The following is a 124,945-nucleotide window of genomic DNA, read 5'->3' on the forward strand; positions in this document are numbered from 1 at the left end:
CTGAAGCAACTTAGAATGCACACACAGCCCCAGAAAACTAATACTGATGCTAAAATGATATATATATATATATCCATCATTCAATTAAACTTATAACCATATATGGGGATATAGAAGGAGCTGTACTGTGGGTCCTGAGGCAACAAATCTCAACTGGTGACATGCAGAGAACTAAGTCTCCTGGTGAGACGTGGGTCATATACACAGTAGCTTGAAAAAGCCGTGAATATGATTCTGAATTTCTTTCTCTCCCAACTTAGAACCACTGTCTTAGATTAAAAAAAGAAAGAGACAGTCATGACGGCCTGATTATGTCACTACTTCTCTTGGTCACTAAACTGATTTTATTCCTACTTCTAAAGTGAGTTCGTATATAGTGTTGCTTCAGTCATGTCCAACTCTGTGGGACCCTGTGGACTGCCGCCTGCCTGGCTCCTTTGTCCGTGGGATTCTCCAGGCAAGAATACTGGAGTGAGTTGCCATGCCCTCCTCCAGAGGATCTTATCACCCGGGATCGAACCTGCATCTCTTATGTCTAACTTGCACTGGAGGCGGGTAATTTACCACTAGCTCCACCTGCGAAGCCCTGTAGTTTCACGAACTAGAATACAAACATCTTCACTAGGGATCTGAATTATTTCTAATATTGGAACTGATTCTTCTCCTTCCCTTCTATTAACTTCCAAAATTCTATGCCAATTTACTGTTTACTTTCTCTCTCTTCCTATTCTACATGTTCCCTTCTATTTACCTCCCAAATTCTATGCCAATTTACTGTTTACTTTCTCTCCCTTCTCACTTGTGAATAACCCACTCTATTAAAAGGCAGAGCTATTTCAATTCCCAATTTCAGTTGCCCACTCTGTTCCCATCCGTTTTATCTCTTAAATGTGTTCAAAGCATTAACAACAGGTTATATTTCATCCTAGAGACAGCTGGGTTTCAGGAAGAGGTAAAATGTTTCATTATCTCCCTCTATTGCCAAAGACAAATGTGCTACTGTATTATGTGTGAAATATCATCTTTGAAGTCTATTAAGGATGTGTTATGAGGTGAGCCATCTGGAAAACACAGTGTAGACTGAAAAATAATTATAAACCAGTTTGTTGTGCTTTCTTCCCAGTTAAGCCTATCATGACAGCTGCAAAAAACCCTATGGAGTGTAAATGGTAGAGGCTCTGAAGCCACACAGGTTAGACCATACCTCCAATGATTAGCTAGTATGCAAGTGACTTAACTTCTCTTTTGTCTTGCCTGTAAAAGTGAGATACAAGTGCATGTTGCATAGGAATTTTATGAGGATTGAATAAAATAATACTCATAAAACATTTGCAACATAGTACACAATAAGTGTAATTTCTCCTCTCATCTCTCAAGTATAGAGGATATTTAATATCGTCTACTTAGAATTCTCTGTGTAGATTATCCAATAATACTTGGAAACCAGGCTGAGCAGGTTGGTTTTGTAAAAGACGCCCATTGAGCTTCCATTGGTTTCCTTTAAATTTCAGGGGAGCAAGTTTGAAAACTTGGAAAACCAAGTTTGCAGCTTCGTCAGGAATTCTTAGTCTGGAGTGGGTTAGGACCACTCAGATTTTGCTGAATAGAGAAGTGCTGTCCATGGTGCTAGTAACCACGCATAATCCTGGCAATATCTTCCCTGTCCAAAGTTCTTTTCCAGTCAATTTGTTTAGTGCACATATCTGCTTATCAAAAGATTATCAGTCATTCTGCCCTTTGGACTTTTTCTGTCTTAACATTCTTTATCTACATCTCCTTCAACAACAACAACAATTCTCTTCCATCTTATCAACTTCAAATAGTTTTTATTTTTTAGACACTTTGACCGTGCCTTACCATTTAAGAAGATAGCTCAAAAATTGGCTCAGGCCATATTTTACTAATCTTTTGGCCATATTTTACTAATCTTTTGTTAAGTTTTAGAGAAATCCAAGGCTTGAAGCAAGAATGCAGGAAACAATCAACTTCCAATGCATTTTTATAGACTCTCTTCAGCTGCAACATCTCTAAGAAAATTGCCTGTACTTCTTAAGTTCCCCTATTCCTAACTCCCAGGGTACCTTATAGATGCATCTCTCAGTAAAGTTATCACATTAAATGGAAACTCTTAGTTAGTTTTGAGTGTCATTAGAAAGAGTTTCTTAAAATCTAGGAGCCTTTTTAAATTTTTTCAAGTTCTGGCCATCTTGTACCCACTTCACTCTTCCTCTCTTCTCCACATGTCATATCTACCTATGCTGATGAAGCATGCAATTTCAGAAGACTAGACTAAGAAAGTTTATCCAGTTTAAGGAAAATTTATGAACTTAGCTATCATGGTCACCTGGGTTTGTAATTTTGCACTATGTTTTCATGCAATCATACTAGCATTCATTTTAAAATAGAGTTAAAATTGTATACTTATACAATAGTAGTGATAGTCATAGTAGTATATTCAAGCACTATTTTCATCCATCCCTACATCTACCTTTTCAAAAAGGAAATCTGCAAGCAATCTGTTGTTCTACATCTGAGTTCTTGAGTACCTGAATAATCATATCCATCACTAGTAGCATTTCCTTCAATTCCTCAATCCCAATGCTTCTTGCACAGTTCTGTCATAAGACAAGCTCTCAGAAGAATAAATTCTATCCTGAACTCATTTTCATTGGGAACCCTAAAACTTTGCATTGGTTTCCTCTATTGTTCTATTCATGAACTAGGATTCTATTTCATTCTGGATGGCCCTCCTCTGAAACCTAGACATTGCTACCTCTTTGACCATTGCCAGGAGTGGCTTATCACATTTTGTAACCCACATGAGAAATTTATATTTTCCACCCTTACAATTCTAATACCTGTGGCCTGGAAATCTAGGTTCATAGAGACAGAACAATTTCACCATGAGATGTTGGAAGAGTCCCATTTAAGCTCTAGACGCTGCCCAATCACTTCAGACCCTTCATGCTAAGAGACCAGTTAGGATGTAAAGGAGTTATCTTTACTACAGGGGATAATTGATCATGTTTATCAGGAGAAGATGGGACCTCTGAATCTAAGAAAAGGAAAAAAACATTTTATATTCGGATGATCCATTGGAATATCTCTTGATATTTATCTGCCCAGTTGTGACAGTAAATATACAAATATACCAACCATGATCTGAAAAGAGCATGCAGACTAGTCACAGCTCTCAGGAATGGGGGGGTCTACCTGACTTGCTAAGTTAGACACCTAGATTACCAGAGGTGCTAAGAGGGAGGGAATCTAGAATGGGTACTTGAAGAGGGAGACAAGGATTATTAGTAGTGGCTGGGCAAACAGCTGCAGCAAGAAGGGCTGGATTTCGTCCCCCTAACTTCACAAGTATTCTAACTTGCTGTAGGGGTGACCAAGACTTCAAACAAGAGACTATGCCAAAGGAGAAATTGTAGAGCTGACAAAGATGAGACTGCTGTTACAATAAAAGTGGGAATACATGTTTACATTTATTTAAACAATTTATTCAAGCTAAAAAAAAGAAAGTTCACCCATTTTTCACACAGCCCACACTACCTGTCTCTTGCAACCAACAATCTGTCTTTTGTATTAATGAGTTTATTTTTATTTTGTTTTTTGAGGGAGGGATTTTGTTTCATTTTAGACTCTACATATAAAAGAGACCATATGGTATTTGTCTTTGTCTGACTTATTTCACTTACCATAATGCCCTCAAGTTCCATTTATATTATCACAAATGGCAAGATTTAAATCTCCTTGTAGCTAAAATATATATTTGACAAGTTGCTTATCCATATATCCATCAGTGGACACACAGGTTGTTTCCATATCTTGGCTGTTGTAAATAATCCTGCAGTGAACATGGGGATTTATGTATCTTTTTAAGAGTTAGTATTTTCATTTTCTTCAGATAAATATACAGAAGTAGAATTGCTGGATCATATGGTGGTTCTATTTTCACTTTTTTGAGGAAGCTCCATACTGTTTTTCACAGTGGCTGCATCAACTTATATCCCATGAACTGTGTACTGGGGTTGCCTTTTCTCCACATCCTTGCCAACACTTGTTATTTCTTGTCTTTCTGATAATAGTGATTTTAACAAGTTTGAGATGATATCTCACTGTGGTTTTGATTTGCATTTTCCTGGTGATTAGTGATGTTATACATCATTTCATGTACCTGTTGGCCATCTGTATGTCTTCTTTGGGAAAATGTCTATTCAGACTTTCTGCCCATTTTCTAATTGGATTGCTTGGGGTTTTGCTATTGAGTTGTATGAGATCTTTATATATTTTGGATGTTAGTCCCTTATCAGATATATAGTTTAGAAATATTGTCTCCCAATCATAGGGTGCCTTTCATTTTGTTGATGATTTACTTTTCTGTGAAGAAGTTTTTTAGTATGATGTAGTCCCACTTAGTTATCTTTGCTTTCGTTGTCAGAGTCAAAAAATCATTGCCAAGTCCTACGTCAAGGAGCTTACTACTTATGTGTTTTACCACTTCTTACCACTTCTAGGAGTTTTATGGTTTAAGGTCTTACATTCAAGTCTTTAATTATCTTGAGTCAATTTTGGGGTATGGTGTAAGATAGCTGTCAAGGTTCATTATTATGCATGTGGCTTTCCAGTTTTCCGCACAGCATTTTTTAAAGAAACTTTGCTTTCCACATTGTATAGTCTTGGCTCCCTTGTCATAAATTAATTGACCAGATAACTATGGATTTATTTCTGGGCTTCCAATTCTATCTCATTGATCTTTATTTCCTTATTTATGCCAATGCCATTCTATTTTAATAACTGTAGCTTTGTCATGTAGTTTGAAATCAGGAAAGTGTGATGCCTCCTGCTTTGCTGTTCTTTCTCAAGATGGCTTTGGCTATTTGGAATTTTTGTGGCTCCATATAAATTTTAGTATTATTTGTTCTATTTCTTTGAAAAATGCCATTGGGATTTTGATAGGGATTTCATTGATTCTCAAACTCTCTATTTGTTGGTTTAAAATCTAGCACCAATATCTTGTTCAACTGTGAAATGTAGTATAACATATGCTGAACTAAGTATTCTTGAACTAAATTTAATTGCTGAATTCATTAGAGGGAAGATGCAAGAATCTTCCCTCTAATGCCTTGTTGCATCTGGCTGTGCACTAAATTTCAGAGTAATCAGCCTACTCTGATGAAGATATACTTGTCTGAGCCCATTTGCCACCATATCTGCCAATAGTCTAGTGATTCAGCTCCTCAGGGTAACTTGGAGAGACCCAATGCCATTCATTTCAAAGTCTCTGACTTCCTACTGTTCATCTTTTCTCTTCCTTCTCCCATTCAACCTGCACACCTGTAATCTCAAATACACTGTGCATGAGAACTGGCCTCTAAGACAAAAAGAGTTATTCATGTTTTTCATCCAGCAGCAGACTTCTGTTCTTCTGGCCAGACTAGGAATAGAATCATCACCAACAAATAAAAGGACAAGGTGGTTTTTTTTTTCCCTAGATAAGAGTAGAGGTTCAAATAAGAGTGAAAGAGGAATTAAAACTATGAAAACTAAGAAATGAAGGTGTGGTGAGAGAGCAAAAAATGTTATTGATGTTGCCCCCTTCCCTTCCCCATCCAGGTGAATTTCAACCCTGTTGAGACTCAGTCAGCAAATCTATAGCCCTAACCACCACACTTCCAGGCCACCCCACCCTGTCCATAAAGAGCTCTTCTTTATTCTAGAGTGGATTGGAACCAAGAGAGTCCAAAATAAGATACACTATAGAGGCAACATGTAAAGTTTCTTACTTCAATTGTCCTCCCTTTGTGTTTCTCAGTACTCTAAATCAAAAAGGATGTTCAAGATAAGAACTGTAAATGTTAGGGCTATTATAATGAAGCTCCTCACCAAAGTTTTCTGTGAGGAAATACAAATACATAACTTGTGGTTCTCTTATTTCAATAGCGCATCAGCTGTAGTTTTTTTAACCTTTAAAGCAATGCATCTGTTAATACAAACTCACGAAGATTAGGAAGAAAAGCAAAGCACTTGGCCTTTAAATCTTCAGAAGCGGGTTTAATGACAGGTTCAGGCTGTTTAATGACAGGCCCAGAACCACACCCCTGTTTTATTATGTTTCATTATTACTGCATAATTTCCTTTACTACCCATGATAAATGGAAATCAAATACTTGCTGAGGTGGGTTTAAATAGGTAAGAGTGCAAACAAAAATAGACAGTTCAAATATCATGAAACTGAGATCTCAAATTCTTAAAATGTATGTTAATATTTTTTAAGTGTCCGACGTACCAAGCTCTGCAACTCTCAAACTAGGTGTGTTGGCGGGGGGGCGGGCGGGTAGCTGGCTAAGTTTTTTGTTTGTTTTTGTGGGTTGTTTTTACTTTGTAGTATTGCATCCATAATTTAAAGATGAAAAGAATAAAAAACACATTCAAAATACGATTCGCGGGATTTTTCAGTCAGACCCATTTTTGGCTGAGTCAAATAGACACCCCCTTCCCAACTGCTAAATTTGATGGAAGATGTGAAGCAAGTGAAATTCAAGTACAGCCTGGGGATGAATTTAACCAGCCGGAAAGGGGCAGAGCTGTCCCTTTAAGACATCTTGAGACAAGGTTATTTCAAATGCCCGGGCTTTTGATCACACAGGGAGCGACTAACAACTCCAAGTGAGAGCGGCTGGGCGGGGACTGAAGAACTAGAAATCCTCTGCTCCGCCTGCTGGAAGGAGCAGATCAGGAGCTGAGTACATTGCTTCAGTTGCTCCAAAAAACTTAACCTAGAATTGCTGGATTCCCCACAGGCAGCAGCACAGCGGGCTCCGCTCGGCGCTGTCCGGCGCATGCGGCCGGGCACCATCTGGGCTGCTCTCCCCCGCCCCTACCCTCTTAGGCTGTAACGTCAGCCGCGGGCCTGGCCTCCGCGCCAACACGGTGGGACGTGCCCGGACCCGCAGCGGGCGGAGCCTAGAGAGGTGGGAGAGCGCCTCCCGACAGCCCAACTGGGAACGGGTTCAGTCCCGGCCGGCTCTCGGCTCCGCCGGAGGGAAGCTCCGCGGTGCGGGCTCTGTGACGCGCCCGCACAGTGCAACCAGAGCGGGTTCGCGCAAGGTTGCTGCTGCGCGAGGCGCATTTTCCTGGGAACCATCCGGGGAAATCCCGGCTTTAACTACGGGCCCTTCGGCCATTGTACCGACCCCTCTAGCCGCAGAAGGACGGCAAAGGGGGGCTGAAGCTGAGCTGAGCTCTTCCCGAGTGGGGAGAGCCCTCCAGGGCGAGGTTGGAAGGGAGGGTAGGGTGTTGCGAAGTTCACGGCCAGCGGTTGGATTATTCGGGACAGTTTGCGCCTGGGGGCTGCGAAGTCAGCGAAGAGGACAAGGGCATGCTCAGTGGTGGTGGCGGTGATGCAGACCTGGCCAACGCCGCGGCGCGGGGCCAAGTGGAGGCCGTGCGGCAGCTCCTCGAAGCCGGTGTGGATCCCAACAGACTCAACCGCTTTGGGAGACGCCCGATCCAGGTAGCTGGGGGCCCCGGGCCTCGCCGGCAGGGGGCGCACGAACACGGGGCCGCCGCCTCCGTGGACGCGGCTGGAACTGAGATCACCACCAACAGACCTGTGTCTCTCTTTGCTGGAGTATGGAGCTCAGGTGTCAAGCAGGTTTTCACTCATCAGAAATTCTAAAGAAAGGGACTGGAAACCCCGCTACTTCAGTTTGCTTTTCTTTTTAATGGGGGAGGGGGGAAGGCCAGTATTCCCTGTCCCATCTCATAAGAGATGCAAGGGATAGGTTCAACTGGGCAGGAAAGGGAAAAAGGAGAGGCTATTTGGGAACTGCTTTGTCTTATCTGTTTGTCTTTCAACAAATAGCGATCAGCTTTCAACGATAGAGATAATTAGATTACAAGTTACGCAATTTGGATTGGATTTAAGGAATTCTACATCACAGCACATAAAAATCATCCTGAATTTTTAAGCTGTGATATGAAATGTTATATTCTTTCCTCATTGAATTGAATGAATACAAAGGCGAATTGAATACAAAGTAATAAGTCAGGATTCCTCAACCACAGTACTTAATTCCTTTTATTTTACGCTAGCAGTGTTTCTTGAGTGTTACATAAGAGAAAATATGCTTCTATAGATTTTTATCATACTGAATGCTTGGATTACATAAACATCCCTGCAGCTTTGTTAAATGGCAAAGGGTCTTTATGAATAATTAGCCTCTTCATTGTTAAAATTCATTTATTCGATATGTTTAACTATTAATCCCACTTTAATTAGTGCTGATATATTTTTTTAATTTCTTTAAAATCTAAGGTAGTACTTTGTGTTTTACTGTTGATCATGTAGTCATTAGTATTAAGTACTAAAAATTAGTATTCACCTCACAATCATCTTCCAGAACCAAGTCATTAGTAAGAAATCTTATTAATCGTGCAGTTTTTAAATATGTATTCATTCATTTTGAATTCATAGAAAATGTTGGAATAAGTGAGGGATTATTTAAAGCAGCAAAAATATTTTAAAGTAGTCCTTAAAGACTTCAAATTATATTAGTAACTGTAAAAGGGGGCTTTTGTCATTTTAATTCACCATATTCTGAGATATTAAGAGTCACTTTTTCTCCTCTATATATGAAATGCACTTTACATCACTAATAGAAAATATATCATGGTTTTTAAGGGAGGAGATGGATGTTTTCAATAACCATGGAACAATGAAAAAAATTAGCATACTATATTTTGATTCCATGGTACATATTAAAGCATAAACTCACAAGAACATATAATTTCATTTTGAATATTTAATTATCAAAAATTGTTAAAATAAGAAAGTAAACACTGGCATAATGTACATGTACACAAAGGGATACTGTAGGATTACTGCTTCAAAACATCGTTTTTCTAAGCTATGCATTGCTCTGATTTGACTGCTAAAATCCAAGCTCCTTTTTAGATAGCAAAATGTTTACTATTTAACAATATAAAATCCTAGCACATTATAAAATCCTGTACAATGCAAATATAGTGTCTATTTTATGTTACATCAAGTATATTATCCTCTAAACTTTAGCCCTTATCTATAATGTTAAATATTAAAAGTGGTGAATCATTGATTGAAAACAAATAGTTTGTTTTCATCGTCTTATAAAACTATGCACGACTTTACTTTCCCCCCCTCTATCTCCCACTGTGGCTCAAATTATGGGACTATATATACGCCCTTTATGAGCAGAGACATATAACAGTGAAAAGTAAAAGCCTTCCCACAGGGGATTTACTACAAGAAATAAAGTAGACCTTGTTTTAAACTTAGTTGTTTCTTATTTTCTCTCCTAAAGCATTACTCTAATGTCTAAAATAAATATATCAGCTGACTGCCTAGTAAATTTTTTAGATGGGGATTATGGCTGGGGGTGAGGGGAAAGCAAGGGAAATAAATTTAAGACTGTAAAAGTCCTTAAACTTAACTCTGCCTTAAACTTAAGTCCTTTAAGTCCTTAAACTTAACATCATTTAACAACGTAGATTCCCGTTTCAATGGAAATTTTTAAAAATTTGTCCCACAACAGCGATAAGCACTTTGTTATCAGCTCTTTCCTTGTCTTCCCACGTTTGGAGAATAAAACTGAACTAATTAGGTCTGAGTAGAGTATAAACTGGGGCTGCTAGGTGTTGGGGAGCGGTGGGGGGGGGGGGGCGGGAGGGGGGATTTCCGTCAGTAAATTGAGCTTAACTAGACTTCCGAGGCTTGAAAGGGCCTGGGGATCATGAATAGGTCTGTTTTTGAAAAGACTCTACTTGCCCCCAGCAGTCCTGACCACTCTGCTCTCTCGGCAGGTGATGATGATGGGCAGCGCCCGCGTAGCCGAGCTGCTGCTGCTCCACGGCGCGGACCCCAACTGCGCGGACCCCGCCACGCTCACCCGACCGGTGCACGACGCCGCCAGGGAGGGCTTCCTGGACACGCTGGTGGCCCTGCACCGAGCCGGGGGGCGGCTGGATGTGCGCGATGCGTGGGGCCGCCTGCCCGTGGACCTGGCCGAAGAGCGGGGCCACCGCGACGTCGCCGGGTACCTGCGCGCGGCCACGGGAGACTGAGGGCGCGCGTACATAGCCGCCCACAACGACTTTTTTTCTCTCCATTTCGCCACCCCAACTTAGTTCAAAGAGGGCTGCAAACCTAGAATAGCGGAAGTCTTCCTGGGCGACTGGATTCCCGGCAGCGAAGGAGGAGCTGACTGGAAATAATTTTTTCTCCGCACCGCCCCCCCCCCTACCCCCTCTGGATACTGCCCTGGGCACTCACCGTGAAGCAAAATGAAGAGAGGTGGGGCACATGGATTTCCAGTAGGAGCCGAATGTGGAACTCCCAGGTTTGTTTTTCAGGGTTTTCTGGTGAAAAGCGGCATGTGAGCAAGTCCATGAACAAACCCAAGTGCTGTGAATCTTCACACAGAAGGTGCTGGGGCGGAGTGGGAGGCGGAGGCCACTAGCCTTCAGGTGGGAGGCGGGTGATAACGATCGCCCCACTGACCTTGAAGGACCACCCCGTAAGTCCCCACGTCGGGCGAGGCCCTGAGGGAAAATCTGGAGATGGAGGACCAGACAATGACGAGGACGAAGATCGAATTGGGCTCAGTAGGCGACCAACGCTTTCTTTACAGGCTTGCGGAGCGGGGCAGGTCGTGAGCAAAAAGCTACGGACTGGAAGCCTTGGGGCCTCTTGTCCAGTCCCATCAGATAGCGATGGGGAAGAGAGGACCCGGAAGTCACCTCGATTTGCCCGCTAATTCTAAAGTCCCCAGGTCCAGGCGATGCTGAACGGCTCTCCGAAAGGGGCGCTCATTTGCTGTTGCTACGGCGAGATTCCTGCGGTGTTCCGTCCTCGGACAGACAGGTCTGGGTTGTAGCGAGAGCGATTGTAGGTAGGCCGTTAACTGTAACGATTTGTTTGATCTCTATACGGTAGGATTCAGAAAGCCCCCTGTAAATTGCCACTTGAAAAGATTTCATGATATTTTGTACTTCTGGGTTGTTCTTCAGTAGCAGTCTTAATACGGAGACTTTAAATAACAAAGTAACTCGCGGCCCTTGGGAAGGAAGTGAGGAAGAACTACAGCTTTTACGCGAAGCTATGGCACCGTGCCACCTCCCAGGTTACTTCAGTCCGTAACCTATTTATTTCTTTGTTAAAGTTTGTTTCCTTTACTGGAGTGTCTCCAGGGTCAAACTATGAAATATTACAAACGTTTTTTAGAAGATGCATGCACTTACCCAGTAAATGATCTCAGGATACCTCCCAAAGGGTTGCTGAAAGAGTAGACTGTGTGAAACTGTTTAAACTACGTAATGATGGCTCGTGAAATGTCTTAATATCTGCTGAACAAACTAAAGGTGTACTGTTTGGGGATTTAATTTCCAATGTTGCTTGATTCATTTCAGCATTGGAATAACTGATATTTCACTGTTTTAATGTTAAAAAGAAACGTTGAGATTGGACATCAAGGTTTTGACTTAAAACGTGTGAATTCCATTCCTAATTTAAGGGAGTTGTGGAATCTGGTGACAACCTTATATTAATGGAAAGTAAATCAAGAATATATGGTTGGGTACTACAGTGTACTGTGAGACTCATATATATATATACATATATATATGCCAAAATATCATACATTATTGGGAAATCAAGTACCACCTGGTTGCACTGAAATATTTATGATGCATGTAAAAGTAAATTCAGATTTCAAATCCACCTGGTAGGCAGGTATGGCCAATGTGTTTTATCAGCCGCACAAGAAATACATGTTAAATCTGTTTAAGATTTTACTTTGAAGGATACATGCAAATAAACATAGCTCTATATACATGAGCCCTGCTTCTGGCTCCATTTTACAATTACAGAAAAATATACATGTTAATTTCTGTATCTAAATCTAAAATATTACCAAGGTTTGTAAAAATCTTATCACCTGACCTTCACTGAAAGATCTGGAAGTAAAATAAATTTATAATTCAATAATGTATTCATTTGGCCTCATTTTTATATTTTTTCAGCTGAGTGAATGGATGAGAAAATGAGGATGATTTACTATGAAAGCAAAATCTATTTAAAATTTCCTATGTTCTAATGGCTAAAATTAGTAATTTCAAATATAAGGTTTGAAATAAATTCTGAGAGCTCAAGATCCATACAGCTCCTAACGACTTTGGGAAAGTGTGTTCATAGGAATGAATCAAATAAAATTAATATTTTATTTCTGTGTTATGACAAAAACAATATGAATATGGTGTCCAGGACCAAATAAGTTCATTTTATAAAGCTAGGTAACTGACCTTCAGCAAATAAATAAAACTAATTTAACTTACACCAATCACATTGAGATTCTATATTGCCCTTCCTTTATGGGAAATGTTAAAAAACAAATTACTTGTGTGCTAATATGTAATAGTCAATAGGGATTTTTTTTTTTACTACCTCCATAATTATCAATTATTTTAAAAACCAAGACATGCTTTTCTTTTCCAAAGTTCAAGATGTCGGCACTCTGCCAAAAAAAAAAGCAATTAGAATCAGTGATTCTAAAACCTTAGAAACACTCTTGTGGACTACTTTCTGAAACAAATGGAAAAGCTGGTGTCATCTACAGTATCAGACGACAGCTAATCATAACCATTATAATCATAACATAATCATGTCAGCAGCTAATCATAACCGAAATCTGATATGAGTACTAGGGTTTCACTATTAACAAACTATCCCATTACTTGTGAAAACCTAGGTTGGTGTAATTTCATTGCATTCAATTACCAGGTTTAAAAAGATGGGGAGGGGAGGGGTAAATACCTAAGAAAATAAGAACATTTTAATTTTTTAAATTACTTGAAGAGAGCAACAAGAGTTAAATCACAATACTTTCAACATCTGTTCCTGTTCTATTTAAAATTCCAGGAAAGAACGAGGGAATGAAGGAAAGAGAAATTAGGACTTGAAGGTAGGAGACCTGGAATTTGGTGCTGGTTCTTCAATTAATTCAATATATGATCTACTCAATCAAACGACATAATTCACCCCAATTTCCTCATCTATAAAAAAGGAGTGGTACTAGATTATTTTTAAGCTCCCAACTATCACTAACATTTTATCCCTTTATAAGTTTGTCATATACATGACTGTAATGGGGTCTTATATTTTATTAGTAATTATTTTGCCATGGTCTCTCTGAGCCAAGAAAAGCTATATAAAGGAAGAGCAAGAAGAGATACATTTTAAAATTCTGGAGCCCTGGGGAACGGGGGGTCTTTATAAGTACCACCTCTACCAGTTAATTGAAAAGTTAGAGACAAGTTTGCAGGAACTAGCACAAAAAAGATGCTTTGTAAAATAAATATGTAAAATAAATAAATAAATTTTAAGCTCTTTCTTACTCCATCTTACCTGATTTTTTGTTGTCACATTTTGCATTTATCTCATGTCACTCAGAACTCAGTTCTTTAAGTGAGATAAGCAGGTAAACCCAATAAATTTATTAAAATAATGTTGAAGTAGATATCTACCAACCAAATGCTCTGAAAGGAATGATGTTTTTTAAGTACGCTTATTACAAGTGATTCTGACCTAAAAGGTGTTGGTATAAGGAAGGAATAGAAAGTGCGAAGCAAGAGAATGCTAAAATATGTAGAAATGTCATTAGAAGATGAATAACTCTGTAAATAGCTGTCATGGATTTTAAGGACCCATTTCTAAAGGTCTGCACTTTCTCATTTGTTTCCATTGGATTATGAAGTTTTAGGTCCCTAAGTGTTAGGTGATAGTAGGAACCAGCTGGTCAGGGAAGAGCTTAGTATCACCTGAATAAGTACAATTCATTCGGTCATTCAGTCCTGTCCCACTCTTTTCGACCTCATGGACTGCAGCACACCAGGCTTCCCTGTCCATCACCAACTCCCAGAGCTTGCTCAAACTCATGTCCATCCTCTGTCCCCTTCCCCTCCTGCCTTTAATCTTTCCCAGCATCAGGGTCTTTTCCAATGAGTCAGTTCTTCACATCAGGTGGCCAAAGTATTGGAGCTTCAGTATCAATCCTTCCAATGAATATTCAGGACTGATCTCCTTTAGGATTGACTGGTTGGATCTCCTTGCAGTCCAACGGACTCTCAAGAGTCTTCTCCAGCACCACAGTTCAAAAGCATCAATTCTTAGGAGCTCAGCTTGCTTTATGGTCCAACTCTCACATCCATACATAACTACTGAAAAAATGATAACTTTGACTAGACGGACCTTTGTCATCAAAGTAATGTCTCTGCTTTTTAATGTGCTGTCTAGGTTGGTCATAGCTTTTCTTCCAAGGAGCAAGCGTCTTTTAATTTCATGGCTGCAGTCACCATCTGCAGTCATTTTTGGAGCCCAAGAAAATAAAGTCTGTCACTGTTTCCATTGTTTTCCCATCTATTTGCCGTGAAGTGATGGGACCAGATGCCATGATCTTTGTTTTGAATATGTATGAGTCAGCCATTTCAGGAGGGTGGAGAATAAGATGAAAAGAAAGGAATAGAAGGAGGAGAGGCATGTGTTTTGTGGAAGATGGATCAGTGAGTAGCTCAACAGAATTAATCAAATCAAACCAAAACAAACTGTATATGATCTACATGCTGGTAGGGTTTGTGAAATATCTCCAGGCCTAAAATAATGGGAGTCTGCTCATTCCCTACTGTCTGGATTTTCTATAAAGCTTTTCTCAGGATCAGCTTTTACAAATGGTATATGCGCGTGTGTTAGTCCCTCAGCCATGTCCAACTCCTTGCAACCCCATGGGCTGTAGCCTGCCAGGCTCCTCACTCCAAGGAGTGGGTTGCCATTTCGTTCTTCAGCATATCTTTCCGACACAGGCATCAAACCCAGGTCTCCTGCATTGGTAGATGGATTCTTTACCATCTAAGCCACCAGGGTAGGAGTCCTTTTTACTCTATGGAAATAACTTGTATGTATCACCCCTTTGTTAATTATGTAATGTAGAAAATTTTGCTTTGAAGCCAGTACTGCTGATGAACACATAACTGGCATGGATTACATATTAAGCACAGTAATATAAATTATGTATTTCCCAACTGAGCACCCAATTCTGATTTTCTAATTTGAAGTTTTAAATCAATATAAACCAAATGTTTTTCTGGGGGTAAAAAAAAATGGAGAGAGAAGTACGAAGATGATACAATGACCGTCTCACAGATATCTACATTTTCTTTGAAGTTTACAAAGAACCCCAAACACCTGTTAATCCCCTTCCCATTCAGAAGCCCCTGACATTAGACCTCCAGTAGATCTATACAGTCAGTGCTGGCACATAAAATGTTTTACCACAGAGTTAAGGTGAAAACTTTAAGACCAATTACAGTAATTAAAACATGCCTCATTTCCATTTCAAATTTGGCCTTCTCCCAAAACGCAGAATCTGTTTTCTCTTTGGAATACTCTATATTCTGGCAGGATTGGAGCTACTGCCTTCGAACTCTTTTCTTGTGTGACTTCTGGGTCTCCATTTCATTTCAACCAAACTCCACTCCACTTCCCTATCTCATCACAAATTTCTTCATCCCTTTGCTTTAGTTGAAAACCGCATTTCACTGAGAATTCCACTTTCTTCTGACAAGATAATAGGTGTGGCTAAGAGTGGGAGTCAGAACCAGTCATGAGTGTCTGTTTGAGTGGTTTTCAAAATAGCCCTAAACCAGATAGGTAAAAATTATTCATTGCTCTTCAGTTTTCACTCATCTCTTAATATACATAATTGCATTTTGTTTTCTTTATCAGATTAAGCTGTAAATAATTTTAGTATGTGTCATTACATATTTAATATGTTTATAAGAGATAACATATAAACAAAATAGTAAGCACTTTTTCTATTAACAAAGCCACAGGTAGGTCAACAGATTATCAGTAACACACAGAGTTTTCTTCTGTGAATTCTGGGAAATTGGCTTCTCATTCTGTCTGTGGGTTATGAGTTACTAAACTCTATCACCTTTCCTAGGACACAAAAGTAAGTACCCTGTACAGTCTTCTATATCTGCTTCCAACACGCCAATTTAGAATTATAAGTTATAACCTTGCCTAAAATATTTTGTCATTCTCTGTTACTCTCTAATCTCTGGACTGCCTTTGATAGTTACAGATATTATACATGGATCTATTCCAGAGCTTCAGGAGCCTTTTGATCTGTTTAAATTCCATCTTGAACAGAAGAATATGCCATCCCCTTTCTAGGGAAAAGTTACATGACATTTCATTTTATATGTGCCCCAGGTATTTATTACATCTGTATAAATGATGGTGCTTTCCCCACCAGTCATTTGAGACCAACATATAGGGAAGTGACTCTCAACCCTGGCTCTCAATCATTTGTGTTTCAAATTTTGAAGTCACTGACTTCAGGACTACAAAATTAGAATCTCTAGTTCTGAAGATGAAAATTTCTGTAGTTGTTATTTTAAAATTCTGGTTCATAGTAAACTCTCAAACAGTACAGAAAATAAACAGAATTAAGTAAATATCTCCTGAAACTTCCCTACCCACCATTCTCACTATCCAGGAGTAACTACTTTTTTTTTTAAATTAATCAACTTTCCAGAAATATAAGTACATATAATTGTAAACACCCCTTCCCAACATACACATTTAGAAAACCATTCTGCAACTTGTTTTCTTTGGTAGTAGATCTTTGACAACCTGCATTAGGAAATAAAGATGCACTTTGTTTTTTGTATAGTTGCATAGTTTATATTTTATGGATAAACCCAAATTTTTTAAAATCAGTTTCTTATTTGACAAACATGTAAACTGTTTCCTTTTTTTTTGCTACTACATATGATGCTATAAAGAACCTTTTTTTTCATCCCTATATGAGCAATCTGTAGCAATTTATAGAAGTGATATTGCTAAGGTTAAGGGTACATCTCTTTCCTCTCACACACACAAACACACATGCATACAGTATATGTCTGCACATACGTGTGTATAAAATCTTTCCATACTTATGTTTGTATATATGTGTGTATGTGTATGTGTATATCTTCAATAATATATACACATATATATACATATATACTTCTCATCCTTAGATGAGTTATAGGAGTAGAATTGCAAAGTCAAAGGGTAGTACATGTATACATATATATGTAATATGCATTTCTTTCATACACATATAAACTCTACACAAATAGTATAAATATTTCCATACCTATATTTATGTATGTGTATACGTGCATACATAAACTCAGTGGGATTGCTGAGTCAAAGGGTATGTATATGTATGCAGTTTTAATAGAGACTATAAAGTTGCTTTCCAAAATGAATGTACCAAGTTACAATAGTATGTAAGGATGATTGTTTTCTGACAACTTTCCCAATATTATCACTCTTTTTATTTCTGCCATACCTATAGGTATATGTCAGTGTTTTTGTTACATTTCTTTACTAATCAGTAAAGTTGAATATATTTTCATAGGTTTTTACCATTTGACTATTTCAATATCTTCTAAACTGCCCATTATATTATTTGCTACCATTCTTACTGGGTTATTTTTCTCACTCACTTATGTATTCATATATTCTAAGAGTTAATCTTTTGTATATATGTTCAAATAATAGTTTTAAAATCTTGCTTATAGTATCCTGTATCTTACACCTTTGGGGTTTTTAGTTTGAGCATGTGCAATATTAGGAAAATTTCTCACAGAATTTTGATAATCAAGAGATACCTGACGGAAAAAGCTAGCTGTCTCTAGGACATCATGGCTGGGGGTAGTAGAGTTGGATGGTACAGACAAATCATTAGTAAAATGCCCACTCCTATCTCTGCCTGTGGAATGAATTTGCTGATCCAAAATAGAAATCATTTTTAAAAATAAAAAATCATTTTCCTCCATTCAAACACTCAAATCTATGAAGTTCATTTTTAGGCCAAAAATGACCCATCAAAAGCTCACTTCCTGTTGACTCTAGCCTGTAGAACAACAGAAAGGGCACAAGGATTTTAGTCCAAAGACCTTCTTAATGATTCCAGCCTTGACACTTGCAGGTCATAAAGTATCCAAGATTTTAGTCCGTATAGGCCTCAGTCTTCTCACCTGTAAGACAGGGTAGTAATCCCAAATTCAAAGGGCCACAGTGAGGATAAAATAAGAAAGAGAAGCCAAAGTGCATACAAATAACACTGCCCAGATCTTGGTCATACTGTTTTTGAAGAACACATAGCCCAAGTCATGTGAAACTCCAAACGGCTTTGGAATGCCACAAGTTAGTTGTGTTGGTAAAGATTCATCTTCATAATTATATTTTGCTTAGTCTAATATTAAAATTAGATAGAATTCCCCTGTATACCACAACTAAAAAAACACAGGTGCTGGGCAGCAAGGGAAAACCAAGGTGGAATTTAAGTTCGAGTCTTTAATTTTATATTCATTGAACTGTTCATCCACTATTATATAGAGCTTATTGCATAGTCGTTTTATTCTGTGCTGTCATTCAAATGGCATTCTTCTGAAGTGGGTAACTCCCTTTATCCCCAGAACAAGTTTGGGTGGAGAGGAAATGGTTACAGGTGAAGCTATACAGGCCAAATCAATACAGACAGATCCCTGAATTTAAAGTCGGGATCTGAAGTTTAAAACTTCATTTGGGAAACTGAAGCTCAGCAGACCTTTTAGGAATAATAGGATAATGTGAGGTTTAATTTTATGTGTCAGCTTGGCAAGGCTATGATATCCAATTGTTTTGTCAAACACCAGTTAAGATATTGCTATAAAGCTATTTTTAATATATAATTAACATTTAAATCCACAGACTTTAAGTAAAGCAGATTATCCTCCATAATGTGTGTGGGCCTCATCCAGTTAGTTGAAGGCCTTAGGTGAAAGAGAGGTTGCTCAAAGAAGAAAGAATTCAGTCTCCAGGCTGCTGCCTTCTGACTCAAAATTGCAACATCAACTCTTCTCTCGGTCTCAAGCCTGCCTATTTGTCATGCGGACTTCAGGTTTTGCTAGCCCCCAAAACTGGGGTAAGCCAATTCCTTAAAATAAATCATAGAAACACACACATTTGGTTCTGTCTCTCTAGAGAACCCTGACTAATAATTTCAAGAAATGATAATACAGAAATGTATAATACAGGTCTTCTCATCCTCACCCATCATAGTTTACTGCCACAGCGAATAACACTGCCTGGGTTCACTCTTCCACTTCTCCAGGGTGCTTAAATGATACTAAGCTGCAATTGGGCAGTATTTCTCCTCCAGGATTCTTTCTCTTATCCCCCATCTCCTAAAACACCTTTCCTCTGTTTGCCAGAAAACGAAATTCCCTCATTATAATCTTAAGTTTTTACAAGCCCATCTCTCCTATGAAGTTTTTTGGGGGGATGGGGTGGGGGAGGAGAGAGGTGAAGGAGGGGATCATGGGCATAGTGCAAACCAGAGCAAGATCCGTCTTCCATGGAGGTTACATACTAACTACTGAGAGACAAATAATTACTTACAGTAACTTCTGCAGGGTAAGCGCTTTAGGGGTTGGGGGGGGGGGGTGCGGGGTGGAAATACAGTGCCTAGAGGAGTCTCTGAGGGCGGATACCTGACAAGAGACCTGAAGAAGAACGAGCTAACCTTGTGAAGAGCGAGAAAGCGCATTCATTCTGTCACACAAGAGTGGAAAGCAGCCTCAGCATGGAGCCTGGATGGTCAGGAAAGTCTGAGGGAGTCCTACAGGAGAGAGGAGAGGTGCATTTGTAGTTTATTTACAGTGGCTATTCGAGCCTGGGGCTTCCCTGGTGGCTCAATACTAAAGAGTCCTCCTGCCAATGCAGGAGACGCAGGAGACACCGGTTGGATCCCTGCGTCGGGAAGATCCCCTGGAGAAGGAAATGGTAACCCTCTACAGTATTCTTGCCTCGTAAATCCCATGGACAGAAGAGCTTGGCAGACACCAGTCCAAGCAAAGTGTCAGACGTGACTTAGCAACTAAACAAAAACATTTAAGCCTGGCCCCTGAGTCTCACTTCAATTGCCCAGTCAGGAGGCTGCGTCCTGTGCGGAAGTGAGGGATGGGGAGTGGACGCCGCCCGAGTGCAGCTGGACCTGGCCTCACCGTTACAGCGCGGTGGCTCGCACCATCCGAGTCCCACTTGCCTCCTCCAGATACTGAGGAGCTCTGCGTTCGCTCCAGAGGACCTGTCGGCTGTCTCGCTAGGGATCCACTTCTGCAGCTCGGCCACTAGGCTCGGGCTCAAGCAAAAGAAGCCACTTCAATGTGGTCCACCTTTCAGGCTCCGAAGGCTGGGCCTAGTCCCACACCCTCTCTTCCACGCCGAGCGGCCAGGCCGCGCCTCCAGCCCGCGAGGCTCTGGGCCGATCGAGACCGACTTCGGAGCCGAGGAGCTGGGGACATCGGGTCAGCGCCGCCCGCCTGCAAGCGGCGTCCTGGGCTGGACCACTCGCCTTCGGGGAGCCGGCGAGCCCGCGTCAAAGCTCTTTCCAGCCCGGGAGCGGGGACCAGTCCGACTGCGCTCCGGAACCCGGCTCTTGAGTGTCCTCAGGCCGCCTCGGTGTCCTCGACTCAACCTCCCCCCCCCGACCTCCTTTATGCGGCTCTTTCCTTTCCTTCCCCCGCTTTCCTGTGCCGGGTGGACCAGAGCAGCACAGGGAGTGGGTAGGGGTGTCCAGAAAGAAAGGATCAGCGATGTGGAAGAAAAGAGGGGGGAGGTAGGGAGGGAGGCGAGGAGAGAGAAGAGGGACCATGCTGCGGAGTCGGGCAGCGAGAGGGAAGCGCGTCCAGCGTGGGGCCGGAGGAGGAGGGGGGTAAGGCTGCGGGAGGACGGGCCAGAGGACGCAGGGACACCCGGAGAGCGGGGAGCAGCCGTGGGGGAGGGGAGCACGGCGGGAGGAGGAAAGAGGAAGAAGCGTTCAGATGCTTCGCTGAGCGGGATGTCAAAACCGAAAATAAAAATCGCCCGGTGAATGGACTCTTGGCCTAGCCCAGAACCCTCCGCAGCGCGTGGAGCTGGGAGGGGAAGGGGCGCCCCGACCCAGCGGGAGTTGGGGTTCGGCTCCGCCTACCTGGTCCGGCGCGGGGCCCGCCGCTCCAGCGGCGCCAGCGCCACGCAGTGTCCAGATGTCGCAGCAGTTTCCTTTAATTCCGCTCCTTTCCCAAATCTAGAAGTGGAGCGTAGCGCCATTTCTTTCAAAAACTGACATCCAGCCTCCTGAATGGCGGATAGAGCCAGGAGATGACTTTGCGTTTTTTTCCCCTCCTTTCTTTTTGCTTTTTAAATAATCCGGTTTGAAGAATGGGAGGACCCCCCTCGCCGGCGAGGGGCGCGAGGAATAAAGGGAGGGGGACAGGGAAGCAGGGACCCGAGCCGGGCCGTGGCGGTTCCTGATATGGCCGGGTCAGGTGACGGATGTTGCGAGGGGGGCGGGCTGCCTGGAGATGCGTTGTGGCGTCAGGACCCGGAGCTGTCACCGCGTGGCGCTCCCGCGCGCTGTGTGGGAAGGTGGCCGGGCAGGGGAGGGGGGCAGCGTGGACAAGGCGGGAAAGGAGAGGTGCGCGGGCGAGAGAGGAACCTAGGAAGCTAAGCCTCCCGCGCGCGCGCCGCCGGGCGCCTCAGCCCGCCTTTCCCGCGCGCGCTGAGCGCAGAACGGTTCTGGGCTCCCAGGAGGTTGGGGGCGAGCGAGCGCGCGCCGGCCCGGGCGGGGGCGCGCCTGCGGGGCGGGGATGGGCGGGCGGCTGCGCGTGGGTCTCCGTTTGTGATCCTCGGGGGGCGGGCGCCGAGCTGCCTACCTCTGAAGTCAAAAGGCGGCGCAGCGGTCGCCGAGCTCCGAGGCAGCGAGAACATGGTGCGCCGGCTCTTGATTACAGTGAGGATTCGGCGTGCGGACGGCCCACCGCGAGTCAGGGCTTTCGTGATGCACATCGTGCGGCCAGCGGGTGAATGGGCAGCGCCGAGTGTGCGGGCCGCTGCGGCCCTCGTGCTGATGCTAGTGAGGAGACAGCGCAGAGCGCAGCGACCGCATCCTAGACCAGGTAGGAAAGGCCTCGAAAACCCCGGGCGCAGTCGGCCCTTGGGTGATTTTTGTTTGATGTAATCTAGTGCACAGATAAGTCACCTCCGGACGAGGTTGGAGGAGGCTGTTACGGGGGTTGGAGGCTCCTTCCACTTTCACCCCATAGGGGTTACAGTTTCTCCGAGGTGCAGTTCTCCCAACCTGTTGAGTCCGGAGCCCCCTTCACACAGCTCCTTAAGTTCCTGAAACTCTGGGGGAAACCGGGAGATTCTAAACCCACTCTAGAAGTCAGTCACTCCTGAATTTCCTTACCGGGAATCAGTAAACAAACACACACATCCACACACAAGGTGTATTTCAAAAGCACTTTATTGTGCCCTGAAGGAAAGTATTACTAACGGTCTTAGATTTCTAGAGGCCGCCTTTTTTTCTCCCTGCCGGGTCAACCCTCTCTCCTTGCGGTAGTGGAGGAGGTTTGAGGGTGGGGGCTCGCACCCTCAAATATTACTATTACTCTCGAAATAGTAATTTTGATCGCAGGATCAGTAACTTCTAAGAGGAGCAATCACTTGCTTTTTCAAGTCAAAGGAGAGATTGACTTTCGTAGTGAGATGGAGATTTCTTCTTTAGCGGCCTGATGTTATCTAAAGGAGTCGGGACAATGCCCATACGTTTAGAAGAAGCCAGAACTGCAGTGCGGAGCCCAAGGATGGCACCGATCATATTTTAATCATCAGGCCCCAACTAAAAGGCCCAAAATGAGGCCTACTTCTTGAAAAACAGAAATCTAGGTAGTTGTGTCCTCACATCAGATAATTCTTTACACAGTCGATGTAATTTCCTATGACCAGAATAGTTGAAATATATATATATAGTTACAATATATAGAGTCCTAATTAGAACCAGGATGAAAAATCCAAAAACAATTTAATGAGGCTTCATTTTTGTGGCCTTCCTTGTGGCGTTATTTCCCTGGGAATATGTGTTTTGAAAAAAGCAAAGGCCAGCATAGGGGGGAATTATTTTTTTGTTTTAACGTTAGTAGATTTTTTTACATGTAAATGTAAAACTGTTAACACTATCCGTGTTTAATTAGGTGCCTCAGTTCTATTGGCGAAAATCTACAAACAATTGATAGGGAAAGTACACATTTTCTTTTTCATATTTTTATTAAAGTTCAGTTATTTTTGAGTACTAGTAGAAGTAGCTTGTAAAAAATTTCAAGGGGTGTTGCTGGATTTGATTTCAGTTCATTTTAAAACACTAACAGGATCCCATTTTTTAAACGGTGCTTTATCTCTACCAGCAAGCATTTAGCCACTATGATATGTTTTTTAATATCTTCATTTTTAACATTATTCTCTATATAAAGCTATTTTATTTAAATTATTAAGTTGCATCCAAAACCTATAGTAATGAAGTAGAAATTTTTAACCTATGTAAATACTGTAATTACCTGATTTCTATTTTAGGAGTATATAGGATAATATTGTGATTATTTTAAGTTAGAGAAATATTCATTTTATAACATTTGTTGTATAAAGTGTTAAAATATAAAAATGATAGGTTCATTGAAAATAGCCATTTATTTCTTGCTGTTTAGGTATAAGTCAATTTTCAGGAATGAAAGCTATTTAAAAATGCATTGATCATATGAAAAGCCCAATTTTCAGCAAATATCTGATGTCAGAACACGTGGCTTAGATAGAATAGAATATTTTGAAAGTATGTGCGATTCTCCAACTTCATATATGAAATTTTACACATATATAAACATCTGGAAGTATTCATTATAAATGGCATGTAATTCTATATTTCACAATTATATATATTATGTCTATGGTTGTGCTAATTTAAGAATATATGTGGATGGTAATTATGTTGGGACTCATACAATTCCTTGAGAGCCACGGTGCTAAAAATATAACTTGTATGAATTATTTAACATTAATGCTGACCTGTATGGTGTTGTTAGTTTAACATAGTTTTATAGTTTTGCAAATATATTCATTATGACTTTTTTATATGACTGGAAATTGTATATAATAAAATTTCATGTTACTAGTTTCTTATCCACACATGCCTGATGAATTACACTAATTGCCTTGTTACCTCTTCCTTGGTGTATTTATAAAATAGTCATACTTTTCTGAAATTAAATATTTATTTGTTTACTGCTATCCGGGAACTCTTAGGGGTTTTCCCCTCCTTTAACGGCACCATAGTGTTCTCTCACGGTAGGCACTATACAGTTAGCTTAAACCCTTATTCCCAATGTGTACATGATCTCTAGCTATCAGAAATAAGACGATATTCATTTACTTCTTTGGGGACTTGAATTTTCAAATGTCCATTCTTAACCCAGCCTATTGCTGTCTGCGTCCACAATATTTTACAGGTCTGCTAATTACGCATTAGTTTATCACTAGTAACTACCATGATAGAGTTAAGTTAAACCATTTTCCCAACATGTGAGTGACTCCTGATAATAAAGTGATCTATATCATCTCAAAAAATACTTTCTTAAAGGAAGGCTGAACATTTGGCCCAGTGTTTTTGCTTCTGAAACCTTTAGTCCTTTTTGAAAAGCATAACAACCTCACTTGCCCTACTCCATCCTAAAACACTCTAGGCCAGAGAATCCTCTCTGCTCCAAAATCCAGCCTGATAAAAAGTTTTAGTGGTGTTTTCTTTCTGTAGTTTAAATTATGTAAACAATGGGTATAGTTTCATTTTCTAAACATAAAATTCTAATATTTAATAGCTTAAAAAAAAAAAACCCCTACAGCTCTCTAGATTCTGATTTTCACATACCTGATGACTACTATTGTGTCTGTTTACTGTCTGAAGATTAATGCACTTTCCTAAACACCTCACTGGCAAGAACATTTTTTACATTGTATATCAAGAGCATCTAAATATCCATACACTCCTATTTAGCTTTTCTATAAGTAGGCATCATCTTAAGGAAAGAAAAATTATGACAAAAATTGATACAAATAAATAGTAGCAAGAAATTGAAAATTGCCTAAAATTCTAGCAATCACATTGTTCAATTATTTTGAATTACACTCTGGAATTAGGTCTGAAATATTTCATATCTGGATCATTATAGGCAATCATGTTTTTGAAGAATATTTAATAGAATGTAAAATTATTATATTATAAAGTTAAGTGATTTTTTAAAAGCAAGATTTAAAGTAGTAACAGTAAACAATTCTTATTCTTGCTTCTCTCTCTCTACACACACACACACATACACACACACACACACACACACACACACACACACACACACACCCAGTAACAAAATATTTATAGTGGCTTCCTCAAGATGGTTGGTGGTCTTTTATTTTTTCGTTATACTTTTGAGTTTTCCAAAGTGCTATGACCATCACCAGTTAAAAAAGAAAAAAAAGATAAAAAACCTTATTTTCCTACAGTACAGTGGACTAAGACCTTGCTTAGAAAGGATGAGGAAATTGCACAAGTATTCTATATAAGAACGTGACTTTAAGGTCTGGGGAGAGTCTGCAAGGGTTCTGACTCTAGGGCACGCTATCCCTGTTCACAACGTAGTTCGTTTTAAAATAATTGACAAATGGGTGGCTCTACCTGTTTTCAAGGCGCCTGGGTGTTAGGCCTCTCCGGTTCTAGCACTTGCCCCCTTCTCGGGATCCCTTCTCCCAAGTCCTGTCTAGACGACTTCAAGGTGGGGCTTGCCACTTCCCAAAGCTGGGCTGGGGTCGCCACGGTTGTCGCCAGGATCTCAAGGTGAGGTCTAGAAGGAAGTGAGACTCTGAACCGGCCCCTTCACTTCTCAACCCCAGTCACTCTCCTTGACTCATATCTCCACCGAATCAATTCTTAGAGATGCTTCGGATGCCGGAGGTTTTATTGGCCGCTGGGGTAGGACCCTCCAGCCAGAGCTAGACGCTGACCCATTTATCACCCAGCTCCGCGAACGCACCCTTTCTACTTTCAGCCTTCCCTGGGCCTCACTCACCTCGCCGCAGCTATTTCCGCAGGTGATATTTCATCAAACAGAGCAGCGCAAGGGTTAAACGCATAGCAGGACGCGGGCTGACAAGGGTGAGAGAGGCGGGGGGCAGGTGGCGTCTGAGTGGGCTTCCTGGCTTTCAGAGGGGTGAACGTGTGACACGGGACATCTCTGGGTCACCTCTCCAGCTGGAAACTGACTAGGCCTCCCCCCACCGCCGAGAGTGGGAGCGGGGTGGGACAGGTTCCCTCCGAGGTGCGCTTCCAAGTTTTGGCGACGACTACTTTATCTTCCAGGCTAGGGGGCGACCAGGGTGTTGACAGGCCTCGATTTGTTTGTTTCTCTGTCTGCGATGCAAGGTAGTATAAAGAACGGTCCGTAATATTCTTCTAATGATACGGTCTCGCAATAGGTTTCTTCTTCTACTGAAGTTTTCCTCATATTTGAAAACTTTTCTCCTTCAGTTAAAACATTAGAAAGATATCATTTATCAGAATGAAAAAAAAGTAAGTTTGAAAATAAGGTCAACTTCTGTCAGCAAGCCAACTGATGGAGACAGCCTTAGTAATAAATATTTTGTTTAGTAGGAGAAGGGAGTTCTTTTTTTTTTTTTTTTTTTAAGGGAGTTCTTTTTAAAGACTACTCCACCTTAGAAAATGTCCTCCAATTGGGGGCCTCCACAGAGGTTCCGAATCCTAATTCATGGTCTTTCAATGTTTGCTCAGCAATCCCATGTGCATTGACAATTGTTGGATTTAACTATATGTCAGTAACATTTGCTTTTTAAAGAAAGAAGGAATGAAGATAATCTCTGCCTCTCAGTGCAGTTTTATATTTCATAAAACCTGAGTGATTGTTGCAGTTGGGCAGGACTACATAATCAGAAAGAAGTAATAGAAGGGAAGAATTAAAGTGTCAACTACAAGATTTAAAATTACAGTGCCTCAGAGGTCCTTTGGAAAAGAATAAGTTGATTTAAAATTTTTTATTACAAATGACTTTTTAATTCTTCTTCAACTAGCTCTCAGTTTCCCCCTTTACCTTTAAAAAGAAAATCTCAGAATTTATTTAAATGGTTGCAAAGCCAGTAGGTGTTTTTTTCTCAACGAAGAAAAGTTTTGTAGATTGTAGAGGTTCAGAACTGTATGAACAAAGATATGTAATCTCTTAAACAAATTGAAACTAACAAAGCTATGCCATCAGAGTGGTGTAAATAAATATGCCTTTTCTTAAATTAAGCATGAGAATAATCAGAGAAGTTAAAGAAGTAAGGCAAAGGTTATCAGCAGCATCATTACCTGGACTGCTTTTTAAAATACATATTTCTGGAGCTCACTCTCAGAATGTCTAACTGAGCAGATTTGCTGTGGAGTCCCAAGAACCTGCATTTTAAACTGTTTAGAGGGGATTCTGTTAAAAGATGGCTCCTTGGGACAAATATGGCCAACATTTTTTTTTAACTTATTTTTTATTATTTACTTTTAAATTGAGATTCAGGCTTTTAGATAAGATTTAAAACTTTAGAATCACACTTTGGGTCCCAGGTAGAACACTGAGAATCTGAATAAATCATTGGAGGAGCTATTTTACCACATGAAGGGGACCCTTTATTAGTATTATGTGATTCTTCATATGACTTGGGAAAGATCTGCTCTTAGATGCCAGGTCTCTACAATCAGAACACATTTGAGGGCGAAGGATGTAATAGGCTATATTTGTGCATTAAAGTTTGTAGCACCAGACAGAAAATTTCCACCAAAGACATTAATGATATCTTTTTGAAGCACTATATACATTACTGTTGTTTACATAGGTTGGATAGTGCTAGATAGAGTAATAAGTAATAAGGGATTTTTTTTTTCATTTTATTTTATTTTCCAAATCAGAAACCAAGCAGTAAACATAAAACACTAAAATTATGTAAGAGAAGGAAAAGAAAACATAGAAGTATTTTACAGGTTTAAATTATATTTATTTATGATCAAGGCAAATTACAGTAAAATGTACTCATAACAGAATAAAGCACTTAGAGATAAAATGGTGGGTCTTTGTGTCTGTAAAAACACATTGGTGAGGAGAAAATATATTTATAAATAATATAAGCTTAAAAAGAATTAGCAATTATAAGTAAAACTACAATATTATGCTTTCCCAATTGTAGTCATAATTTTTCTGCTTTTAAACTACATTTTTCTAATGTTACACCTATTAGTTTGCTGGTTTATTGGGGTGGGGGGGAAACTTACGTTTTACTTTCTTTTTTTGAGTGCCACCATTTTCTTGCTCTGAATCTCTCAGGCTGCCAGATCATCTGACTCAGCAATTGTACAACTCTTTCACCCAATTTAAAGAAACAGCAACTATCCCAAAACAGTGTATCCCCCCAGTTGCAAATCTTTACCAACCTATGGAGCTAGCAGTATATTTTAACTCTGAAATAATTGCTACATGTACATGCAACATGGACTCTTTGAATTTTACTCCATTCAATTTACATACTGAATAGTTGAAACTGAATTTATATTATGTAACGTAATTTTTGGAAAGAAACTTGTTGAAACTTTCTTCTAAAAGTATATGGTCAAGTTTGCTTTCCCTTTTCCCTCAAGATAATTATAAGGAGATTATTAACAGTAATAGAGCACATCAACTTATACTATTTCATTTAATTGTCACATTTTCCTTTTGTTTTGGGGGTTTTATTCTCTCTTTTCATAGACTGGGTTGCAAATGGTCTGTCAAAAGTCATTGATTAGTAACATACCAAATTCAACTAGGTGTACTTCTAGCCCCAAATGCCCTAACTTAGCCCTTTGTAACTAGTGAATACATGTTTTATGTATATATACATGTTATATATAACTATATATATGTATTATACATAATTATGTATTATATATATAGAAAATACATGTAATTATAATGTAATACATGTAATGCATGTAATATAATACATGTAGTACTGTAATACATGTAATTATATATTATAATTATATATAAATATACATATAGTTTCAGTTCCATCTCTTATAGTTAGTTGTTATTTTGTAAATTGCTTAACTCTCTTGGATCTACATTTTATTCAGCATCAGCTACATATATTCTAGCAAATATATATTGATTAGGTGAATGAAAAAGCTCTGAAAAATAAGGCAGTTTAATAACTGAAGTCCCTTCTAGGCTCTAAAAGCCATTGAATCTCATAATAAAACAAGAAGATTAACTTGTTTTAGAAATGTGTGTCTTGCCCAGAATAAAACTAACTCAAAACTTCCTTATAAATTAAATTACTCACTTCCACTTCAGTGTAAGATCAATAAATAGGAAACCTATGCACACAGCATAGGGATCACCTGAAGCACAAAGTAGAAATGTCACTTTCTTGGAATATGTGGTCTGTGATTAGTTTCCATTTCTTTTACTTACTAGCTGTGTGGTATTAGAACTAAATACTTAAAGCTCTCAGTGCTTCCATTTTCTCACCTGTAACCCTGAGGTGGTACCTTCTAGTAGCCATCTAGTAAGAACTAGTACATACACACACAGCATCTGTAAAGAGGCATTGTAAACTTTCAGTCCATCACATACATTTGTCAGTTATTATTAAAGTGCCTAATTAAACTACATCCTTAAAAGCACATTAGTTTACTTCTACAGTAAATGCCTTCTTAACTATAAGTATTTAGAGTAGATAGGGATTCCTGAACTCCATTTTAAAGAATATGCATATCATAATAAACATATATTTATTTATTCAAATCCCTGATGTATTCCAAGGTGTCAGGTAAGTTTGTGCAGAAAATCAGTATAAAGTTTTACAGAAGCCCTACATGATGACCTTTGTAGTGTGATCCCAAACTTTTCTAGTATTCATAATTATTTTTTCTAAAATAAGAAATTAAATTGGTTTTAGAAAATTTGAAAAAGTTAATAACTTGCCTTTAACTTATCAAAAAATTTAATAACCCCAAATAATAATTTTTGGAGGGAACACACATAATAGGTTCTTGATTCCTTCGGAAAGGTTGCTGCAGTGTATCTGAATCAATAGTTTTTGCACAGATTTTTCTAGAAGTTCTTTGGTAAAAAATGTGCATGCATAGGGTTGTGTGTGTGAGTGCGTGTGTGTATTTGAGCATGTCTGTGTGTGTGAGTGTGGGGGGGGAGCGTTGTGTGTGTGCTAGATGGAAAGTGGGGAAGAAGCATTAAAGCCATCCTCAAAACCTTCAAAATGTCTGCCTTGTAAGATAACCTCCAACTATTCTTATTCACATTTAGTAGGATATCAAAGAGACAAAATATATTGAATATACTTCCTTGGGCAAAATTGATGTAGGTATATAAAATTAGTGCAGAGTAAACTTAAAAAATATTCTGTTATCATTTTTTTGAAAAATGAAGTCTGAGAGTTATCATCTTAACCATAAGATAGAGAACTATAAAAGTATATCTTCAATCTAGAGTCTCAAGGGAAAAACATAAGTGGGAATGTTAAATCTGTAAGTTAAAGGTGCTAAAACATGAATAGAAAGCATTTTATGATTTATTCGGAATTGATGTGTGTGATCATGAAGTTGATTCCTTCCAGAGGAGTTTAATCCCACAGTCAGTAAAGAATGTGACTCCAGGAAGAGTGATCCAACACCGAAAATTTTCTTATGATCTTTTACAATATCAGCGGATAGTTTGGCTTCAGAATTTTCAGAAGTCCAGCAAAGGGGAAAAAAAAAAAAATGAAGATAACAGTTAGACTCTAGAGCCCCAAGAAGAGAGTCTGCTCTTAAAGGATAGTTGTGGGGAGGGTGGTAACTAGGTCTCCCTTTGAAGAGGAAAGCTTCAATATAGATATATTAGAATACTCGAGTATTAGGCTACCGGAAATTAGAGTATCCTAAATCATCGTTAAACCCTATTAATCAACCATGAACACTCAACTTCCACCAAGAGTAAAAACTAAATACAATGTTACTTCTCTGTGAGTTTCACTTTCTCAAGTTGATACTAGCACATATAGGCATCAGCTACTATATGTCTTCAAGTTAGCAATTAAGACAGCAACACATGTTTGAAAGGAGAAAATCTATCCCATTAAGGAGGAAAAAGAGGGAGGTTGGGAATAGAAGCTTAGAGAAGGTAAACTTTACAATTTTGCCTATGGTTTGTCCATTGTATTTTCTACTTGAACTGCAATTCAAGGAATGGTGGTGGGTGGCAATGAATGCAGAGATAACATTGAATGAACATAGTGACACACTCCTGTGTTACTTCCCATGATTTAATGAAAGATTTTGTGGAAGTACTTTTATTATAATACAGCCAACATGATTACAAAGAAGCTCTGTTTTCATGGGATTAGAATTCAAAGAGGACAGAATTAATCACACCTTTTGGAAAGGAGTTTGCTTGTTCAATCCAGATACCTGCCAGAATGTACAGTAATGAGAAAAAAAAAATGACAGATGGCCTAAATGAATAAGATGATAGTAAATGTATCCTTTTTTAAAAAAAAAAAAAAAAAACAGTTCCATTTTTTGAGAACCTACTATGTACCTGGATTTTTCTATATCTGACATTATATATTCTTTATAATAACCCTATGAGATATGTTTTATTCCCCACTTTGGGAGGTAAGGAAATAGAGGCTCAGAAAGTTTATGTCATTTATTCAAGTCCACAGAACTGGTCAATGAGAGATGACAGCTACCTGAGTATAAAGACTAAGATTGTCCCATTACCCATGTTGCATTTGTGTCTTCTCCAAAATCATTATTTAAGGGTGTGGTTCACATCTTCACCAACCACATTTGTCACGGTCAGAGTAAGTTACTGTGGCCCAAGAAAGAACATGAAGGAGGATTGGGTTTAAGATCTGCAGGAAACATTTGCTTGCTGAGTAACCATGGCAATGCACTACCCCTCCACTTATAAATCAAAGGGGTAACTTTTTGAAAAACAATTTTTTAATATGTGTCACAAGACTTATACTTTTTGAAAACCTGCAATACTGTTTATTGCAAAAATTTGAAACACCTTAAATATCTGACAACAGGGGCATCAGTAGGTAAACATTTTCCCCCCAAGTAGAGTATGTTGCAGCAAATTAAAAGTAGTGTTTATAAAGTGATTTTGGAGAATTTGGGAAAATGCTCTAACGATGAGTAAGAGGAAAAGCTCATTTCAAAACTGTGTTATATCCACAAGAACGGAGCAAGAATAAAAGACAGGAAGGAAATATTTCAAAATGGTGTTCTTGTTTCTATGTAGTATAATTTTTCATTTTCTTTATAAGGCTCATTTCTTACTTTTTTTGCATATGTGAAAAAGTCATTCAAAAATGAGAGGACTGGATTAAGTGACTTTGAGTGGACTTCAAGATCCAAATTTCTGTCACCATGTGTATTATTAGCCAGGAATAATCACACAGAAGCATGGTAATTCCCAAAAGTGGAGATCCTGTCACCTTGGTCCAGAATTCACAACCTGCCTGATGGCACAGTTCTCAAAGAAGAGAAAACACTCTGCTGAGCTGTCCTCTCCATCCGGTACAAATCAGTCAGCAGGGAGACCTAGTGGGGAGAGTGTGCACCTCTCAGACGGGACTGGGAACCGTGAGCTTGAACTGCATCTCCTTGTGTATTGTCACTTGAGCACTCTGGGTTTATTTTTTTCTGATTTATGAAGGAAGGATAATACTCTCTATCCCACAGGATAGTGGTGGGATTAGAAATGACGTGTCTAAAGCTGCTTAATGCTTATTACATAGTTGGGGTTCAATAATGGTAGCCATTATGATTTTCTTGGCAACTCGGAACAAATTTTCTCTTGTTTCTATTTCCTTCTGTCTTTCTCTGTCTTCTAATTATATGCTTTACTTATTTTGTCCCTCAGGATGAGGCTAATTCTAATTCTCCATATTCTGTGCATATAAACAAATTATTCATGTATGCACACAAATACATATTACATATTTATATATACACATACTATATATATATAAAGAGAGAGACACATACACACACATACAGTGCTACTTTTTAGTTTTTTCAGCTTGCTGAGTAGCCACAGATAAGCATAAGTAATTCAACAAAAGAAACTTATCAACAAACAAAAACAGATATTTACAAAACAATTTAAAGATTAATCATTTTCATGATTTATAGAGTCCTCACTTCACAAGAGTCCACTCGAAATAGTTTTAATAGTAAACTCCTTACATAGATTTTAAATCACATATGTTTTGCACCCACTTTGGAAAAAACAGCTGCTGTATAACATATACTTACAAGTTATCCTCAAAATCATCTTGGGAAGATGATGATAGGTACTGCAGATTCTACACCCAATTAAAACTTTGAAAACCAAGACTGAGAAATTGGGACTTATCTATAATTATGCATCGGGTTTATAATAAGTTAAAAAGAATTCGTTTTGTGCTCTTTGCCCACATCCTGTTTGAGCAGGAAGATAAATTTTACAATAATTCGGGGTGCAAGTGAAAAATCATAGAGTCCCTGAAAGAGTGCCCTATTCATAACAGATACTCAGTAATTGTGCTATATTGAATTTAATTAGAGAATAGTTTAAAAAAATGGGGGTGGGGGAGAAAACATGCCTCCATCTTGAATTTTTCAAAGATATAATTTCTGGGGGCACAGTCCCCTTTTTTAAATAACCTGTTACAGAGATCTGCTTTGTTTCTCAGAGATTGCCCCTTCTACTAAAGTTACCTTTTATCCCTGTGGGAAAATAAATAAATAATTAAAGGAAAACCTTGTGTTCTTTGTCATTTTTTACCCAAGAAAGTTCTTCTTTCCCATTTAAAATGCCAAGCTTGGGCACTAAGCTCTTAGAATTCTTACTCAAGGGCACTTTGAGGGGCAGTTTTCTTGGCTGAACAAGTCTCTTGAGGTACAACTGTTACTGTGCCCACTTTGAAGATATCGAAGCCAGAATAAAGTATTACCTTCTCAAGGTGATAAAGTTGGTGGTGGAGCTAGGCCTGGACTCTTCTTTACTTTACGATCTCTTTCTATATTTAAAGGGGTGCCTGAAAGTATTCTCCCATTGCTTTCAGTTTGGTTCAGTTCAGTCGCTCAGTCGTGTCCGACTCTTTGTGAGCCCATGAACCGCAGCATGCCAGGCCTCCCTGTCCATCACCAACTCCTGGAGTTTACTCAAACTCATGTCCACTGAGTCGGTGATGCCATCCAACCATCTCATCCTCTGTCGTCCCCTTCTCCTCCTACCATCAGTCTTTCCCAGCATCAGGGTCTTTTCAAATGAGTCAGTTCTTTGTATCAGGTGGCCAAAGGATTGCAGTTTCAGCTTCAGCATCAGTCCTTCCAATGAACACCCAGGACTGATCTCCTTTAGGATGGACTGGTTGGATCTCCTTGCAGTCCAAGGGACTCTCAAGAGTCTTCTCCAACACCACAGTTCAAAAGCATCAATTCTTCTGTGCTCAGCTTCCTTTATAGTCCAACTCTCACATCCATACATGACTACTGGAAAAACTATAGCCTTGACTAGACGGACCTTTGTTGGCAAAGTAATGTCTTTGCTTTTTACTATGCTGTCTAGGTTGGTCATAACTTTCCTTCCAAGGAGTAAGCATCTTTTAGTTTCATGGCTGCAGTCACCATCTGCATTCATTCAACCCTAGAGCCCATTTATTCAGGCTCAACCCAGATATGTCTAGAAGCACTGTTAACTGAGCATACCTGCTCTGATAAGCTGTTTCCTAAGGAGATCACCTTAATTATTGGAACCTCTCCAGACCCTGAAACACAACGTCTTTTTCCTGATGACACAGGTCTGAAGTGTATTACCACACTAAAGTGTGCACCCCGACGTGCACAGATCAGAGTGCGTCTTCCTTCTATACTGTTAATGTAGGCTCCTTTAAAGGGTACATCCCAATTCCAGACCACCTTTCTCCTCCAGAGAATCAAACATGTTGATGGTTGTTACCAATTTGCCCTCTTGACTAAGGACCCTTCTTTTTTTTGTATCTACAATTTAAAGCCAAGTGCCTGGCATATAGTATGAACTCAGTTAATCTTTGTCAAATAACATTATGAATGATGGCTTTCAGAAAAACAACTTTTATTTGTCTAATAAAATATACTGTTTATTTAATTAGATGGTTAATATATGCATATAGTACAAAATTCCAACACTATAAGTCATAGAATATGAAAAGAAAATCACATGCCTATCCTCATACCCCTTTTCTTCTCCCCACAGTTAACAGGCTTCTTTGTTTCTGTCCAAAGGTATTCTATATATTTTTAATTTTTAACCTCAAGCTATATATTGAATGGTTCTTTTATAACAATACTAATATTAAATACAGTAAAGAGATGTATGCTTTCATGTATATTGCCTCACTTGATATAACAATCTCATGAGATAGAAAGGTAGAGCAAGATAGAGTCCATTTTAAAGATGTGGACATTGAAGCTAAGAGTAGTTTCAAAAGATTTCACAGTGGAAAAGCATGTTATTACGTAGACATAGAGAACAGACTTGTGGACACAGTAGGGGAAGGAGACGGTGGGATGAATTGAGAGAGGAGCATTGAAACATAGATTACCATAAGTAAAATTAGGTAGCCAGTGAAAATTTGCTATATGATACAGGGAGCTCAAATCAGGTGCTCTGCGACCTAGAGGGGTGGGTTGGGGTGGGAGGTGGGGAGTAGGTTCAAGAGGGAGGGGACATATGTATACCTATGGCCGATTCATGTTGTTAAATGGCAAAAACCAATACAATATTATAAAGCAATTATCCCCCAATTAAAAATAATTTTTAAAAACATGTCAGATAGTGAAATCAAGACTGTCAGTTGTCAGACAGTCCTGTCACCAAGTCAGAGTTATGTATCCAGTACCCTCTATTTTCCTGATAAAATAATGATTTCAAATGATGAGTTTGCATATCATGCATATCATACCCTATGAATCCTGCAGTGGCTTATAAGAACCAGAACCTAATTTCAGAATACTATTAACACCTTCTCAAATGTCTTTCTTTCTCTTTCTGGTGATGTGTGGAATTAATATTCACATCTAGAATTACTATTCTTTGATTTGTAGGGTCACAGGAGCACCATCATCACAAGGCTTCCTTTAATTAAAATAAAAGAGTCACGTACTCCTCTAGTAGTGTCACCTACCCTCAGCTGGGTTCTCCAGGCTGAAGGAAAGGCTTCTCAGTTTCTAAGTCTGTCTTAGCCCATCCCTCTTTTCTTCCTAACAGATACCCTAAATCTTCACCACTCTCACTTCCTAACCCACCATCTTATCACCACTGTAAACAAGCCAGGCTTCTTTGTTCACAGAAGGAAGTGTTTCAACTTCCTCCCTGCCCTGACCTTTTCTCCCTTTCCACATCTAGCTGAATCTCCTGCATCAAATTTATGACCACTCCCTGTGCCTTGTTCTCCATTTCTGCCTGACTTTTTAGGTGCCTCGGGTCCTCAGAAATACCCTGTCTTGCCTGTGTCCTCAAGTTCTCTCTCTCTCTCTTTTTTCCCTCTCCTAACACTTCTTCCTGTCACCTGGCCCTCTTCCTGTGCACAGGCCTCTTCCCACCTTCCTTCTGACTCATCTTCCCACAGGTTGCCTGGAACTCTCGCAGCTAACCTGTGACAGAGTAGCCTACACACAGTGTCCCCACTTCCTTGACACCCCGTTCACTCTTGGTTTTCCTTCTGATCCCTGTAAGCAGCACTTAGCAGACTCCTTTGCAGGCTTTTCTTTCAGGAGTTTATTTTTCCAGCTTCCCACATGCACCCCAGTAAATTACTTTTAGTTTTCCCAAACCTCTTTGCATTCACTTCTGCCTGGAACATCTTTATACTTTTATATCTTTATACTCACATGTTTTAAGACTAAGATGAGCTTTCAGCATCCATGGAGACTTTGCCTAAGCCACAGAATGAGCTTGGTTCGTTTTCATTTTCTTGTGTCATCCTCTGCTTCTCTTTGCTCTTCTACACATATTACATATAATACCTCATTTAATCCCTACAACTGTTTGAGGCAAGTACTATTATCCCAGTTATACAGATGAAAAAACTGAGCTCCGAGTACGTTAAGTTACTTTGTTATAGAGCGATTAAGTGAAAAGTCTAGGTTTGAACCCAGGCATTCTAACTCAAGCCCCATACATTTAACATCTTTCCCCCTCCTGCCATACTCACTGCTCTACCCTTAACCTCTGAGCTTGTTGAATGAGCATTCATTTTTAGAGATGAGTAATCGTGAAGAAAAAAAAATGATCAGAATTGAGACAGATTTTTATTTCATAGTGTAGATTTTCAAAACTGCCAACAGCACAAACCTAAAGAAAGCCATGTCATTCTTAGGGAAGAGAAGGAAGTTTGAGAAGGGTAATAACAGTAACCAACAAACTTTAGAATTCCTAAAGCTCTTTGACATGTATCATCTTATTTTATCAATCCATAAAATATGACTCCATTTTACACATGGGGAATCTGAGACTAGCATAACCAGCACCAGGACCCTGGGTTTTATATTTATTTCTTCTGAGATTTTTCCCCTCAGGTCTGATCTAATATACATGAGTAAACTGAGAGTTTGGTGGTTCTTTAAAAGAAAAACTAGGCAATCTTTCATACTATTATGGGCTTCCCTGGTGGCTCAGCAGTTAAAGCCTTTGCCTGCAGTGCGGGAGACCCGGGTTCGATCCCTGAGTCAGGAAGATCTCCTGGAGAAGGAAATGGCAACCCACTCCAGTATTCTTGCCTGGAGAATTCCATGGCTGGAGGAGCCTGGTAGGTATAGTCCATGGGGTTGCAAAGAGCCGGAAACGATTAAGCAATTTATACAAGATTTCTGACTGAGTGTGGGGTGGATTTCTAGAACAATGGGGCCACACTCAAGGATGCCATAGTCTTTAGCAAACTCTACTGTGTTGAAGCTAGTGCATCCATGTCTACAACCTGCTCTTGAAGAAAATCAACTTCTATGTCTATATATAATGCATCCAGTGGATGTTTTTTATACTGTGCTATCGCCCATTTCCTTCATCAACAGTCCGATATATTGCATGAGAGTTTACAGAGTTCCTGATGTAGGAATCTGTAGTTGAATTTTAGAGGAATTTCTGAATTCCCTAAAAGTTATATGTCCCAGCGAACACACTTTTTAAATAAAATTGCATATTTTATTTTTGGAGGAGAGAGTATATAGCTTTCAACAGGTTCTCCAAAGGGCCTATTCTCCCTGCCCTAAGATTAAGAACCATTATTTTAATGATGAGAACTAATTTTGATATTAGTCTAAAAAGCCAGACATGTTACAGGGGAAATCTGTCCCCTCCATCTCATTACCACAACCGCTGTTTTCCCCTCCCCCATCATACAATACCTTAAGCTACATTAGAAGACGTTTACATTATGTTCTACCACAGTTTGAATTTTCCACATCAATGTTGCTCTAGTAATTGAGAGGTGCCTGGAGGAAAATATAAATAACACAGTGATGCATTGTGGATTTTATAATGGATTTGACATCCCATAAGTGTTTTAATTGGTATTATTTAAAACCTCCTGTTGCCTACACTAACAGCCACTGAAAGTATAGTCAATTATTCTGGATCTTCAAGAGGAGTCAAGTAGGAATTGAAATATAACTTTTAAAACAGCTGGGTTATCTAGCAGACAGATTAAGCATTAACTTTTCATTAAATATGTCAGTTGTTGGAAGATGTCCATCACTGTTCCAGTGATTAAGGTTTTCTTGTCTGTCCTTTTATATGTAATATTGATAATTCTACCCAAACCATTTCCTTCTCTGTCTCCTAGATTGCAAGAAAATCTTCAAAATGAATAATTTAAGAGCTAACAGGCATTAACTTAGGATGTGTGATACTGTTCTAAATGCTTATGTGTGTATCAATTCATTTAAAACTCAAAACAGTCCTAGGAAGTAGGGATGACTCTTACCCCCTCCCCCCCCCATTTTATAACTAAGAAAAGTGTAAGGTTTTTCTAATAGGAAGCAAAGGTGGACAGACGTGGCACCAAGACAGTGTGTGAGCCTGCTTTCTGAATCATCTCTGAATGCAGCCCTGTCCCTAGCGCAATGAGCATGTTTTCTGGTGTAGGAGGAATTATTGAGAACAGAGCCTATTAAGCCCAGGGACACCCTTGCCACTTTCCTATCTGTTTTTAGGTGGAAATCTCTACCATCCCTTTTAAATTGACCTCATCTGCTCGGAGCCAGCCCGTATACTGGGCACTAGTACCAGGCATTGTGCAAGCCTAGGAAACTCTCTCCCCCGACATCCGTTTTACTTGTGCGTGGAGGGAGGGAGGCACAGGCTGGCGTGTGAGCCAGCCCTCCAGAAGGGACGTTTGAGCTAGAATTTCTGGCACAATTGAGCCCGCGCTCGAAAACCAGGTGCTGAGCGTTGGAGGGGGAAATGTGTCCTCTCCGAGAAGGAAAGCCTCACGGTGGAATGGCTGATACCTATCCTGGGCTCTCAGCGCCAGGACAAGCTGGCTGCTGCTTCTGATTAAATGAGGAAGCAGCACTTCGCCTATGACACCAAACACAGTGGTTCGAGCTTGGCAGTTAGGGGTCCTGTGCAGTTGTCTCCTGCCACGCAGGGTGTATACGCGAGGAATTTTCACTTGGCTGGAGTGAACTCGCTCGGAGCCGCGCGTGCGCCTCTGATGGGAGTCGGGGCCCGCTGCGTGCGGAGACCCGCCGCGAGGAGGCGGGGAGGGGGCAGGGAGGAGGGCCCAGGGCGCCCTCCTTTCGCGGTCCCGCCGCGCTCCCGGAGCGGACAGCTTCCGGCCGGTGCCTCGGGTCGCGTGGGCGGCGGACCGGTGACCGAGGAGGCCCGGCGCGGGGCGACTTCAGAGATGTCTCATTCGTTGGGAGCAAAGGGCGCCTCCTGGAAGAGCGCGTGGAGGGCGCTCCCTGGGTGGAAAGACTCTTCGGGAGGAGTCGAGGGGCCGAGTCTGGGGGCCGCTTCCGCCAGCCCGGGAGGAGGAGAGAGGAGGGGCGGGCTGCTCACGAGCTGCCTGGGCGGGCCGCCCGCGCTCGACGCAGGCGGGAGGAAGGGAGGGAGCGAGGGGCGCGCGTTGGGGAGCAGCATGGAGACCTCGGCCGACTCGCTGGCCACCGCCGCCGCGCGGGGCCGGGCTGACGAGGTGCGGGCGCTGCTCGAGGCGGGGGCGTCGGCCAACGCGCCGAACCGTTACGGTCGAAGCGCGATTCAGGTGGGTCAGCAGGTCTGCGGCGGAAAGGTGGGCGGGTGGAGGGGGGGGCGGTGGATGGCGAGAGGCTTTGGAGGACGAGGTCCGCCAGTGAGTCGGAACCAGGTAAGGGTTTCTTGGTAAAGGGGAGACTTTTCAGACCGAGTTCGGGATCGGAGACCTCTCAGGGGACTAAGCCCCCCCCTCCCCCCCGCCCCGGAGTTGGCTGAGAAGGCGCGTGGGGTTCAGATCTCTAAAATGGTGTGAAGATCTAGAGGGGAGAACCTATGTGTGTTAATATAGACCGAGATGAGAAATCGACGAACGTCTGGACTACGAGTATAAAGACATGTAAGACTTGCTGGACCTCTTACCCCCGAACTTAAAGAATTGTGAATGCAATTCTTTGTTGGGGGGGGGGGGGGCGGTGTGGGGAGGGAGATTTCAGTGGAAATCTACTGCTGTGTAAATTGGAATAAAGGTCGATTGAAATTATTCAGAAGCAACTACATATCGTGTTTATTATTTTTTTAACAGAGTAAGGAACATATATGATTGTTTAGGAAATAGACATATATGGGGAAAAAATTAGTGCAGTTATGCCTGAAATAATGCTGCCAATTTAGTTACCACTTGAGTGTCTCTTACCTTTTGGGATATTTTAAACTTACTTGGTATAGATTAATTTATTGGGGAGCTTTCAATTCCTCATAGTTTAAAAATGTCATTTCTCCTCTCCCCACTCCAGTTTTGTATGTGTGAGGATGCGTTGTGAGTTCGTTTTTCTGTTGTTTTTTTGTTTTTGCCTTCACTAACTTCCTAAATCTGAGGCTAAAAATGAATTCTTCCTGGCCGTCACTCCAGTTTTATTCCAGGTTTCGACAATGATTTCTGATCCTGAAAAATAAAATTTATATGAAATGCACACTGCAAAAACTCCAGCATAAAAAGACAAAGGAAAAGTAACTCAACTTGGAACTTCATAAGTTTCACGAGTGAATCGTCCTTTCCTCAAACTATGCTACATAGAATAGATATATTTTATATACTTTTAGATACAAAAATAAAAATAAAATATCCTCAAATTTGAAATTAATTGGGTTTTGAAATGTGGAGAAATTTGGAGATAAAAAGGTTGAATGGTTGTAGAAGAGAAGCATGAGTTCTATTTTTTAAAAAATGCATGCATGATTCATAATTTGATATCTCTAAAGTTTTGCCAGCAGTTTGCAGACTGGGCATTACAGCCTTCTGGTTCTGGAAGATGTTATAGTAGACCTTATTTAAATACAAAAAGAAAATTAGATAATTAATTTTAAATTATGTTTAAATAGAATAAGGGCATCGACAAAAGGGATGTGATTTTAGTTTTGAACCCTAACCAAATTTGTGTTTAAAAATACTTAGCTTATAGAAAAATTTTAATTACTAAATTAAATTTATATCTTCAGTTTGACTTAAGTACCCTAGAAATATTCATTTGAATGATTAATTTTCTTTTTGCTTTGGATTGCTACTATGATTTAAATATTTAAATATTATGTCACTTTTCATACTTTAATACTGTAGCATATAATAAAACCTTTAACCAATTTTATGACTAAGACCAAGGACTTCATTTATCCAACTCATCTAATATATTTTCACCTGTGTTATATACAAGCATGGAAGTAGACATACTATGAGCTCTGGCACTAGTAGTAGAGCTTCCAAAAGATTATGGTATCCTTGGGTGTGGCCCCTTTGTTTTGGAAATTAATTCATAATCCATTAGAAATCTAATAGTGTAAATTTCCCCAGTTTTTCTTTTAAAACAATTCTTTCTTCTAATGCACTATGTTAGTTTTTCTTTCTTTTTGTAGCTGCAAGTTGGTTCACTTAAATTTTCTCTGTGTTTTTATGAAAATTAAATCAGTTTCACTTTCTCCAGGACAGAACTCAACAAGCATAGTATAACTTGTTAAGATACCTTGGTTTGGACAAATTAATTTGAGTTTAATACAGAATTCAACTGAAAATAAATAATTCCTCATTATGGTGTAGCTAATGTAACCAAATAATGGTTACCCTAAAAAGAATGGTCTATCACCGCCACCCACCGTATAACACTCAAATTGTAAAGTTGCTGTGATTGTGAACAGTATTTCAAAATTCCTCTTTGGTAATGGTCTTGTATCATCAAAGATTATTTAGGAACCAAATGAGGTTCCTCTTTAATGAAGTCTCAGAGTGTGATCTTGGAAAGTGTCTTCCTATTTCTGCTACAACAAATTACTACAAATTTAGTATCAACATAAATTTATTATCTTATGGTTCTGTAAATCAGAATTCTAAAATGGGTCCACAGGGTTGCATTCCCTTTGGGAGTTCTAAGAAAGAATCCATTTCCTTGCCTCTCTCAACATTTAGTGACAGTCAACATTCCTTGGCTCTTGGCCCTGGCATTTTCTCTCTAACCTCGGCTTCCATTCTTATATCTTCTCTCTGACTGTGATCTTTTTATAAGGAAACTTGTAATTAAATTGTGCCCACCCTGACAATACAGGGTAATTGCCCTCAAAATCCTTAATTTAATCACATCTGCAAAGTCCCTTCTTTCATAAAAGGTGATATGTTAACAGCTTTTGAGTATCAGGAAGTGGACATCTTTGGGGGACATTATTTAGCTTACCAGAAGAAGGAATTTTAGGACTGGTTAGACAAATTTTCTCATTTTATTCTTCAAGAAATTGAAGTTTAACGTTCAGGGAAATCAAGGGTAGCTTAAAGTTTTACAAGAATTGTTTTTGTGTTTGTTTTTTTCATTTTTGCTTTTAAACAATTACCACGTTCTGGGCTTGGACATACAGCAGTGAACCATACAAAATCTCTGGGCCTGACATAATTTCATATCAAAATAAGAAAATACAGGAGGTTAGGCTATAGTAGAAGTCAGTTTGTTCCTCACCCTTTTGCTGTTATCTATGACTCTGGCCACCTCATGTGAAGAGTTGACTCATTGGAAAAGACCCTGATGCTGGGAGGGATTGGGGGCAGGAGGAGAAGGGGACGACAGAGGATGAGATGGCTGGATGGCATCACCGACTCGATGGACCTGAGTTTGAGTAAACTCCCAGAGTTGGTGATGGACAGGGAGGCCTGGTGTGCTGAGGTTCATGGGGTCCCAAAGAGTCGGACACAACTGAGCGACTGTACTGAACTGAACTGATGACTCTGGTAGTGTTCTGTTCGTGGCTGGAACCCCGCAAAATGATGAAGAATATAACAGTGTGTACAGAAAATGAAAAAAAAAAAAAAAAAAAAAGGAATAGGTAGGAGAACTGGCTAAGCGAGTCGGTAACTGAAAAAAAAGTAGTAACTATATAGTTGCGGATTCTAAGCGCATCTGCAGGAAGTAGGGGTTGTACAAGCAGTTTCTTTAATCCTGCCCCTGACCCCACCTGTCCTGACCACTCTGCTCTCTCCGGCAGGTGATGATGATGGGCAGCGCCCGCGTAGCCGAGCTGCTGCTGCTCCACGGCGCGGACCCCAACTGTGCGGACCCCGCCACGCTCACCCGACCGGTGCACGACGCCGCCAGGGAGGGCTTCCTGGACACGCTGGTGGCCCTGCACCGAGCCGGGGGGCGGCTGGATGTGCGCGATGCGTGGGGCCGCTTGCCCGTGGACCTGGCCGAGGAGCGGGGCCACCGCGACGTCGCCGGGTACCTGCGCGCGGCTGCAGACGGCACGGAAGGCGGTAGTTAGGCCCGCGCAGACCCCCGCGGAAGGTCCGGCAGGTGAGGTGGTGGATCCACGAGTTTGAACTCAGAGAACTTCCGCATCCCAGAGTATTCACTTTTCAGAAGAGAAAGTTGGACTCAGGAGAGTAGGCTATTTGGTGTTAGCTCACCCGTGGGACAACCCCAGTCTCCGATCGCGCCACCACGTTAGGGTTGCGGACGGGGATATCTCAAGATGGATTTCCGCACGTTAAAGCCCATCGCCCATCGCAGAAACCGTGCCTCCCTTCCCCTAAACACTCACTGCACAACTAGACTAGATTGAGTAGAACTGAACACTCCGGAGGCTACAGGTCTAGTGGCCCCTCTTCCTGCAAATGAGCTGCAGCCGCATCCATTCAGTGGCTCTGTTTTCCCGTTAGTTTACCAAGATGGTTGAACCACCCTGGGATTTCAAAAGTCTGCTTCGCGTGGCATCATCTGGCAGAGAGACCTGTCCTTCCCGACTCTGTTGCAAAATGCGGTGGAGTTTTCCAGAGCTCCCCCAGTGGGTTCTCAGGGCAACTGGAGCGGAGACCTCCCCAACTCTCGAAGTCTGCACACTGGGATTTGCTGCACTCTATGAGAAACACTCTCTTAAGCGTTTCCCTCCCTTGAGCATTCTGTTATGATGGGAATGTGGTCCTCCTTGCCTTTTTCTACAACCACAAGAACTTCTTTTCCCTTGGCCCCCTTTCCCCCCGCCTCATTCCTACCTGCCTAAAATATCAACTTTACTCTTAGTTTTCTGAAGACAGAATAGTTTTATCTATCTAAAGCATATACCAATACGAAATTACACGAAAATTTAAGGTAAACCATAACTTCAAAGAGACTGAAACCTATCCTGTTCTGGCTCAGAACTGGGGTACTAGGCTCCTCGTGCACTAGGGGAGCTTAGGAGGACAGAGTGGAGAGTCTAGCTCTGGATTTTGGGGAGATGTCTTGAGCGCTGCACCTTGGGTATGAGAGGCACGCATATCTTTAGCCTGCCACCCTCTCTCCTGGAGTTGAAGCTTGCGGAAGGCGGTGGCATAGGAAAGTGAAAAGAAAGTGAAGTCGCTCAGTCTTGTCTGACTCTTTGCGACCCCATGGACTGTAGCCTACCAGGCTCCTCCGTTCATGGGATTTCCATTCCAAGCAAGAACACGAAGTGGATTGCCATTTCCTTCTCCAGGAGGTCTGGAGGATTGAACCCGGGTCTCCAGCATTGTAGGCAGACGCTTTACCGTCTGAGCCACCAGGGAAGTCCAGGGAAGGCAAAGGATCAGGAGTCAATCAGAGGGCTGTTGGGCGGAGCAAGAAATGGGAGGAGCTGAAGAGGAGAAGGGTTTAGACGATCAAATTTGGCCACAGGCAAATGAATAATCAAACCTAAGATATTTAACCCAAGTTCGGATGATCCATCCTTCCTCTCTCCCTTCCAAGACCCCTTCTTCCCAGCCTTCTTTCTTTTCTTTTTCAAAGTTCCTACTGTGTGATCAGCCCCATTCTAGGTCGGACACAGAAATGAACAAGACTCTTGCCCTCATTGAGCTTATATTCCGGGGAACTAGACTTTTAAGCAACATAACAGGGTGTTTCGAACAGTGAGTTTGTAAAACCCATGTGGTGGATAAGAGTGAAGTGTGAATAGGAGGCGAGGCTATCTTAAGAGTGGTCAGAGAACCAGACTTATGAGAAGAGATTAGCCACTGGAGGCAGAGAAACTCTCAAGTGCAAAGACTTACTCCAAAAAGAACGTGGCTGGTTAAGAAGATGGAAAGGCCAGGTGGGGGAAAGCACACAGAGATCAAAGAGAAGGGTAGAGACCAGATAAGGTAGTGGCCCAGTAAGTCCAAAAAAGGTTATTAGATCAACCTGGCCTTCCATTGGCTGAGACTCCGTACTCCCAATGCAAGACACCCGAGTTTGATCCATCCCTGGTCAGGGAACTATATTCCATTTGCCACAACTGAGTTCGCATGCCACAGTGAGGATGAAAGATCCCACACGTCACAGCTAAGACCCTGGGCACCAAATAAATATTAAAACACACACACACACACACAGATTTTATTCTAGAAACGTTAGGAAGCGATTAGCCGCTTAGGGAAAGGGGTGTCTGGGAAAAAAAGACAATGGGACTGGAACCGAAGTTTCTCATACTGCGAAGCACCTCTGAGCCCGAGAATCCCTGACCTCTCTGGTTATGCCAGTTGGCTGAATCGCTCTGAGTTAGATGCAAGAGATACCTAGGGACGTTCGAAGGGCAAGGCGGCGACATTTTCGCCTCCAGTCGCCTGGAGTTATGAGTGGTAAACAACTTGGCACTGGTAGTAGGCCCTCTCTGTTCTCTCAACCCCGCGGGCTGTTCCACCGCGGTCTCCCTGCCCTCGTGGGGCGCGTCGGGAGCGGCTGGGGAGCCCGGAGCAGCCCAGCCTGGCAGCGGACGCGCTGCGAAATTCCGGAGGCTAGTGAGTGCCGCGGCGGCTGGGCCCGTCCAAACGCCCTAGACAGGCCCTGTACTGAGGGTTGGATAAGGCGTCAGCTTTGCCGGGGGTGGGGAGTGGGGACAGAGAGGAGGAGGGAGGTGTTAAAGTCTTTGACTTCCGTTTTCTAATGTCTTTTCTCTTTCTCTCTCTGCCATCTACAGACAGCTCGCTCGGACCTGAAGAATCATGGAAATCATTGGAATAAGAGAAAGAAATCACCCACACCCAATTCTTCCCAGCTGTCTTAATGCCAGTTCCCTCGGTTGGGAAGATCCCCTGGAAGAGGGCATTGCGGTCCACTCCAGTATCCTTGCTTGCCTAGAGAATCCCCATGGACAGAGTAGCCTCGCGGGGTACGGTCCATGGGGTCGAAAAGTGTCGGACAAGACAAGCGACTTAGCAGGCATGCATCAAATAAAGCTTTTTTTTTTTTAAATTGGAACAGCTTCGATTTTCCTTTCCCTTCCCTTAAATTTCCCATATACATTTTGCTATAAAAGTTTTCTTTAAAAAAAATTTGACACCGTTCTTGTCTTTTCATCGGGTTGGAGTTTTATGGAGCGAGTACTCGTGCGCTGGGAATACGTCTAAAAATGACACTTCCTCTTTCAAACCTCGCACCGGCCAGGCTCTGGGTTTATTACGGCCATTTTGTGAACTAGGAAAACGAAGCTTAAATGGATTACATGACTCCACTTGTGTCAAACTGCCTGTGAGGGGTGGAGCCAAGGATAAAAAAAATAAAAACAAATATGTTCTTTCCGTTCAGTCAACATTTATTAAGCACCTATTATGGCACCTTGCCAGGCGTATAGATGGGAAGGGAGGCGAGACAGACGTCAAATAATAAGCACACAACACATAACTAGAAATTTTAAGGCCTATTTCATTGAATCGTAGATAAACAGCATTGTTTCCGACACTCACCATTGTTTCACGCACCGCTGCAGTTAATAGTGAGTGTGTACGTGTGTGTGCACCGCTCAGGCCCTTCAGTCGAGTCGGACCCTTGGCCACCCCATGGACTCCTCTGTCCGTAGCATTTTTCCTGGCACCGAATACTGGAGTGGGTTGCCATGATACCATAGATCAATAAGAAATCCGGATTTCAGATGACGAAATCGCCAAAGCGGCAAATTTAGGTTAATGAAATGGGGTTAAAAATTGATAAATGGAAACTCCAGGGGAGACCTCAGATTGAGATTTCCCTTACTTACCCGGCCCCGGAATCCGAGGCCGGTAAGGTTTTGGATATTTTGCACAAAGTGTTACAGCCAATAGGTGGAGAAGCCAGCGGAAGGTGACTCACAGCGCGCTGGGGACCTGCGTGAGAGGGCCCTCAGGGCCCGCCCAGTGCTCTGGGATTGGCGGGGCTGGGGCGTGAATCTGTTGCCCTGAGCGCCACCCAAGCCAAAACCGGCCTTCTCTGCCAGAGCAAGGGTGCTGCAGGAACGTGGCTCCAACTTCAGCTAGGGCTGCCTTGGCCTCCGTGGCTTATTCATTTTTTATTGAGGTGCAATTCACATAGATCAACAATTATAAATTTTATAATCCACTAACGTGGTATTAGTACACTCATAATGTTGTGCAACATCACCATTTATCCAGTTCCAAAACATTTTCATCATCTCCATAGGAGACCCCCATACCCAATAAGCACGTTCACTAGACCCTCCCTGTTCCTAGACTCTCCCTGTTCCCAGACCCTAGCAACCACTAACCTCTTGTTGTCTTTGTGGACTTACCTATTTTGGACACTTGGTGATAAGTGAGGTCATACACTATGCTATCCTTTGTATCTGTCTTTCACTTAGCATAATGCTTTTGAGGTTCATCCATGTTGCAGCATGTGTCAGTACTTCACTCCTTTTCATGGTTGAATAATAGTCCATTGTTTATCTGGTCCTACGGTAATGAACATTTGGGTTGTTTCCACCTTTTGGCTTTTGTGAATAGTGCTGTGAACATTTGTATACAAGTATTTGCTTTGAATACTTGTTTTCAATTCTTTGGGGTATATGCCTAGGAGTGGAAGTGTTAGGTTATAATTATACTACTTAACCTTTTGTGGAACTGCCAAACTGTTATCCACAGCAGCTGCACCATTAAATATTCCTACCAGCAATATACAAGAATTCCAACATCTCCACATCCTCCTTATTTTCTCTCTCTGTGTGTCTGTGTATGTTTTAAGAGGGCATCCTATTGGGCATTAAGTATTACTCATTGTGTGTTTGATTTATATTTCCTTAATGAGTGCAGATGTTGAGTATTTTTTCATGTGTTTATTGATTACTTGTATGTTTTCAAAGGAGAAATGTCTTTTCAAGTCCTTTGCCCATTTTAAAATTGGGTTACTTTTCTTTTTGCTGTGAAGTTGTAAGAACTCTTTGTATATTATAGATCCTAGATTCTTATCAAATATGTGATTTATAAATATTTTCTTTCATTCTATCTGTGGTCATATGACTTTCTTAATAGTGTTCTCCCATGCACAAAACATTTTAGTTTTGATGAGGTCTAATTAATTTTGCTTTATGTTTGCTGTTTATGCTTTTGGTGTCATATCTAAGATTCCATTACCAAATCCAAGGTCACAAAGATTTACCTCTATGTTTTCTTTTTTACTTTTTATTTCATATTGAAGTATAGTTGATTACAGTGTTGTATTAGTTTCAGGTGTACACCAAAGTGATTTAGTTATACATATACACAAATCTATTCTTTTTCAAAGTCTTCTCCCATTTAGATCACTGCATAATATTGAGCAGAGTTCCCTTTACTATACAGTAGGTCCTTATTGAAGACTTACCTCTATACTTTCTTCTATGACTATTAGAGTTTTATATCTCTTACTTAAGTCTTTGATGCATTTTGCTGTGGTTTTTTTTTTTTTTTTTTTTTTTTTTGGCATGTGATGTAATGTAGGATTCTATCTTCCCTTCCAAGTGGATATCCAATTGTCTGACACCATTTGTTAATGAGACTGTTATTTGTCAATTGAATGGTCTGGGATTCTTGTCAAAAATCAATTGACTGCAACTACTGAAGCCTGTACCCCTAGAACTTGTGCTCTGCAACATTCTCCACCACTTTGAAGAAGTGGTGTCTTCACACTTCACACTGCAATGAAGAGAAGCCTCTGCTTACCACAACTAGAGAAGGCCTGTGCACAACAATGATGACCCAGTTCAATAAAAAAAATTTTTAAGTAAATTTAAAAAATCAACTGAGTATAGATGTATTGGTTTATTTCTGGATTCTCAATTATATTCCACTGAGATATATATGTATTTTTAATATCTGCTCCACACTGTTTTTATTACTTTAGCTTTGCAGTATATTTTGAAATTGAGCAGTAAGTAAGCATTCTATTTCTGTTCTTCTTTTCAAAAGTATCTTGATCTGTTTCAAGTTTGTATCTGGGATCCCTTGCAATTCCATGTATGTTTCAGGATCAGCTTTTTCATTTTTACCAAAAAAAGAAAGATGCACATTGGGATTTTCATCCCACTGGATATGTAGATTTATCCATACACTGGATATGTAGATTACCTTAGGTACTACTGCCATCTTGACACTATTAAGTCTTCTAATTTATGAACACAGGGCATCTTTCCATTCATTTACATCTTCTTTAATTGCACCTATTTGGTTAAATTTATTTCCAAATATTTTATTCTTTTTGATGCTACTAAAAATTGAATTTTTTCAATTCCTTATCTGGATTGTTCATTGCTAGTGTTTAGAAATACAACTGAATTTATTAGCTCTAATAGTTTTCTTTTGTGTGTGTGTGTGTGTGTGTATTCTTTATTTTCCATATATGATCATGTCATCTGCAAAGAGGGATAGTTTTACTTGTTTCTTTCCAATTTGGATGTCTCTTATTTCCTTTTTCTTGACATATTGCTCAAGTTGTAACTTACAGGACAAGGTTTCTTATACAATTTTGAATAGAAGCAGTGAAAGCAGGCACTGTTGTTGTTCCTGATCTTAGGGGTAACTCTTTCAGTCTTTCACTATTGATGTCAGTTGTAGGGTTTGTTTGTTTCCACAAATGCTCTTAATCAGATTGAAGAAGTTCTCTTTATTCCTAGCTTGTTTAATGTTTTTATCATGAAAAAGTGTTGGATTTTGTAAAATGCTTTTTCTGCATCAATTGAAGATTATTATATTTTCTTTCATTCTTTTAATATGGTGTATTATAATTGATTGGTTCTTATTTGTGGAACCCCTTGTGAGATAAATATCACCTGGTCATGGTGTGTAATTATTTTAACATTCTGCTGGATTCAGTTTGCAAGGGTTTTATTCAGAATTTTTTTGCGTCTATATTCATAGGGGATATTGGTCTGTAGTTTTTTTCTCTTGTGATGTCTCTAGTTTTGGTATCACATAATATTGGTCCCATCAAATGAGTTAAGAAGTGTTGACTGTTTTTCTATTCTTAGAAGAGTTTGAAAAGGATTGGTGTTAACGGTTCTTAGCAGTTCGTACAATTCACTAGTGAACCACTGATCTGATCCTGGACTTTTCTTCATCAGAAGGTGGTGGTGGTGTTGTGTGTGTGTGTTTTTTAAACTGCTGATTCAATCTCTGGTTATTAAGGCTGTTCAGATTTTTTTTTCTCGAATCAGTTTTGATGGTCTATATGTTTCTAGTAATTTGTCCATTTTATCTAGGTTACCTAATTTGTTAGTATACATTGTTCATAGTTTTCTCTTATGATCTTTTTTATTACCTTAAGATCGCTGGTAATGTCTCCATTATGCTGTGTTTAAATCATCTTTTTCTTGATTGAGGATTCACTTGAATGCTACAAATGATCAGCTATTTCTCAGACCTCCCATAAAGTCATTTCTGACACCATTTTGGTGTTTCTGTGTAGGGACGGCCCATGGAGCTTTCTATTCTGCCATTTCCACTGATAGCCCTTCTGTCTTTTTTGTTTGTTTGTTTGTTTTGCTTTCCAGCCGAATGGCAAAATGACTCTGATGTGCCAGGTTCCGTTCTCTATACATCCTATGTGACTGGGATGCCCCACCTTCCTACTTTCTGTCCCTCACCACGTCTCTGAAGCCCCGTTTAGCTCTAACACTCAGCTGTATCTGCGAGCTCAGTCGTGTCCCACCCTTTGCGACTCCATGGACTGTAGCCCGCCAGGTTCATCTGTCGATGGAATTTTCCAGGCAAGAATCCTGGAGTGGGTTGCCATTTCCTACACCAGGAACATTCAGTTAGCCCCTTCCAAAATTTTCTCCACCGGCTCTCCTTCCTCTTTTTTGCATTGTAAAAGGAGGCTCTTCTTTCCTCAACGCTCTGTCTCACACACACAGACACACACACAGACACACACACACACGCACGCACAGCCTGTTCTCTCCACGATTCCCAGCAGGCTGGGAGCGACCGCGCTCAAGGCCCCGAAGCGGCTCGGGCCAACGCGAGCCGGTCCGGGGCCCTTTACGGAACCCGCGCGGGCCGAGCGGAGCGGAGCGTGCACGTGCGCGTCTCCCGGGCGCTCACAGCGCCGCCCGGCAGCCTGCGCCGCCAGCGCCACTGGGAAGTGAAACGCGGGGCTGGGCGGCGGCCTCCTCCGAGCGGCCCGAAAAAATCGGCGGCTTGTTCAGATTTAAAAAACAAACAAACAAAAGAAAGAAAGAGAGCGAGAAGGAAGGTGAGAGAAAGGAAGCGAGGAAGAAGAAAGGGAGAGGTTTTCAACTAGACGGCGGGCCCCCTCCCGGAGGCTGGCTGGGGTCTGCGGTACCGCCGCTCGGCTCGGACGCCGGCTGGGGATTTCCCCGTAATAACGGACGAAACTTCGGAGTCAACAGGCTGTGGAGGAAAGAAAAAAAGGTACTGCCAGACTGAGGCGTATTCTAGCGTCAGTGGGGAACGCGCAGGGTGCGGGGAACCGGGAGCCCCAGGCTTCCGGAGAGCAGAGCGCCGTGGGTTGGGCCTCGTCTCTCAGGTGCCTGCATGGCCCTGGCGGCCGGTGGGAGGGCCCAGTTCAGCTCGGTTCAGTCGTGTCCGACTGTTGGCGACCCCGTGGACTGCTGCACGCCAGGCCTCCCTGTCCATCACCAACTCCTGGAGTTTACTCGGCCTCATGTCCACTGAGTCGGTGATGCCATCCAACCATCTCATCCTCTGTCGTCCCCTTCTCCTCCTACCATCAGTCTTTCCCAGCATCAGGGTCTTTTCAAATGAGTCAGTTCTTTGTATCAGGTGGCCAAAGGATTGCAGTTTCAGCTTCAGCATCAGTCCTTCCAATGAACACTCAGGACTGATCTCCTTTAGGATGGACTGGTTGGATTTTGCAGTTCAAGGGACTCTCAGGAATCCTCTCCATCTCCACAGTTCAAAAGCGTCAATTATTCAGCTCTCAGCTTTCTTTATAGTCCAACTCTCACATCCATACATGACTACTGGTAAAACCATAGCTTTGACTAGTAGGACCTTTGTTGGCAAAGTAATGTCTCTGCTTTTTAATATTCTGTCTAGGTTGGTCATAACTTTACTTCCAAGGAGCAAGCAACACCTTCCCGCAGAACTCACGTGGGGAATTTAAGCAATAATGGTCAAGCAATAAACAAAACGTACGTACATACATACATACACACACATATATATATGTAGTTTTCCTGTTTTTTTCTATTTGAATTTTCTTTGAATTGTTTTACCATAATTTAGACCGTTTTCTGAATTCTCAGTAGTCTTTTCCTCTAAATAGCTGACTAAATGGAGTTGCCCCAGTTCTGTCTGTAGACGGCTTGGTCTTAGAGAATTGTTTCTATTGAGGCGTCACAGTCGAGGAACAAGTCTGCATTTATGTTTTCTGCCCGTGTACAGCTACCTGAAATTACTTATCTCCTCTATTTATATCTTTAAGGTATTTCTGAGCAAACAGAATAATCATTCCCTAAACTCTGCTTCCATTCAGGTGGACAATGTGGCTGTGCCAGATCCTACCAGTTTACTGGAAAAAAAAAAAAAAGATGTGAGATTTGAGGGGGAAGAATATGGAGTTCTGCCTCTGTAAGTAGTCTTCTCTTTCATTAATTTATGCAAGAAATAATTATTGAGTACCTCTTGTATGTGAGGCACTGTGCCAAGCCATAGGAATATAGGACTCACCATCTCTAAGGACAGATAAAAACAAAACATAAAGTACTGGTGTTGATCATAAGTCTTCCAATATTCTGTTCTGGCTACCTTCTGAGAAAATCTTTCCTGTTATACAAACTTCTTAACAGACTGAAATCGTAACTGTTTCCAATCAAGTCGAATATCCTTGATTCGGTAAAGATTGCCCCAAAGTTTTTTTTTTTTTTTTTTTTCAGTGAATAAGAGAACAAATCAACATGTTAACTCTACCCAGAAGAAGCTACTGATAATATTATTTCTTTATTGGAGGAGAGAGAGAGAAATAGTGCTACCCTCATTATAAATCATATAATGAAATGATTCTTCTTATTGTAAATAACTCAAGTGAGAAAACTGTTATTGCAGATGAAATTTGAAGTTAGCAATCTAGGAAGCAAATCTCAGGATCCTTCTACTTGCTAATGTCTAAGTCACCATTACCTGCTATATAATTTTAAAGCTATTTTAACACATAAAAAGATTTTCTTAGTTGCCATATTTACAAACTTTGCAAGTGTGCAAGCTAAGTCGTGTCCGACTCTTCGTGACCCTGTGGACTGTAGCCCACCAAACTCCTTTGTTCAAAGGGTTTTCCAGGCAAGAATACTGGAGTGGGTTGCCATTTCCTTCTCCACAAACTTTGTATAGGAAAGAATAAATAGATTTTCTATTGGCCCAGTTGTAAGAAGAAATAAATTTGGCCTTGGAAATCAAGGAGTCTATCTTTGTAGGTGGGGAACTGGGTAAACTAGTTTTAATGGCCCAATAGTAAGAAGAAATAAGTTTGGCCTTAGAAATCAAGGAGTCTATCTTTGTGGGTGGGGAACTGGGGAAACTAGTTTGCACAAAGCTAAATAATAATGACTGTACAGTGGAAGTGAGAAATAGATTTAAGGGACTAGATCTGATAGACAGCGTACCTGATGAACTATGGACGGAGGTTCGTGACGTTGTACAGGAGACAGGAATCAAGACCATCCCCAAGAAAAGGAAATGCAAAAAAGCAAAATGGCTGTCCGAAGAGGCCTTACAAATAGCTGTGAAAGGAAGAGAAGGGAAAAGCAAAGGAGAAAAGGAAAGATATACCCATTTGAATGCAGAGTTCCAAAAAATAGCAAGGAGAGATAAGAAAACCTTCCTTAACGATCAATGCAAAGAACTAGAGGAAAATAATAGAATGGGACAGACTAGAGAGCTCTTCAACAAAATGAGAGATACCAAGGGAACATTTCATACAAAGATGGTCTCAATAAAACAGAAATGGTATGGACCTAACAGAAGCAGAAGATATTAAGAAGAGGTGGCAAGAATACACAGAAGAACTGTACAAAAAAGATCTTCATGACTGAGATAATCACGATGGTGTGGTCACTCACACTCATCTAGAGCCAGACATCCTGGAATATGAAGTCAAGTGGGCCTTAAGAAGCATCACTATGAACAAAGCTAGTGGAGGTGATGGAATTCCAGTTGAGCTCTTTCAAATCCTAAGAGATGATCCTTTGAAAGTGCTGCAGTCAATATGCCAGCAAATTTGGAAAACTCAGCAGTGGCCACAGGACTGGAAAAGGCCAGTTTTCATTCCAATCCCAAAGAAAGGCAATGCCAAAGAATGCCCCAACTACCACACAATTGCACTCATCTCACACGCTAGTAAAGTTATGCTCAACATTCTCCAAGCCAGGCTTCAGCAATATATGAACCATGAACTTCCAGATGTTCAAGCTGGTTTTAGAAAAGGCAGAGGAACCAGAGATCAAATTGCCAACATCCGCTGAATCATCGAAAAAGAGAGTTTCAGAAAAACATCTATTTTTCCTTTATTGACTATGCCAAAGCCTTCGACTGTGTGGATCACAATAAATTGGAAAATTCTGAAGGAGATGGGAATACCAGACCACCTGACCTGCTTCTTGAGAAACCTGTATGCAGCTCAGGAAGCAACAGTTAGAACTGGACATGGAACAACTGACTGGTTCCAAATAGGAAAAGGAGTACGTCAAGGCTGTATCTTGTCACCCTGCTTATTTAACTTATATGCAGAGTACATCATGAGAGATGCTGGACTGGAGGAAGCACAAGCTGGAATCAAGATTGCTGGGAGAAATATCAGTAACCTCAGATATGCAGATGACACCACCCTTAAGGCCGAAAGCAAAAAAGAACTAAAGAGCCTCTTGATGAAAGTCAAAGAGGAGAGTGAAAAAGTTGGCTTAAAGCTCAACATTCAGAAAACTAAGATCATGGCATCAGGTCCCATCACTTCATGGCAAATAGATGGGGAAACAGTGGAAACAGTGGCTGACTTTATTTTTGTGGGCTCCAAAATCACTGCAGATGGTGATTGCAGCCTTGAAATTAAAAATGCTTACTCCTTGGAAGGAAAGTTATGACCAACCTAGACAGCATATTACCAGGGAAGTCCAGCATATTAAAAAGTGGAGACATTACTTTGCCAGCAAAGGTCCGTCTAGTCAAGGCTATGGTTTTTCCAGTGGTCATGTATGGGTGTGAGAGTTGGACTGTAAAGAAAGCTGAGCACCAAAGAATTGATGCTTTTGAACTGTGGTGTTGGACAAGACTCTGGAGAGTCCCTTGGACTGCAAGGAGATCCAACCAGTCCATCCTAAAGGAGATCAGTCCTGGGTGTTCATTGGAAGGACTGATGTTGAAGCTGAAGCTCCAATACTTTGGCCACCTGATATGAAGAGCTGACTCATTTGAAGAGACCCCGATGCTGGGAAAGATTGAGGGCAGGAGGAGAAGAGGACGACAGAGGATAAGATGGTTGGATGGCATCACTGACTCAATGGACATGAGTTTGAGTAACCTCTGGGAGTTGGTGATGGACAGGGAGGCCTGGCATGCTGCGGTTCATGGGGTTGCAAAGAGTTGGACAGGACTGAATGACTGAAGTGAACTGAATGGAAATAATAATGAAATAAAGTGTTTTCCTAAGTACCACTGAGATGAGATTGATGAAAGGAAGGAGGAGAGAGATGGCAACAGTGTGTTCTTTTTTGTCAGAAAGAGTACCTGATGTAAATACTTGCCAGGCAGGGGCAGTGGGTCCACACTAGAACCAAATGTGGATGTTTCTGGAGAGTTCAATCAGCAAGTGACCCAGGGTAGTGAGGGGTTGATCACCCTGAAAGGAGAGTTATCTTTCAAATGGAAGAGCAGAATTAATAATTTCCATGCCCAGCCCTATATGAAGTAGATCAATCATGTTTAAAGTAAAAGAGAGGGAAATAGGTTTTACAGTTTTAGTTGATAAGTAGTACCATTGTAGGAAATGGAGGGTTGATGGAACAGCAGCTTTCCCCTGGGCAAGGTTGAAAGAACTACCTTTCAGTGCCAAATGCAAATGAAATAAATTTTTTCTTTCTTTTCCTTGTATAAGAAAACACTATGTTTGACAGAAAACAACAAAATTCTGTAAAGCAAGTTTTCTTCAATTAAAAAATAAATTAATTTCAAAAAAAGAAAATATTACCAAGTGTTGGCAGAGGAGTATAAATAAACATTGGGGGGGGGCAGTAAAATTGTATAACATCTACAGAGGAAAATTACCAGTATCCATGAAATGTTTAAGGGACATCTTTTGTATTCAGCAATTGCTCCTCTAGAAATTATTCTGCAGATACATTTACATGTGTGCACAATGGCCTATGTATAACAATACCCACTGTAGCTTTGTAATAACAGAAGATATTAAACAACTGCAGTCGCCATAAATGAGGGATTATTTAAATTATGAGTTTTCCCTAAAATTAGTAATGTACAGCTATTAACCAGAATGTAGCAGATCTAGCAAATATGAAATGATTTCCAAGGTACATTGTTGAGTGAAATAAGAAAAGTACAGGACTATGTGTGTAAAATACTTCAAATTAGACTTTAGGTATATTTATATGTGTGCTTGTATATATATGGAATATTTCTGAAAAGACACAGAAAAAGTTGCTGACTGTTGTCTCAAGGGAGGGAGGTAGATGACTACAGGCTATGTGGAGGGAGATTTACTTTGTACTGAATACTGTTTCAGTACAAACAGTTTACTGCCAGTTTAAAAAACAGAGGAATCGGGTGGAGAGGGAGGTGGAAGGGGGGATCGGGATGGGGAATATGTGTAAATCTATGGCTGATTCATATCGATGTATGACAAAACCCACTGAAATGTTGTGAAGTAATTAGCCTCCAACTAATTAAAAAAAAATAAAAATAAAAAAAAGTAAAAAACAAGGGTATGAACTATCTAATACAAGTAAAACAAACACCTAGTAAAGTAAATCAAGTACTGGTAGAAGGAAGTTTTTTTGTTGAACTCACCACATTCTGTTTTATAAGATTTCTGTTACTGTCAAAATTGCATTTACAGGAAGAGAACAAAGAAAATCTTAGGGTAAGTCATTTCAGTTAGTCTCTTATCTAAACCTTAGTTTCCTTATTTGTAAAATGGGTATGAGGATGACTATTTTGCAGAGTTGTTGTCTGGAAGCATAAAGAATATAAATTATTATACATACTAAAGCACACACACACACATATTCACTCACTCACTTTTGGCTCAGACTTCCAATTTCCCCAAAGCAGTTTCCAAATGAAGACCAAGCTGGGCTTGAAGCAGAAAGAGTTTAGGCATAACTCAGGCATATTCTTACCAGCACAGGATTTATCATTAGCAGTAAATCTCATCCCCTTGGATTTCATCCACTGAACAAACATTACCAGTCAAATACTGTGCTGGCTGCTTGGATACAGTGATGAACAAGACAGAATTGTGCTTTAAAAAATATTATGCAGTTTATACATGAGTGTGTCTGCCTTCAAGTAATATAGAACAAAATTAATGTTTCTCTTTGCTGCTGCTCTTCTGCCCAAAGGTAACTGCTGATATCTTCATAAAGGTGAGGACAGTGCTTCCTGATTTACGGTTTTGTTTGGTGCATATTGTTTCCCCCCTAAAAATAGCATTATACAGTACATACTGTTCTGTTACTATCTAAAATATCAATGTCTTTGAGATTTTTGCAAAGAATCAGAAAAATTCTTGCTTATTCTTTTAAATTGTTGGAGGTAGCCTATTGTATGCCTCCTCTGTGGCCCAGCTGGTAAAGAATCTGCCTGCAATATGGGAGACTTGGATTCGATCCCCGGGTCAGGCAGATCCCCTGGAGAAGGAAATGACAAACCCACTCCAGTACTTGTGCCTGGAGAATACCATGGACAGAGGAGTGGCACAGGCTGCAGTCCATGGAATCACAGAGTTGGACGGACTGTGCAACTAACTTTCTATTGTATGGGTAAGTACACCATTTAATCATTCCCTTACTGATAGACACTTAAGTCATTTTCTATTCTTACTAGTATAAAATGGGCTACTAATCCTTGGTTAAAGTGAAAGTGAAGTTGCTCAGTCGTATCCGACTCTGGACCAACTCTTTGCGACTCCGTGGACTGTAGCCTACCAGGCTCCTCTGTCCATGGGATTTTCAAGGCAAGAATACTCAAATGGGTTGCCATTTTCTTCTCCAGGGGAATCTTCCCGACCCAGGGATTGAACCCGGGTCTCCTGCATTGTAGGCAGACGCTTTTACCATCTGAGCCACCAGGGAAGTCCTATTCTTGGTTATATATGCTGCAAATATTTTCTGCAAGTTTGTTGCTTGTACTTTTGCTTTATGTAATTTAGATTACAGAGTTTTAAAACTTTAGTGGAAGTAAATGTATCAGTTTTTTAAAAAGTAGTCTTAACAATATTATTGTCTTAAGACCTTTGACACACCCGAGATTGTGAATTCATTTTCCTATATTTGCTGTTAATACTTGACATTTACTTATTTTGTTGACCTGTACTTTATTTTCCCTTTATGTGAAATTGTGGTATAGACAGTATAATGCCCTTCCCCCAGGATGTCCATGTCCTAATCCCTGGAACCTGAGTATATTAAGTTACAAGGCAAATGAAATGAAGGTTTCAGGTGGAATTAATCTTGGTAATAAGCAGACCTTGAGATGGTGTATTAATTTCCTATTGTTACTAAAATTTAGTAGCTTAAAACAATACACTTTTAATTTCTTACAGTTTTGGATTTCAGAAGGCCAAAATCAGTTTCACTGGGCTAAAATAAAAATGTTTGTAGGGCTAATTTTTTCCTGGAGTCTCTGAATGGAAAGTCCCTTTTCTTGTCTTCTAGTGGACACTTGTATTCCTTGGTTAGGGGCCCCTTCCTCTATCTTGGAAGCATAAATCTCTCTAATCTCTGCTTCTGTCATATCTCTCTCATAAAATCTCCTTCACTCTCCCTCTGATAAGGACACTTGTAATTACAGTTCACCCAGATAATCTAGGATAATTTCCCTATTTCAAAATCCTTAATTTAATTACATATACAGAAGTCCCTCTTTGCTTATATGGCAGTAATCATAGGTTCCAGGAATTCAGACTTGGATATCTTTGGAGGACGTTAGTCACTCTCCCATGTATAGGGAGATTATCCAGAAGGTCCCAATGTAATTATATAAATGGGAGAGAGAGGCATAGCAAAGAGCCAGAGAGTTAGCAGTGGGAGTCTTAGTCTGATGTTGATGGCTCTAAAGATGAAATAAAGAGGGCAAGTAAGCCTAGGAATGTGGGTAGCCTCTAGAGAGTAGAAAAGGTAAGAAACAAATTATCCCTCAGAGCCTCAAAAATGAATTGATTTAACCCAGTCAGACCCATTTCAGAGTTCTTTTTTAAAATTTAATTTTTAGAATGAACACTTAGCATGAGATTTACCCTCTTAATAATTTTTAAGTGTCCAATACAGTATTGTTAACCATAGGATAACAGTATATTGTATAACAGATCTTTAGAACTTATTCATCTTGCTTAACTAAAACTTTATGCCTGTTGATTAATAATTCATACCACCCCTCTGCCCCTTGGCAACCACCATTGCACATTTTGATTCTATGATTTTGACTATTTTAGATACCGTATATAAGTGAAGTCATGTAATATTTGTCTTTCTGTGACTGGTTTATTTCACTTGGCATAAAATCTTCAAAGTTCATCCATGTTGTTGCATATTGCAGAGTCTCCTTCTTTTTAAAGGCTAAATAATAATCCATTGTATGTGTATGGCATTGTTTCTTCATTCATCTGTTGATAGACATTTATGTTGTTTTCACATCTTGGCTATCGTGAATGGTGGTGTAATGAACATGGAAGTGCTAATATTTCTTTGAGATCTTGGTTTCAGTTCTTTTGGATAAATACCTAAAAGTGGGATTGCTTGGTCATATGGTAGTTCTATTTTTAATTTTTTGAAGAATCTCTATACAGTTTACCATAGTGGCGGTACTGTTTTGCATTTCTACCAATAGTGCACAAAGGTTCCAATTTTTCTACATCCTCACCAACTTTTGTGATCTTTTTTTTTTAAATAATAACCATCCTTACAGGTATGAGATGATATTTCATTGTGGCTTTGATTTGTATTTCCTTTACATTTATAGACTGTGGAACATTTTTTCATGTACCTGATAGACATTTATATGTCTTCTTTGGATAAATGCCTATTCAGGTCCTTAGCTCATTTTAAAATCAGATTTTGGTATTTGGCTATTGAGTTCTCAGTTCAGTTCAGTTGCTCAGTCGTGTCTGATTCTTTGTGACCCCATGGACTATAGCACACCAGGCTACCCTGTCCATCACCAACTCCTGGAGCTTGCTCAAGCTCATCTCCATCGAGCCAATGATGCCATCCAACCATCTCATCCTCTGTCATCCCCTTCTCCTCCTGCCTTCAGTCTTTCCCAGCATCAGGATCTTTTCCAGTGAGTCAGTTCTTCACATCAGGTGGCCAAAGAATTGGAGCTTTGGCTTCAGCATCAGTACTTCCAATGAATATTCAGGACTGAATATTCATTTCGCTTTGGATTGACTGGTTGGATCTCTTTGCAGTCCAAGGGACTCTCAAGAGTCTTCTCCAACATCACAGTTGAAGAGCATCAATTCTTCAGTGCTCAGCTTTCTTAATGGTCCAACTCTCACATCATGACTACTGGAAAAACCATATCTTTGACTAGATGGACCTTTGTCGGCAAAGTAATGTCTCTGCTTTTTAATACGCTATGTAGGTTGGTCATAGCTTTTTTCCCAAGGAGCAAGCATCTTTTAATTTCAGGGCTACAGTCACCATTTGCAGTGATTTTGAAGCCCAGGAAAATAAAGTCAGTCACTATTTCTAATGTTTCCCCATCTGTTCGCCATGAAGTGATAGGACCAGATGCCATGATCTTAGTTCTTTGAATGTTGAGTTTTAAGCCAGCTTTTTCACTCTTCTCTTTCACTTTCATCGAGGGACTCTTTAGTTCCTCTTCACTTTTTGCCATAAGGGTGGTACCATCTGCATATCTGAGGTTATTGATATTTCTCCCGGCTATCTTGATTCCAGCTTGTGCTTCATGCACTCCAGCGTTTCTCATGATGTACTCTGCTTATAAACTAAACAAGCAGGGTGACAATATACAGCCTTGATATACTCCTTTCCCAATTTGGAACCAGTCCATTGTTCCATGTCTGGTTCTAACTGTTGCTTCTTGACCTGCATACAGATTTCTTAGGAGGCAGATAGGGGGGTCTGGTATTCCCATCTCTTTTAAGAATTTTCCGCAGTTTGTTGTGATCCGCATAGTCAAAGACTTTAGCGTGGTCAGTAAAGCAGAAGTAGATGTTTTTCTGGAATTCTCTTGCTTTTTCTATGATCCAATGGATGTTTGCAATTTGATCTCTGGTTCTTCTGCCTTTTCTAAATCCAGCTTGAACATCTGGAAGTTCACGGTTCACATACTATTGAAGCCTGGCTTGGAGAACTTTGAGCATTACTTTGCTAGCATGTGAGATGAGTGCAATTGTGTGGTAGTTTGAGCATTCTTTGGCATTGCCTTTCTTTCGAATTGGAATGAAAACTGACCTTTTCCAATCCTGTGGCCACTGCTGAGTTTTCCAAATTTGCTGGCATATTGAGTGCAGCACTTTTGCAGCATCATCTTTTAGGAGTTCTGTGTGTGTGTGTGTGTATGTGTGTGTGTATATATATATATATATATATATATATAAATCAATTATATAGTTTGCAAATGTTTTCTCTGAGTTCACAAATTACCTTTTCATTTTTTGTTTCTGTTGCTATAGAGAGGCTTTTTAGTTTGACATAGTTCCAGTTAACTGTTTTGCTTTTCTTGCCTGAGGTATTATTGTCATATACAAAAAATGTCATTGTCAAGACCAGTGTCACAAAGCTTTTTCCCTACATTTTCTTTTAGGAGTTTTATACTTTCTTATCTCTTCTTTAAATGTTAATCCATTTTGAGTTGATTTGTGTATATGGCATAAAATAAGGGTAAGGTTTCGTTCTTTTGCATGTGAGTATCCAGTTTTCTTAACACAATTTGTTGGGGAAATTGTCCTTGCCCTATTGTGTATTCTTGGCACTTTCATTAAAGATCAGGTTGACCATATATGCATATGTTTATTTCTGGGCTCTTTAATCTGTTCCATTGGTTAGCTCTTTGTCTTTATGCAGGCACAGTACTGTTTTAACTTCTGTAGCTCTGTAGTATATTTTGAAATCAGGAAGTGGGGTGTTTTCAGCTTTGCAGGATTGCTTTTTCTATTCATGTCCTTCAGTGTTTCCATATGAGTTTTAGGATTGTTTTTTCTACTTCTCTGAAAAATACCACTAGAATTTTGGTTCTGGTTACACAGAATCTGTAGACCACTTTGAGTTGTATGGACATTTTAACAATATTAATTCTTCAGTTCATGGACATGGATATCTTTCCATTTGTTTGTGTCTTTATCAGTGTCTTGTAGTTTTTGGTGTACAAGTCTTTTACCTCCTTGTTTAAGTTTATTCCTGAATATACTAAATATGTATATTTATATTCCTAAATTCCTAAATATGTTTTCATGCTATTGTGAATGAGATTGTTTCTTTAATTTTCTTTTCAGATAGTTCACTGTTAGTATATAGAAATGCAACTGATTTTTGTATGTTGATTTTGTATCCTGCAACTTTACCAAATTTATTAGTTATAACACCTGGAGTCTTTAGTATTTTCTATATATATAAGATCATGTCATTTGCAAACATGGATAATTTTAGATCTTATTTTCCAATTTGGATGCCTTTTATTTCTTTTTCTTGCCTAAAGTGCTCTACCTCTCTAACTTCTAGTACTATGCTAAATAGAAGTAGCATAGCAGTCATCTCTATCTGTTACTGATATTAGAGGAAAAGCTTTAAATTTTTTTACCATTTAGTGTGATGTTACCTGTGTGCTTATCATATATGGCTTCTGTTATGTTGAGGCAATTTTCTTATACTGAGATTTTTTTATCCTGAAAGGATATTTGAATTTTGTCAAATGCTTTTTGTGTATCTATTGAGATGATTCTATAATTTTTATTCTATATTCTGGCCTTATGGTGTGACACATTGATTTATATATGTTGAACCATCCTTGCATCCCAGGGATAAATCCCACTTGGTCATGATCTGTGATCCTTTTAAAGAGCTGTTGAATTTGGTTTGCTGGTATTTTGTTTAGGATTTTTGTATCTGTATTCATCTGGGATATTGGTCTGTAGTTTTCTTTTCTTGTTTGTTATCAGGGTAATTCTGGTACCTGGCTTTGGTATCAGGGTGGTGCTGACCTTATGAATGAATTTGGATATGTATACTTCTCTTTGAGTTTTGGGAAGAGTTTGAGACAGATTGGCATTCATGTTTTTATTTTGTCATCTCTTTTTTTTTTTCTAAGTCGTCTAAGAGTTTGTCAATTTTGTTTATCTTTTCATGATATCACCTCTTAGTTTTGTTGGTTTTTTCACATTGTTAATCTATTCTCTATTTCACTTACTTATGTTTTAATCTTTTTTCCCCCCATCATTTTGATAACTTTGGGCTTAATTTGTTCTACTTTTTATAGCTTCCTGGGGTATAAAGTTAGGTTGTTTGAGTTTTTTTTTTCTTTTTTAATATAAGCATTTATGTCAACAAACTTCCCTCTTTGTACTGCTTTTATTGTCAGTCAGTTCAGTCGCTCAGTCATCTGACTCTTTGCGACCCCATGTACTGTAGCACACCAGGCCTCCCTGTCCATCACCAACTCCTGGAGCTTGCTCAGACTCATGTGCATTGAGTTGGTGATGCCATCCAACCATCTCATCCTCTGTCATCTCCTTCTCCTCCTGCCTTCAATTTTTCCCAGCATCAGAGTCTCTTCCAGTGAGTTGACTCTTTCCATCAGGTGGCCAAAGTGTTGGAGCTTCAGCTTCAACATCAGTCCTTCCAATGAATATTCAGGACTGATTTTCTGAATATTTTGTCATACCTCGTGTATTCTGATATGTTGTGTTTTTGTTTATCACAAGGTATATTCCAATTTCCTTTAAACCTAGTTGTTCAGGATTATTATTGCTTAATTTCCACATTTGTTAATTTTCCCATTTATCATCTACTGTTGACTGCTAGTTTCATTCCATTGTGGACAGAAAATATACTTGGTATAATTTCAGTCCTCTTAAACTTGTTAAAACATGTTTTGTGACCTAAATATGAGCTTCCTGGAGAATGTTCCATGTGCACTCGAGAAGAATGTGTATTCTATTGATATGGTATGGAATGTCCTTTATGTGTCTCTTAGGTCCATTTAGTCTATAGTTTTGTTCAAGTTCTCTGTTTCCTTTTTGATCTTCTGTCTGAATGTTCTCTCCGTTATTGAGAGCAGTGTCTTTTACTGTTATTATCTTGTCTTGTATTGCTTATCTCTCCCTTCAAACTCTCAATGTTTGCTTTATATATTTAGATGTTCTGATGTTATATATATATGTATGTGTATATATATACACACACACACACATATATGTATTGCATGTATGTATATATATACATACATATATATATGCATGTATGCTCAGTCATTCAATTTTTCCAACTTTTTTGTGACCCCATGGACTGTAGCCCAGCAGGCTCCTCTGTCCATGGGGATTTCCCAGGCAGGAATTCTGGAGTGGGTTGCCGTTTCCTTCTCCAGGGCATCTTACTCAGGGATTGAACTTGCGTCTCCTGTCTCTTGCATTGGCAGGCAGATTCTTTACCACTGAGTCATGAGAGAAGCCCCATCTTATAAATGAGGAAGCAAAAGCTTAGAGAGGTGCTGACCCTGGCCCAACCATATATATCCAGTGAATGGTAGAGCCAGAATTTGATCCTAGTTCTGTCCAGGAGAACATGGACTATGCTCATTGAGCCTGATATTGCTCTACACTGGGAGGTCTTTAGGCCTTTCTCAAAAAGGCATTTGGGATTAAAGCCACCTTTGCTTCTTATTTCTGTTTTCATCAGTCAGAAACCTCAGTATAAGTAAGCATTCTTGACCAATTTCCTCTCTCTGCCCTTCATGCTTATAATGCTCTATAATCCCTTGTCCTTAACCCAAACCTCTCCCACCTCCCAAGCTTTCCATTGTGTTCCTAGTATTCCTACTCTGTAATCAGCTAATGCTATGTAATCTCAATTTCTTCTTAGTTTCTGCTTCCTTCTTGAAGAGTATAAATGTAATCCAACTCTCTCTTGAGGACATGGAATTTCCTGAAGGTCTCTGATATGAAAATTTTTATTCTCATTAGCAACCCATTTGAAGTCAGGAGGTAAATTTGAGACCCCTCTTTGTTCACATTGTCTCTTTCCCAACTGTTGTGGATTGAATTTTATACCTGCAAAAATACATATGTTGAAGTCCTAGCCTCTAGTACCTCAAAATGTGACCTTGTTTGGAAATAGGGTCATTGCAGATATAATTAATTAAGATGAGGATTAGGGTGAAGCCCTAATTTAATATGACTGATGTCCTTATAAAAAAGGGAAATTTAGGCACAGATATGAACACAAGGAGAATGCCATATGAAAATGAAGCAGAAACCAAGCCAAGGGACACCAAAGATTTCCAGCAAACTGCCATAATCTGGGGGAGAAGAATGGAACAGAGCCTCCCTCATCACTCTCAGAAGGAACCAATTTTCCAGACACCTTGACTTCCAACTTTTTAGAACTGTGAGCCAATACATTCCTGTTGTTTATGCCATCTAGTTTGTGATACTTTGTTATGGCAACCCTAGCAAGTTAACACACCAACTCTCTGGTAAAAATCTTGTTTCACTTTAAGGCTCAGACCATTCAATCCAGCTCATCCTTCAGATCTCAGTTAAATGGTTATTTCCTCCAGATTACTTCCTTGATTAGGGTCTTTGGTATAAGCGCTCCCAGAATGATTTTTCTTTTTGGAACACTTATTTACCTCAGTTTGCAATTGTGCAAATGTTAGTGTTGTTTGGTTGCTATTTGGCTTTACCGCTTGCTCCAAAACTGACTCCAGGAAAAGTTTCTGTTGTGCTCACCATCATATCCCAGAGTAGGTGCTCAGCAAATATTTGTTGAATGAATTAAAGCAGTCCATTGTTTTAGAAGTTAATTCCTTTTTGAAATACAAATAACCTTTGGCAAATATAATCCACCAAACCTTATCAGTTAACTGATATTTAATATGTACATGAAGGTTAGGTCCAAAAGGACTCTGAGTTTTGTGTTATCAGATAATTGCTTCCTAAATGACACTTGGCTTCTTTTTGAGTCCTATTTCTTGCTTTTGTCTACTTTGATGACTGTTTTATTGACTTTTTTCTAGCTGATTTGAATTTTTTATTGACAACCCTGTGGTCTTCAAAATCTTATTATCTTTTAGCAGCAGTTGCCTCAGATACTTTTAGATTTCAAGGCAGTTGTTGTCACATTTTAATTTGTTGTAGCCATTACATGGTGTCTTGGCCATACTCCTACATTTGGGCATGTTTATCTTCTAGTCAAGATTTTAGAACATTAAGAGCTAGATAGCCTACCATTATTTTTAGCCCCAGATGTAGGGAACTTGCTCTTTTTCAAATGGTACTAACAATAGCTAGTGCTATCTTGAAATTAGCCAAGGATGCACCGTTATGCAACTTGGGGCAGACAATGCCCTGGTGATGTCCACTAAAAAAAAAATAGTCACAACGCAGAAGTTGAGAGTTAGGTTTTATTCGGTGGGGATTTTTTAGGACTTCAAGCCCGGGAGACAGTATCTCAAGTAACTGAGAGAACTGCTCCGAGGAGGTGTGGGGAAGAGTCAGGATATGTAGACATTTGCAACAAAGGGCAAGTAATCTAAACATCAGAAGTATCTTTGTGAATTAAAGAAAACCAGATATCTCAAATTAAGGAATTTAGTGATTTTCTGTGTGTGAGAAGATGCAAGGATGTGGGCTCACTGAAATCATTCTTTTCATGTGTATCTCAACTATCTGGGACCAGTTTTTTCTTCAGTGCTCACATCAAGGAGCTGCCCAGATAGCAGGTACTGTACTTCCTGGGTTCCCTTGGGGCTCAGAAATTCACATTTGGCAGATCAGAATTGCTGATGATTATGACATCCTTGTTTACTGATATGGCAGGAAATACTCTTAGTTCTCAGTGATATAAAGAAGACTGAGTGCCAAAGAATTGGTGCTTTCAAATTGTGGTGCTGGAGAAAACTCTTGAGAGTCCCTTGGACAGCAAAGAGATCAAACCAGTCAATCCTAAAGGAAATCAGTCCTGAGCATTCATTGGAAGGATTGATGCTGAAGCTGAAACTGCAATCCTTTGGCCACCTGATGCGAAGAACTGACTCATTGGAAAAGACCCTGGTGCTGGGAAAGATTGAAGGCAGAAGGAGAAGGGGACGACAAAGGATGAGATGGTTGGATGGCACCACCAACTCGATGAACATGAGTTTGAGCAAGCTCTGGGAGTTGGTAATGGACAGGGAAGCCTGGCGTGCTGCAGTCCTGGGGTCGCAAAAAGTCGGACATGACTGAGCGACTGAACAACAACAAAATGACAGGATAATACAGGAGAGTGACAATCTCTGAGGTGTTTCTTGGTTTTTTTAAAATAGGTGTCTCTTCCCAGCTGGAGTGGGGTGGCAGGTATTGTGTAGATGTTTCAGAAATGATGGTGGATTAAAATACTAGACAAAATCAGAGGGAAAAATATCAGAATTTAGCTGCCTAATTAGTACATTGTAAAATTTTAGCTCCCAGGTGGTGCTAGTGGTAAAGAACACACTTGCCAGTGCAGGAGACTTAAGAGATGCTGGTTGGATCACCGGGTTGGGAAGATCCCTGGATAAGAAGATGGCAACCCACTCCAGTATTCTTGCCTGGAGAATCCCATGGACAGAGGAACTTGGCGGGCAGTAGTCCATGGGGCTGCAAAGAGTCGGACGTGACTGAAGTGACTCAGCACAGCACTGTACATTGTGGTATAATAAGAAATACATTCGGTCCTTGCTGGCCCCACTTCCTTCTTGGCACAGAGCTGCTAAAACCCTAGGAATCTCCTGAGAGATGAGTGTCTTTTGTATGCTAATGAGATGACTCTTGACTGAGGCTCCTAGATAGCTTCAGATTCAGGGCTAGAAAAGATCAAGCCAAAATAAGAGGGTTGGACCTTTCAGTCCCCAATCCCCACCTCAGAGGAGAAGGGAACTATAGATTGAATTCACTCACCAGTGGCCAATAATTGAACTAATCGTGTCTATGCAAAGAAACCTCCATACAAACTCCTAATCAATGGGGTTCAGGGAGCTCAGTTGGTGAACATATTGAGGTCCTGGGAGGTGGTGTACCTGGAGAGGGTGTGGAAACTTTATGCAACACTTCAGCAAACCCTCATTTACCACCACCACCTGTCAATACCTTTCCCTATGCATCTTTTCCACTTGGTTATTCCTGAGTTGTATCCTTTATAACATATCAGCAAACACATTTGTCATTTGTGTAGCCCAGTGCCAAATTGATACACCGAAATGTGGTATCATCCAGCCCTAAAATGTAACAAAGTACTGATACATATATGCTTACAGTGTGGCTGAACCTTGAAACTATTATGCCAAACAGAAGAATCCAGGCACAGAAGGTCACATATCGTATGATTCTTTTTATATGAAATGTCCAGAATAGGCAATTCAATAGAGACAGGAAGTGAATTAGTGGTTTCCAGAGGCAAGGGGAAAGGTGGAATGAGAAACAGCTGCTGGGATATGGGGATTCTTTAGGGGATGATGAAAATCCTCTGGACTTGGATTGTGGTGATGGTAGCACAGTTCTGAATGTGTTATTTAACCACTGACTTGTACACTTTATTAGTGTGAACTTCAAGGTATGTGAATTGTAATACAATTAAGTTGTTACTAAACACAAAGAAAAAACCCACAAAGACACCACCATCCCTCAAAAAAAATCCCTGAACATTTTAGTGATTTCCATTCCTATGTCTGTCTCTTTTACCTTATCTACTGCTGTTGTTCCACTGGATCGTTTTGCTTCAGCTGCACCAGCCTCCTTGCCATTCTTCAAATATGCCAGGCCCTCCCCAATTTAGGGTCTTAGAACTCTTCTCTCCGTACTTCTCTTCCCCAGAGACTAATTCTCTTATCATCAGATGTCATTTCCATATGCTGACTATTCTATTTAATATTGTTTACAACCTTCACCCTTCTCTGCTGAGCCTACACTAGTTTTTCTTTTTGTCTAGTACCTCCACTTTCAGAGTCTATAGATAGACCTTATGGGTTTGATCCTGGTTATGCCACTGTTAAACTATGTGTGACTTGGTCAAGTTACCCAATATCCTTGAGCCTCAGTTTCCTCATCTACATAATGGGGAATTTAATAGTATCTGCCTCATGGATGTGTTGTAAGAATCAAAGTATTTAATACTTGTTAAATAAATAGCATATTGTCTGGCACATGGAAACGGTAGAATGAATGTTAGCTATGTTTATGCTTATCACTTAGTATTTTTATGCTTATTATAGATTCTTCTGCCCCTTGTAACAAGGGAGAAGACTGATCAGTTATTCACAAGTATAGAAGAAACCATTTATATTGTTGATGTTGAGGAATAAGTGAGATGTCCACAGTTTAGAGAGAGTGTGAGAGATTGAAAATAATCCATAGTAGAATTAAGCTTATGTTATAGTGAGGTACTCTATGATGGTTTTCCTATTAAGTATAAAACTTGGGAATATTGAGGTTTAATCATCTTGAAAGGGCCATATGAAGGATTCTTGTGGTGAAGGAAACGTTTGTGTTTTGACTGTATTAATGTAAATATCCTAGCTATGATATTGTATTATAGTTTTGCAAGATGTTAATGTTGGGGGAAACTGGATGGAAGGTTCTCAGTATCTGTCTGCATTATTTTCTAGAGTTGCATGTGAATCTATAAGTCTCTTAAAAGGAAAATTTTAATTAGGGCTTCCTTGGTGTCTCAGCGGTAAAGAATCTGCCTGGCAATGCAGGTTCTACCCCTGATCTGGGAAGATCCAGATACTGAGGAGCAACTAAGCCCCTGCAGTGCAACTGGCAAGCTTGTGCTCTTGAGCCCCGGAGCCACAATACTGAGCTCGGGTACCACAACTCCCAAAGCCCATGTGTTGTGTGCCCTGCAACAAGTGAAGCCACTGTGATGAGGATCCCGTGCACTGCAACTAGAGAAAAGCCCACAGAACAAGGAAGACCCACAAGAGCTGAAAAACAGAAGATAAATAAAAAATTTAATTAAAAATAATAAAATAAGGTATACTTGAAATATTCTAAAAAACTGATAAATGTCTTCTTTGGTAAGATGAAAGGAAATACAAATGTTTTTTCTTGCAGCTTATATCTTTAAAATTTTCTGCAGCACACAGAATTTACTTTTGTAGTTTAAAAAAAACTGTCATTGATGAGAAAATTTAAAATTTAAGTGTGCAGTCCTGAAAATTTAATCAAACCATTTGAAATACATTGATAGCTTTGTTTTATTATATGCAAACTATTAAGCATTAAGATTATTGACAGCCTCTACAAGTCAGTACATTAGAACCTTATGTGAATTAAACACTGCTGACCATTGTTGCGTCTCTTGTCTAAATAGTCAAAATCTAGGATAGTTGACCCCAGCGTCTGGCATTGTACTTGGATATCATATGCTGTTTCTTCAGTTTTTCCACTTGTCCATTAACCCAACCACATTCCTTCATAGCCTTAATTAGTGGAAAATACTTTTGATTTAACGTTTGTTTCAATTGCTGGGTTCAGTTTTCAGTTGCCAGGCTTTTCTTCTGATTTACAGAATTACTGTTAAGCAATCTTTGACAGGAAAAGAGATGACTCACCTTTTTTCCTTCTCAAAAAGAATTTACTTTTTAAATCATAGGGCATAGCTTAGTGTATATTCTGGTAATTTTTTTCCACTGATTTCTGACATATTGCAGATGATCACAGATATGCTAGTATACAGATGAGTGTTCTTATGTAGGCAATCTTTTATTTTTAATTGCTTTTAAAATTTTTCAACATTTTCACCACTGTTTGTCTAAGTATGAATTTAATTTCTCCATCTTGGGACTTGTTTCCTGAATCTAAATATTCATGTTTCTCCATAATTTTGGTCAACATTTCAGTCTTTTCTATCTTTCTCAGATATTGCCTGTCAGTCCTCTATTCTCTCATTTTCTCTGTTCTTTCCACCTAGACTTCTATTAGATTTTATGTTAGTCTTCCTGGACTCTTAACATCTCTTGCATATTCATTCTCTTGCTCTTTTGCTCACTGTCTTTCTCTCATTCTGGTGATTTCTTTAAGTCTGTCTTACAGTTGACCAACTCTCTTCTATTGTGTTTACCTGCTGTTTAATCCTTCCAGTGATTTTCATTTTTAATAACTATATCTTTATAGCCTTCATTTCTATTTTTCTAAAGTATATTTTAGAAATATAAAAAAATTCTACTTTTCTAAAGTATATTTTAAAACAATTCTTTTTCAATAATTAAAGATTACTTATTTATTTATTTATTTTTGGCTGTGCTGGGTCTTCACTGCTGCAAGGACTTTTCTCTAGTTGCTGAGAGCGGGGGCGACTCTCTAGCTGCAGTATGCAGGCTTCTAATTGCAGTGGCTTCACTTGCTGTGGAGCACGGGCTCTAGGGCGCATGAGCTTCATTAGTTGTGGCACCTGGGCTCAGTAGTTGCAGCTCCTGGGCTCTAGAGCACAGGTTCAGTAGCTGTGGTGCACAGGCTTAGTTGCTCCCAGGCATGTGGGATCTTCCTGGACCAGGGATCAAACCCTTGCCTCCTGCATTGGCAAGTAAATTCTTTACAACCAAACCACCAGGGAACCCTCAAACTCTTCTTTATCTTTTATTTCTAAATTATCATACAGAAAAATTGATTTTTTTGTGGGTGCACAGTGCATTCACTTCTACAGATTCAGGTGAATGACAACCACAATCAGGATACAAAACAATTCCTTCACTCCCAAAACCTTGCTTTGTAGTTACACCTTTCCCTCACTTCTGCTGCTGCTAAGTCGCTTCAGTTGTGTCCGACCCTGTGCAACCCCATAGACGGCAGCCCACCAGGCTCCCCCGTTCCTGGGATTCTCCAGGCAAGAACACTGGAGTGGGTTGCCATTTCCTTCTCCAATGCATGAAAGTGAAAAGTGAAAGTGAAGTCGCTCAGTTGTGTCCGACTCTTAGCGACCCTATGGATTGCAGCCTACCAGGCTCCTCCATCCATGGGATTTTCCAGGCAAGAGTACTGGAGTGGGGTGCCATTGCCTTCTCCCTCACTTCTAACCCCTGGCAATTCACTGATCTGTTTTCCATCACTAGTCTTTATTTTCTGCCCAACCACTGTTGGTTATACAGCTCTTTTTGTTATTCAAAGTCCTTTATGCAGTTGGATCTATATAACTAGTTTCTTTACAATTTAACTCCAGAAAATTTTTTCTCTCTATATATATATTTATACATTAGCATATTTTATATTATGTTCAAAAATATTTTTATAATAGGATTTATGTAATTAAGTTCTCCATTATCTCACATTCTTAGGAATATGATCTGGCTCTCTTCCTCCCTGATAGCTCAGTTGGTGAAGAATCCACCTGCAACACAGAAGACTCTGGTTTGATTCCTGGGTCAGGAAGATCCTCTGGAGAAGGGATAGGCTACCCACTCCAATATTCTTCGGCTTCCCTTGTGGCTCAGCTGGTAAAGAATCCTCCTGGAATGAGGGAAACCTTGGTTTGATCCCTGGGTTGGGAAGACCCCCTGGAGAAGGGAAGGGCTACCCACTCCCGTATTCTGGCCTGGAGAATTCCATGGGCTATACAGTCCATGGGGTCACAAAGAGTTGGACAGGATTGGATGACTTTCACTTCTCTTTACTGACATTTCTTCATGGAATATTGTTCCCTTTTAAGCTTTGTATTTTGGAAAATGAGTTCATTTTAAATGGGGCTTTATCCATAAAAATCCTACAGAGCCTGAGTTTTAGGTGAATCTTTCCAAAGCATGTTGCTTCTTTCTTTTTATTTATTAAAAAGAATTCTTTTGGCCATGCTGTGTGACCTGTGGGATCCTAGTTCCCTGACTCACATGCCCCCCGCAATGGAAGTGTGGAGTCCCAACCACTGGACCTCAAGGGAATTCCTAACTTCTGTCTGTTTTTATCAGGTCTCACAAAAATGATTAGTCTGTAATTAGTTAATTTCTTTTTATGGAGGTACCCAGACCACACAAGTAAGTAAGTACCAAACCAACTTGAAAGCAGACTTCGTCACAAGATGTTTCTTTCGACTCAGAGCCACTAATGGCAGCAAATGGCACAATCTTATGCATTCTCAAGTATATATCCTAGAACCTTTTGGCCATCAGTTTATAGCTGTTAAGAGATCCAGTTCTGTGTGAGAATTTCAATTCCAGTGTCTTGCTTTCTTAGTCTCAAAGTCTTATCTCCTTCAGTGAGTGGCTATTACAAAAACCCAAATCTTGATTGCTAATGTCAGAAACTCCCCCTCCCCGTTCTATTACTGCTTTGTTTTTCTGTTCCTTCTTTTTTGGGTCCCTTGGAAATTCTTTCACTGTATTGACATCTCATCTATGCACTCAACAGAGTGCTACCTTTGTCAGCATTTCTAACTTTCTATGGTAAAAAATTTTCACATCTTTTACTTAGTCTTCCATATTCTTGGAAAAGGCAGTGTGTGTGTGTGTGTGTGTTTTATAATCAGGAATACTAACAGAAAATTTGGGGAAAAAATAGCAGCAGCCTAAACCAATACTTTTTTTGAAGGTATGTTGACTTTAACTTTGGTTTCTATTAACTAAGAAATAATAAGTAAATCAAAATTTCATATTGGCTCTAAGCAATTTTCCATTTCCAGTTAAATAACAACCTCTGAATAGTACTAAACCCAGCATTGTTTTAAGTGAAATGAGAAAATTATATGTTGAAAGTTTGGCATTAAAAATAAATCCTTATTAATCAACAGTATCAACCAAAACAATCTCATGCATTAGCAGATAATTCTCTTTGTGCCCTGAATTGTTTTTCTCTGCTTCATCCTTACTATGATGTTTAATGTATATTTTTTTTTCTTTTTGGTGAGTCAGGATTGTTTGCTCAGGATGTTCAGCAGCTACCAAGACCTGTCTACATTGCTGGTAAAAGTGACTCACAGCATTTAGGTTTGTTAAGCAAGAGCAGTAGAGAAGCAGTTTTGATGAAGGTACAGAGAGAAGGCCAACTGCCCCTGGAATAGACAGCAGCTCTGCGAGCAGAAAAAGGATTTCTTCTCTCAGAAACTCAGCTTCATATCTTCCATCTCTTCTCTTTCCAGGAACATTTCCTTCTACTTCCACATATTATCAGTAGAGGACATTTTAAATTCTGGTTCAGAGTTGGACCTTGAGATTTTTGAGAGACAGTCTTAGGTTACTTGTTTCAGGCTAATTTGTCCGTATAATCCAAGGATCATCATCCTGCAGCAAGCCTAAGCATGCCTCACCCATGCTCACTGGCACTCATACTCCAAAAAATATGCTGTTCTTGAATCCCCCTTTTGAAGTAGCCTGCATTTGAAGTCATCTAGCAAAGCAGTACTCTTGGCCTAGAGAATTCTGTGGACAGAGGAGCCTGGTGGGCTACTGTCCGTGGGGTCATACAGAGTTGGATACGACTGAAGAGATTTAGCGTGCATGCATGCATTGGAGAAGGAAATGGCAACCCACTCCAGTATCCTTGCCTGGAGAATCCCAGGGACAGAGGAGCCTGGTGGGCCGCCATATGGGGTCACACAGTCGGACATGACTGAAGCGACTTAGCAGCAGCAGCAGCAGCAAAGCAGGCTCCACTCAGCGCCATGGAGAGAAACAGGCCATCATGGACTCAGTCACTACTCAGGAAGAAGACAGCAGAGCTCACTTTGTCTTTTGAGATGGTCGAGCGTGTAGTTGAATTAATCTTCTCCCCAGTAGCTTTTTTATTACTTCAATTTTCAATTCTTTATATGTATCTCTGTCACTTTTGAAATTTATATTTTGGTGGGAATTTCAGTTTCTATTTGGATAATGGCTAATTTCATTTTAAGGTAAACAAGTGTTTATTATATGTTGATACTTTTGTTCTTAACCTAATCATTTGCTGTTTTAACTGATGGATTCAGTTTTATTAAGAGCCCTTTGAGATAAGAAAAAGGATTGCTAGTGTAGCCACTCCTGCAGGCATTCTGGGTTCTACATTTTGATCAAGTTAAATTGATTCACTAAAACTACAAGCGTGTATGTATTAAGTGCCTCCAGTGAAAAGAGTAAATAAATGCAGGATTATAATCCATCATTGGATTGAGAATAGTTAGATCAGTAAGTCAGTATGGAACAAGGAACAATTAGCTGTCTCTTTGTTAAGCCCCTCCCAGGGTGGACTTTATTTATTATAGAGCAGATTCATAAGACAGCTAGGGTTATTGCCAGGAAATAAATCATCTATTTTGGTGGAATTCCTAACCCCCAGATTATTTGATTCATAGGGTAGAGTGTGCTATAGGAGCGAGCAGTGCCAGATGCTTACTTTCCCTTTCTCTTTCGCATCTGGAGCACAGATATGTGACCTTGGCTCTACCAATCAGATGCTGCCAGATACACTGCACAACCGCACTAGCCATGCAGGTGGAAGTGGCAGTGTCCAGTGGCACTGGCTGGAGCAGTTTTATCTGCATATCAATTCTGAAACGTGCTCGCATTCATTTTCCGTGTTGTGGTTTCATATTGAGTCTGTGTATAAGTTCTTCAAAGCAGATTCTGTGAGCTGTCCCACTATCTGTTCAGTGACTTAGCTGGAGATGACATCTGTTTCTTGCATGTAAGAATCCAGACTGACAGTGATTTCTTATACACTTTACTTAGGGATTTATTGTGAACTTAACATGTTGCCTCATTTCTGGTAATGAGCACTGTAACACTTGTCATACTTTTGTTTTTACTATTCCTGGCAGCTAAAAAAAATCTCAGGATCAAATTTGGATCTTGACCATAGTACAGAGAGAAACTCTTAAAATTAGTATAATTAGCTCATTTCCTTTGCTCCCCCCATTTCTACAATTAAAAAAATTTTATGTATTTAGTTTTAGCTGCTCTGGGTCTTGGTTCCTGTGCACCAGCTTTCTCTAGTTGTGGCAAACGGGGGCTTCTTTAGAGCAAGGGCTCAGTAGATTGATGGCACACAGGCTTAGTTTCCCTGAGGCAAGTGGAATCTTGCCAGACCAGGGATCAAACCCGTATCCCCTGCATTTTCAGGTGGATTCTTAACCACTGGACCCCTAGGGAAGTCCTCTCCACCATTTTAAAAACTAATTCAATTTGTATTGTCATGTTGTTGGTTATAGTTTGAATATTCTTTGGCATTGCCCTTATTTGTGATTGGAATGAAAGCTGACCTTTTCTGGTCCTGTGGCCAATGCTGAGTTTTCCAAATTTGCTGACATATGGAGTGCTAACATATGGAGTTGGTTGGAAGGACTGATGCTAAAGCTGAAACTCCAGTCCTTTGGCCACCTGATGTGAAGAACTGACTCACTGTGGAGAAGACCCCAACACTGGGAAAGATTGAAGGCAGGAGGAGAAGGGGATGACAGAGGCTGAGATGGTTGGATGGCATTACCAACAGGATGGACATGAGTTTGAGCAAGCTCTGGGAGCTGGTGATGGACAGAGAAGCCTGGTGTGCTGCAGTCCATGGGGTCGCAAAGAGTCGGACATGACGGAGAGACTGAACTGAACTGAACTGATGGAGTGCAGCACTTTAACAGCATCATCCTTTAGGATTTTAAGTAACTCAGCTGGAATTCCATCATCTCCACTGACTTTGTTTTTAGTAATGCTTCCTAAGTCCCTCTTAACTTCACACTCCAGGATGTCCAGCTCTAAGTGAGTGGCCACACCATTGTGGTTATCCAGGTCATTAAGACTTTTTTTTTGTAGAGTTCTTCGGTGTATTCTTGCCACCTCTTCTTATTCTCTTCTGCTTCTATTAGATCCTTACCATTTTTGTCTTTTATCAGGCCCATCTTCACATGAAATGCTCCCTTGGTATCTCCAGTTATCTTGAAGAGATCTCTAGTCTTTCCCTTTCTTTGTTTTCCTCTACTACTTTTGTTCATTGAAGCAGGCCTTCTTATCTTTCCTTGCTTTCTTTATGTTTCCTTATCTTTCTCTGGAACTCTGCATTCAGTTGGGTATATCTTTCCCTTTCTCCTTTGCTTTTCACTTCTCTTCTTTCTTCAGCTATTTATAAATCCTCTTCAGACAACCACTTTGTCTTCTTGCATTTCTTTTTCTTTGGAATGGTTTTGGTCTCTGCCTCCTGTACAATTTTACGAGTTTCTATCCATAGTTCTTCAGGTACTCCATCAGATCTAATCCCTTGAATATATTTGTCACCCCAGGTCATACCTGAATGGCCTAGTGGTTTTCCCTTTCTTCAATTGTAGCTTGAATTTTGCAATAAGGAGCTCATGATCTGAGCCACTGTTAGCTCCAGGTCTTGTTTTTGCTAACTGTATAGAGCTTCTTCATCTTCAGCTGCAAAGAACATAATCTGATTTCTGCGTTGACTATCTGGTGACATCCATGTGTGCAGTCATCTTTTGGGTTGTTGGGAAAGGGTGTTTGTTTATGACCAGTGTGTTATCTTGACAAAACTACTAGCCTTTGCCCTGCTTTCCTTGTCCTCCAAGATTCAATAGTGGCCATAGGACTGGAAAAGGTTAGTTTTCATTCCAATCCCAAAGAAGGGCAATGCCAAAGAATGTTCAAACTACCATACAGTTGTGCTCATTTCATATGCTAGCAAAGGTATACTCAAAATCCTTCAAGCTAGGCTTCAGCAGTACATGAACTAAGAACTTCCAGATGTACAAGCTGGATTTAAAAAAGGCAGAGGAACCAGAGAACAAATTGCCAACATCTGTTGGATCTTAGAAAAAGCAAGAGAGTTCCAGATAAACATCTACTTCTGATTTACTGACTATGCCAAAGATGTTGACTGTGTGGATCACAACAAACTGTGTAAAATTCCTAAAGAGAGGGGAGTACCAGTCCACCTTAACTTGTCTCCTGAGAAACCTGTATGCAGGTCAAGAAGCAACAGTTAGATCCAGACATGGAACAACTGACTGGTTCCAAATTGGGAAAGGAGTAGGGAAGACTGTATGTTGTCACCCTGCTTATTTAACATATATACAGAATACATCATGTGAAATGCCAAGCTGGATGTGTCACAAGCTAGAATCAAGATTGGCAGGGGAAATATCAACAGCCTCAGATATGCAGATGATACTCCTCTAATGGCAGGAAGTGAGGAGGAACTAAAGAGCCTCTTGATGAGGGTGAAAGAGGAGAGTGAACAAGCTGGTTTGAACTCAACATTATGCACTAAGATCATGGCATCCAGTCCCACCACTTCATGGCAAACAGAAGGGGAAAAAGTGGAAGCAGTGACAGATTATATTTTCTTGGCCTCCAAAAAATCACTACAGATGGTGACTATAGTCATGAAATTAGAAAACGCTTGCTCCTTGGAAGGAAAGTGATAACAAACCTAGACAGCATATTAAAAAGCAGAGACATTACTTTGCCAACAAAGGTCCATCAAAGCTATAGTTTTTCCAGTAGTCATGTGTGGATGTGAGAGTTGCCCCATAAAGAAAGCTGAACTCTGAAGAATTGATGCTTTTGAACTGTGGTGTTGGAGAAGACTGTTAAGAGTCCTTTGGACTGCAAGGAGATCAAACCAGTCAGTCATAAAGGAAATCAGTCCCTAATATTCATTGGAATGACTAATGCCGAAGCTGAAGCTCCAATACTTTAGCTACCTGATATGAAGAGCCAACTCATTAGAAAAGACCCTAATGCTGGGAAAGATTGAAGGCAAAAGGAGAAGGCAGAGGATGAGATGGTTGGATGGCATCACTGACTCAACGGACATGAATCTGAACACACTCTGGGAGATAGTGAAGGATGGGGAGCCTCGTGTGCTGCAGTCTATGGAGTCACAAAGAGTCGGACAGAACCTAGTGACTGAGCAACAGCAATAACAAAATTCTTGATACCTCTATTGAAGATGAGTTCACTGTATATGTGTGAGTTTATTTCTGGGCTCTCAAATTTGGTCGGTTGGTTGATCTGTCTTCATGCCAGTAACACGCTGTTTTAATTACTGTAGCTCTATAATATGTTTAAATTCAGGAAGTGTGATGCCTCCAGCTTTGTTCTTTTTTTCTCAAGATTGTTTTGGCCATTCTGTGTCCTTTGTGGTTTCATATGAACTTTAGGATATTTTTTCTAAGTATGAAAAAATCGAGATTTTGATAAGCTTTTCTCAGAAGTGGTAGATCACTTCTGGTAATAAGAATATCTTAACAGTATTAATTCTTCCCATCTGTGAGCTCAGGAAACCTTTTCATTAATTTGTGTCTTCTTTAATGTCATTCATCAGTGTTTGAAGATTCCAGTATAAGTGTCTTTCACCTCATTAGTTGAGTTTACTTCTAAGCCATTTATTCTTTTTAATGCTATTACAAATGAGATTTTATTTTTTGGGTAGTTTGCTGTCTAACATATAGAAATACAACTGATTTTCTAATGTTTATTTTGTATCTACAACTTTTCTGAATTCATTTGTTCTAGCAGATTTTTTTGTGGATTTTGATGTGTGTGTACCTTTTAGTCTTTAAGGTTTTCTATATCAGATTGTCTCATCTACAAACAGAAATAACTTTACTTCTTTCTCTCCAATTTGGTTGCTCCTGTCCTCCACCCCCATGTAATTGCTGTGGCTAGGACTCATAGTACAGAGTTGTATAGAGGTGGCAAGAATGGGCATCTTGCCTTATTCCTCATCTTTTAGTTTCAGAGAAGGCTTTCAGGTTGTTCAGTATGATGTTAATTGTGGGTTTTTGTGTATGGTCTTTATTATGTTAAGATAATTTCTTTCTATGTCTAATTTGTTGAGAATTTCATCACAAGAGGTTATTGAATATTGTCAAAGTTGCTTCTGCATCTGTTTAAACGATCATTCTGGGTAGTGTTTTGGTTGCCAGTTTAATATCTTTGTTGTAGGTCTATTCAGATTGTCTTTTTCTTCTTGAGTTAATTTTAGAAGTTGTGTGTTTCTAGGACTTTCCCCCTTTTATCTAGTTGTCAAATTTGTTAGCATACAGTTTTTATAGTATTTTTTGATGGTCCTTTTATTTCCATAAGATTAGTAGGACTGTACCTTCTTTCATTTCTAATTCTAGCAGTGTGAGTCCCATCTCTTTTGCCTTGATTACTAAAGCTAGTTTTATTCATTTTCTTTCTTTCTCTCTTTTTTTAGAGAATCAGCTTTCTGTTTAATTGATTTTCTTTATTTTTCTTTATTTTTCTATTCTCTATTTCATTAATTTCCATTCTAATCTACCATTTCTTTTCACTTTAGGTGGTTGTTTTTCTTTTAATTAATTATTTATTTATTTTTGGCTGCACTGGGTCTTCACTGCTTTGTAAGGACTTTGTCTAGTTGTGGTGAGCAGGGGCTACTCTTAGTTGCGGCGTGCGGGTTCCTCACTGTTGTATTGATGTATCAGCACACGTGGTTTTATTGTGCCTAGAACATGGGCTCTAGGCGTACAGGACGCAGTAGTGGTGGCCTGCAGTCTCTGGAGCTCAGGCTCAATTCTTGTGCTGCATGGATTTAGTTGCTTGTGGAATCTCCTGGATGCCCTACGTTGGCAGCCAGATTCTTATCCACTGTGCCTCCAGGGAAGTCCTTGCTTTAGGTTTATTTTGCTCGTCTTTTTCCAGTGTCTTAAAGTAGAAGGTTAGGTTACTGATTGGAGATCTTACTTTTTCCATAAAATAAGTACTTATTGCTATAAATGCCTTTGTGAGCCCTGCTTTTTGCTGTATCCTTTAAGTTTTGGTATATGTCTTCATTTTTACTCATTTCAAGTTCCTTTTTTATTTCTTTGACCCACTGATGATTTAGGAGTGTATAGTTTAATTCCCATATGTTTCTGAATTTTCCACATTTTATTGTTACTGATTTCTAGTGTTTGAAAGCATAGTTTTGTATCATGTCTATCCTCTTAATCTTTTAATCATTTCTATTTTCTGTACATTCACTGTGGTTTGTTTTATGGTCTTTCTGTCTTAGTCTGTCTATGGTCTGTCTTAGAGGTTGGCCATGTACACTTGGAAAGAATGTATATTCTGTTCCTATTTTGTGGGGTGGTCTGTGAATGTTGTATAAATAAATGGTTTGTTTATAGTGTTGTCCAGATCTTTTATTTTGTTGTTGATCTTCTAGTTAACTGTTCTTTTTTTTTTTTTTTAAAGTAGAGTGTTGAAATCTTAAACTATTACGTTGACTTACCTATTTCTCCCTTCATTATTCAGTTTTGCTTCATATATTTTTATGTTCTATTAGGTGCACATATGCTTATAATTGTTAGGTCTTCCTCATGGGTTGACTCTTTAATCATTGTAAAATGCCACTCTTTTTGTCTAGCAACACTTTTTTAATGTCTGTTTTTTTCTGACATTAGTATAGCCACTCGAGGTTTCTTGTGGTTACTGTTTGCATAATATATCTTTTAGCATCCCTTTACTTTAAATTTGTTTGTATTTTGAATCTAGAATATCTTCTGTAGATAGCGTATAGTTGGATTTTGTTGTTTGTAATTCAGACTGACAGTGTCTGCCTTTGAATTATTTAATGTAGTTACATTTAACATGATTATTGATGTATAGCCATATGTGGTTTTATTGTGCCTCACTTTTTTGCACTTCATAAATATCGTGGTTTTTACAAATTGAAGCTTTGTGGTAACCCTGTGTTTAGCAAATCTCTTGGTTCCATTTTTCCAACAGCATTTTCTCACTTCATGTCTCTGTCACACTTTGGTTATGTTTGCAATATTTCAGACTTTTTCATTAGTGAATTTCTTATGGTGATCTAAAATCAGTGACCTTTGTTTGATGTTACTGCTATAACTTGTTGAAGGCTCAGATGGTGGTTAGTATATTTTCAGCAATAAAGTGTTTTTTTTTAATTTAAAAATTTTTAGTGGATTATAGTTTACTTACAGTGTTGTGGGCAACAAAGTATTTTAAAATTAAGGTTGTACATTGTTTTTTCAGACATAAAGCCATTTCACATTTAATGGAGTACAGTATAGGGTAAATATAACTTTTGTATGTAATGGGAGACCAAAAAATTCTTGCGACTTGCTTTATTGTGATTTTTGATTTTTTGTAGCACCTACTCGATGGACATAAGTTTGAGTAAACTTCAGGAGTTGGTGATGGACAGGGAGGCCTGGCGTGCTGCGATTCATTGGGTTGCAAAGAGTCGGACACGACGGAATGACTGAACTGAACTGAACTGAAAACCAAACTAATTGCACTCATCTCACACGCTAGTAAAGTAGTGCTCAAAATTCTCCAAGCTAGGCTTCAGCAATACATGAACCGTGAACTTCCACATGTTCAAGCTGGATTTAGAAAAGGCAGAGGAACCAGAGATCAAAATGCCAACATCTGCTGGATCATTGAAAAAGCAAGGGAGTTTCAGAAAAACATCAATTTCTGCTTTATTGACTATGCCAAAGCCTTTGACTGTGTGGATCACAATAAACTGTGGAAAACTCTGAAGGAGATGGGAATACCAGACCACCTGACCTGCCTCTTGAGAAACCTATATGCAGGTCAGGAAGCAACAGTTAGAACTGGACATGGAACAACAGACTGGTTCCAAATAGGAAAAGGAGTACGTCAAGGCTGTATCTTGTCACCCTGCTTATTTAACTTATATGCAGAGTACATCATGAGAAATGCTGGGCTGGAAGAAGCACAAGCTGGACTCAAGATTGCTGGGAGAGATATCAATAACCTCAGATATGCAGATGACACCACCCTTATGGCAGAAAGTGAAGAGGAACTAAAACGCCTCTTGATGAAAGTGAAAGAGGAGAGTGAAAAAGTTGGCTTAAAGCTCAACATTCAGAAAACTAAGATCATGGCATCTGGTCCCATCACTTCATGGCAAATAGATGGGGAAACAGTGGAAACAGTGTCAGACTTTATTCTTTTGGGCTCCAAAATCACTGCAGATGGTGATTGCAGCCATGAAATTAAAAGACGCTTACTCCTTGGAAGGAAAGTTATGACCAACCTAGACAGCATATTAAAAAGCAGAGACATTACTTTGCCAACAAAGGTCCGTCTAGTCAAGGCTATGGTTTTTCCAAGGGTCATGTATGGATGTGAGAGTTGGACTATAAAGAAAAATGAGCACCGAAGAATGGATGCTTTTGAACCGTGGTGTTGGAGGAGATTCTTGAGAGTCCCTTGGACTGCAAGGAGATCCAACCAGTCCATCCTAAAGGAGATCAGTCCTGGGTGTTCATTGGAAGGACTGATGCTGAAGCTGAAACTCCAACACTTTGGCCACCTCATGGGAAGAGTTGACTCATTGGAAAAGACCCTGATGCTGGGAGGGACTGGGGGCAAGAAGAGAAGGGGACTACAGAGGCTGAGATGGCTGAATGGCATCACCGACTCGACGGACATGAGTTTGAGTAGGCTCTGGGAGTTGGTGATGACAGGGAAGCCTGGTGTGCTGCAGTCCATGGGCTCGCGAAGAGTCAGACACGCCTGAGTAACTGAACTGAACTGAATAGATAGGTGGGGGAGGAATACTAACATACCACTTGTCTGCGACTATAGCTCTCAAACTGGAAGCTGGATCCCTGTGTTCTTGGCTACCAGTCTGGAGTAAAATTTCCATCTTTCTGAGTTAGGACAGAGGAAGAGGAAGCAAATACCACAGATTCTCAATATTCTAAACAAATTGCAGAAAATTTTCTTAAGTGTGTGTTTCTATAGTTACTGTATGTACTTGAACCATATCCAGGGATTTTAAATGGTTGTTTTAAAGTAATTTTCACTAGTTTCTCTAGTAAGTGAATCTGATGAGTTCCTCATTAGAGCCACACCACCCACTCCCTTTATTTCTTCTTTCTGGAAAAAAACATTCTTTTAACTAAGATCTATGTTAGAACTTCTGCTGCACTTTATGTTTCAAGCTGTCTATCTTATCTTCCATCTCTTTCTCTGTACATCTGGGTTTCTCCTTTAGTTCATAATCTAGCTCTCCAGTGATGTCTCCAACTCTTATCTATATAACTTTCTTCTGAGTTTCTAATTTTGTTGACTGTATTTCAAATTACCTTTGGTACTATTTAGTTTTTTTTTTCTTTTAATCTTCCCAGTATGTCGGGGGAGAGTTTTGTCTTCTTTTGTCATCTTTCCCTATAACTTTGTTCCTAATTGTTTATCCAGTGCATTTTTATGGTATATATCTGACCCATTCTTAAATTCTAAGAAAATTTGATTTCTTGCTTACTAAGCTTATTGTTTGTCATGAATGACTTAAATGTTATGAAATGCTCTTTCTGTGTAAATTAAGATGGTTTTGATCTTAATTAAAACAGGAAGACTGCCATATGACTTTTCATGTATTTAAATGGAGGTGACAATGAATTAGAATATCACTTTGGGGGAAACTCATATTAAATTGATGGATAGAGGCATTAAAAACCGATTGCTGTTAAATCCAAGACAGATGAGACATTATGTGCCCCTTGATGGAAGAACATGCTACCTTCTCTGAAGTAGCTTTGGAAAAAAAATCTGTCTAGATTCAGTTTAGCAATTTAGAGGAAGTACATAGGATAGAGGATTAGATTAAACTATGCTATGGGGATGCACTTACAGAAGTCTGGGTTATATAAAGTTCTCAAGGACAGACAACTATGTTTCTTCAAATAAAATGTAAGGAGAAAGAGTGCATATGAAAGATGGAGAAGGGGAGAAAGAGAGAGAGAAGAACCAGCAAGAGAGGGCAAGTGAGCACAGAGATTAAAAGAAAAAGAAAATACATATCAATTGATTGCAGCATGTGGACTTCAACTGCTTCCTGATTCAAATAAACAATTTGTAAAAAAAAAAAAAAAAATGTGGCATTTTGGGGTGGGTGGGATCCCGGTAGGGAGGTTCAAGAGAGAGGGGACATATGTATACCTGTGGCTGATTCATGTTGCTGTATGGCTGAAACCAACACAATATTGTAAGGCAATTATCCTTCAATTAAAAATAATTTTAAGTTTTAAAAAGTGACATTTATGAAACATTTGAACTTTTGAATATTTGGGGCATATTTGACATTAAGGAACTTTAATTCATTTTTATGTCTACTAATGGTGTTGTGGCTATCTTAAAAATACTTATTCTTTAGAAGTAACATTGAGATATGGTCATTTGAAATTCATCAGTAAAATTATATGATATATGTTGTTGTTGTTGTTGTTGCTCTGTTGTGTCTAACATTTTGTAACCCCATGGGCTGCAGCATGCCAGCTTTCTCTGTCCTTCACCATCTCCCGGAGCTTGCTCAAACTCATATCCATTGAGTCCGTGATGCCATCCAGCAATCTAGTCCTCCATCATCCCCTTCTCCTTCTGCCTTCAATCTTTCCCAGCATCAGGACCTTTTCCAGTGAGTTGGCTCTTTGCATCAGGTGGCCAAAGTATTGGAGCTTCAGCTTTAGCATCAGTCCTTCCAGTGAATATTCAGGGATGATTTCCTTTAGGATTAACTGGTTTGACTTCCTTGCTGTCCAAGGGACTCTCAAGAGTCTTCTCCAACACCAAAACGCGATATATGTGATATGATATATGATATATGTGATATGATAATATGATATATGTGAAATGCTTCAAAAAAGCATGGGAGGAGAGTAGTGGCTGGGAGTATAGAAGAAACAAAGTGGCTGTGGCTATGAGATGTTAATTCTTGAAGATGGGTGATGGATAAGATTCATTACTTTTTTTTTTTTTTAGTTTTGCATATATTTGGAATTGGCTTTCATATTACTTACCACTTAGGCTTGGTAATCTTGATTTTTATGGGGGAGTGGAATTTGTAAACTAAAGTGAGGTCAAAAAGAGTGTTAATGAGTGCAAATCTCATTCTGATGTGTAGACTTTCTAAATTTGAGTCATCTATGACACTGAGGGCATGGTTTGCAAATACTGACAACTTCCCTAAATGAAATCATCAAATGCTTTTTTCTCCCATGGTGAAGAAATGTGCTCTGCAATAAAATGTCTATGAAATCAAGCCCATGTCCCTTTTTCAGTTATATGCTGAATTCTAAAAAACTTTTGTGTTTTAAGGTTTGTTCTTTTTTGAAATCGTTTTTTCGGTATCGTAGTGATATGATTAGTTGTTCAGTTTAAACAACTGATTGAGGTAAAACCAATAACAGTCTGTTGGTTGCTTATTAAGTATAAGCATATGCCAGGCTTTTGAGAGTGGCAACTAAATCACTCCACAATTTATAGAAGGCTACAGTGTGCAGATTTTGTTTTCTTGAGCTTCAAAATCACTGTGAATGGTGGCTGCAGCCAGGAAATTAAAAAATGTTTGCTTCTTAGAAGAAAAGCTATGACAAACCTAGACAGCATATTAAAAAGCAGAGACATTGCCTTGCTGACAAAGGTGCATCTAGTCAAGCTATGGTTTTTCTATGTCATGTATGGATGTGAGAGTTGGTCCATAAAGAAGGCTGAGTGCTGAAGAATTGATGCCTTCTAATTGTGGTGCTAGAAAAGACTCTTGAGAGTCCCTTGGACAGCAAGGAAATCAAACCAGTCAATCCTAAAGGAAATCAATCCTGAATATGCATTGGAAAGACTGATGCTGAAGCTGAAGCTCCAATACTTTGACCACCTAATGCAAAGAGCCAGCTCATTGGAAAAGATTCTGATGCTGGTACAGATTGAGGACAGGAGGAGACGGGGGCAACAGAGGATGTGATGGTTGGATGGCATCACTGACTTAATGGACATGAATTTGAGCAAACTCCCGGGGTTGGTGAAGGACAGGAAAGCCTGATGTGCTGCAGTCCATGGGGTCACGAAGAGTCAGATATGACTGAGCAACTGAACAACAACAACAGTGTCCTTGGGAAGACGTACTACATGACAAGATGAACAACCCCCAAAAGATACAAATAATCACCAAAGCAACAGAATAAATGTTACATGATTTTTTTTGCCAACTAAAAATTCGAAACCCAAAATTCCTAATTTTCCATCTGAAGTATTTTTCAGCTATACTATACTCTGATTATTCCCTACCTCCCTAAGATAACAAGGGGGCATTAGTTGGGAAAAATAGGAGAGAATGGGTAAAAGGACTCTGTTAACGTTAATTTAGGCACCAACATAAGATCTGTATATTCATTCCTTCTCTTGGAAAATGTGGACTTTTCCTTATCATGAATTGAACAGTTAACAGGGAGTGGGACTCCAGGCTCACAGCCACCCACAGGCAGATCCCACTTTCCATTTGGGATTATTTATTAGGGCTGTGTTCATAAAGCATGTGAGAGGCTGAGAAATTATGATTTATCTACAATAACTACACATACTCATCTTTCTTCTTCAATCTGCCAGTTGTTGAGTCACTTAGTCGTGTCTGACTCTTTGTGACCCCATGGCTTGTAGCATGCCAGGCTTCCTTGTCCTGCACCATCTCTCAGAGTTTGCTCAAATTCATTTCTGTTGAGTTGGTGATGCCGTCCAACCATCTTGACCTCAATCTGGTAGAGAAACAGTTTTTTAACGCTTGTACTAAATCATATAGAACACATTCGGCAGCAGATAAAACTGCTTTTTTTTTTTTTTTGCTGTATTCCCCTTTAGTTTGTCTTTTGAAGGATATGTTTTTGTAAAGGGGAGAAATAAGCTTTGCTCTTAATTAAATATTTAGGATCTTGCTCATCAGTGATAAGCGAAATGAACAAGGTTGGTATATAACCACCTTTTGATGAGTGATTGATTACTTAATATTTTCAGAGAGATGGACAGATACCTGCAGTGATAGAATAGACAATGAATCAGATCTGACTAATTCCTAGGAAGAAGGTTGTCAAAGGTAAATGGGGAAGTTGAGGAGATAAATGACATTTTGATGAACAATTGATTATGTGTACATGAAGACAGATGGAGTCATTCAGAAAGTACTGAATGATTTTTTTTTATGAAATACTGTTTTTAAAATCCAGTCAAAAGATTGAAAGAAAGTAGGTTTTAACATCATAGTTAAAACATGAAAAAAAAAAAAAAGTGTCATAGGATTATCCAAGAAAACGCAGTTACCAGACCCAAGTTTCAAACCAGGCCTCACTTAATTTACACTTATTTTTCACTCTCCTCTTTCACTTTCATCAACAGGCTCTTTAGTTCTTTGCTTTCTGCCATTAGGGTGGTGTCATCTGCATATGCGAGGTTGTTGATATTTCTCCCAGCAACATTAACTCCAACTTGTGCTTCATCCAGTCCAGCATTTATCATGATGTACTGTGCATATAAGTTAAATAAGCAGGGTGATGATATACAGCCTTGACATACTCCTTTCCGAATTTGGAACCAGTCTGTTGTTCCATGTCCAGTTCTAACTTGCTTCTTGACATGCATAAAATTTCTCAGGAGGCAGGTCAAGTGGTCTGGTATTCTCATCTCTTTCAGAATTTTCCATAGTTTATTGTGATCCACACAGTCAAAGGCTTTGGCATCGTCAATAAAGCAGAAGTAGAAGTATTTCTGGAACTCTCTAGCTTTTTCGATGATCCAATGGATGTTGGCAGTTTGATCTCTGGTTCCTCAGACTTTTCTAAATCCAGCTTGAACATCTGGAAGTTCATGGTTCATGTACTGTTGAGGCTGGCTTGGAGAATTTTCAGCATTACTTTGCTAGTGTGTGAGATGAGTACAATTGTATGGTAGTTTGAGCATTTTTTGGCATTGCCTTTCTTTGAGATTGGAATGAAAACTGACCTTTTCCAGTCCTGTGGCCACTGCTGAGTTTTCCAAATTTGCTGGCATATTGAGTGCAGCACTTTCATGGCATTATCTTTTAGGATTTGAAATAGCTCAGCTCGAATTCCATCACCTCCACTAGCTTTGTTTGTAGTGATGCTTCTTAAGGCCCACTTGACTTCACATTCCAGGATGTCTGGCTCTAGGTGAGTGATCACACCATTGTGATTATTTGGGTCATTAAGATCTTTTTTGTATAGCTCTTTTGTGTATTCTTGCCACCTCTTCTTAATATCTTCTGCTTCTGTTAGGTCCCTACCATTTCTGTCCTTTATTGTGCCCGTCTTTGCATGAAATGTTCCCTTAGTATCTCTAGTTTTCTTGAAGAGATCTCTAGTCTTTCCCATTCTATTCTTTTCCTCTATTTCTTTGCATTGATCGCTGAGGAAGCCTTGCTTATCTCCTTGCTATTCTTTGGAACTCTGCATTCAAATGGGTATATCTTTCCTTTTCTCCTTTGCTTTTCCCTTCTCTTCTTTTCACAGCTATTTGTAAGGCCGCCTCAGACAACCATTTTGCCTTTTTGCATTTCTTTTCCTTGGGGATGGTCTTTATCCTGACTCCTGTACAATGTCACAAACCTCTGTCCATAGTTCTTCAGGCACTCTTTCAGATCTAATCTCTTGAATCTATTTGTCACTTGCACTGTATAATCGTAAGGTATATGATTTAGGTCATACCTGAATGGTCTAGTGGTTTTCTCTACTTTCTTCAATTTAAGTCTGAATTTGGCAATAAGGAGTTCATGATTTGAGCCACAGTTGGCTCCTATACAGTCTTTTGCTGACTGTATAGAGCGTCTCCATCTTTGGCTGCAAAGAATATAATCAATCTGATTTTGGTATTGACCACCTAGTGATGTACATGTGTAGAGTCTTCTCTTGTGTTGTTGGAAGAGGGTGTTTGCTATGACCAGGGCGTTCCCTTGGCAAAACTCTCTTAGCCTTTGCCCTACTTCATTCTGTACTCCAAGGCCAAATTTGCCTGTTACTCCAGGTATTTCTTGACTTCCTACTTTTGCTTTCCAAATTATAGAAGTTCTTTTCTTGATTCAGTAGTGTTTTCTTGCAACCTCATTTTTAACTTCTCAAATGGACTATACAGTTAACTTGTTTTGTTGCCCATCATTCACTCCTTAAGCAAAGCCAACAATATAATTTTCCTCATAGCTCCTCCTTGAGGACTTTGCTGACCATTTCTTCCTGGAATACTTCTCAATTCCATGATTCTTCACTCCTTTTCTTAGCTACAACAATAAGTGAACACTGTGATGAGCTTTGAGTATGTCAGAGTTTCCCCAGAGAATGATGGGCATATTAGAAAAGTTCTAGCTTAGCAACTCGGCCCCTTAGAAGAGTGCTGAATTACTAATTAGTACATCTGCATCTACATATTTTATTGGCATTGTGAGCTGCTTATTTTTATTTTGCATTGTTTTTCATGATTTTGACAAGTAACTAACTAGAATAGTTCATAGGCAGAGTGTTAACCAAAGAGTGGAAAAGGCTGGAGGCTGAAGGCTGGTAGGGTTACGTTTGAGAACTGAAAGTACTTTGTAGATTAGCCTCACTGCATCCTGGATTTGTTCATGACAGGTCAAAACTTAATGGCTAAAATTCTCAGTGGGTGTGGGGAAGTTTAAATAAGGTGCATTAATTCAAATCAGTGTCTTTATACACCAGTATAGAACAATGTCTGTAACAAAAGTGGAAATCAGAAAATTACGTAAAGTAAAGCAGCTTGTGTTTGTGAAGAGCATATTTATGTTTTATGGCCACAGAGTTTCTGGAAAGAAGCTGAGTGACCACCTCTGAGGTGTGAATCAAGAGACCCTCACACCTTTCTGTACTGTTTGGACTTTATACCATAAGCATGTACTAAAGATGCTTGTATGTTTTGAGGAATGGAGAATAGAGACCTTGCTTTGTAGCAGTTTATATAAAATAATCTCTTTAGCCTGACGTTGATTTCTGTTAGGCCATGTCCAGGTCAGTGTGTGCAGTTCTGGGCACAACACTCTCAGGGGAACTCTGACCAAAAAGCACCAACAGAAGAGTAGAGGAACTGGGAAAACAATGCCCACATATGTAGTGGCGGAAGGAACTGAGTATGTCTAACCATTTAAGATAAAATCTTATGCATGTCAAATATTTAAAAGTTATAGTTACAGACTATCAGTCAGTCAGTTCAGTCGCTCAGTCATGTCCAACTCTTTGCGACTCCATGAATCGCAGCACGCCAGACCTCCCTGTCCATCACACTCCCAGAGTTTACTCAAACTCATGTTCATCGAGTCGGTGATGCCATACAGCCATCTCAGCCTCTGTTGTCCCCTTCTCCTCCTGTCCCCAATCCCTCCCAGCATCAGGGTCTTTTCCAATGAGTCGACTCTTCCCATGAGGTGGCCAAAGTACTGGAGTTTCAGCTTCAGCATCAGTCCTTCCAATGAACACCCAGGACTGATCTCCTTTAGGATGGACTGGTTGGATCTCCTTGCAGTCCAAGAGACTCTCAAGAGTCTTCTCCAACACCACAGTTCAGAAGCATCAATTTCTCGGCACTCAACTTTCTTCATAGTTCAACTCACATATCCATACATGACCACTGGACAAACCATAGCCTTGACTAGACGGACCTTTGTTGGCAAAGTAATTTCTCTGCTTTTTAATATGCTATCTAGGTTGGTCATAACTTTGCTTTCAAGGAGTAAGCCTCTTTTAATTTCATGGCTGCAATCACCATCTGCAGTGATTTTGGAGCCCAAAAGAATAAAGTCTGACACTGTTTCCACTGTCTCCTTATCTATTTGCCATGAAGTGATGGGACCAGATGCCATGATCTTAGTTTTCTGAATGTCTTTAAGCCAACTATTTCACTCTCCTCTTTCACTTTCATCAAGAGGCTTTTTAGTTCCTCTTCACTTTCTGCCATAAGGGTAGTGTCATCTGCATATCTGAAGTTATTGATATTTCTCCCGGCAATCTTGATTCTATCTTGTGCTTCCAGCCCAGCGTTTCTCATGATGTACTCTGCACATAAGTTAAATAAGCAGGGTGACAAGATACAGCCTTGACGTACTCCTTTTCCTATTTGGAACCAGTCTGTTGCTCCATGTCCAGTTCTAACTGTTGCTTCCTGACCTGCATATAGATTTCTCAAGAGGCCGGTCAGGTGGTCTGGTATTCCCATCTCCTTCAGAATTTTCCACAGTTTATTGTGATCCATACAGTCCAAGGCTTTGGCATAGTCAATAAAGCAGAAATAGATGTTTTTCTGGAATTCTCTTGCTTTTTCTATGATCCAGCAGATGTTGGCAATTTGATCTCTGGTTCATCTGCCTTTTCTAAAACCAGCTTGAACATCTGGAAGTTCATGGTTCACGTATTGTTACAGCCTGGCTTGGAGAATTTTGAGCATTACTTTCCTGGCATGTGAGATCAGTGCAATTGTGTGGTAGTTTGAGCATTCTTTGGCATTGCCTTTCTTTGGGATTGGAATGAAAACTGACCTTTTCCAGTCCTGTGACCACTGCTGAGTGTTCCAATTTGCTGGCATATTCTGTGAAGCACTTTCACAGGATCATCTCTTAGGATTTGAAATAGCTCAACTGGAATTCCATCACCTCCACTAGCTTTGTTTGTAGTCATTTTTCTTAAGGCCCACTTGACTTCACATTCCAGGATGTCTGGCTCTAGGTGAGTGATCACACCATCGTGATTATCTCAGTCATGAAGATCTTTTTTGTACATTTCTTCTGTGTATTCTTGCCACCTCTTCTTAATATCTTCTGCTTCTGTTAGGTCCATACCATTTCTTTCTTTTATCGAACCCATCTTTGCATGAAATGTTCCCTTGGTATCCCTAATTTTCTTGAAGAGATCTCTAGTCATTCCCATTCTGTTGTTTTCCTCCATTTCTTTGCATTGATCCCTAAGGAAGGCTTTCTTATCTCTCCTTGCTATTCTTTGGAACTCTGCATTCAAATGGGTATATCTTTCCTTTTCTCCTTAGCTTTTCCCTTCTCTTCTTGTCACAACTATTTGTAAGCCCTCCTCACACAACCATTTTGCATTTCTTTTCCATGGGGATGGTCTTGATCCCTGTCTCCTGTACAATGTCACGTGCTTTGCTGGAGCAGCCGTAAAGAGATACCACGCGTCCAAGGGAAAGGAAACCCAAGTAAGATGGTAGGTGTGGTGAGAGGGTATCAGAGGGCAGACACACTGAAACCATAATCACAGACAACTAGCCAATCTGATCACACCGACCACAGCCTTGTCTAACTCAATGAAAATAAGCCATGCCGTGTGGGGCCACCCAAAACGGACAGGGTCATCGTGGAGAGATCTGACAGAATGTGGTCCACTGGAGAAGGGAATGGCAAACCATTTCAGTATTCTTGCCTTGAGAACCCCATGAACAATTTGAAAAGGCAAAATGATAGGATACTGAAAGAGGAACTCCCCAGCTCGGTAGGTGCCCAATATGCTACTGGAGATCAGTGGAGAAATAACTCCAGAAAGAAAGAAGGGATGGAGCCAGAGGAAAAAGAATACCCAGCTGTGAATGTGATTGGTGATAGAAGCAAGGTCTGATGCTGTGAAGAGCAATATTGCATAGGAAGCTAGAGTGTTAGGTCCATGAATCAAGGCAAATTAGAAGTGGTCAAACAGGAGATGGCAAGAGTGAATGTAGACATTCTAGGAATCAGTGAACTAAAATGAACTGGAATGGGTGAATTTAACTCAGGTGACCATTATGTCTACTACTGTGGGCAGGAATCCCTTAGAAGAAATGGAGTAGCCATCACCGTCAACAAAAAGAGTCCGAAATGCAGTACTTAGATGCAATCTCAAAACGACAGAATGATCTCTGTTTCCAAGGCAAACCATTCAATACTTGTAATCCAAGCCTGTGCCCCAACCAGTAACACTGAAGAAGCTGAAGTTGAACGGTTGTATGAAGACCTACAAGACTTTTTAGAACTAACACCCAAAAAAGATGTCCTTTTCATTATGGGGGACTGGAATGCAAAAGTAGGAAGTCAAGAAACACCTGGAATATCAGGCAAATTTGGCCTTGGAGCACGGAATGAAGCAGGGCAAAGGCTAATAGAGTTTTGCCAAGGGAACGCCCTGGTCATAGCAAACACCCTCTTCCAACAACACACGAGAAGACTCTACACATGGACATCACCAGGTGGTCAACACCGAAATCAGATTGATTATATTCTTTGCAGCCAAAGATGGAGAAGCTCTATACAGTCAGCAAAAACCGGGAGCTGACTATGGCTTACATCATGAACTCCTTATAGCCAAATTCAGACTTAAACTAAAGAAAGTAGGGAAAACCACTAGACCATTCAGGTATGACCTAAATCAAATCCCTTATAGACCATAGTTATAGACTAATCTATCTCACTATTGAGTAAGCCTCCATACAATCATGAAACATCTTTTAATTTATGAGGTCCTTTGTTCCTTGAACTTACTATCACAAGATCAATCTATTTGTGTAAGTGAAAATCTGATCTTATTTTTCCTACATAAAACCTTCATCAGCTCTTCACGCATCTTCCCCTCCATGTCAGCTTTCAGCAGGTAACTTCAGTTCTTCTTCACTGACAAAACTGAAGCCTCAGCAGAGAACTTCCAGGCATACCCCCCTTTACCCTTCCCCAAACTCTTTTCTCCTCCCTTGTTAGCACCTGGAGGGCTTCTTAAAACAGACTGCATGGTCCCACCCTAGAGTTTCTTTTTTAAAAGGCATCCATCTGGGACATCGTAATCTGGGCTTGTAGCCGTCTTGAAATTATACACACATTTCAGTACTGGTGTCTCAGTCCTCCCTTCTGTCTTTGTATCTTCCAGCCTCTACTGAGCTTCTCACTGGTGCTCCCAACATAACCCATTCCACTGGTGACAGAGGATACTTAGAAAACATTCTTTCTCTTAAATTGTGAAATTAACCTACCTGTAACTTGCATTTATCCTTCTCTGGAACTGTTTGGGCATCATCTAATAATCTCTTCCACACAGCACAGTTCTAATATTTGATGGCGGTCTATCTGTCCTCCCAAGAGACCTTTCGCCTGAACATCTTTAGTTCATTTTCTTTTCCAGTGTTCTTGAGATAAAATTACATTTGATACTGTAAGTTTAAGTGTACAACACAATGGCATATGTATATATTGCAAACATTACTGCAGTAAGTTTAGTTAACATCCATCACCTCATCAGTTCAGTTCCACTCAGTTGATCTGTTGTGTCCGACTCTTTGCGACCCCATGGACTGCAGCACGCCAAAATTCCTTGTCCTTCATCATCTCCCAGAGCTTGCTCAAACTCTTGTCCATTGAGTCAGTGATTGCATCCAGCCATCTCATCCTCTGTCATCCCCTTCTCCTGCCTTCAATCCTTCCCAGCATCAGGGTCTTTCCCAATGAATCAGTTCTTTGTATCAGGTGGCCAAAGTATTGGAGCTTCAGCTTCAGCATCAATCACCTCATTCAGTTACAGAAAAAAATTTTTTCCTTCTGAGGAGAACTTTTAGGACCTGCTCCCTTAGCATCTTTCAAATACGCCATAAAGCAATGTTAACTATAGCCATCATGTTGTACATTATATCCCCAGTACTTACTTATTTTATAACTGGGAGTTTATACATTTAACCACCTCCACATAATTCCCCTATCCTCTACACCCTACTTCTGGCAACCTCAAATCTAATCTGTTTCTATGAGTTTAGTGTTCTATTTTAGATTCCACATATAAATGAGACCAAACAGTATATGTCTTTCTTAGCATAATGCCCTCAAGGTCCATCAGTGTTGTTACAAATGGCAGAATTTCCCTCTCTTTATGGCTGTAGCATATTCCATTGTTTCCATATATACCACATTTTCTCTGTTCATCCCTCAGTGAGTACACAGTTTGTTTCCATGTCTCAGCTGTTGTGAATAACACTGCAGTAAAAGGACATGGGGGTGCAGAGATCTCTTCAACATAGTGATTTCATTTATTCTTGCGAACCTCCAGTGTTTCCCATAGTGGCTGAACCAATCTACATTCCCACCAACCTTGCACAAAGGTTCTCTTTTCTCTACATCCTGCCGAGCATCTGTTAGCTGTTGTTGTTGTTGTTTTTTTTTTTTTTTTGAGGACAGCCATTCTGATGGAATGGCTAACATGCAATCTCATTGTGGTCTTGACTGCACGGCCCTAATGTTGAGCACCTTTTCATGTACCTTTTGGTCATCTGAATATCTTAGAAAAATATCTATTCAAGTTCATGGCCGATTTTTATATTTTGAATGTTAACCTCTTGTCAGATACATTACTTGCAAATATCTTCTGCCATTCTGTAGACTGCTCTTTCATTTTGTTGACTGTTTCGTTTTCATGTTCAGAAGCTTTTAAATTGGATGTAGTCCCATCTGTTTACTGTTCTATTTTGTTGCTTGCAATTTCAGTGTCATATTCAAAAATTCACTGCCAAGACCCATGTCAGTAAGTATTTTTCCCAAGTTTTCCTTAGGAATTTTATGGTCTCAGGTCTTAGATTTAGGTTTTCAATTCATTTCAATTTAATTTTTGTGAGTAGTATAGGTATAAGATAGGGTTCAGAGTTTCTGATTCAAGATGTGGGAGATAGGGCCTGATAATTTACATTTCTAATATAAGTTCCAGGTGACACTGAAGTCACACTTTGAAAACTGCCATCATAGACATTTGTCCCTGCTCATCCACTTACTGGATCTTGTAACTCTCACCTAGTCAAAGATGTCACTCTGACACTTGACCCTCTCTAAAAATCAAACCATCTCTCATTACTGGATCATTGCATCTCAGCACACAAATATGCTATTTTTTCTCCCATTAAAAAATACTTCTTGACCACAATTCTGTTTACTGATTGTCTTAATACTTTGACTTTCATTGAAATGTGACCTCTTGAAGAGTTACATATTTTCACTGTCTCCAACTGGTCTTCATTCTTTGTTCAGCTCACTCCAAATCAAACTTTGCCAGCAACCCACTTCCAACACCACAAAAATTATTCTCAAAGTCATCTCTAGTAAATCTACTGGTCAACTCTCAGACTTCATCCTTTCCCTATCAGCAGCATTTGATACATTTATCCATTCCTGCTATTTGATAAACTTTCTTCATGTGGCTTTCAGGGACATCACACGTGACTTTTCTTCTACCTCGACAGCTGCTACTCAGTCTCCTTCGCTTGTTCCTCCTCCCTAATCTTTCAACATTACCTGCCTCAAGGCTCAGTCTTTGGATTTTTCTATCTTCACTCATTCTTTGGGGACCGTTTCTCATCTGCATCCCAAATCTGCCCTCCCAGCAGAGTAGGCAGTTCCTTCCTTCCACTTACTCAGACCAAAATCATGGAGTCATCCTTGCCACTTCAAAAGCCATATTCACACCAGGAAAACTTTATTCACTCTGCCATCAAAGCACATCTGGAAACTAACTATTCCTCACAGCATCTACTGTTTCTACCCTGATCTGAGCTGCTCTCATTTCTTATCTGACTACTGAAATAATCTTCTAACTGGTCTTCCAGCCTCTACTCTTCTCCATGAGACCTGCACATTCCCCTTATCTCTCTGAATTCCTTTCTATCTATCCTCAAAACTCACTCTGCTCTATAGCACCAAGCTTACTTTTCCTATAACACACCAGGCCTTCTCCTCCTTCAGTATTTGCTTTGTGTCCCTCTTTCTGAAACGTTACCCCAGATAAACATGTGACTCAGGCTTGCAGCTCCTTCAATTCTCTGCTCAAAATAAACCTCAGTAGGTCAACCTCAACCATCCCACCTTAACAGGAGGCAAAGATCCTCACTCCACGACACACCCCCAGCATTCCTGGCTCACCTCTTATTTTTCCTCCATAGCTCTCAACGTTCCCAACATACGCTAGTGTTTGTGTTTGCTTATTTGTTTCTGTTGTTTGTTGACACCCTCCCCCTACTGCCTTCTCTAAAACGTAAATGCTGCAGGGATCCTGTCATTCACTGATACAGATTCCAAATGACCGGGACAGTGTCTGTCTGGTACTTAGGAGGCTTTCAGCCAATCCTTTTTAAATGTACAGTTTCCCCGTCCTTATCACAAGCCCTGCTGCTCTGACATTTTCTGGCCTACTATAGCCTCTTCTCTTACCTCCAACACCTCATGGCACTCTAGATCGGAGCTAGCCTACAGAAATATAATGTGCACCAATATGTAATTTTAAATCTTCTAGAAGCCACATTTAAAAAGTAAAAAGGTAGCAGAGGAGGTGTTTGGCAGCAGCGGCTGCCTCCTGCCTTCCTTTCCCACCACCCCACATCATAGTGGAAAAGACAGAGCCTGGCCCTGTAAGTGCAGATGGCCAGCAATCAGCCGGCAGCCGGTTCACTGCCTCCAGTTCTCCAGTTCTGAAAAGAAAAATCCTTTTTGAGAGGACACAAGAAGGTAGAGTAGAAGGAAGCCAGGTCACCTCTTCTTACAGAAACACCAAAATCACAACTAACTGCTGAACCCCACTGACAAAACAAACACACACTGAAACCTACCGAAAGAGACACCTTACATCCAAAGACAGAAAAAGAAGCCACAACAAGATGGTAGGAGGGACACAATCGTGATAAAATTAAATCTCGTACACACAGGGTGTATGGGATACACTTGGAAAATAATTATACCAATTATACCACAGACGTTCTCCCACAGGAGAGAAAGTTCTGAGCTACCATGTCAGGCTCCCCAGCCTGGAGGTCTGGCAACAGGAGGAGTAGCCCCCAAAGAATCTGCTTTGCAAGCCAGTGAGGTTTGATCACAGGAATTTCACAGGACTGGAGGAAACAGAAACTGTACTCTTGAAGGGTGCACACAGGGTCTCACGTATACCAAGACCCAGGAGAAAAAGCAGTAATGTCCTAGGAAGCTGGGGCAGACTTAGCTGAGAGTACTAGAGGGTCTCCTGCAAAAATGGAGGGTGGCTATGGCTCACTACAGTAGTTCTGGGGAATACTTACCGGCATGAGTCCTCTTGGAAGCTGCCTCTTTCTCACCACGACTTGGTCCCACCCAACAGCCTGTAGGCTCCAGTGATGGGATGCCTCAGGCCAAACAGCCAGAGAGGGAACACAGTCCAACCCATGAGCAGACAGGCTGTTTAAAGTCTTTCTGAGCACACAGCTGCCCAATAATCACATTCCCTGACATGGCCCTGCCCACCAGATGGACAAGACCCAACTCCGCCCGTCAGTGGTCAGGAACCAGTCCCTTCCACCAGGAAGCCTGCACAAGACAGCCTCAATCACCAGGGGGCAAGAGAAAGAACTGCAACACTGCAGCCTGCAGAACAGAATCCACAATCACAAAAGGCACAATGAGACAGCAGAGAAACATGTCCCAAATGAAGGAACAAGATAAAACCCTGGAAGAACAACTAAGTGGACATTGGCAAATTGCTTAGGAAAACAACTCAGAGCAATGATAGTAAAGATGATCCAAGATCTCAGAAGAAGAATGGAGGCACAGATTGAAAAAACATAAGAGATGTTTAAACAAAGACCATGAAGAATGAAAGAACAAACAGAGATGAACCAGTACAATAACTGAAATGAAAACTACAGTAGAAGGAGCCAATAACAATAACTGAATCAGAAGAACTGGTAAATGAGCTGGAAGACAGAATGGTGGAAATCACTGCCATAGAACAGGATAAAGAAAAAAGAAAGAAAATAACTGAAGACAGTCTAAGAGACCTCTGGGACAAAAATATAAATGCACCAACATTCGCATTTAGGAGTCCCAGAAGCAGAAGACAGAGAGAAAGGCCCTGAGAAAATATTTGAAGAGATAATAGAGAACTTCCCCAATATGGGAAAGGAAACAGTCACTCAAGCCCAGGAAGCACAGAGTCCCAAGCAGGATAAACCTAAGGAAGAACATGCTGAGACATATAGTAATCAAACTGACAAAAATTAAAGACAAAAAAATACTAAAGCGACAAGGAAAAAGCAACAAAAAATATGAGAGAACTCCCATAAGATTATCATCTGACTGACTGCAGGCCAGAAGGCAGTAGCACAATATATTTAAAGTGATGAAAGGGAAGAACATACAGTCAAGAATATTCTAGCCAGCAAGGCTCTCATTCAGATTTGAAAGAGAAATTTAAAGCTTTACAGACAATCAAAATCTACAAGAATTTAGAACCACCAAACAAGCTCTGCAACAAATATTAAAGGAACTTCTCTAAGCAGAAAATGCCACAACTAGAAACAACCTTACAAATGGAAAAGCTCACTGGTAAAGGCAAACATACAATAACGATAGGAAATAATCTGCAGACAAATATGATATCAAAATGAGCAACTGTGAAAAGAGAGCATAAACACAGGAAACTGGAAATGCATTTGAAATTAAAAGACCAGCAACTTAATCCTACACACACACATATATATATATATATAGAGAGAGAGAGAGAGAGAGACTGCTATCTCAAAATCTCATGGTTTACCACAAGCTGAAAATCTACAATGGATATGCACACAAAAAAGAAAAAGGAATTCAAACGCAACACTAAAGATACTCCAATCAGAAGAGAATAAAAGAGGAAGGGCAGAAAAAAGACCTATAAAAACAAACTCAAAACAACAAATTGGCAATAAGAACACACATATTGATAGCTGCATTAAATGTAAATGAATCAAATGCTCCAACCAAAAGATAACTGGCTGAATGGATACAAAAACAAGACTCATATATATTCTGTTGACAAGGGACCTACTTCAGATCTAGGGGCACATACAGACTGAGTGAGGGGACAGGAAAAGGTATTCCATGCAAAAAAAAAATCAGAAGAAGCTGGAGTAGTAATACTCATATCAGACAAAATAGACTTTCAAATAAAGACTGTGACAAGACACAAAGAAGGACCCTACATGATGATCAAGGGATCCATCAAAGAAGATAAAACAACTGTAAATATTTATGCACCCAACATAGGAGCACCTCAATATGTAAGGCAAATACTAACAGCTATAAAAGGAGAAACCAACAGTAACACAATAATAGTGGCAGGCTTTAATACCCCACTTTCATCAATGGACAGATCATCCAGACAGAAAACTGGTAAGGAAACACATGCCTTAAGTGACACATTAGACCAGATAGACCTAACTGATATTTATAGAGCATGCCATCCAAAAGTAACAGAATATATATTCTTCTCAAGTGTACCTGGAATATTTTCCAGGACTGATCACATGCTAGGCCACAAAGAGAGTCTTGGTCAATTTAATATATTTGAAATCATATTGAGCATCTTTTCTGACTGAGCATCTTTTCATCTTAATCTCTGTGAGATTAGAAATCAGCTACAAGAAAAGAAAAAATAAAGCCAGTTAAAAACAAAAGCACATGGAGGCTTAACAATATGCTACTAAACAACCAATAGATCACTGAGGAAATCCAAGAGAAAATGAAAAAACACAGAGACAAATGAAAATGAAAGCACAATGATCCAAACAGCATCAAAAGCCATTCTAAGGGGGAAGTTAATAGCAATATAATCGTACCTTAGCAAACAAAAATCTCAAACAGCCAACATAACCTTACACCTAAAGCAACTAAAGAAAGAACATCAAAACTGAAAAGTCAGTGCAGTACATATGGATGAGTGCCATTTCAAGAGTGAGTTTGTAAGTCCAATTTGTTCATACGTCCAACCAAGTTCCCTAGGTACTTAACTAACACAATTGTCTATAGAGTACTGTGCTGTAATAGGTTTGTAATACTATTCACACAAATAATACACTAAAAAAACATGAAAAATAAAGCATTTTAAATCTTACAGTACAGTAACTTGAAAAGAACAGTAGTATAGTACAACACTTGGCATACAGGGGGTGACATTGAGTAAACAGTCAAGAACTGGAGGAGGGAAAGGAGGTGGTAGATGGTAGAACTGAAGTATGGTCAGGAAAAGGAAACAGGGCAAGTTGCAATTTCACTCATGCCTGGCACTGATGGCATGGGTTCTGGTTCCTTGCTGGATTCAATTGTATTCACCCTCTTGGAAAAACAAGCCAGTGATGTCTGAGTAGTAGATCTTTTTTTCTCTCCACAGATGACACAGTAGCACTGACTGACTGAATGGCTGTTGCAACCTTCATGTACCTCTCTACATTTGGGCCCTGTCCCTCAAAAACTAACAGTGCCTCCCTAAATAAACAGAATCCCCTTGCCATTTCCTGTGTCATGAATCTCTTCTGTTCTTCAGTTGCTTCTTCCTCCTCTTTCTCTTTGTCCTTTCTCTGGGCCTCCAGTTACACTAGGTCTTCATTAGTAAGTTCTTTGTGTTATACAGTAATGAGTTCAATGAAGTTGTCCCCTTGTAGATTTAGCTCAAAATAAAGATACTATACTACTGTACTCTACACAGGACTGTAAAGTACACAAAAGTACCACAACCATTTGTAGAGGACGCACACACATGGCAGTGTACACCAGACATGTACACTAACTTAGGTAACTGGATATATGAACACACTTCTGCATCTTTTAAACTTAACAACTTAAAGGTTTGCATGTAAGGAACTTACTGTGGAAGAAATCATTAAGATCAGAGCAGAAATAAATGAAATAGAGACAAAACAGTAAAAGACCAATGAAACTAAAAGCTAGATCTTTGAAAATATAAACTAAATTGACAAACATTTAGCCAGACTCATCAAGGAAAAAGAGGTAAAGGCCAAATCAATAAAACTAGAGATGAAAAAGGAGAAGTCAAACCAAATAAAAAGGATGATAAGAGGCTGCTACAAGCAACTATATGCAAATAAAATGGATAACCTGGAAGAAATGGACAAATTTAGAATGGTATAATCTCCTAAGATGGAACCAAGAAGAAACAGAAAATATGAACAGGCCAATCACAAATACTTAAATTGAAACTGTGAATAAAAAACTCCTAACAAACAAAAGTTCAGGACCATACACAGGCTTCACAGGTGAATTCTATCAAACATTTAGAGAAGAGTTAAGACCTATATTTCTGAAACTCTTCCAAAAAATTGAGAGGAAGGAACATTCCCAAACACATTCTATGAAGCCACTATCACCGTGATACCAAAACCATACAAAGATACTACAAAAAGGAAAACTACAGGCCAATATCACTGATGAACCTAGACGTAAAAATTCTCAACAAAATACTAGCAATCTGAATCTGCCAATACATTAAAAGGATCATACACCACGATCAAATGGGATTTATCCCACAGTTGCAATGATTTTTCAATATCTACAAATCAATCAGTGTGATACACCACATCAACAAATTGAAAAATATAGGAAGGAAACCTAAAAAAGAGTGGACATATGTATAAATATGCCTAATTCACTTTGTTTCACCACAGAAACTACAACATTATAAGGCAAATACAATCCAATAAAATTAATTTTAAAAAATTGAAGAATAAAAATCATATGATCATCTCAATAGATACAGAAAATGCTTTTGACAAAATTCAACACTCTGTATTAGACAAAAACTCTCCAGAAATTAGGCATAGAGGGACCATACCTCACAAATGCTACATATGACAAACCTATAGCTAACATCATAGTCAACCAGGAAAAGCTGAAACATTTCCTCTGACATCAGGAATGAGACAAGAATGTTGAGTGTCACCAATTTTATTCAGCATAGTTTTGGAATTCCTAGTCACAGCAATCAAAGAAGAAAAAGAAACAATGGGAATCCAAATAACGGAAAAAGAAGACATAAAACTGTCATTGTTTGCAGTGACAAGATACCATACACAGAAAATCCTAAAGATGCTACCAGAAAACTACTAGAGCTCATCAATGAATTCTATAAAGTTGCAGGATACAAAACTAACACATAGAAATCTGTTTAAAAATATCTGTGGATATTTTTACACACTAACAATGAAAGATCAGAAAGAGAAATTAAAGAAACAACCCCATTTACCACTGCTTCAAAAAGAATAAAATACCTAGGAATAAAGCTATCTGAGGAAGCAAAAGACCTATACTCTGAAAACTATAAGATGAAAGAAATCAAAGGTGACACAGATGGAAAAATATACCATGTTCTTGGACTGGAAGAATCAACGTTGTCAAAATGATTATATTATCTAGGGCAATCACAGATTCAGGACAATCCCTATCAAATTACCAATGGCATTTTTCACAGAACTAGAACAAAAATTTTTTAAATTTGTATGAAGACACAAAAGATCCCAAATGCCCAAAGCAATCTTGATAAAGATATACAGAGTTGGAGGAATCAGGATCCCTGACTTCAGACTATACTACAAAGCAACAGTCATCAAAACAGTATGGTATTGGCACAAAAACACAAACATAAATCAATGGAACAGGACAGAAAAACCAGGATAGAAACCCTCACATGTAGGGTCAGTTAATGTATGACAAAAGGGGACAAGTCTAGACAACACAGAAAAGTCAGTCTCTTCAAAAAGTGGTGCCAGGAAAACTGGACAGTTACCTGTAAAAATAAAATAAAATAAAATCAGAACATTCTTTAACACCATACCCAAAAATAAACCCAAAACAGATTAAAGACCTAAGTGTAACACCTGATACTATAAAACTCTTAAGACTAAAACATAGGCAGAATACTGTTTGACATAAATCACAGCAATATCTTTTTCATCCCATCTCCTAGAGTAATGGAAATAAAAACAAAAATAAACAAAAAGGACCCAATAAAACTCAGAAGCTTTTGCACAGTAAAGGAAAGCAAACAAAATGAAAGGAAAATGAACTCGCAAAATGGGAGAAAATACTTACAATGTGACCAACAGGGGATTAATCTCCAAAATTTACAAACAGCTCATGTAGCTCAAAATTTAAAAACAAACACAAAAAGCAATCAAAAACTAGGCAGAAGACCTAAATAGACATTTCTCCAAAGACGACATACAGGCGGCCAAGAGGTATGTGAAAAGATGCTCAACACTGCTAATGATTAGAGAAATGCAAATCAAAACCACAATGACACATCACCTCACATCAGTCAGAACAGCCATCGTCGATGCTGGAGAGGGTGTGGAGAAAAGAGATTCCTTCTACACTGTTAGTGGGGATGTACATTGGTACAGTCACCATGGAGAACAGTATGGAGGTTTCTTAAGAAACTAAAAACAGAGCTACTACAAGTCACTTCAGTTATATCTGACTCTTTGTGACCCAATGGACTAGAGCCCGCCGGCTCCTCTGTCCATGGGATTCTCCAGGCAAGAATACTGGAGCGGGCTGCCATGCCATCGAACCTGAGTCTCCTGCAGCTCTTGCACTGCAGGCAGATTCTTTACCACTGTGCCACCAGGGAACCTACCATATGATCCAGCAACCCCACTCCTGGGCATGTATCTAAAGAACAAGGTGTGAAAGGATACATGCACCCCAGTGTTTACTGCAGTGCTGTTTATAATAGCCAAGACTTGGAAGCAACCTAAATGTCCACTGACAGAGGAATGGATAAAGATGTAGTACATATGTACAATGCAATATTACTCAGTCATTTAAAAAAAATGAAATAATGCTACTTGCAGCAACATGGACAGATCTGGAGATTATCATATTAACTGAAGTTAAGTCAGACAGAGGAAAGACAAGTATCCTATGATATTGCTTACATGTGGAATCTAAAAAAAAAAAAAATGACACAAATGAACTTTTTTACAAAACAGAAACAGACTCACAGACTTAAGAGAAAGAAACTATGGTTACCAGAGGGGAAAGGGTGGAAGGAAGGGATACACTGGGGGTTTGGGATTGACATGTACACACTGTTGTATTTAAAATAGATAGCCAACAAGTACCTCTGTAGAGCAGAGAACTCTGCTCAATGCTTTGTAATAACCTAAATGGGGAAAGAATCTGAGAAAGAACAGATACATGTAAATGTATAATTGAGTCACTCTGCTGTACAGCTGGAACCAACACAACACTGTTAATCAACTATACGCCAATATAAAATAAAAAATTTTTAAAGTAAAAAGAAAGAGGTGAAATTAATTTAAGTGATCTAGAATACCCAAAATATTATGTCAACATCAGTCAATATTAAAAAGTTATGAAATTTTACACATTCTTTTACAAACACAAAATCTTTGGAATGTGGCCTGTACTGTGTCACCAACCTTTTGAGTGCATCTCAATGCAGATGCTAAATTGTCATAAGACATATTTACTCTTTATTTAAATGTAATAACATTTACTTTGAAAAAGCAGATTCACAAAATCAAGTTGTTATTTGTTCCAAATATATTGAAACAGATGTCAATTTTTAAGCTTAAGTTAATCAAAATAAATAAAAATTTGGTTTCTCGGTCGCATTTGTGCCATTTCAAGTGTTCAACAGCTGCATGTGACTAAGGGCCACCATAGTGAGCAGAGCAGTTCTTGGGCTTGCAGCTCCAAGCAGCCTAGATAGGCCCCTTCTTGCCACTGGCCCTGTGTAACTGTTGTCCCTCCACCTGGAAGACAGTCCTCTTTACTCCATTATCACCTCTCTTCATTTGGCTCATTTACTATCTGTCTTTCCTCTGTGTTCCACAAATACCTTGTTCTATTACAGCACGTTGTCACACTGTTATTATAATTGTCTGGTTCATTGTCTATTTAGCACAGCAACTGACACATAAGATTTACCATGTACAACTGACAAATAAATGTATAAACCCATGATGTTTCTGCCTATTGAAATTTCAGTCATCCATCCATTTCCAGTTCAAATCACTTCTTTCCAAGAACCTGGTCAGACCAACTCACAGTAAATATTTTCTTGTTTGTACTCCCAAACCACCTGGTCCATATTTCTCACAGACCATTTATTAGAGTAATTTTACTTATGTACAATTTCTACTCTCCAAACTAGATACACTGGAAAACCAGGAACTCTGGAAAAGAAACTTACTTACATAATAGGTGTTCAGTCAATAATTAAATGAGTGTACTCTAAATAAGTGTACTCTACACAATATTGTGTAGAGTACAGTAGTATAGTATCTTTATTTTGAGCTAAATCTACAAGGGGACAACTTCATTAAACTCATTGCTATATAACACAAAGAACTTACTAATGAAGACCTAGTGTAACTGGAGGCCCAGAGAAAGGACAAAGAGAAAGAGGAGGAAGAAGCAACTGAAGAACAGAAGAGATTCATGACACAGGAAATGGCAAGGGGATTCTGTTTATTTAGGGAGGCACTGTTAGTTTTTGAGGGACAGGGCCCAAATGTAGAGAGGTACATGAAGGTTGCAACAGCCATTCAGTCAGTCAGTGCTACTGTGTCATCTGTGGAGAGAAAAAAAGATCTACTACTCAGACATCACTGGCTTGTTTTTCCAAGAGGGTGAATACAATTGAATCCAGCAAGGAACCAGAACCCATGCCATCAGTGCCAGGCATGAGTGAAATTGCAACTTGCCCTGTTTCCTTTTCCTGACCATACTTCAGTTCTACCATCTACCACCTCCTTTCCCTCCTCCAGTTCTTGACTGTTTACTCAATGTCACCCCCTGTATGCCAAGTGTTGTACTATACTACTGTTCTTTTCAAGTTACTGTACTGTAAGATTTAAAATGCTTTATTTTTCATGTTTTTTTAGTGTATTATTTGTGTGAATAGTATTACAAACCTATTACAGCACAGTACTCTATAGACAATTGTGTTAGTTAAGTACCTAGGGAACTTGGTTGGACGTATGAACAAATTGGACTTACAAACTCACTCTTGAAATGGCACTCATCCATATGTACTGCACTGACTTTTCAGTTTTGATGTTCTTTCTTTAGTTGCTTTAGGTGTAAGGTTATGTTGGCTGTTTGAGATTTTTGTTTGCTAAGGTACGATTATATTGCTATTAACTTCCCCCTTAGAATGGCTTTTGATGCTGTTTGGATCATTGTGCTTTCATTTTCATTTGTCTCTGTGTTTTTTCATTTTCTCTTGGATTTCCTCAGTGATCTATTGGTTGTTTAGTAGCATATTGTTAAGCCTCCATGTGCTTTTGTTTTTAACTGGCTTTATTTTTTCTTTTCTTGTAGCTGATTTCTAATCTCACAGAGATTAAGATGAAAAGATGCTCAGTCAGAAAAGATGCTCAATATGATTTCAAATATATTAAATTGACCAAGACTCTCTTTGTGGCCTAGCATGTGATCAGTCCTGGAAAATATTCCAGGTACACTTGAGAAGAATATATATTCTGTTACTTTTGGATGGCATGCTCTATAAATATCAGTTAGGTCTATCTGGTCTAATGTGTCACTTAAGGCATGTGTTTCCTTACCAGTTTTCTGTCTGGATGATCTGTCCATTGATGAAAGTGGGGTATTAAAGCCTGCCACTATTATTGTGTTACTGTTGGTTTCTCCTTTTATAGCTGTTAGTATTTGCCTTACATATTGAGGTGCTCCTATGTTGGGTGCATAAATATTTACAGTTGTTTTATCTTCTTTGATGGATCCCTTGATCATCATGTAGGGTCCTTCTTTGTGTCTTGTCACAGTCTTTATTTGAAAGTCTATTTTGTCTGATATGAGTATTACTACTCCAGCTTCTTCTGATTTTTTTTTTGCATGGAATACCTTTTCCTGTCCCCTCACTCAGTCTGTATGTGCCCCTAGATCTGAAGTAGGTCCCTTGTCAACAGAATATATATGAGTCTTGTTTTTGTATCCATTCAGCCAGTTATCTTTTGGTTGGAGCATTTGATTCATTTACATTTAATGCAGCTATCAATATGTGTGTTCTTATTGCCAATTTGTTGTTTTGAGTTTGTTTTTATAGGTCTTTTTTCTGCCCTTCCTCTTTTATTCTCTTCTGATTGGAGTATCTTTAGTGTTGCGTTTGAATTCCTTTTTCTTTTTTGTGTGCATATCCATTGTAGATTTTCAGCTTGTGGTAAACCATGAGATTTTGAGATAGCAGTCTCTCTCTCTCTCTCTCTCTCTATATATATATATATGTGTGTGTGTAGGATTAAGTTGCTGGTCTTTTAATTTCAAATGCATTTCCAGTTTCCTGTGTTTATGCTCTCTTTTCACAGTTGCTCATTTTGATATCATATTTGTCTGCAGATTATTTCCTATCGTTATTGTATGTTTGCCTTTACCAGTGAGCTTTTCCATTTGTAAGGTTGTTTCTAGTTGTGGCATTTTCTGCTTAGAGAAGTTCCTTTAATATTTGTTGCAGAGCTTGTTTGGTGGTTCTAAATTCTTGTAGATTTTGATTGTCTGTAAAGCTTTAAATTTCTCTTTCAAATCTGAATGAGAGCCTTGCTGGCTAGAATATTCTTGACTGTATGTTCTTCCCTTTCATCACTTTAAATATATTGTGCTACTGCCTTCTGGCCTGCAGTCAGTCAGATGATAATCTTATGGGAGTTCTCTCATATTTTTTGTTGCTTTTTCCTTGTCGCTTTAGTATTTTTTTGTCTTTAATTTTTGTCAGTTTGATTACTATATGTCTCAGCATGTTCTTCCTTAGGTTTATCCTGCTTGGGACTCTGTGCTTCCTGGGCTTGAGTGACTGTTTCCTTTCCCATATTGGGGAAGTTCTCTATTATCTCTTCAAATATTTTCTCAGGGCCTTTCTCTCTGTCTTCTGCTTCTGGGACTCCTAAATGCAAATGTTGGTGCATTTATATTTTTGTCCCAGAGGTCTCTTAGACTGTCTTCAGTTATTTTCTTTCTTTTTTCTTTATCCTGTTCTATGGCAGTGATTTCCACCATTCTGTCTTCCAGCTCATTTACCAGTTCTTCTGATTCAGTTATTGTTATTGGCTCCTTCTACTGTAGTTTTCATTTCAGTTATTGTACTGGTTCATCTCTGTTTGTTCTTTCATTCTTCATGGTCTTTGTTTAAACATCTCTTATGTTTTTTCAATCTGTGCCTCCATTCTTCTTCTGAGATCTTGGATCATCTTTACTATCATTGCTCTGAGTTGTTTTCCTAAGCAATTTGCCAATGTCCACTTAGTTGTTCTTCCAGGGTTTTATCTTGTTCCTTCATTTGGGACATGTTTCTCTGCTGTCTCATTGTGCCTTTTGTGATTGTGGATTCTGTTCTGCAGGCTGCAGTGTTGCAGTTCTTTCTCTTGCCCCCTGGTGATTGAGGCTGTCTTGTGCAGGCTTCCTGGTGGAAGGGACTGGTTCCTGACCACTGACGGGCGGAGTTGGGTCTTGTCCATCTGGTGGGCAGGGCCATGTCAGGGAATGTGATTATTGGGCAGCTGTGTGCTCAGAAAGACTTTAAACAGCCTGTCTGCTCATGGGTTGGACTGTGTTCCCTCTCTGGCTGTTTGGCCTGAGGCATCCCATCACTGGAGCCTACAGGCTGTTGGGTGGGACCAAGTCGTGGTGAGAAAGAGGCAGCTTCCAAGAGGACTCATGCCGGTAAGTATTCCCCAGAACTACTGTAGTGAGCCATAGCCACCCTCCATTTTTGCAGGAGACCCTCTAGTACTCTCAGCTAAGTCTGCCCCAGCTTCCTAGGACGTTACTGCTTTTTCTCCTGGGTCTTGGTATACGTGAGACCCTGTGTGCACCCTTCAAGAGTACAGTTTCTGTTTCCTCCAGTCCTGTGAAATTCCTGTGATCAAACCTCACTGGCTTGCAAAGCAGATTCTTTGGGGGCTACTCCTCCTGTTGCCAGACCTCCAGGCTGGGGAGCCTGACATGGTAGCTCAGAACTTTCTCTCCTGTGGGAGAACGTCTGTGGTATAATTGGTATAATTATTTTCCAAGTGTATCCCATACACCCTGTGTGTACGAGATTTAATTTTATCACGATTGTGTCCCTCCTACCATCTTGTTGTGGCTTCTTTTTCTGTCTTTGGATGTAAGGTGTCTCTTTCGGTAGGTTTCAGTGTGTGTTTGTTTTGTCAGTGGGGTTCAGCAGTTAGTTGTGATTTTGGTGTTTCTGTAAGAAGAGGTGACCTGGCTTCCTTCTACTCTACCTTCTTGTGTCCTCTCAAAAAGGATTTTTCTTTTCAGAACTGGAGAACTGGAGGCAGTGAACCGGCTGCCGGCTGATTGCTGGCCATCTGCACTTACAGGGCCAGGCTCTGTCTTTTCCACTATGATGTGGGGTGGTGGGAAAGGAAGGCAGGAGGCAGCCGCTGCTGCCAAACACCTCCTCTGCTACCTTTTTACTTTTTAAATGTGGCTTCTAGAAGATTTAAAATTACATATTGGTGCACATTATATTTCTGTAGGCTAGCTCCGATCTAGAGTGCCATGAGGTGTTGGAGGTAAGAGAAGAGGCTATAGTAGGCCAGAAAATGTCAGAGCAGCAGGGCTTGTGATAAGGACGGGGAAACTGTACATTTAAAAAGGATTGGCTGAAAGCCTCCTAAGTACCAGACAGACACTGTCCCGGTCATTTGGAATCTGTATCAGTGAATGACAGGATCCCTGCAGCATTTACGTTTTAGAGAAGGCAGTAGGGGGAGGGTGTCAACAAACAACAGAAACAAATAAGCAAACACAAACACTAGCGTATGTTGGGAACGTTGAGAGCTATGGAGGAAAAATAAGAGGTGAGCCAGGAATGCTGGGGGTGTGTCGTGGAGTGAGGATCTTTGCCTCCTGTTAAGGTGGGATGGTTGAGGTTGACCTACTGAGGTTTATTTTGAGCAGAGAATTGAAGGAGCTGCAAGCCTGAGTCACATGTTTATCTGGGGTAACGTTTCAGAAAGAGGGACACAAAGCAAATACTGAAGGAGGAGAAGGCCTGGTGTGTTATAGGAAAAGTAAGCTTGGTGCTATAGAGCAGAGTGAGTTTTGAGGATAGATAGAAAGGAATTCAGAGAGATAAGGGGAATGTGCAGGTCTCATGGAGAAGAGTAGAGGCTGGAAGACCAGTTAGAAGATTATTTCAGTAGTCAGATAAGAAATGAGAGCAGCTCAGATCAGGGTAGAAACAGTAGATGCTGTGAGGAATAGTTAGTTTCCAGATGTGCTTTGATGGCAGAGTGAATAAAGTTTTCCTGGTGTGAATATGGCTTTTGAAGTGGCAAGGATGACTCCATGATTTTGGTCTGAGTAAGTGGAAGGAAGGAACTGCCTACTCTGCTGGGAGGGCAGATTTGGGATGCAGATGAGAAACGGTCCCCAAAGAATGAGTGAAGATAGAAAAATCCAAAGACTGAGCCTTGAGGCAGGTAATGTTGAAAGATTAGGGAGGAGGAACAAGCGAAGGAGACTGAGTAGCAGCTGTCGAGGTAGAAGAAAAGTCACGTGTGATGTCCCTGAAAGCCACATGAAGAAAGTTTATCAAATAGCAGGAATGGATAAATGTATCAAATGCTGCTGATAGGGAAAGGATGAAGTCTGAGAGTTGACCAGTAGATTTACTAGAGATGACTTTGAGAATAATTTTTGTGGTGTTGGAAGTGGGTTGCTGGCAAAGTTTGATTTGGAGTGAGCTGAACAAAGAATGAAGACCAGTTGGAGACAGTGAAAATATGTAACTCTTCAAGAGGTCACATTTCAATGAAAGTCAAAGTATTAAGACAATCAGTAAACAGAATTGTGGTCAAGAAGTATTTTTTAATGGGAGAAAAAATAGCATATTTGTGTGCTGAGATGCAATGATCCAGTAATGAGAGATGGTTTGATTTTTAGAGAGGGTCAAGTGTCAGAGTGACATCTTTGACTAGGTGAGAGTTACAAGATCCAGTAAGTGGATGAGCAGGGACAAATGTCTATGATGGCAGTTTTCAAAGTGTGACTTCAGTGTCACCTGGAACTTATATTAGAAATGTAAATTATCAGGCCCTATCTCCCACATCTTGAATCAGAAACTCTGAACCCTATCTTATACCTATACTACTCACAAAAATTAAATTGAAATGAATTGAAAACCTAAATCTAAGACCTGAGACCATAAAATTCCTAAGGAAAACTTGGGAAAAATACTTACTGACATGGGTCTTGGCAGTGAATTTTTGAATATGACACTGAAATTGCAAGCAACAAAATAGAACAGTAAACAGATGGGACTACATCCAATTTAAAAGCTTCTGAACATGAAAACGAAACAGTCAACAAAATGAAAGATCAGTTTACAGAATCAGAATGGCAGAAGATATTTGCAAGTAATGTATCTGACAAGAGATTAACATTCAAAATATATAAAAACCTCATACAACTGAATAGCAAATAATAATCATCTAATTTAAAAATCGGCCATGAACTTGAATAGATATTTTTCTTTTTTTTTTTTTAAATTTTTTTTTTTTATTATTATTATTATTTTTTTCCAGTGGGTTTTGTCATACATTGATATGAATCAGCCATGGATTTACATGTATTCCCAATCCCGATCCCCCCTCCCACCTCCCTCTCCACCCGATTCCTCTGGGTCTTCCCAGTGCACCAGGCCGGAGCACTTGTCTCGTGCATCCCTCCTGGGCTGGTGATCTGTTTCACCACAGATAGTATACATGCTGTTCTTTTGAAATATCCCACCCTCACATTCTCCCACAAAGTTCAAAAGTCTGTTCTGTATTTCTGTGTCTCTTTTTCTGTTTTGCATATAGGGTTATCGTTATCACCTTTCTAAATTCCATATACATGTGTCAGTATGCTGTAATGTTCTTTATCTTTCTGGCTTACTTCACTCTGTATAATGGGCTCCAGCTTCATCCATCTCATTAGGACTGGTTCAAATGAATTCTTTTTAATGGCTGAGTAATATTCCATGGTGTATATGTACCACAGCTTCCTTATCCATTCATCTGCTGATGGGCATCTAGGTTGCTTCCATGTCCTGGCTATTATAAACAGTGCTGCGATGAACATTGGGGTGCACGTGTCTCTTTCAGATCTGGTTTCCTCAGTGTGTATGCCCAGAAGTGGGATTGCTGGGTCATATGGCAGTTCTATGTCCAGTTTTTTAAGAAATCTCCACACTGTTTTCCATAGCGGCTGTACTAGTTTGCATTCCCACCAACAGTGTAAGAGGGTTCCCTTTTCTCCACACCCTCTCCAGCATTTATTGCTTGTAGACTTTTGGATAGCAGCCATCCTGGCTGGCGTGTAATGGTACCTCATTGTGGTTTTGATTTGCATTTCTCTAATAATGAGTGATGTTGAGCATCTTTTCATGTGTTTGTTAGCCATCTGTATGTCTTCTTTGGAGAAGTGTCTGTTTAGTTCTTTGGCCCATTTTTTGATTGGGTCATTTATTTTTCTGGAATTGAGCTGCAGGAGTTGCTTGTATATTTTTGAGATTAATCCTTTGTCTGTTTCTTCATTTGCTATTATTTTCTCCCAATCTGAGGGCTGTCTTTTCACCTTACTTATAGTTTCCTTTGTAGTGCAAAAGCTTTTAAGTTTCATTAGGTCCCATTTGTTTAGTTTTGTTTTTATTTCCAATATTCTGGGAGGTGGGTCATAGAGGATCTTGCTTTGATTTATGTCGGAGAGTGTTTTGCCTATGTTCTCCTCTAGGAGTTTTATAGTTTCTGGTCTTACATTTAGATCTTTAATCCATTTTGAGTTTATTTTTGTGTATGGTGTTAGAAAGTGTTCTAGTTTCATTCTTTTACAAGTGGTTGACCAGTTTTCCCAGCACCACTTGTTAAAGAGGTTGTCTTTTTTCCATTGTATATCCTTGCCTCCTTTGTCAAAGATAAGGTGTCCATAGGTTCGTGGATTTATCTCTGGGCTTTCTATTCTGTTCCATTGATCTATATTTCTGTCTTTGTGCCAGTACCATACTGTCTTGATGACTGTGGCTTTGTAGTAGAGTCTGAAGTCAGGCAGGTTGATTCCTCCGGTTCCATTCTTCTTTCTCAAGATTACTTTGGCTATTCGAGGTTTTTTGTATTTCCATACAAATTGTGAAATTCTTTGGTCTAGTTCTGTGAAAAATACCGTTGGTAGCTTGATAGGGATTGCATTGAATCTATAGATTGCTTTGGGTAGAATAGCCATTTTGACAATATTGATTCTTCCAATCCATGAGCATGGTATGTTTCTCCATCTGTTTGTGTCCTCTTTGATTTCTTTCATCAGTGTTTTATAGTTTTCTATGTATAGGTCCTTTGTTTCTTTAGGTAGATATACTCCTAAGTATTTTATTCTTTTTGTTGCAATGGTGAATGGTATTCTTTCCTTAATTTCTCTGTCTGTTTTTTCATTGTTAGTATATAGGAATGCAAGGGATTTCTGTGTGTTAATTTTATATCCTGCAACTTTACTATATTCATTGATTAGCTCTAGTAATTTTCTGGTAGAATCTTTAGGGTTTTCTATGTAGAGGATCATGTCATCTGCAAACAGTGAGAGTTTTACTTCTTCTTTTCCTATCTGGATTCCTTTTACTTCTTTTTCTGCTCTGATTGCTGTGGCCAGCACTTCCAACACTATGTTGAATAGTAGTGGTGAGAGTGGGCACCCTTGTCTTGTTCCTGATTTCAGGGATATTTTTCTAAGATATTCAGATGACCAAAAGGTACATGAAAAGGTGCTCAACATTAGGGTCGTGCAGTCAAGACCACAATGAGATTGCATGTTAGCCATTCCATCAGAATGGCTGTCCTCAAAAAAAAAAAAAAAAAAAACAAAAACAGCTAACAGATGCTCGGCAGGATGCAGAGAAAAGAGAACCTTTGTGCAAGGTTGGAGGGAATGTAGACTGGTTCAGCCACTATGGGAAACACTGGAGGTTCGCAAGAATAAATGAAATCACTATGTTGAAGAGATCTCTGCACCCCCATGTCCTTTTACTGCAGTGTTATTCACAACAGCTGAGACATGGAAACAAACTGTGTACTTACTGAGGGATGAACAGAGAAAATGTGGTATATATGGAAACAATGGAATATGCTACAGCCATAAAGAGAAGGAAATTCTGCCATTTGTAACAACACTGATGGACCTTGAGGGCATTATGCTAAGAAAGACATATACTGTTTGGTCTCATTTATATGTGGAATCTAAAATAGAACACTAAACTCATAGAAACAGATTAGATTTGAGGTTGCCAGAAGTAGGGTGTAGAGGATAGGGGAATTATGTGGAGGTGGTTAAATGTATAAACTCCCAGTTATAAAATAAGTAAGTACTGGGGATATAATGTACAACATGATGGCTATAGTTAACATTGCTTTATGGCGTATTTGAAAGATGCTAAGGGAGCAGGTCCTAAAAGTTCTCCTCAGAAGGAAAAAATTTTTTTCTGTAACTGAATGAGGTGATTGATGCTGAAGCTGAAGCTCCAATACTTTGGCCACCTGATACAAAGAACTGATTCATTGGGAAAGACCCTGATGCTGGGAAGGATTGAAGGCAGGAGAAGGGGATGACAGAGGATGAGATGGCTGGATGCAATCACTGACTCAATGGACATGAGTTTGAGCGAGCTCTGGGAGATGGTGAAGGACAAGGAATCTTGGCGTGCTGCAGTCCATGGGGTCGCAAAGAGTCGGACACAACTGATCAACTGAGTGGAACTGAACTGATGAGGTGATGGATGTTAACTAAACTTACTGCAGTAATGTTTGCAATATATACATATGCCATTGTGCTGTACACTTAAACTTACAGTATCAAATGTAATTGTATCTCAAGAACACTGGAAAAGAAAATGAACTAAAGATGTTCAGGCGAAAGGTCTCTTGGGAGGACAGATAGACCGCCATCAAATATTAGAACTGTGCTGTGTGGAAGAGATTATTAGATGATGCCCAAACAGTTCCAGAGAAGGATAAATGAAAGTTACAGGTAGGTTAATTTCACAATTTAAGAGAAGGAATTTTTTCTAAGTATCCTCTGTCACCAGTGGAATGGGTTATGTTGGGAGCACCAGTGAGAAGCTCAGTAGAGGCTGGAAGATACAAAGACAGAAGGGAGGACTGAGACACCAGTACTGAAATGTGTGTATAATTTCAAGACGGCTACAAGCCCAGATTACGATGTCCCAGATGGATGCCTTTTAAAAAAGAAACTCTAGGGTGGGACCATGCAGTCTGTTTTAAGAAGCCCTCCAGGTGCTAACAAGGGAGGAGAAAAGAGTTTGGGGAAGGGTAAAGGGGGGTATGCCTGGAAGTTCTCTGCTGAGGCTTCAGTTTTGTCAGTGAAGAAGAACTGAAGTTACCTGCTGAAAGCTGACATGGAGGGGAAGATGCGTGAAGAGCTGATGAAGGTTTTATGTAGGAAAAATAAGATCAGATTTTCACTTACACAAATACAGATTGATCTTGTGATAGTAAGTTCAAGGAACAAAGGACCTCATAAATTAAAAGATGTTTCATGATTGTATGGAGGCTTACTCAATAGTGAGATAGATTAGTCTATAACTATGGTCTATAAGGGATTTGATTTAGGTCATACCTGAATGGTCTAGTGGTTTTCCCTACTTTCTTTAGTTTAAGTCTGAATTTGGCAATAAGGAGTTCGTGATGTAAGCCACAGTCAGCTCCCGGTCTTGTTTTTGCTGACTGTATAGAGCTTCTCCATCTTTGGCTGCAAAGAATATAATCAATCTGATTTCGGTGTTGACCACCTGGTGATGTCCATGTGTAGAGTCTTCTCGTGTGTTGTTGGAAGAGGGTGTTTGCTATGACCAGGGCGTTCCCTTGGCAAAACTCTATTAGCCTTTGCCCTGCTTCATTCCGTGCTCCAAGGCCAAATTTGCCTGATATTCCAGGTGTTTCTTGACTTCCTACTTTTGCATTCCAGTCCCCCATAATGAAAAGGACATCTTTTTTGGGTGTTAGTTCTAAAAAGTCTTGTAGGTCTTCATACAACCGTTCAACTTCAGCTTCTTCAGTGTTACTGGTTGGGGCACAGGCTTGGATTACAAGTATTGAATGGTTTGCCTTGGAAACAGATCATTCTGTCGTTTTGAGATTGCATCTAAGTACTGCATTTCGGACTCTTTTTGTTGACGGTGATGGCTACTCCATTTCTTCTAAGGGATTCCTGCCCATAGTAGTAGATATAATGATCATCTGAGTTAAATTCACCCATTCCAGTTCATTTTAGTTCGCTGATTCCTAGAATGTCTACATTCACTCTTGCCATCTCCTGTTTGACCACTTCTAATTTGCCTTGATTCATGGACCTAACATTCCAGGTTCCTATGCAATATTGCTCTTCACAGCATCGGACCTTGCTTCTATCACCAGTCACAACCACAGCTGGGTATTGTTTTTCCTCTGGCTCCATCCCTTCATTCTTTCTGGAGTTATTTCTCCACTGATCTCCAGTAGCATATTGGGCACCTACCGAGCTGGGGAGTTCCTCTTTCAGTATCCTATCATTTTGCCTTTTCAAACTGTTCATGGGGTTCTCAAGGCAAGAATACTAAGTGGTTTGCCATTCCCTTCTCCAGTGGACCACATTCTGTCAGATCTCTCCACGATGACCCTGTCCGTCTTGGGTGGCCCCACACGGCATGGCTTATTTTCATTGAGTTAGACAAGGCTGTGGTCGGTGTGATAGATTGGCTGGTTATCTGTGATTATGGTTTCAGTGTGTCTGCCTTCTGATACCCTCTCACAACACCTACCATCTTACTTGGGTTTCTTTTCCCTTGGACTCGGGGTATCTCTTTACGGCTGCTCCAGCAAAGCACGTGACATTGTACAGGAGACAGGGATCAAGACCACCCCCATGGAAAAGAAATGCAAAAAGGCAAAATGGTTGTCTGAGGAGGGCTTACAAATAGCTTTGACAAGAAGAGAAAGGAAAAGCAAAGGAGAAAGGAAAGATATGCCCATTTGAATGCAGAGTTCCAAAGAATAGCAAGGAGAGATAAGAAAGCCTTCCTTAGGGATCAATGCAAAGAAATGGAGGAAAACAACAGAATGGGAATGACTAGAGATCTCTTCAAGAAAATTAGATACCAAGGGAACATTTCATGCAAAGATGGGTTCGATAAAAGACAGAAATGGTATGGACCTAACAGAAGCAGAAGATATTAAGAAGAGGTGGCAAGAATACACAGAAGAACTGTACAAAAAAGATCTTCATGACTGAGATAATCACAATGGTGTGATCACTCACCTAGAGCCAGACATCCTGGAATGTGAAGTCAAGTGGGCCTTAAGAAGCATGACTACGAACAAAGCTAGTGGAGGTGATGGAATTACAGTTGAGCTATTTCAAATCCTAAGAGATGATCCTGTGAAAGTGCTGCACAGAATATACTAGCAAATTTGGAAAACTCAGCAGTGGCCACAGGACTGGAAATGGTCAGTTTTCATTCCAATCCCAAAGAAAGGCAATGCCAAAGAATGCTCAAACTACCACACAATTGCACTGATCTCACATGCCAGGAAAGTAATGCTCAAAATTCTCCAAGCCAGGCTTCAGCAATATGTGAACCATGAACTTCCAGATGTTCGAGCTGGATTTAGAAAAGTCAGAGGAACCAGAGATCAAATTGCCAACATCCGCTGGATCATCGAAAAAGCAAGAGAGTTCCAGAAAAACATCTATTTCTGCTTTATTGACTATGCCAAAGCCTTTGACTGTGTGGATCACAATAAACTGTGGAAAATTCTTCAAGGATGGGCATACCAGACCACCTGACCAGCCTCTTGAGAAATCTATATGCAGGTCAGGAAGCAACAGTTAGAACTGGACATGGAGCAACAGACTGGTTCCAAATAGGAAAAGGAGTACGTCAAGGCTGTATCTTGTCACCCTGCTTATTTAACTTATGTGCAGAGTACATCATGAGAAACGCTGGGCTGGAAGCACAAGGTAGAATCAAGATTGCCGGGAGAAATATCAATAAGGTCAGATATGCAGATGACACCACCCTTATGGCAGAAAGTGAAGAGGAACTAAAAAGCCTCTTGATGGAAGTCAAAGAGGAGAGTGAAAAAGTTGGCTTAAAGCTCAACATTCAGAAAACTAAGATCATGGCATCTGGTCCCATCACTTCATGGCAAATAGATGGGGAAACAGTGGAAACAGTGGCAAATTTTATTTTTTTGGGCTCCAAAATCACTGCAGATGGTGACTGCAGCCATGAAATTAAAAGAGGCTTATTCCTTGAAAGCAAAGTTATGACCAACCTAGATAGCATATTAAAAAGCAGAGAAATTACTTTGCCCACAAAGGTCCGTCTAGTCAAGGCTATGGTTTTTCCAAGGGTCATGTATGGATGTGACAGTTGGACTATCACAGCTGAGTGAAGAAAGCTGAGTGCCGAAAAATTGATGCTTCTGAACTGTGGTGTTGGAGAAGACTCTTGAGAGTCTCTTGGACTGCAAGGAGATCCAACCAGTCCATCCTAAAGGAGATCAGTCCTGGGTGTTCATTGGAAGGACTGATGCTGAAGCTGAAACTCCAGTACTTTGGCCACCTCATGGGAAGAGTCGACTCATTGGAAAAGACCCTGATGCTGGGAGGGATTGGGGACAGGAGGAGAAGGGGACGACAGAGGATGAGATGGCTGTATGGCATCACCGACTCGATGAACATGAGTTTGAGTAAACTCTGGGAGTGTGATGGACAGGGAGGTCTGGCGTGCTACGATTCATGGAGTTGCAAAGAGTTGGACATGACTGAGCGACTGAACTGACTGACTGATAGTCTGTAACTATAACTTTTAAATATTTGACATGCATAAGATTTTATCTTAAATGGTTAGACATACTCAGTTCCTTCCGCCACTACATATGTGGGCATTGTTTTCCCAGTTCCTCTACTCTTCTGTTGGTGCTTTTTGGTCAGAGTTTCCCTGAGAGTGTTGTGCCCAGAACTGCACACACTGACCTGGACATGGCCTAACAGAAATCAACGTCAGGCTAAAGAGATTATTTTATATAAACTGCTACAAAGCAAGGTCTCTATTCTCCATTCCTCAAAATATACAAGCATCTTCAGTACATGCTTATGGTAAAAAGTCCAAACAGTACAGAAAGGTGTGAGGGTCTCTTGATTCACACCTCAGAGGTGGTCACTCAGCTTCTTTCCAGAAACTCTGTGGCCGTAAAACATAAATATGCTCTTCACAAACACAAGCTGCTTTACTTTATGTAATTTTCTGATTTCCACTTTTGTTACAGACATTGTTCTATATTGGTGTATAAAGACACTGATTTGAATTAATGCACCTTATTTAAACTTCCCCACACCCACTGAGAATTTTAGCCGTTACATTTTGACCTGTTATGAACAAATCCAGGATGCAGTGAGGCTAATCTGCAAAGTACTTTCAGTTCTCAAATGTAACCCTACTAGCCTTCAGCCTCCAGCCTTTTCCACTCTTTGGTTAACACTCTATGAACTATTCTAGTTAGCTACTTGTCAAAATCATGAAAAACAATGCAAAATAAAAATAAGCAGCTTACAATGCCAATAAAATATTTTTATGTAGATGCAGATGTACTAATTAGTAATTCAGCACTCTTCTAAGGGGCCGAGTTGCTAAGCTAGAACTTTTCTAATATGCCCATCATTCTCTGGGGAAACTCTGACATACTCAAAGCTCATCACAGTGTTCACTTATTGTTGTAGCTAAGAAAAGGAGTGAAGAATCATGGAATTGAGAAGTATTCCAGGAAGAAATGGTCAGCAAAGTCCTCAAGGAGGAGCTATGAGGAAAATTATATGGCTTTGCTTAAGGAGTGAATGATGGGCAACAAAACAGGTGAACTGTATAGTCCATTTGAGAAGTTAAAAATGAGGTTGCAAGAAAACACTACTGAATCAAGAAAAGAACTTCTATAATTTGGAAAGCAAAAGTAGGAATTCAAGAAATACCTGGAGTAACAGGCAAATTTGGCCTTGGAGTACAGAATGAAGTAGGGCAAAGGCTAAGAGAGTTTTGCCAAGGGAACGCCCTGGTCATAGCAAACACCCTCTTCCAACAACACGAGAAGACTCTACACATGGACATCACTAGGTGGTCAATACCAAAATCAAATCGATTATATTCTTTGCAGCCAAAGATGGAGACGCTCTATACAGTCAGCAAAAACAAGACCAGGAGCTGACTGTGGCTCAGATCATGAACTCCTTATTGCCAAATTCAGACTTAAATTGAAGAAAGTAGAGAAAACCACTAGACCATTCAGGTATGACCTAAATCAAATCCCTTACAATTATACAGTGCAAGTGACAAATAGATTCAAGGGATTAGATCTGATAGAGTGCCTGAAGAACTATGGACAGAGGTTTGTGACATTGTACAGGACGCGGTGATCAAGACCATCCCTAAGAAAAAGAAATGGAAAAAGGCAAAATGGTTGTCTGAGGAGGCCTTACAAATAGCTGAGAAAAGAAGAGAGGTGAAAGGGAAAGGAGAAAAGGAAAGAAAGATATACGCATTTGAATGCAGAGTTCTAAAGAATAGCAAGGAGAGATAAGAAAGCTTTCCTCAGGGATCAATGCAAAGAAATAGAGGAAAACAACAGAATGGGAATGACTAGACATCTCTTCAAGAAAATTAGAGATACCAAGGGAACATTTCATGTAAGGATGGGCCCAATAAAGGACAGAAATGGTAGGGCCCTAACAAAAGCAGAAGATATTAAGAAGAGGTGGCAAGAATACACAGAAGAATATACAAAAAAGATCTTCATGACCCAGATAACCATGATGGTGCGATCACTCACCTAGAGCCAGACATCCTGGAATGTGAAGTCAAGCGGGCCTTAGGAAGCATCACTATGAACAAAGCTAGTGGAGGTGATGGAATTCCAGCTGAGCTATTTCAAATCCTAAAAGATGATGCCATCAAAGTGCTGCAGTCAATATGCTAGCAAATTTGGAAAAGTCAGCAGTGGCCACAGGACTGGAAAAGGTCAGTTTTCATTCCAATCCCAAAGAAAGGCAATGCCAAAGAATGCTCAAACTATACAATTGTACACTAGCAAAGTAATGCTGAAAATTCTCCAAGCCAGGCTTCAATAGTACATGAACCATGAACTTCCAGATGTTCAAGCTGGATTTAGAAAAGTCAGAGGAACCAGAGATCAAACTGCCAACATCCATTGGATCATCGAAAAAGCTAGAGTTCCAGAAATACATCTACTTCTGCTTTATTGACTATGCCAAAGCCTTTGACCGTGTGGATCACAATAAACTATGGAAAATTCTGAAAGAGAGTTGGGAACACCAGACCACTTGACCTGCCTCCTGAGAAATCTGTATGCAGGTCAAGAAGCAAATTAGAACTAGACATGGAACAACAGACTGGTTCAAAATCAGGAAAGGAGTATGTCAAGGCTGTATATCATCACCCTGCTTATTTAACTTATATGCAGAGTACATCATGAGAAATGCTGGACTGGATGAAGCTCAAGTTGCAGTCAAGGTTTCTGGGAGAAATGTCAATAACCTCAGATATGCAGATGACACCACCCTAATGGCAGAAAGAAAAGAACTAAAGAGCCTCTTGATGAAAGTGAAAGAGGAGAGTGAAAAAGTGGGCTTAAAACTCAACATTCAGAAAACTAACATCATGGCATCCAGTCCTATCACTTCATGGCAAATAGATGAGGAAACAGTGGCTGACTTTATTATTTTGGGCTCCAAAATCACTGCAGATGGTGACTGCAGCCATGAAATTAAAAGACGCTTGCTCCTTTGAAAAAAAGTTATGACCAACCTAGACAGCATATTAAAAAGCAGAGACATTACTTTGCCAACAAAGTTCTGTCTGGTCAAGGCTATGGTTTTTCCAGTAGTGATGTACAGATGTGAGAGTTGGACTATAAAGAAAGCTGAGCGCCAAAGAATTGATGTTTTTGAACTGTGGTGTTGGACAAGACTCT

The 124,945-nt window shown here is 39.9% G+C and overlaps 3 protein-coding genes across 4 annotated transcripts; all 3 read left to right on the forward strand.

The window, feature by feature from the left end:
* The first annotated feature begins 7,010 nt into the window (after nt 1-7,010).
* On the forward strand, nt 7,011-10,710 carry CDKN2B (cyclin dependent kinase inhibitor 2B). The gene is made up of 2 exons (XM_061132699.1): nt 7,011-7,519; nt 9,847-10,710. Exons 1-2 carry the CDS (start codon nt 7,385-7,387, stop codon nt 10,105-10,107), a joined length of 396 nt encoding a protein of 131 aa, XP_060988682.1. The 5' UTR covers nt 7,011-7,384; the 3' UTR covers nt 10,108-10,710.
* Nucleotides 10,711-21,779: 11,069 nt separating this feature from the next.
* LOC133048967 (cyclin-dependent kinase inhibitor 2A-like) lies at nt 21,780-47,287 on the forward strand. 2 transcript variants are annotated; one of them, XM_061132951.1, is made up of 3 exons: nt 21,780-22,077; nt 43,762-44,069; nt 46,687-47,287. In XM_061132951.1, the coding sequence occupies exons 1-2, from the start codon at nt 21,888-21,890 to the stop codon at nt 44,031-44,033; spliced, it is 462 nt and encodes a 153-aa protein (XP_060988934.1). In that variant the 5' UTR covers nt 21,780-21,887; the 3' UTR covers nt 44,034-44,069; nt 46,687-47,287. The 2 variants fall into 2 exon arrangements, with proteins under 2 accessions (XP_060988934.1, XP_060988935.1); XM_061132952.1 differs by lacking the exon at nt 21,780-22,077 and adding an exon at nt 40,169-40,315.
* Nucleotides 47,288-47,676: 389 nt separating this feature from the next.
* On the forward strand, nt 47,677-84,130 carry LOC133048466 (uncharacterized). Its single transcript, XM_061132131.1, has 5 exons — nt 47,677-47,764; nt 51,927-52,384; nt 53,033-53,127; nt 53,472-53,566; nt 83,433-84,130. The coding sequence occupies exons 1-4, from the start codon at nt 47,677-47,679 to the stop codon at nt 53,530-53,532; spliced, it is 702 nt and encodes a 233-aa protein (XP_060988114.1). The 3' UTR covers nt 53,533-53,566; nt 83,433-84,130.
* Nucleotides 84,131-124,945: the final 40,815 nt, after the last annotated feature.

Source organism: Dama dama, chromosome 29 (genome assembly GCF_033118175.1).
Source record: "Dama dama isolate Ldn47 chromosome 29, ASM3311817v1, whole genome shotgun sequence".
NCBI classification, from domain to species: Eukaryota; Metazoa; Chordata; class Mammalia; order Artiodactyla; family Cervidae; genus Dama; species Dama dama.

Bases quoted from the DNA above. Each gene is read 5' to 3' on its own strand.
- LOC133048466 (XM_061132131.1), top strand. From the start codon at position 47,677: ATGGGGTTAAAAATTGATAAATGGAAACTCCAGGGGAGACCTCAGATT. The intron at 47,765-51,926 runs GTAAGGTTTTGG...GATTCCCAGCAG, and splicing joins GGCCCCGGAATCCGAGGCCG to GCTGGGAGCGACCGCGCTCA. The intron at 53,128-53,471 runs GTACGTACATAC...GCTTCCATTCAG, and splicing joins GGTCAAGCAATAAACAAAAC to GTGGACAATGTGGCTGTGCC.
- CDKN2B (XM_061132699.1), top strand. From the start codon at position 7,385: ATGCTCAGTGGTGGTGGCGGTGATGCAGACCTGGCCAACGCCGCGGCG. The intron at 7,520-9,846 runs GTAGCTGGGGGC...CTCTCTCGGCAG, and splicing joins TTGGGAGACGCCCGATCCAG to GTGATGATGATGGGCAGCGC.
- LOC133048967 (XM_061132951.1), top strand. From the start codon at position 21,888: ATGGTGCGCCGGCTCTTGATTACAGTGAGGATTCGGCGTGCGGACGGC. The intron at 22,078-43,761 runs GTAGGAAAGGCC...TCTCTCCGGCAG, and splicing joins GCGACCGCATCCTAGACCAG to GTGATGATGATGGGCAGCGC.